Genomic DNA, 144,179 nt, shown 5'->3' with positions numbered 1-144,179 from the left:
CTATCGCACTGTCAAAACGACGACATCGGAGGCCTGTGAGCTCACGGGTAAACACTATCTGGAGCTAAAGCATAATATGCAAGCATTAGTGCAGGTGACACTTGCGGATGCGAACATTCGACAGTTTCGAGACGGCGCAGAGCTTCTGGCGCTACGTTCATTTACAGGGCAAAACAGATTAGCCTTTCCTATAGTTAACGGGTGGTACAACCGGTCGACCTGTCACTGACGTGACTCGGTGACTTAACACCTAGAGATGCTCTGCGGATCGTCGGATCATATGACCGAAGGTACCTCAACCGTATTATAGTACCACCTATCTTTCTGTGCGACTCGTCCAGACCAGCATGGGAGTTCAACCGCCTCATAATTGACGGTGCATTTTCTCGTATCCGCCCTAAGTCAGCATCGGGACCCCACCAAGTTCCGGCTCGACTGCTGAAGAGCCTTGATACAGACTCAAGGAAGCAACTGGCTGGCTTGTTAACAGATATCGTTGCTGGAGTGGAGACACCCGAGGATGGCATGTCTAGTGTCTGTGATACCCAAACGTGCCGGAAACATGGACAATTAACCTACATGTACACGACTACAGCGCCATTACAGGGCCAGTGTGTTCTACCAGGCCTTCTCGCAAAAGGATTGGATGGGGGCTGGGCAGAAAGTGAGTGCCTTTTCACGGAAGTGCAAAATGGTTTTCGCCGTGACCGGTGCGCAGAAGACATGCTTGTCGTTCCGCAGTGTGCAGACATTGCGCGAAAGGAGAGCAGCTGCCTAAGCTGCTATGCGCTATACTTTGACAGCATATATGGCAGCTTACCACATTCTTCCCTACTAGAACGCTTAGCGGTCTTGGGCTCGCCAGCGGCTTTGTTTTAAGTCCTACGAGCCATTGTATTTGGAAAACACGGTTGGTGCTCGGTTCGACCCAGCGGAAACCGAATGCGTCGAAGTCAGCAGAGGTCTTCATTAGGAAGTCCCGCTGTCTCTGCTCCTGTATTTGTTGTATGTGTCAGGCGCAGAGAGCACTCTCACAGTCAGCTGGGGGCTTCGGCCTCAAGTGTACAACACAGCAGCAATCTATGCAGATGACCATATATTGGAGGCGGAGGACCCACACGATTTGCAAGAACTCTTCTAAATACAATGCCGGCGAAATATCGAAGCTGGGCCTTCGCTTCAATGTACGCGTGTGCACTGTTATCTAGGCCACGGGCGCTATGGAGGACGGAGTGATCTCGCGACTGGGCGGAGAACTACTGCGCCGTCTGCGCGTGGATTCATGGCTCAAATAGGGGTTCATTTGTGCTCAGACAGTGAAATGTAGAATGCACGCGGAGAGCATAGGCCAAGCACCCATTCACTCACAGTGCATACTGAGACCTCGATGCCTGTGGGGCTGCAAACGCTATCTACTGGTCAAAGACTTAAGGAAGATCGTCCGCGTCCCTGCGTTGACCTTTGCGAATGCAGTCGCCTGCCTATTGGCGATATGTCGCGATCAGCTGGAGCGTCGACAACGGGAAGCAGGCAGAACTGCCGGAGGTTGGCGATGAAGCTGTTGCCAACGAAGCCGTGCAAGGTGATCTGGGATGGTGTAGGAAAGGATATCGGAAGGTTTTGTCTTTTGTTACATCAAGGTATTGCAGACTGGATTAAGTTGGAAGCTCGTTTTTATTTCGATGGTCACTGGACAGTATCCTAAGGAAACATGGCATCTCAACGTCCACGGGTGTTTCGGACTGGTCAAGTTGCCACTTGCAGCTCTTTCCCCACTTTCCCTCCGCATAACTGCAGTTTGTTTTGTCGAAAATAAAGCATACATACATACATACACACAATGAATAAAGCAATGATAGATAGTCTCTGGCTTCTTACATGACTCTCGCTACAACAAATTGTGAGGTTTAACGTTCCCAAACTCAACAGTGGGCTAAGAGGGACGCCAAGGTAGAGGGCTCTGGATTATGTAGGACGCCCAGACAACGAACGCCCCTACAGCATAATGACCTGTATAACAAAGGACTGGCTACATCGCGGCCGAATTCTCACTTTTCATACGTGTGGACGCCTCTACAACGAAGATCACTGCAACGCATTTGCCTGCAAAACGAAGGAGCTTAGGTGTCTCCAAAGGCAGACTTGTTGCTTTATAACGAACGCCACGTCTCGGTGCCGCCACTACCTTCCCCAGACATCACCGAGACGTGCACTGAGCTCGCGCTAACGACAGCGCTGGTGGCGCACTCGACGAGCGTGCCGATGTCACAAGTAGTCCTGCTGCGCATCTAAAGGAGCCGCTCGACTCGTACGCTGCTTCTAGAGCACATCAGTGGGTGCGACGGCTGGCGAATGGATGGCAGTTGACGACGATGGGATAATGTAATCGCAATTGACGACAGACGACATCTACAGAGCCATCTAGGGCGCAAAGGCTGTGAACGTCAACAAAGGCAGTAGTGATGAGGATATTGTAAATCAACCAAGAATTGTAAACGTACCAAGGGAAGTGATAGCGGCATTCAACAATCTGCAGCTTTGCGTAGCACCTGCGTTTCGCTGCGGAGCTTGACGCAGGAAGACGAAGTGATTCTCGCAGAGACCACTGTTCCTTCGCGCTGCAGTATTTTCGGCTTTTTTCCCGTGTTTTACTGGGAGACGCCGCTCCCATCGCCACGGCAATGGAAGTGGAGTCGGCAGAATGCGACGCGACGTGACTGCTTCAGCAGGTACCGGCCCGAGGAAGAGAAATCGCCCTCCTAGTCAAGCTGACAGCGAGGACACTGTGCAGTACTCCTGCTCAAGCGATGACGCCTCAGATGACGAAGGCTTCGAAAGAGTGGTACATCGCAAGGCCAAGAGAAGAAACATCCGCGGACGGTCTTCGTCAAGCAAGTCTACCGTCATGCCACAGCGAAGGCCATCGGCGCACACAATTCTTTTTGTGCCGGACACATCTGCCGACAACCTCAACCGCCTTAATAGACAAGCGATTTCTGTTTCTCTGGAGGCTCTTGTCCCAGGAGAAATCAAGGATATCAGAATTAATACTCGAAAGAACGTCCTGGCTATTAATGTCCACAACCAAAGCGCAATCAAAGCTTTGATGGCAGTAAAGCTCCTGGGCAACATCAATGTCCACTGCCTCATTCCGCAGGACAACGAAACCACGGCTGGTGTCGTTTATGATATTGACACATCGATTAGCGACAGCGACCTGCCAATTTTAATCAAACCTGCCACCGATAGTGTTGTCTTACTACAAGCTCGGCGCCTTGGCAGGTCGACCTGTGTAAGGCTCGTGTCTAAAAGTGACTGCCTACCATCACATGTAAAGGTCGGCCACTTTCGGCATGTGGTACGACCTTTCGTACCCAAACCACTTCAGGGCAGAATGTGTCAAAGAATTGGACATGTGAGTGCTCTCTGCCGAAATACAGCGACATGCCATCGATGTTCCGAACAACACGACAGTGACACTTGCCATGCAACAGAGCTCAAGTGCCCAAATTGTCAAGGTTCGCATGCCGCATCCTCAAAAGACTGTCCACACCTAAAGAAAGAGCAGAAAATCTTGCGAAAAATGGCCAGAGACGGATCATCACACAGAGATGCTTCTGCAGCGATAAGGCGACATCGCTGCCGGCAACGAAAGTCTACGAAATCCTCTTCCGGTTCAAGGGAAAAGTCTCGTCCGGAAACGCCGCCTCCTGTTCCAGCTGTCTCCAGTAAGAGCACGAATGTCAACGATAAAAGCGGCCCTGATATTCCTGTTCCATCAAGTGAGGCGTGGCCAGCAGTGCCGAAGACATGCCACGCGCCAGAGCCACAGCACATGACTCGCCACATAACGTAAAATGTCACTTCAGTTGACCAAATGCGAGAGAAGGATTCACAAGTGATTGCTAAGCTCAAATCCCTCACGAATGTCATGTGACTGCTACTGACAAACACGGACACTCCGGCTGTTCGTAGCGCACTGCAAGTGCTGGGCGCGCTGACTCCAGTACTTGAAAGCATCGCATAGCACCATGGCCCGCCCTTCGCTGCCCTTCCACAAGGAAGTCAAGAAAGCATCTCTATTGCAGTGGAATGTCCGTCGTCTCAAATCGAGAATTTCAGATTTGAGACACTATGTCTTCGAAAACCGATTTCCCATCCTCGTAATTTGCGAACCGAACGTACAGAATATTATACGCATTGCTGGCTATGAAGCATTCATGTCTTCTACCTGTGGTGGTGTGAGCAAGGTAATTGTATATATTAGATGTGATCTGACATACGTGTAGCACCCAGTCCCGCCTCACGACGAATACCAGTACGTTTGTTTAATTGTGAAAACGAATAAGCTTACGTTCACACTCGTCGCTGTTTACATTGCTCCTTCAAGCGGCTTCGACTCTAAACGACTCCACGACGTGCTATCAGCGACACCCGGCCCTGCGATTCTCACCGGAGATTTTAATGCGCACCATCCGCTTTGGGGGAGTTTGCAGATGGACTCCAGGGGAAGGAGACTACCATCCTTTGCCACACAGCACGATCTTTACTGCCTCAACGATGGTAGTCCAACATATTTACGCGGGCTTACATACAGCAGCTGCCTAGACTTGACCCTGGTTTTTCGGCGTCTTGAAAGAAACGTGCAATGGTTTCCCGACATCTAATCACATGGAAGCGACCACACTCCGACGTACCTGAAGATCAAGGGACTATCTAAATGTCCCTCCACGACCCTCCGAAGAATTGACTGGTTGGCGTTTTGGTCGCACATGGAGGCAAAGGAACCATTCAAGTCTGGAACACGAAATTCAAAAAGCCATGCAAGATGCTACGCGTAAGTTTTCAGCCTTTCCCGAAATAAGAAGAATTTGAAGCCGAACTGCAGCTACTACGAGCAATTCGCCGGCGGGCTGAAAGAAGATACAGCAGAACCAAATCCATCCATGATCTCAGAGAGGCAAGGCGGATGCAAAAGAAGATTCAACGCCCCATTGATGCACTACAATCTCAAAGATGGAAACGTTTCTGTGAGTCGTTGGATCCACGTCAGCGATTATCTCAGATATGGAGAACTGTGCGTGGACTTTGCGTGTCACCGCAACAGCGTGTTCCTTTCAAATCCCTCGCTTTGCACCAAGGTCGCAGCGAAATAGACATTGCGGAAGAATGTTGCTCAAAACTTGCCAGCTCGCATCTCCAGCGCGAACTTACACCAAGTGCCACTCCTGTGCCACGGGATTCCCGCATGGATGTAATGTTTTCGGTGGAGGAGCTTGAAGCGGCACTGGCGACTTGCAGGCGCTCTTCGTCACCTGGGCCGGACGGCGTTACCTATGCGGCGCTCGCCAATCTTGGGCAGAAAGCACGACTCACGCTGCTAAACCATTTGGTTCCATGTTTCCATGGTTTGGTTCCACGTGAATGAAAATGCAGCCGCTTGGTTCCACTTCTCAAACCTGGTAAATCTCCGTTAGATTTGTCATCGTACCGCCCCATCGCTCTGGCCAGTTGCATAGGGAAAACAATGGAAAGAATGATTTTGACTTGCCTGGAATGGTACCTGCAAAATTACAACGTGTACCCAGATGCTATGGCTGGCTTCCGGCGTGGGCGCTCCGTAGATAATGTCATCGATTTGGTCACTTTTTTCAACATCAAAAACGTCTGAAACGACTCACTGCGGCATTATTCCTTGATATAAGAGGCGCCTATGATAATATGGCGCATTATGTCATTATAGAGGCTCTGATTGAAGCTGGAATCGGTGGCCGCACTTTTCAGTGGCTGTGCAGTTATTCGACAAACAGGCGTTTCTTCGTGATGACCGAGGATGGCGCCACGACTCAACACGAAACGTTCCGTGGGGTACCGCAAGGTGGAGTGTTGAGCCCGACGCTATTCAACCTAGTGCTCGTTGGCCTAGTCAGATGCTTGCCCAACACAGTTCAAGTATCAATATATGCCGACGACATCTGCATTTGGGCGTCTGCTGTAACACGACTGCAGGTACGAGCACGGCTACAAAAGGCAGCTAGGCTAACATCACTGTATTTGCGAAATCAGAACTTTGAGCTGTCTTCAGAGAAATGATGCCTTGTTACATTCACTCTTAAGGAAATGAAGCGTTGCACTGTAAAGGTCAATGGGCAAGCAGTAGCAAATGCACGGAAACACCGCTTTTTAGGGGTAATTATTCACCGCGACCTATCATGAGCCCGCATGTTTCATACCTGAAGAAGAGATTATTGACAATAATACATCTCAAATTTTTCGGCAGAAAGTCGCGGGGCACTTCGGTGCGGTCAATGCTGCAGATTTATAACGCCTTGTTCCTCGGTTTCGCAAGCCTCCCTTTGCTTGGTAACACCTGCAAAACAAACCTGCGTGTACTCCAGGGACTACAAGCTCAAGCCCTAAGGACGTGTCTCGGTCTTCCGAGGTGTGCGTCTACAGCGGCAACGATTGTCATCGCTCGAGAGAGAGAGAGAGAGAGAGAGAGAGAGAGAGAGCAAGGGTAGGAAAGGCAGGGAGGTCAACCAGAACAGCATCCGGTTTGCTACCCTATACTGGGAGTGGGGGAAAGGGGAATAGAAAGAGGAAGAAAGGGACCTCGAGATCACCCAATATCAACGTACCTTGTAATCGACGCTCTCAGAGCGCATATCCGCCCCGTTGTCCGACTACCTTCTCACCATCTTACCGCTCTACCCGCAGAAAGGCCACACGCAACTATCAGTCATATAATTGTTGCCAATCGTGCTTCATTGCCATCGAACTACATGCCTGCAGCAAGACCATCCTCACCTTTATGGTGTCTGCACAGACCTGAAATACGCTGCACCATCCCAGGAATCACGAAGAAGGTTAACATACCGTCGTTGGCCCTGAAGCAGGCCACATTAGCACTTTTACATGAGGTCCACAGAGGCCGCGTACACGTTTACATCAATGGCTCAGTGACATCTGCCAGTTCAGCTGCTGCTGTGGTGATACCAACAAGATCCGTCAAAATACAGCTAAGAACGTCATATGTATCATCAACGACAGCTGCTGAACTGGTAGCCTTGCGTGCAGCTCTTCATTTCATTCAGGAGGAACCACCGCATGCATGGTGTCTTCTGTGATTCCAAGGCAGCCCTACAGAGTGTACTCTCAGCACTGCGCCATGGATCACATGAACAGCTCGTCGCAGAGATCACAGAAGTACACCATCGCATAGTTGACGAAGGACACGATATCATATATCAGTGGTTGCCTAGTCACTGTGGCATACATGGCAATGATAGAGCAGACACAGCTGACCGATCCCCCCACGACGGCGTCAACTGCGTTACCATTCCTCATTCGAGAGCCGACGCAGCGAAAAAAACTTGCCGTACTTGCACACGACCAGACATTAGCTCAGTAGAATTCATCCAATTTCACAAGTGCGCACTTTCATACCCTCGACCCTAATTTACAACTCCGTAATGCCTCCCGAGCTTCCACGACGCGACTGCACCCTTCTAGTTCGTCTATGGCTTGGAGTAGCACCTTCAAATGCGTACTCCTTTCTTATCAGAATGTCCAACAGCTCACTTTGTGGCTTCTGCGGTTGCAATGAAACAATCGCGCACCTTCTTTGTCAGTGCTCTCGTTTCAACCAGCAAAGAGCAGTCCTCTCAGCCACCCCACACAAACTGGACAAGCGCCCAATGACAAAAAACAAGATCCTTGGGAACTGGCCTACGCGAACATCAGCGCAATCGGCTATGAAGGCACTGCTGCGGTATTTAAAAGACACTGGACTTTCTTACTGATTGTGACTTCACTGTGTGACGGAGCTCCCGGATTGTACGGTGACACTGCATAACACTAGGAACGCCTTTGCGGGCTGCGTGACAGTGCCCACAGAAACAGTTGTGTGTACGTGCGTGTGTGTGTAGTTCTTTCTTCTTTTTTTATCCTTCTCTCTTTCACCTATCGCATCCCCTTGCCCCTCCCCCAGTACAGGGTAGCCAACCGGAGATAATCTCTGGTTAACATCCCTGTCTTTCCTTTGCCTCTCTTTCTCTCTCTCTCTCTCTTCTTGATGTCAGAACTGGAAGCACCTGCTGCGTTTTTCTGCCTGCTCAAATCTAGCTGACACAGAAGTAATTGCCACTCCCACATCCGAAATCGAGCTGATGAAGCGCACGCGGAATTTAGCCTCCAAGTCAACGACAGGTTCATTGTTTTCGTTAAATGCAAACAGCTTCGATCTTTTGGTAAGACTAACAGAAGATGCGCTAAGAGAAAAAGGTTCGACTTCCAGCGTTCATGAAAGCTACCTTGCTTCTCCCGGCGCCTCCCGGAAGCCTTCATTAGATTGGTACCCACTAATTCGAAAACAGCGCTTTCTTTTCAGAGCATCAGTAGCATCCAGCAGGTGCTAATTCGCGCTCTGACGTAACCTGCTAATCATGTCTTCGTGAGGTATACCCACCTCTTTATCGGGACCTCTTCCTGGAACATTTCTTTGTGGTCCACCGGGAAAACCGTGCACGCCGTGGGTGCAGTTTATAACTATCGTGTTATGTTGTCCAAGCATAGCCTTACGGCTAAAATTTTAAATAAATAAATTCTAGGGTTGTACGTGCCGAAACCCCAATCTCATTATGAGACACGCCGTTGTGGGAGAATCCGGGATAGTTTTGACCACCTGGGGTTCTTTAACATGCACCCAATGCACCGTACACGGGCGTTTTTGCATTTTGCCGCCATCGAAACGCAGTAGGGATTTGATCCTCGTGCTTAGCAGCGCAATGTCACAGCAGTGTGTGGCCTGAACGCTAAAAGCTCTGTTCTTAAGCAAACCCATTTATTCACGAGACATTCCTACGTCCGCCTGTGTGTGTGTCGAATCTTGGCATTGTAGGTATGCACGTCTGAAAAAGGGCTGGAATTCCGCACGCAGGTCCGAAGGCGCTGGATGAGCGTTGCTGAAGAGACTGGTTCTTGGTCGGAGCTATCCTTGGAAAAAGTTTCATGAGGAAAGCACACAAATCGCCTCGCCGCCAGTTTTCCTTCCTTCTTTCTTTCGCTAAGCGTGAACGGCTGGGCTAGTTCTCGGCTCGTCCATGTTTATTTGTGCACCCGGCGTTCTTCTTGTCCCACTCTGCTCGTCCGTGTTTATTTCTGCGCTGCAACGTTCTTTCATAATGCTATTCTTTCTTTCTTTCGTTCTTACTTTCCTGTCTTTGTTGTTTTTTGAGAGAGCACTATTGCAGTTTTTCTTAGGCCTGAATAGGGGAAACGAAATTAAAAGCTAACGAGAGAGTACGACGATAAAACTTATTTTTGTGAGCTTCACTATACTGCTGCAACTCGTTGCGCCTAGACGCACGCCCACAACTTCGCGAGCCTTCCAGGCGCTGCCATTTTTTAAGTACTCTCGCGGACAGTCCACGGTCTTTACGTTCTCGCGGGGCTAAGTCCACGGGCCACGAATGCTTCTATCCGCGACAGCGCCCGGCGCTCGCCAAAACAGCGCCGGAGCGGCGATGGCACGCGGCTGTGATGAGAGCGACGGGATAAGCAGCTTATATACGTAGTATATACGTGCCTTCCCACGAAGAAGCCGAAGAAGAAATCATTTATTGAGAGCAACCCTAGTTCGGGTCGTCCAACATGTAGTAGGTTACATAGGACCTCCTGCCACTGAAGGGTCAGGTGGTGGGCCGTGTATATGGTGAATGTGCACCACGAGGAGGGGCCAGAGCGTCGAGTGTAGGCCCTGGGGAGGAGCCTTCTGCTGTGCCCGGTGGCCGTTCAGAGGGGCGAATGCCACCCCTGCGACATGCAGTTCTCACGCTACGATTCTTCACACCTGTCAGAAGCCGACATTGGCCTGTCCACGCCGGAGTGAAGGTCCGTGCAAGGCTACGCTTCTTGTCATCTGTCAGCCGCACAAACTGGCACGACCACGCCGGGGATATGAGTCAGCGTGCGTTCCCCCTACTCTCCCTGTTTGTGCCCAGTGATGTGCGTGCGTTTCCGACCGGGCTCACCGAAAAGCGCAAAAGCTCACCCATACCATCGGCGCACCGAAAAGGGCAACCAGCTCACCGAAAGGATCAGCTCACCGACGCCGGGATTGGTCTCCTGACGCCATCTGTTTCCTGACGCCGGATTGGTGGAAACCATGAACAATGACGACGCAGGGCATAAAAAGCAGATCCAGATGGCTGTGAGGGGAGGAGGACGCTTGGAAACAGTGTGACTCGGACATGCTAAGACGCTACAATAGCGTGCTCCGTTAGTTGGAGCCGTTTTGTAATCTCAACCATCTACCTTTTTTTAACATGTTCCTTTTTCTTCATTCCCTTAAACGTTGCTCGGAAACTTTTATCCCGGCACCCGGCACGGCACCACCGATGGAAACTTCGTCGGCCGCACGGAACCCCGACTTCGCAACAGGGGTGCAAGCGGTGGAATTTACCTCGCGGAACTTGGGACGTGCTGACCATCGCAACACTTCCCAAGGTTACGGCACGTCTGTCGTTGGTAAATGTCCGAAGGGCAGGCTGCCTGCCCACGGGAAGAGAGACACACGAGGTCCGCGGAAGAACTAAAACAAAACCCACAATCTACTGTTTTCTATACCTTCATATTTATGTGCGCTTCCCGAAATCCCGGCCATCGAAAACGACGTCCACGTGCCGAAGAAATGAGGCTTTTATTAAAAAAAAAAAAACTGAATTGTGCGCCACGATCGAATCTCTACGCCTTTCATGCTGCAGGGAAGTCAGGGCCTGTACGTCGGCTACGGCCAATCATCATCATCAGCAGCAGCCTGTTTTTATGTCCACTGCCAGCACGATGGCCTCTCTCAACTATCTCCAACTTGGGCCTGGAAATTTCCTAATTTCCTAATTTTCTCACCACACCTAATTTTCTGCCCTCCTCGACTGCGCTTCCCTTCCCTTGGCACCCATTCTGTAATTCGAATGGGGCACCGGTTATCTACCCTACGCATTACACGGCCTGCCCGGTTCCTTTTTTTTTCTCTTAATGTCAACTAGAATATTGACTATCCCTGTTTTCTCTCTGATCCACACCGCTCTCTTTTTGTCTCTTAACGTTACGCCTAACAGTTTTCATTCAATCGCTCTTTGCGCGGTCCCCTTAACTTGTTCTCGACCTTCACTGTTAATCTCCAAGTTTCTGCCCCATATGTTAGCAACGGTAGAATGGAATGATTGTACACTTTTCTTTCCAACGACACTGAGAAGCTCCCAGTCAGGATTTGGTACTGCCTGCTGTATACGCACTCCAACCCATTTTCATTATTCTGTATATTTCCTTGTCATGGGTCAGGATCGCTTGTGCGTGACTGTCCTAGATAAATGTACTCCTGTATGCAGACTCTAGAGACTGACTGGCGATCATGAATGCTTGTTTCCTCGCCAAGCTATTGAATATTAGCTTTATTTTCAGCATATTAATCTTCAACCCCACGCCTTCGGTTTAGGTCCTCGATTATTTTTTGCAATTCATCTCCAGTGTTGCTGAACAGGGCAAGGTCATCTGCAAACCGAAGGTTTCTGAGGTACTGCCCGTTGATCCTCACTCCTAAGGCTTCCCAATATTCTTCTACGGCCAATAATAATGCTGAAAAACTAGGGGTGTTCAAACAGCTAAATTTCTTAACCGAATCGAACACAAATATTTGAGAAAAACAACCGTCTAATATAGAATCGAATAGCAAATGTTTTTTTTTTATTTCTAAACAATTTGAAATATAACTTTTGCGTGCACTCTGTTCGGTTTAAAAAAAATGGTTTACTTACGTCGTTTTATGCGTGCACGCAATTCCGATCACATTTCGACGTCCGGTCAGCTGAGGAGCGTGTAAATAACGATCAACTGCTTTCAGTTATCTGGTGTACCTTCGCAAACAAGGGAACATCACCTCACTAGATGCACGTAGAATAATGTTGTGTTCGTTGAAGGAGATTGGTGCACTACAGAGGCCGCACATTGTTCTAACTGGATGCAAATAAAGTGTGACAGGAAAAAAGTAATCTTCTTTGACTAAATCGACACAACAATCATCTTGGGCTGCATATAAATGCAAGGCGTTCCTGTTGAATCGCTGCAAACTGTTCAGCAGTGTGGTGTGTTGTGGTGTGCGTTGCCCTTTGTTTCCCCTTCCTTTATCTCCTCACTCTCCCCTTTTTCCCCTCGCTTAATCAAGCGGGTGGGCGTGGTGTCCCTGTTAGGAGACGATTTCCAGCCCGCTTCTCTTTCTCTCTTTGTAGTATTTACGATACACTGTACAGTGAACAAAAAGAGGTGATATTTCGCATTTGGATCCTTTTGTGCTCAACTGTTCAGAATGTTCGAGTTGCGTTATTCCAGACCGTTAGACTCGGGCAGTAGTCTCTCGAACACGCACTGCGACCTTATACTTTATTCGCACCGCATCGCCTCGTGTGCGTGACGCAGCACCAACTTCCTGAGCAGTTTGGCTCGTAGGACCCAAACACAAGATATCATATATCTTTTGGCCGCTGCTGTACGCTTACATGATTAATAAATAAGTTATCTGCCTCATGCGTTCATTCAGAAAATGGTGCCTCTGCGCAGCAGCCGCAGCTTTCCTGCTGCAGAATCGTTCGTAAGACACTTGTCTTGCGCTGGTATTCCTCCCCCGAGGCGCTTGTTATCCCCAATTTTCGAACAAAACGAATATTCGACCATTTTCTTTTTCGAATATTGAAGTCTCGAATCGACTACGAATAGAGTAGCCGAAGCTGTTGTATTTATTTTCGAAATTTTGAGTATTTACCTTTGCTGAGCCCTCCGCCTGAAAGCGCATCCGACCTTTGCGTCACTGCGATCTGCGCTAACCGGAGACTCGCTCATTGTCCTCTCTGTCCATTCTACTTTCGTGCGAGAGGGGTGCTGCAATGCGACGCACGTGCCTTGAAGCAGCAGTAGCGCTGAGCAGAGTTGAGATGGTGCTGTACACCGTAGGAGGAGCCGAGTAACACGCTACGTGAACTACTGGCAGGAGTCTCTGGACCTATAGTTGAAGCCTTATACAAGTTCAAGGATCAACGAGGCCGTTTTTTTTTATCTGCAGTATTTTCACGCTTGTCATTCGGCGCTAAACGTAGCCTGTATACGAAACGTACTCGGAACAAAAGGAAAGAGACAAGCCCGCGCACGCGTTACCGCCAGCGATGCACAATGAAGATTTTCCAGTAATCTGAAACCAAGAACATCTCTTTTTTTTTTCATTTCTTTTTTTCCCATCGGGTATGCAAGGTCGGGGTACGTACGATGATACTCTTACATTGAGCGCGTCTCCACCGCATCGTCCTCGTAAGCGTAACGCAGCTAAATTGTTGTAGTAAGTTTTGATGCCGAGTCTTTGTTGAAACAAAGGAGTTTGGTGAACAAAATTAAATTTAATTCTGAGCTCACTCGTGCGAAACAGCGAGCTGATTATGAGGCACGACGCAGTAAAGGGGGGGGGGGGGGGGGGAGTGACTGTAGCTATAATTAGAACTATCTGAATCAGGGTGCAATCAATCAGTACACGAGCGCTTTTGCATTCCTTCAGCATCGGAATGAGACCGCTGCGGCAGGGAATCGATCGCGCCACCTTCTGCACAGTATAGCGCAGCGCCACCGAGCCACTGCGGCAGGTCGAGACCGTCAGGCACTGGGCTAGAAACAGCTGACCGACGTCGACAGCAGAAAGACGCGATCTGAGCCGCGCTTCGTCGTGGGCAGCGTATCAAGTTTCAGTCGCACTGTAGAGATCGAGAACCAAAAAAAGGAAGCGACCTTGTGCGCCAAGGATGGCGAGAACGGCTTCCGGCGCCACTAGATGTACGACACGCACGCGATACGGAGCACAAACGTCGCAGCGTGCGCTGTTGCGGCAGTGTGGAGAGGGGACGGCCCTGCGGAGCCGCGCCGCACCAAGCAGTGCCCGGGTGTAGCACAATAATATGCCTGCGCCAACCGCGCAAGAATGCCGTACGGCCTGTAGGCGACTCGTGCAGCCAGTTGATCTGTTTATCGCGCGCCTAGGTGCCTGAAAGCTTATCTTGCGCTGCGGCGGGCGGAAATGCACGAGCGGCCGCGTTCCCCCGTGACGCCCGGCTTATCAGCGCGCGGCGGCCATGCGAGGGCCCAGCGCCTGTACGCGCGTTACAGCAGGCGCGACGTAACCGAGGAAGGCCCCGTCCTTGAACCGGCCGGCCAGCTGCACGCGCCGTCGAAGCTGTTTGTGCGTTCTTCGGCACGCCGTTAGATGTTTTCCGGGGATAACAGTTGCGTGCAGTGCTGTGCCTGCCAGGTAATTCGTGGATGATCCCGCAATATGGGAGAACCGACACCGATGGAGTCCTGAAAATGGGGCACATAAGCATACAGAAGCCGGGTTTTAACAAACTTTATCAGCTCTAAAGTAGTAACGAAGGTGACAGCTATGCAGTTCAATAGGACTTGTGGCTGATCAAGCCGTCGTGGTTTACGACGCACTCTCTTCAACGGCGCGAAGCAGACCAAGGGACACCCACACGAGCTCGTGTGTGTCCCGTTAGCTGTGTTGGCTGCGTCACGTCTTTGAGACAAATGTGACAACAAATGTTTGAACAATGGAGAACGACAGCAACTGTTTGAACAATTGTTTCAGCAACGAAAACGGGAAATGCCATCACGTCCCCCCCAGATATAAAATTTCTCTTATCTTTTGGAACGCCCGTCTCGTCAAAAAGTGACAGCAAATATCTGCGGTAGTCCACGTCTGTGGTTATCATTAGATTTGGTTCGTCTCCTTTGTGTTGTATATACCGTGTGCCCCAGCTAACGTTAGCCAAGCTGTACAACGAAAAAAAAAAATTAGCGAAAGACTGGGTAAAATGTAAATATAAAACCTACTATGTTCGGTCGTCAGAGGTCTGACGACCGAACACCGTATGTCTTAAGATCATATGTTGCACCATGTCTTTTTAATCGTTTTTTTAATTTTCATCTTGGTTAAAGTTACCTGGACCCTATAGAGCTCCATAAAACAATTTCATAATCTCGACGGCTCTCACTCGACTTATGTAGGTATAGGGGCTATTTAGAGATTTAGACAACGTTGAGCAAAACGAATCTACACGCAATACAAGGTGCTCAGGTTCAAGCGCTCCGGATCTGTCTAGGTCTGCCTCAGAGTGCATCACCAGTGGCGACTATAGCAATCGCCAGAGACCACGTTGTCAAGACCCGCATTGAAATTGAAGCGCTGAGAACCCATATAAGGCATCTTACCAGGACCCCTCGACACCACCTAGCCTCTCTATCAGCGGACAGACCACGTACCCCTTTCAGCCAAAAGATAACCGCACATGGTGATTCATTGCCAGCTTGTTTCACTCCTGCTGCGAGAACATCGATTCCTCCATGGTGCCACGCTATGGCAAAAAATCAACCTGACAATACCTGGCATCACGAAAAAAGCTTATCTAACATCACCAGCCCTTATAAACAGCTCACGTTACTACTTTTGTACGAGGACTAGCGCGACTCTACGCATATCTACACTGATCGATCTGTCTTGCCAAACAGCTCCGCGGCGGCAATCGTGATACCAGCGAAAATTACACCCATCAAATTGAAGACTCACGCGACATCATCGACGGCAGCAGAGCTCGCAGCGCTCCTCACCGCCCTTCATTATATCGGTGATGAACCGCCACACAACTGGACTATCTTCTGCGATTCAAAGGTGGCACTGCAGACTCTACTGTCACCTTTATGACGCGGACCGCGCTAACAGCTAGTATTTCTGATTACAGAGACGATGCACCATATAAGTGATGCAGGCCATGAAGTAACTTTCCAATGGCTTCCAAGTCACTGCGGGATTATCGGCAGTGAACAGGCCGACCAAGCTGCCCTTTCAGCCCGTACTCAGGACCACCACGTACCAATACCACTTTCTAGAATTGACGCAGCACGGAAACTCCGCCTGCATTCTCGTCAGTGCACCACGTCGCAAGGGATGAACCACATTTCAGGAATTCCCGACTATACTACCTTGATCCCGCATTAGGCCTTCGAGTTCCATGAAAGCTTCGCCGCGGAGACGCCACGCTTTTTTATCGACTGTGGTTGGGCGTTGCTTTTACCAAAGCAAATGCGTTCGCATAGGGATGGCCGACACCGCAACCTGTGACCACTGCGGCCATTAAGAATCGATTGACCATATTTTGTGCGACTATCCGCAGTACAGTCCACAGAGGGAATCCCTTCGCCACGAACTCAACCAGCCGGACGACCGACCACTATCGGAAGAAGTAATTCTACACCATCGACAGGACCTAACGTCACAGAAGAAGGCCGTGTAATCGCTACTGCGCTTCTTGCGATCTACCGGCCTTTGTGAACGTCTCTAACTGGAGCGTCATTCGTGTGTGTCTGTCTGTTTGTGCATTTTAACCCTTTTCTCTCTGTCCTCTTTCTAACCCCTATCTTCCAACCCCAGTGTGGGGTAGCAAACCGGAGACTAATCTCTGATTATAACCTCCCTGCCTTTCCTATTCATCTCTCTCTCTACACACACATTCTTGAAAGGTTCGTAGCAAGGGTACGATGTGTGCAAGAAAATTAGCCTCGAGGACGTGCTTGTACGGGACCCCTGAATCCCACAGCAGATGACTTACATGAGCGGTCCCACTTCACCTGACCAATAACGAAGAAGCAATATCTCTCAGAACGGATTCTACAAATGAAACGTCCGTTCCACGCTACGAACGGCGCATGAAATTCACTGGCTTAACAGGACACATTAGCATATCAGATCACCGTTGAATGTGTGCCTGATCACGCTGTTATACCTATAGCTGGAAATGAGACTGCGCAGACCTCCTTTAGAAGCAACCGACAACTTGTGATTCTCCATGTTCCCGCATCACTGACGAACCCAGACTACGTATTTAAGCCTCCAGATATCGCCTTCAACTCCAGACTCGCGCATTTATTCCCCCCGTGCTCTTTGGTCATCCCTCTTTGTTTCAACAGGAAAAAAGGGGGTCACCGGAACGCCCTTGACGACCCAACCGACCTACGAGCGCTTGTCCCCTGTGACATCAGTGTGAGGAGCTGGTGAACCCATGCAGTAAATACATTTGCTACGCAGCTACCCAGCACTCAGCATTATTCGGAATTCCCACGCCGCTCAAGCCCCATGTAAGCACTCCGAATGAGTATAAAAATAAAAATTAAATTATGATGTTTTACGTGCCAAAACCCCGATCTGATTATGAGGCACGCCGTAGTGGGCGACTCGGGCAATCTGGACCACCTGGGGTTCTTAACCCCAAATGAAAATGGTCCTTCATTCGCACGCTCCTCTCCTACACCAAGGACGTCAATTTAGACTCCCTGTCGTGATAAGAGAAATGCAATCCATTTTCTTACCCCTTCGTAGACCTTGAGGCCATCCTCAAGGCATACGAAGGACTGTATAAATAAAAACTTCTTCACCGCCATGCACTTATAGTCGTACATTAACTTTAGTCGCTTTCTTGTTCGGAAGCAAACTGTTTCCCTTTGCAAACAGGAAATTGAGTTATGTACATGGGGGAAGAGAAGAAAAATGTTTTATAAGGGTCACATCGTCTGTCTAGAAGAATCTGTCCGCTGGCAGTTCACGTCGAAAAATCCACGACTGGACCGTCCCGTCAATGCATTCTCAAACGCTGCACTCGGACGCTAAAGAGGCGGGCACCACTTTTACGTGCGTAGTGCCCAGTGTTGCGTTTCGCCTGCGACACGTGGTTTTGCCGGCGCGACTGCGGCGGGGCGGCAGACATTTTGGCCCGATCGTCGTCGCCGCAACGCTCCCCGCCAGGTGTTTCCAGGCGCGACTGCGGCGATGCGACCGCAAAGGATCACCCTCTCATTACAGTCATTGTGCCCGACCGGCAGCGCTACGACAGTGTGCTACGACATTGTGCTACGACATTGTGCTACGACAGCGCTACGACATTGTACGTTCACGTGCTCGTCTATTGAGGGGTTCCTTCTTGCCCTCAACTGCGAGAGTATAAAGACAGCTGCCCCCGGACGCAAAAAGGAGGGCTCCGATTTCTTCTGTTGAGTAAAGTGCTCTCCCGTCTCTCTACTTCGGTCAACCTGACCGCCAACTCTTCGCGATGTTAAAATAAACAAGTTGTTTTGTTGTTACCAGTCGACTCATGCTTTGCCGGGACCTTCGGATGCTTCCAGTTGCACCCCAGGCCGCCAGGCCAACGCTACCCTTGGGGCTTGCGACCCAGGTACAACCACGGGCGTCAGCGCCGAGATCCCAACAGATCGTACCAGCGGTGCGATCCAAACACCAGACGACACTGCGCGCAATTTCTGAGGCTCGAGCATTTGTTGACGCGTGAGTTGCTCGGCGTGGCGGTTCTCTTCCGCCATGCTGCGACTGGCTTCGATTGCTTTTCTTACTGTCGCGCTGTGAGAGCTCCTTGTGCGGCTCTTTTCTGACGCCAGAAGGAAACGAAGGGGAGAGAGAGAGAGAGAGATAAAAGGAAGAACAAGAAATCGAGGTACCCGACACGGACGACAGGCCTCAAGAGAAGAGATACTGTATTGCTTTTTGCGGCACAACCGAGGCGGCGGGCGCAGCGAGCAATGCCGATATCTCTGTATGCGCAGCGCGCAACCAACCAGTTTGTGTCAGAAAGAACCGCCGGTGCCGTTTGCCTACGCAGTGTATCGAGGTGCGGGCATTTTAGCTTGTTGTTGTGTTCGCTCGATTCCCGAAGTCTCCTCGAGTTCTTTTTCAACCCAGTGGAACGAGAACCAAAACTAGGGCACCCGGTAGAGCACACGATACTTGCGCTGTGCGACCAGTCAACGTGGCGGGTTAGCTTATTAACAACAACAAAGAAAGAGAGAGAGAAAGAAACTAGAAAACAAAGCATGCACGCAAAAAAAAAGAAAAAAAAATAGAGGAAGAGGCAAACAACGCACGCGTCCTTCGAGCGCGCGGTGCACATTCCCTTCCGTGCCGATCCGCATAACGACGGCGTCTCTTCGCAACAGTCTGTAATTCTGACCGGGCAAAACGAGTCGGCGATGGGAAATAGGAAGATCGTGCGCCAGACATCAGCGCTGCGGGAGTTCACTTGGCGCCCGCCTCCCCCTTGTTTGGCTCGCCCTTCTCGTCATGCTGCGGAGCGTGCTCGCTCTTCGCGGTGCGGACAACAACATTTATTCGGATGATTGGTTAAAAAAAAAAAAAAAAAGACCGAGCGGAGCTGCGCATGCGCGCGATGCTGCGATACGCGGAAGGAAGTCATTACGCCGCTCAGAAACGAGCGCAGCGCATCCTCTCGTCCGAGCGTCCACCGTTTCCGACGGCCGTTCTCCAGAAAGCTCCTCGGGGAGGAAAGAATAAAATCGAATGAGCGGCAGAAAGAGAGCGAGAGAGCAGTGCGACTTCAGAGCGGGCGCGCGCACACAAGCGGTGCGCGGAACGGCGGTAATAGCTGCTGCTGCTACTGGGATCAGCGCGCGGCCATCGTACACAGAGTCCGGCCGAACCCATACGGAGTATGCTGGGCCCAATATTAATGGTCGCGCGCGCGCGCGCGGGCCACGGCGAACTGGGTCGCGCGTCGTCCTGGGTCGACTGGCGCAGGAAGTGTATCACACGAAGCCCGCCTCTGCGCTGCAAATTTGACTCGCCGCGGCGTGTAGGAAGGGGCTGCTGCTTAACGGCTTTACGCGCCGCCTTCTGTGTGCGCGAATATGAGCGATGCTGCGGTACTTAAATCGAAGTGGCCGCTTCGCGATCGTGCCCGACTCTCCTCGGAAGGAATGCGTCGATGCGCGCGCCCGTGTTCTTGAGGCGCGTGTTTTCGTTTGCTTTGTTATTCGCGACTGCCTGAAAGTCTGATATTGAGATACGTCACCCCGTTCGGCAGCGGGGCCAGATCAGATACCCCAGAGAAAATAAACGATTTGATACAGAATCAGAGGAACGGTAACATCCACAGTAAAAATAGCTTATAGCATTTGTGTCTTCCCCTGCTCGCGTGTAGGAGAGGCTGGCTCTATTTTAAATTCCTAACTTGCCGCGGAAAGCTGACAGCTTTCCAAATACAGGGTAGAAGCGCTCCTCCTGCCGGGTTCTCGGCTTTTCTAGAGGTGAACAAAGTTGCACACTATGACAGGGCATCCTCACGACCGACTTTACAAAGCTTTCGCGGAGTGAAATGTAAAAGCAAGGAAAAGAAATGCTGAGGCTGATTGCTCTAATCCGCAAATGAAGTGTTACAGGCGATAACTATTGACGTAGATATATTTAGCACGAGAACGAGCCGGAAATATAGCATGCTTCCTACTACTCAATTTCCCTGTGATATGGGCTAAGGCGCTTCGAGCGATGAACATTAGGCGGGAAATAAATATTAATTAACAAGGAAAAAACGAACAAGAACAACATGGTAGATAACATGATGTCACAAATAAGCGCAACTTTGTTCGACTCCATGGTTCCAAAAATTGAGTTCGAACCCGTGGGGGCGTTTTCACATGTACGCTTTGTTTGTATCACTGCCTCCGCGATTCCTACCTACCACCACAACTACGACGACGAAATCAACATCGCCGGTGCAGCATTGTTCTCATCACGATTTTGTTCTCTTTCTTTGCCGATGCGATCACCATCCTCATGCTCTCTCTCTCCCTTACTCTCTCTCTCTCACGCACGCACACACGCACGCACGCACACACACACACACACACACACACACACACACACACACACACACACACACACACACACACACACACACACACACACACACGCGCGCGCGCGCGCGCGCGCGCGCGCGCGCGCACGCACACACACGCACACATGCGCAGGTTCCTGATGAATATTGTGGGTAGAAAGCCGAACTTGATTTAGCGTTGAACTTAATTTGTGTGATCGCGTCGCCTAAAAAAAGAACGAAAGAAACATTACTTGTAGAAGTTTCGTTCGGAGCGCCCATAATGAAAGTAGATACGATTGCCCATTGAGGTGGCGTAGGGGAAGAGAGGGCGTCGTCGCGACTGCGCCGGCGTCATATCGCTATATGGCAACCACTTGCGGATTAGGGGAGAGCTTTATCGTTTGTTTTTAAAGATAGGCACATGAACGTAAGAGAGCGCGAACAACCGCGTTTTCAAGTGGCTGTGAATGTCTCACATTTCCTTTCTTGGGCATTCCTTTTGTCAATCCCCTTTCAAGGAGACTGTGCAAAAATTATTCGCGCTCATTTGTTTGTTTTCTCTAGCTTCTTTACATTCTTTTTTGTCTACAGCTTGCGTTAATTGTTGAAGTTCGCTCAGTAGGGCCCGCACTGTAGCTAATACACAGCTGCTGTCAATCTTATCACTATACGAGGCAAGCTGATTATGGGCTTGAGCGAGTTCATTGCTCTTCCCAGGCGACTCGATCATGTGTCTGTTTTCTGCGATTTTTCACAGTTCAATGCATCTGAAGTGTGTGATAGCGGATGATGAGGGGGGGGGGGGGAGGTAGCGGTGGGCTAGGCGTGGGGAGCAGTTTCTCCAAAAACAACCATTAACAAGCTTGCTCGGCTCCCCTACCTTCCCTGCAACGCGTCCGACTCTGCCGATTCGCACTGGTGATCCTGCTATATCAATGTCGCATACACGAACGCTGCCACTCGAGGGATAAACACTGAATATAAGAAATGCAGCATAGTGTAAGATGTATGATGGCAAAACTAGCACATGCTCCTGTGCCGACGAACACAGGGGTTTCTTGCAGTATGCGACCAATAATGCAACGTCCAGTTGTTGCCACTATGTTGGTTCGCATCCTTTAGATGCTCTCCCGGAGGCAAAGCGGAGCATCAGTTTTTCATATCCGGCGAAATAACAAATTTTAAGCATGTTGGCTATCTATCACACACTTTGCAAACAAGAAATGAATGAATGAGTCCAGGACAGAGCTGCATTCTGCTTGCACAGCACGCATGGGGTAGCAGGGCTATGAGTAACGACCGATAAAGCTAAACGTTCGCAGTTGGGATAACTTTCGAAGTCATCAGCCAGCGGCCAGTGTGAGTTTTCGTCGTCCATTCCGCTTATCGTACAACTGACGCCGGCTACAGTCAAACTGTACGTTGCCCCGAATGCACCGAATAAATGAAATCGAGTTTGACGGAAACCCGTGTGGTCGGGAGGAGACATTGTAAGTATAGCTGAAAGTTGGACGCCGACCGTAGAAATAGTAAGACGTTTCGGCTCCCGGACGGTAGCCCTGTTAACAATGAGGATGTACGAGCAGAGTGTTGTAGCTTCTTCTCGTTCATCCTCATTGTGAACAAGGCCCCCGGCCGTGCGGGAGCCTAAACGCCTTTGTTATATTTAATTGTTTAGGGTCCAGCGCCCAACTTTAAACTACTTACATCCCAAATAACTGCACTGACCCGCGACACCCTAACCTCCCACAACGCGGCCACGACGTCGAAATCATCCAGGGTTCACGTCTTCACTCTCACGCAAGCCATATCCAAGCACGTTGCAGAGCGGGGCGCACAGGTGCATCACCGTCTTCACCGGTATACACGCCAACAGCGTTGCTTAAGATCGACACCCGTACCGACAGACCCTTTCAGTTAGCAGAGTTATCGCGGCATTACTTGCAGGGTAGCTATGCGAAGCGAAGAATGGCCGTCAGAGAGCCTGTCTGCCACTTGCGTGCCGCCGTCTTGTGAAATTGCAGACGGGCAGACCGGATCAACGGGGCCAATTTGTACAGTGCGCGCGCACTCGCCCCGCCACACGTGCATCACGGTGGGAGCCTTGCTCGCACGCGGCGAGCCGGTTGAGCGACGCGTATAATTGCGCATTCGATACAACGCTTGCGCGGCCTCGCTGTGGGATGCACGATGGAGATGTGATCCTGCTCGTTCTCTCTCCCCGAGCCAGCCGTGAACACGACCGCTCGGGGCGCTTTGCGTGTGTTATGCGGGCTTCTTTCGCGTTCGGAAAAACACTTTTCAGTAGCACGTATTGAGCGGCAGAAAGCTGTATCGGGAGTTTTTCGTGTAGTTCTACAATTTTGTCATTGACAATTTTCATCTCATTATAATAATAGAGAAGTTCATTAATTAATTGAGACTAATTATGTAGTTAGGCGGAATGAAAAACAAAATAATCCGAGTATCTCCGAGCGACGGCAAACGACATTGCCTTGGTTCTGTCCAGCTAAGTGGCATTCGCATATTTTTAAATCTTTAAAACTTGGTGCATGATAGTTGGGACACCCTGTATAGCAATGTGAAAATTCCTGCATGAAAGATGACCCATTGCTTTGGACCACTGAGGCGTGTTGAAGCTTGGCAAGCAAACGCAACCGGAGAAACGCGTGGATGGCGTCCTTGACAAAGTGAAAAGCCATGTTACCAAATGAAACAACAAAGTGTGCTTGACAAGGCACCAGAAGTGGGGGCAGGCTTTAATGAAGGCGCTTGTGCTCGGTTTTCGCATCTCTGTGCACCACGGCACACAACGCAAAAGCTGCCCTCGCGTGACGTTTTTCCTTTTTTTCTCGAGCGCTGAAATTAGTAGCTGTGAACACTTAGAGCATCATTTGTCGAGCGATCGGTCCCAAGAATGGCAATGGGAGGGAAGGGGTCGTAGCCGGCTGAGGTGCCCTCCGTTTTTTATTAATTTATTCATAGTTCATCTTCTCATTACGAAGGTTATCGTGGCCGTGGCAACATGGTAACCTTCATTTCCTGTTGCGCGCCGGGACCCGGTGGCCTTGAACGCCGTCCCCAGCCGAAAGCATGTTGCCGGCTTGCGCAAGTAAAAATTAAAACCTGCACGGTTTGCGTGCAAATAACTTTAAATGGAACAGTATTTATGCCCTTTAGTACCACTTGAACCAATCTGCGTGCTTCTCGCGTTTACTGTTATTGGTGCTTCACATATTATTGGAGACACAGAAAAGAGAGGTTTCACATGAGAAGAGATCTGAATGTCCTCGCTGAGATTACATTTCTGTCTCTTTTTCGCATCACTAAATGGTACTTTCTTGCCAACCCGCTGACGCGCCTAACCGAAACTAAGCACATCACCGGGATAGCTAGCACAGCTGAGGCTCACGGAAATGCCAGCTTTCATTCCGATCACTTTATCGCACGTATTTCTGCGTTGGTCAGACTAATGCGACACCCACACTGGTACCGTTTGGGGCTTAACCCAAGCTGTGCTAACACGGTCCACGCAACTGCTGCGCGATTTCTGTTTGAATACTATTGCAGTACTTTTGTTTGCAAAGCAGTGAGGAAGGAATTATTTGGCTGTGGATGTCTTCGCACTACAACCTCTAATATTTACCGCAGAAAACCAAAAAGGGCAAAACTTGTTTCGTCCTCAACCTCGTTGCGTGCTGTCGCTGCGTAGTGACCTTGTAACGTTGTGCCGAAAGCGATGACGCGATGTAAAATGCTCGCGCGCTTAGAAGTTCAGTTCGCAACGATTACGCACGTCACGTGACGCCTGGCCAGAAGAGCGTCGTCCACGGCGCCAGCTGGTGCGAGCCGACCAGTCCCGAGTGGCGTGCCCGCGCGGCAGCAGCAGCTACAAAGGGCGGCGACATGGAGGGCGAAAGAAGCGCCAGGCAATTGAGGTTAGAACGACGACATGCCGGGCAATTATATGCAAGGGCCCCCCCCCTCCATAGCAGAGCGAGCGCCGGCCGACAAACAGAGCCCGCCGATGAGCTAGCCGTGCTTTCTTTCGGCCCCCTTTATATCCTTCTACCCTCCCCAATACACGAAGGACGCGTGCCCGGCAGACCAGTTTGACAGGCCGCATCTGGCTGCCGTCTGGCCACGGCGCACATGGAACACAAAATGCCACCCACCTTCCATTCAAGTGTGCGTGCGTCAGTATACTGCGACCTGCCTGCTCCTGCGGAATGCCGCGATGAGTGATGCTGCTGCACAGCGTGTGTACACATAGCAGAGACGCCAGCATCGTTCTCAGGGGGCAGGCTGGAGCGATCCCCTGCAGTAGCGCGATTATTAATCGGCCTCACAATAGCTGCGCGAGAGCTACTCACGACAGAGCCTTTTGATGCGCCTGCGTACGACTGTGTGATTCTCTGCTGTAACTTGTTGAGTATAGGATGAAGCGTTGAACCATTACATTTGCAATTCGCTCACGAATGCATACAGTGTAGCGCAACTATAGTGCATGGACGCGGAGGAAGAACAGGACACACACAGCGCGCTATCGGTTTTCCATGTGTACCTCTGGGTCTTCCTGTGCCCACGTACTATGCAAAAATGAGGTGAGGCGTGCAGACAGGACACAAGAGTATAGAAGTGGACTCTTCTCTACTCTTGTGTCCTGTCTGCACGCCTCACCTGCTTTTTGCATAATGAATCCTTACCAACTAGCTCAGCTTTCTGTCGTTCTAAGCCACGTACTATAGTTGTGGTGAAAATCGTAGCCCTGACGAACTTTCTTGCTGCATAGTGGCTTGCATGTAGTTTACCACTATCTTACCTAAAGAGAAAACTGACGCTGCACCACTGTTGTATGCGTGAGAATTCTGATATGCGGTGGCTTCGGGTCGGCATCGTTTTCAGAGAGCTGCAGGACACCTTGAAGGCGCGCCTGGCAAACTGCCGTTGCGTCAAAATGGTCAATTTTCTACTATAACACCACGTGAAAGCGCTGGTTTTCCTTTTATATTACGCAAATGGACATTTTATTGAATCACGAGGACTTGTGCTTGGATGTACACTTATATGAAACGTAAATTAGTTCTAACGGGCAGCTAAAGTTGGAGAACACACGACAAGGCATGCGCTCGCTGTATGACAGTTTGCCACCCGTTTTTACTTTTTCTCGCTTTATGATGCACTGTAGGTGTGTGAACTTTAATTAAAGGTGTATTACGGGTCAATGAAATATTTTACTTTAAGGAAGCTTTATCTGTGCAGAAATGAACATGTTTTTGTTTTAGGCCAAGGCACGTTCGAGACAAAGCTTCCATCGGGCACCCACATCCCGGCATTCCCAAGACGGCACAGAAACTCTATATGGCATGTCATTGTATTGAAAAACAGCGACGAGCTGGGCGAGTCAGTGTAGTTGCGCAGTGCACGACAGCGCAAAAATACGAGTATGCGTAATATCCAGCACCAGTGCTGATTCTGGACTAATGCTAATAAAAACAGAGTTTATGAAAACATTATTCTCATCTTTGTGGTTATAGACATTGTATACATTATATACATTGTTGTATACATTGTATACGTTATATCTTGGCCAAAAGGCAGTGAAGCGATCGCCGCAGAAGTTCGGGCGGAGCAATTGTCGGCCATTCCTATGCGAGGTTAGACTTCCCTATTTTCTCCCGGCATCAATGCACTAGAGATATCCGTCTAAAGGTTATGGAGAAGGACAATACGCCCATCATTTCAACGTAAACACTTTCCTAGGTATCAAAGTATATACTGTTGTGTGCTACTATACTGCACTAAATCCTGTGTGAATGCACTCTTCGATGATACCTACAAAACGTTTATTATTCTTTTAAAGGCAAACCGAGATGTCGTTTTTCTTACAATGGCGAACATCAACTTTCCCTTCACATTCACGGCGCCGAAAGCGGGTACTCTAAGAAAAGCCTCGGTGACGTCGAGATTAGGAGTAGGAGGTCATTACCGGGAGGAGGGGAAGGAACTTGTCGCCACTTCTACCTTAGTGAGCGGCACTGTTGCGTCTGCGGACGTGTTAACCGGACATTGAAGCATAGGGGAGTAACGACACTACTCCTCCTTCGTCTACCAAGCATTTCCGACATCGCTAAATAGGGCTGCTGCTCGCAGACGCCCACGTAGCAAGCACGGCCGGCCCTTGTGTTACCGTATACACGCTGTACACGTCTGCAAGGTATAGCAGTCAATGGACTCCTAGCTGACGCCGTCCAGCAGTCGTTCAACAACTTACCGGCCTACACACCTTATCGTTTGTCTCGGAGCCACTCGAGCAGCTCGGTACCGTACAGAGCCCACTCCTTTTTCGCGCTCCTTCACCACGTTACACCCCAGTTGCGGCGCCCCTGCGAAAAAGGAGGGTTTCTTCTGCCGAGGTGCGCAGTCCGTCGCAGTGTCGTCGCCAGACTCGAGTGCAGCGTGGATAGGTTATACCCCCCGCCATCCCGTTATCGAGTGTTTCGGGTCGACGTCGCGCTGACGCTCGGCAGCGAGATGGAGAACAAGAGAAGCGTCAACAAGCTGCCCACGGCGCCCTTTGATGTGCGCTTCCTCCGAGCCGGCGTGAGTGGCCGATCGGACGGCTTTCCCGACCTCGAGGCGGGCGCGCAATGGACGCGCGCTGCTATACTGCTCCAAGAGGCGGCAACTGGGAGGCAAGAACGCGTAGTGGTCGCCTCTCCGCCAAGAGAGCGGCGGAGCGAACGTAGCCAGCCGGCGTGAAAGAGAAAACAAAATCCCGCGTTTCGCCGCGAGACGCAATGGCCTATATGTGTCGTCACGCGTGTGCATTTTGTGTGTGTGCGACGGAAAAAGGAAAGGACGGAGTGCTCTGTCGCTTGCGCGGGGCCGAGTGCTGGGACCGCACCGTTGTACGCGCCGTGGTCAATCTCTGCATAATCGCAAGGTGCGCCGAAACTGCGCTGGCGCGGGGTGTGCTCGATTGGCAGCGCTCGCGCGCCCCAGCGCAACATGGAGTTATTGCTGCGTAGCCGTGAAACATGCCGTGACGCGAGATGTGTGACGAGCCTCGACAGTACGTCACGTTTCCTCTTCTCACGTTCTGACTCACCACGAAGGGACGGACTCCTTTGTCGAAAAAAACTACGATAGACAACAATAAACTGCTTGCTTGAGAAGCACGTATAATTGCGACGAACAGATGTGAGCAGCGTTTCGTGCTTTGATTCAGCTATAAAACCTACATTTGTTTTGTCCAAGTGTCTTTATAAGCGTTTTAAGACTTTTGCATCTTCAGCCATTGTTCTTTTATTCTCACAATTTATATATATATTTAGTACAGACGCCGCCGATAGGCCATCACGTTTTGATTAGCGAACCTCTTTCGTAACTCGCTGCCTCTGATTGCCGCTTCAGTCACATAAGTCGTTCTGGATGATGATGATGATGATGATGATGATGATGTGTATTTATTGAGGGATGGCTCGAAGGCCGATTATAAATTTTCTCGTGTCAGCGGTTACCAATGATATTGGTTTGAACTACGCTCTAAATTATGACCTTTGCCTGTGGGCCATGTAGTGGGCTCATTTTCTCGTAATTGTGTCAATCAGTAAACACGAATGAACGTGAAGAAAAGCTGTCGACAGGGAGCACAGTGCGACTTTGCAGCAGCCAGCTTGACACATGCGGTAAGTTGAGAAGCGTCCATTCTCTCTTTGTTTTTTATTGAAATTAAAATTAAGAAACAGAGAGATGTACTCGTCCTATCATAGTGACGGCTATTCCTTTTCTCATGGCAGAAAGAAAAAAAATATATGTAGTAGGAATGTGAAATAAAACGACGTCACAGGTTCAGAAATCCACAGCACACAGTTCTATACATTCACGAACATATAAATATAAAAGGCAGAGGCAAGTCGCACGACAATGAGTTTGTAAACAAAGTCACAAACAAAGTCGCACAAGCTGCCGCGATGTAGACTGCGATGAGCATGTGAACAGATGAGGAAATACAGAGTTAAAATAATACACGCACAGAATATGACAGTCAAGGGGGAGTTTCAGCCCAGAATACGAAAGTGTACAACATGTAACATACAAGCGCTAATAATTACAAATTATGAAAGCAAGTTGCTGTTCTAGTTCGTAACTTCCGAAAGGATTACGGGTACATTCTTTATCAGGAACAGATAACACCAGTGCCCGTGGCATAAACGCACTGATAGTTGAGCCTGTAAAATGGTGCCTCTCGCATACTCCCCTCTGTTTCACACATATGCTATCTTATCCTTAGCTCGGGCCCGTCCCGTGATCAACGATCATTATAAAGATTTATTCCGGACTCGAAGGTTAAGTGGAGGAATGTGCGAATAGTGATTTTTGAGGCCGAATCGAATACAAATCGAATAGTGTCAAAAGCGAACCGAACCGAATCGAATATCGAATACCTTTCGAATAGTTTTCGAATAATCAACAGCCGCTGTCACAATTAATATAAAACGATGCTCACGTCCTAGCATTCTTCAAGTCAGCACGTTTCTGTCATTGCGTAGCACGTTATGACGCGTTGTTTACAAAAAGCACAAATGGAGCGTTAGGAGCAAACAAGTAGTTTCTTCGCATGCGAATCACTCTTCAGAGAACGCGAATGATCGTCGTATATATAGCCTGTAAAGTTTGGCTACTGTAACGAATTTGGTTCGTGTCTTATTTACCAAGCCGAGGGGTTGCCTCGGTTCCCAAAATGAACAAAGCCAGCTGCAACATAAGAAACACAAAAACACACTTTATAAAGCAGAAATGAAAGCAGTGGCAAACAGCGTTATGCCGTTGAGTCTACAATATCCCAACATATTGCCAAGAAGGGAATCATTGCATGGAAGTGCAACCAGAGGGCCTGCAAGAAATCAAAACATAAACAAAAAATGCCAGGTCAAAACATAAACTTGTGGCTTAACGTAGCCCTGGCAAATGTACGGAGTTAACTGAAGAGTCCCAGTTCATCTCATCAAAACTGTGGAAAGAAAAAGTGCACCGGTTGTTTCTTCATCCTGATTAGAAATCCGGACGGCGTATATAGGCAGCACGGTGACGCTGGCAGACGCTCGAGAACGGCCGAGCTGCGCAGCTGTCGCAACGCCGCCCCGTCTCCGCAACACCGGTGGAGACGCCCCAGGTCGTCGGGAAACCACAACGCGTCTGGGTGGAGGCATCTACGAGCCGGGGTCCAGGAGCCCGTCAAGCCCGCGCCTCCGCACCCCAGCAGCCTTCCGCGAACGGTCACTGCTTACGTCGTGCCCGGTAGACATCGGGGAAGCTTCGATGCGGCTGGGTGAAGGCCCTGTACGCTGGGGTCCTTGTGGCCCCACAAGCGTAAACTTCCGCACCCCAGGCCGTCTTCCGCCGAATCCCATCTGCCGACGTGTCTCTTTCGTATGGTATGGTATGGGATGGGATGGTATGGTATATGGTATTCCTTATGCGATGGCGCACACCCACTGTGGGGGATTGCTCAAGGTTTGGATGAAATTAGGCAATCTTTATGAAATACTAAAATTGGTAAAGCTAACTGGAGGAAATGAACAAAAATAAAATGTTTAAGAATTCAAGACAATCTCTTTGTAGCAATTATAAATTCCTCCACGGTTGAGCAAATATCCCTGTGGCACTTTCCAAGAGAGGAGGCTCCTAGAAAAAGGATATTTACAATTGAAAAGCTTAAACCAAGCTGTGTAAATCTTGATTCTAGAATATTTTTTCTTAAAGAAGTAAAACGGCGGCAGAATATGAAAAAAATGATCTATTGTATCGTCTTCGATCTCACAGACTGGGCACAGAGGGGAGGGCACCAGACCAGCCCTGTGACGATAGAAGTTTAATTTTGGTATTCGACAACGTAATCGGGTAAAGATGACTTCAGTTTTTCTGGTGTGAAAGGAATTTTTGGGCCTAGAGAATAGGAGGTGTCGATATTCTGAAAAATTAGCTACAGCTGGGTTCAAAAAGTCTTGAATAATTGTATATCTCCTGAATCTAGTAGTCGTTCGGTAAGCCATTGGAGGAAGTAATGGTTCTCCTCCCGCGTCTTCTTTTTCTGTAGTCACCCGTGGACTTCTGTTATTGGATATTTATTTTTCTATTTTGTTTTTGTTTTTCTCGCCGCTCTCGGCACGCTCGCGCAAAAGCCGCATGGCGCGTCGTCTGCGTCGTCTTCATCGCGCACAAAGCTCGCGCAGCGCCGTGAACTCGAAAGTCCTTGATGATGTGTACGTGGCAGGCTTAGCGCACACCATGACAGCTACCTAAGTCACGTGGCCTGCTCCACTACGCTAGTTCTCATGTTTTATGTGTATACTATGCCCGCGGGGGTGAAAATTTATCGCATTGTCGCTCCAATTTTATGTTACCTTTTGTGCAGTTGTTGTTTTGGACTACGCAAGAAGTAATAAAGAATATTCGCATTTACGAGTAGGGACTATTTCAGTCGACGACCGAATCTGATAGGACGCTATTCAATTCGTCATTCGAAAGTTTCCTGTTCGCACACCACTAGTAATGAAATTGGATAGTCAGGGGATATGTCGAAGGGGCCAGATACTGAGAAAAGATCAATAAGCATCACACGAGTATCAGTCATATTTAAAGGGGGATTATAAAGGCGACCTTTCAAATTGCAGGTCAGATTCTGTTTTGACAATATATTTAAAGCTCACGAGACCCAAGCATTGCTGCCATGCGACCCACCAGAAATGTAGAATGACTGAATCCCACTTTTTTAAAGCGAAGCTTTATTTACCCACCCTTCATGGTTTGACACTTGCTGCTGCTGTCTGCTGCCGGCGCGGTCAGTGTCTCAGCAGATGCAGTTGCGCATATGCAGGGTGTCCGAACTATAAGGCACCAAGATTTAAAAATATGCGAATGCCACGCAACTGGACAGAACCAAGGTAATGTTGCTTGCCGTCGCTTGGAGATATTCAGATTATTTTTTGCATTCCGCCTAATCGCATAATTAGTCATAATTATTTAATAAGTTTCTCAAATATAATAATTAGATGAAAATTTTCAATACGAATATTGCAGAGCAACATGAACTCCCGATAGAGCTTTCTGTTGCTCAATAGGTGTTGCATAAAAGTGTTTTTCCGAGCGGGAAAGAAGCCCGCGAACAGACGCATGCGCGCAAAGTGCCTCGAGCGGCCAGTCTCGCGGTAATTTTGCGTGTATTACTAGCGGTATAAGTCAGTGCTACACAAGCAATGAGGCAGACGCAAGCGGATCGCAGAGCATGATCACGCGCTGGAACGCGGTTTAGAATGGCATAGTTTCGTTCTGAGCGCGCGCGACTGCACGACGTGGGAACAAGCAGACGAAACGGAAGAACACCTCTCTTGCTGCGGTGCGAAGTAAAACAAAAACACGTTGGCATTCGGTTAGTGTGTTTTATTATGTCTCTAAACTTTAATTCGCCTATCGAAGCAACAGATTACACTAGTAACAGATGTTGCCTCGAATAATTCTCGACGTGTCACGTGTCACAATGAGCGACGTCACAGCATATACACGTACCTGTACGTAGGCGCACTTGCTGATATACGTCGTCCTCCCGTCTTGGAGCGCGGCGCCCGCGAGGAGAAGGGAAAACGGCGTTTAGTTTGAAATTTCAGCTCTTTCCGCGGCGCGTAGCGATGCGATTCCTAGCACACACGCTCGTGAGCGCGCATTGTAGGCACTGCGTTTGTCAGCTCAAAATGACCACGCCTGATGAGAGGCCCTTTAAGGAATTGTTCTCTCGAGGAAGAAAAACGGCACAAGGGACCGCAAGTGCAAACTTAGCGTTATGGGAACGCTGTTGACTGAAGGCAGGTGTTTCACCGGGAATAACAACGAAGTGGGCAATATACGCTGTGACGTTACTGATAAGCCCACGACTCCGAGGGCCGTGAACATCCAAATCCGTTCGTGTAAACGTGCGCTGTAGTCATTCTTTCCTTCAGCACGCAACTCGTGGAAAATTTCCCAACGTTTCGCCTCGAAACATTGCTGCTGATTTGTTCAGTATTAGCAGAGTCCTTCCATGTTTTTTCTGGTCACGAAACTGCCGCCTCAGTTTCATATAGCGCCAGCGCCCGCCGCTAGAGGCGCAACCGTGCATGAGAGGGCATGCGAACGCCGCTACCGCTGTGGTTGTGTGTGGGGCAGCCTCGGTATTCTAGCTTTCTCAACTTCCTCAACGATCGCTTTAGTTTCACGTAACTATTTTTAACATTGAATATAATTAAATTACTGCCTGAGCGTGTCTTCTGCGATGATATGAGCGCACGGGACGAAAAAAAAAGCCGCTCATAACATGGAGCTTGCGGCGGTCTCAGACCAAAAAGAAGAAAGATCTGGAATTTTAAGAGCCAGAACCGCGATACGATTATGAGGCACGCCGTAGTGGGGGACTCGGGATTAGTTTTGACCACCTGGGATCCTTTAAAATGCACCTAAATTTAAATAAACGGGTGTTTTGCATTTCGCCCCCGTCGAAGTGCGTCCGCTGTACACGGCCGGGCGGTCCCGGTCCGGATTTCTTCGTCATCGCCGTTCGCCTCAACGCTTCGGTGGGCTCCGCTTTTTAATATTTGCCTTAAATTAAACACCGCGCATTCGCAACAAAACGCCAGTGGTCCCACTTATCACCAGAGGAGTAAGCGCCAATTCTCCGTTGCGCATAGCGCCAGATTGTTCGCCGAGCACAGCTGTTCAGTTTCTGTTAAACTGTGGCATAGAAGGACTCTGTGGGCAGTATCTTATAACGAGATCAAAAGAATGAAATTGCTATTGCAAAGGGCTGCTACCGTAGAATACTTAATGACAAAGAAAAGGGAACTGAGCTGCTCCATGCGCTTAAGATTTCTTGCAAAGCGATGTCATTTCTGAATAAGATTTAGGTAGAATTAATGCAAGACGAACTTCGCTACTATATGTCTTCCTAGACAATCACATGTAAGAAGACAGGACAGACAGACAGACCTGTCCTGTCTTCTTACATGTGATTGTCTATAGAAAGCGCAACCAATGTTTCCTATTACAATGAACCAACTTGCCCAACAACGCATCCTGCTAAATGCCTTCGGTGCGGCTTTTAACAACGGATTAAGGCGAACCTGAAGTGTTAGGACCTGCACAGTTGAAACTAGCTGTAATTAGGCACTTGCCTTAGCAAGCAGTCGTTTAGAAGTGTCAGTAAGCCCAGCACTTCACTGCTCGTGGTTTCGACGCAGAAACGACGAGACTAGGTATTTTGGTTCTTAATTCGCAACTATTTACAATATGTTAAAATGTTGCAATCACCGGTCCTGATATTCTTATCATGGTCGAAAAATGAAAAAAAAAAAACTTTATAATTCGATTAAGAAAATAAATAAAACGTGTTGGTGCAAAAACAAAATACAAGCACGATCATTTATTTGTCATGTAAAATAAGCGGAGCGAAATACAGATAGCACGGAGGCGTCCGGTCACAAATGGTCCACCATTCACAATGCAAGAAGTTTGTTAAAAGCATGACACTGATATAATACGCATAAAGAAATAAGATCAAACGTGAGAGGTATGCATTGGGAGGCAGGAAACAAACACCAGCAAATGAATGGCAATAAGTACAGAATGCATAGTCGATTGTTTCTATAAACAACAAAGTGTAAAGCATAAGCATTTCATAACACACGGCTAAAGAACTCTCAAACGAACACAAGTAGCCACATCACAAATACAGCAATTTTTTTTAAATGGCTTGTTAGAGATACCACCTTTCTACTTCTTCAGCTGTTACTTAAACATGCAGACAAAACTTGCTCAGCAAATCACAATACAAATGTAGCTAACAGTGTGCTAATAACCTTCTTACTCATAGCAGCTTATAGACTTAAAAGTACGTGCAATTGAAGAATTGTAGCCCATCATTAGCCAAGACTAAAGGACAATGGAAAATAAAACAATGCATATTATTCTGTTTTAACACTTGCATTTAAAGGAATTCTAATGCTATACCTTTCATAGATGGTCGGGGTAAGGGCGCTATTGCTGTGAACTACTCTATCCTGGTATAACACAAATTGAGGTTGCAACAAAGCATAAAGCAAATGTGTTCAGCGTCGGCTTCTCACGCTCCAGGGACACGTCGTCGCCGTTGATGTTGAAATTGTACGCAGTGACGATGTCCGAGGCGTCAAAGTGTTTCGCGCACACACGTGTATACTTCGATTCGAAATTAAAACCGCCACTTTCCTGCGGCCCGCTTCCATTTCTCGCGCTGCTCCTTGTTATTAGGTAAACAGAACAACGACACCTTTTCGGTCGTGCCCTTGTAGCCGGAACGGCACCCAGGCACGCAACACGTGTTCGGCATCGTTGTCCCACCCCACCACTTCAACCAAACAGCCCAACACTCGAAAAATAGCACAGCACATGCACAGAACGTACCCGAAAAGTCAGCTCGCCTCGCACTGCGCACGCATTTCGGTACGCGAACGATGCCGTCTGTGGCACAGTGGCGCCGCGTCGCGGCACCTTTGGGCAGCATATGAACCTCTCCCATAGCGTGACGGCGGAGTTTCGTGACCAGAAAAACATGGAAGGACTCTGGTATTAGTCAATCTAATCGCTCCTTTTTAAAATGGGAAACGCGGAAAGTACGAATGCTGCGCGAGCTCTTTGAATTGACGGGCTGGTGAGTTGAAGCGACGAATTTATTTGCAACTAAAAGACTGCACGCCTCTTCACCATCACTTCAGTCGAGGTTTCTTATACTAGATACATTCTGATCCATTGATTGATTATGTTTAATGTCGAAAAGCAACAGAGGGACCATGCCAGAATGCCAGTGGAGGGATTGCCATTGAAGGGATTCTGAATAACTTTGACCAAATGGGGATCCTTAACGTCAGTGAATGAGCAGTGCGCAGCTTTTTTTTTTTTGTCTTCTTTTGATGTGAAAGTATCACACGACCCATTGAGCGAAGAAGCCGGCGTCTGTAGCAGCGAAACGGCACCTAAATTCCCATTGGCTGCGACGCCATGTCACGTGCGCGCCTCGGCGAAGCAGAGCGAGGGAAAGGGCACTCCTGCTGCCGCGCCAAGTATTGCATCGAGGGGGAGGGAATCGCCGCGACACCACGTCACCTTCACTCTTGTTCTCGGAAGCCTGTGTTATCCGCGCTTTCCTTTAGCATATATCCAAGTATTTATTCGGTGTTTTGCGAACCATTTCAAGGTGAAATGCCGTCTGCTACGCGCCACGTTTTTGAACCTATGGCTGACATTGTGTGCGCACTCTTCTCGAATGCCTTAATTCAACCTCGGCTCCACGCCATTTCCTTTCACGCATTCAAGAGACGGACAAGAGCATTGGCGCCCTTTCTCGCTATTTTGTTTTCCATATCACTTGTTTTCCATATCACTCCTGCCTGAGTGGAAGTTTGCGAACCTTATGCCAATAGTAAAGTCCGGTAAAAAAAAAAGCGTCACTAACAACAGACCAATTTCTTTGACAAGCGTCCGCTATATAGAACCCTTGATCACGTAATCTGTAGCAGTATTATAAAACATTTGGAATCCAATAATTTCTTCAGTTCAACATGGATCCGGTTTATCGTGTGTCGCACAATTGTGTGAATTTCCTGATGGTGTTTTAAGTTTACGCGACAGGGGACTACAAGTTGATTCAGTATTTCTGGGTTTTGAGAGGGCATTCGATACTGTTCCGCATGCTCTTTTATTACATAAATTGTAATTTTTAGGCCTACCTGCTTCTGTTCTTGGTTGCTTCAGGGATTATCTATCTAATAGAAAGCAGTATGTTGTCGTAAATGGTTCTTCTTATTCGTGCGCAAACGCTGTCATAAATGGTTCTTCTTCGGGGATGCCACAAGGTTCAGTGTTATGACCGCTACCTTCTTTAGCTTATATAAATGATTTGTCAGAGCTGTTAACTGCAAATTCCAGGCTGTACGCGTATGATTTGTGTGATCTATAAATCCATACACGGCACGGATGATATCGATGTCTTAAAACGTGATTTTGACACTGGTTTTGTGGTGCAAGAAAACTGGAATATGCGTTTGAATCTAAGTAAGTTTTACCAGTAAACACAAGCCCTTCCGTTCTTGTTATAGCCTCTCTGGCAGCCCATTTGACCACGTTGAATAACTTAAATACCTTGGTGTCTATTTAGCTTCTGATTTATCTTGTAATAAACATATAGGGTGTAACTGGTAAAGCAACTGGTGCGGTAAATTTTATTAAACTTAATTTCAAATCTGCCCCAAAAAGCCTCAAGGAAGCCCTGTATGTCACCAATGTGCGACCAATTATTGAATATGCCTGTACAGTGCGGGTTCCTCATAGCCAAATGCTAATACATAAACTTCAACGCATATAAAAGCGTGCTGCACGCTTTATCACTTGTATCTATAACCTTAATTCCAGCATGACGCCTTTTAGGAATAAACTAGGTTGTATGCAAAGCTCTTCAGGAGCGCAGAAAACTTTTGCGATTAAATTTTTTATTTCATTTTGCACGATGAAACTCGATTTATTAAACTTTCTCCACGATGAACCCATACTACTTATCGCACAGAAATGATCATGCTAGAAAGTTTAGTGTTTAACGGAAGCCCGTCTGGTCGGGATGGACCATGGTGAAAGGCAGACAAAATTCGGGGTTTTTTTTTTTACCTGGGAACTAGGCTGCCGTGTGGTAGCCGAAACGTCTTCTTTTCTTTTAAATTTACATTGGTCGGCGTAGTGCCCCGGTTTTCGTCTACTTTTTCACCATAATAGAAAAGTTCGAGAAATGAGATATCGTACGTATGTATTTGCGCATTCTATTTTTCCTTTTACGATTCGCGAGTGGAATCGGTTGGATGCGAGTGTTGTGAACGTTGCCGCAAATATATTTTCCTCATCCTTGCAAGATGTATGACTTAGTTAAATGCTTAAGTGACAGTTTTGTCGGTCTGCTTCTCTGTTTTTATTCTGGTTATTCGTTCGACCCCTACAATGATGCCGAATTGGCTGATGTAGGCTCCTGAATAAATAAATAAATAAATAAATAAATAAATAAATAAGTCAAGAATTCGGGCCGTGAGGAAGAGAATTCAGCCTTTGGGGCTCTGTCAGCGATCTTTTCCTTTGCTCAGCTGCGCACTCGATGGGTCACCCGCTGGGCTGGGGCGCATGCAAAGAAGTCATTGTCTCTGCTTTCCCAGCGCATTCCCATTGATTTAATATTGCCCTACGTTGCATTACACGCCGTAGCCCTCTTCCAGCTCTACATTTTCCAAATAGCACCACCACTGCTTTCTCCGCGCTTCCTCGCGCCGAAAACGAGCGCGCGGTCATTAGCCGCAAGCAGTCGAGCGCTACCATATATATAAGCTGGGAAACATCGCCGCCAGCGTGCGCTATGCATTTTCACGCATGCCCACGCAGTGCGAAAGGGAAACAGCGCGGCCTTTGTCTTCCCTCCTTGCAGGAGCTCGAGAGGACGGTCGCAGCAGCAGCCGCGAAATGCGCGGGGATTCCCGCCCACTGGTGCTCTCCTCCCCCAGCGCAACTGTCCGAGACGGCAACCCGCGGCATACGTGCTGTCGACGCGGAAGTTTGGTTTCTTTCCTATGTTTTTTTGTTTTGTTTTTTCCCTCTCGCAGCGCATGTTTGGCGGTCGGCGCGCCGAAAGGAACACGGATGTGTGCTCAAGCTGGTAGTTTTCGGAGCGTAATCGCTCTTTCGTTCGAGAGGATGCGCGCGCTTGTGCTGTCTGCGTGCGAAGACGCGCCACAGGTACGTCTCTCCCGTACATGAAACCGCTTCCTGGCCTGCAGATATGTCGTCGCCGTCCTTGGAGTATTTCCCGAGCGTTTCTATATGCGGACGTTGTCAATGGGTGGGCATAGCGCGCCCGGGCTTTCCGTCACAATACGTGAGCTGTCGATCAAGACGAGGAACGCGCAGATATGTGCGCGTCACTTATCGGCTGGTCTGGACGCGCGACTCGGAGCTTTGCGTGCTACCATGCATCTTACGCGAATCGATTAGCGCTGCATTTCGTTGCGCAGACACTTGTCCGAGCTTTCGGCCCGGCTTCTTTTCCGCGATCAACACCCTTTGGTCAACAGCGGTCGGGAATCTGCTAACTGCAATAATGTGGAAATATTTTTCCATGTAGCTCTTCTAACGTAGAAGGGACCTTGTCGCACGTTATCCCCAACAGCCACTTCGAAGGAAATAACACGTAAGGAGAACGAAGCTTTTATCTCAACCGCCTTGATTTCTTAGTGACCATCCCTGGAACAGCCGGCTGTATCTGCCCAATCGTCGTGAGAGATTGAGGGAATTCGTTATCTTGACCTCCCAAACTGATCGTATGCCACCCTGACACTGACGCTTGGCGCTTTGGCAATTCCGTCATTTCCGGTCAGTTACGTCGGTTCTGTCTTGTGCCAATGAATGTGTGGTGAACTACAGTGGACTGAAATTAGAATGGCGCTGACACTGCCAAGATGTGCTTAAGAAGTTGCGTTGCATGGATCGGGACTTTCAAGCTATATACAAACGGGCACGGTCTTTCCAGGCATACCGGAACCTTCCTAGTCCGTTTTTTATCCTTGTTACCATGCTATTATTGTGACTGATTCAGCGTTTGTTTACAAGTTATTTCTAGAAAGAACGAAAGCAGTCACAGAGCATCCGGCATGTACACCTCGGTCCCCTGAGAAAAAAAAAAAAACGCGGTTAACCCAAGTTTGTTGAGCGATAGCACGGTTTTTCTCGCTTTGGGAAAGGACACAGACAACCCGCCGTGGTTGCTCAGTGGCTATGGTGTTGGGCTGCTGAGCACGAGGTCGCGGGATCGAATCCCGGCCACGGCGGCCGCATTTCGATGGGGGCGAAATGCGAAAACACCCGTGTGCTTAGATTTAGGTGCACGTTAAAGAACCCCAGGTGGTCAAAATTTCCGGAGTCCTCCACTACGGCGTGCCTCATAATCAGAAAGTGGTTTTGGCACGTAAAGCCGCAAATATTATTATTATTATTAAGGACACAGACGCTGCTCAGCGCCGTCAGCAACTACCGCATCTACAATTGCACCACACTGACACTGCTCGGCGTGGCAGGAGCAGCGAGCGAAGTGGCCTTCATGCTGCGTCTCGCTTCAACGCGAAGTAGGCGTCGAAAGCGCAGCGCATACGAAGCTATACCAGCACTCGGCGCACTTTGTCCTCATCGCAGATCGTTTTCAAGATATGGGCGCTCACGCAGCGTACGCAGCAGCCTTTGGTAGTGGCAGGCTAAGTGCCACTTTGACCTTGGCTGAGCTTGAAGGTCAGATTTATGGAACCAGGCGTTTTCTTGGTTTGTAGTTGGAGTAGTAGAGCTATCGCTATGAAACACTTGATGCCACATCCCGCATAATTTCTTGCTGCATTCATCATGCTCTTTAGGATGAAGTGTGAGACGCGTCACAGTTGACGGCACAGGAAAGGCGTCAGGCCGCGTCTTTTTTGAGATTCCAAGTGTGAAACGGTCGTGCAGTAGCTTAACAAAGCACCTGCAGGCACTGCAACTGGTAGTGTGTTTAGAGAGCGAGTGTGCTTCCCGTGTTACGAAGGTGCTTTTGAATTTTCTGAGAGACACTGATCTGAACGAGATACTTCGATTTTAGCTTTGCATGTGTCCGAGGTTGTAGTTGAGTGGGTGTGGTGTGTCCTGTGCGTCTCATTACATCTGTCATGGTATTCATCTAGAGTAGCTTGCGCACACTGGTGAATATTTCTGTTATAACTGATTAGGTAATTAGTCAAGTATGACAGCCTAAATTTTTAACTACAGTTGAAGTTACGTAAGCTCAAATCTCAAGTTATGCATCCCATTCGAAAACTCATATTCAACAGTTCTGAGCTCGCTACATTTTCTCCAGTGATTTTTTCCGCACATAAAGTTGTGGAGCAAAACGCGAAAAAGAATGCGAAGTGAAGGCGGGCCGGCGTGCTTAGCGCACCTGACAACAGTGCTCTAAAGAAACTGAACACCCCTCAATGGCTGACTTGGTGACCCCGAAAAAGTGACAGGGCGACGGTGTAGTCGTTGGCCGTTGCTACTAGCAAGCAGGCGCGGTCTGCACTTTCTTTTTGCTTCGTTCCAGTCGTATTTCTGATTGTCGCCCCGAGTCGGCGCACAATGTTCTAGCCAACCGCATGACACGGATGTTTACTCGTAAACAGCCAACAGCTACGCCGTCGCCGTGTCACTTTTTTCGCGGTCACCAAGTAAGCCGCCAACAAGGCATTTATACGTGAACCCGACAGAAGCGGGTCGAGTCGGCTTGTCGGACTGGAATTGGTCTGTCGAGTTCATGTAAACGCTAGCCGGTCGGGCTGAACGAGCGTCAGCCCGACTGCATGGGGTATGGTAGGTTGATCGAGACCGACCTGTTTGTAGCATGCATCTGTGACTTGCACGCTGTGACTTGCACGGAACCACTGCGACGTCGCGATTCATGCGCCGGCAGTGGGGACGGTATGAGGACAAGGCAAATGCAAGCACTCTGCATAGCGACCTCATCGTAATGATAAGACATGTGAAATAGAGCTGTTGCAGGCGGCTGCGTGAACAGGAAGCCCAGTTCGAACGCCTTGCCTTCTCGTCACGACGCTGCGTGCCGTCCTTGTCCAGACTCGTCAGAAACGAGTTCGCGTAAAAGATGTCACGTCAGGCTCGCTCAGCCCAATTGCTGACTCGACACGTTCACGTTGGGTTCATGTAAACATAGCCATTGAGTGGTGTTGATTCATCGAAAACCGTTTGAGAGCGCTGTCTGTCTTTGAGACGCGAATCAGACGGCCTTCACTTGGCCGTCTGATTCGCGTTTTGCGCCACAACCTTGAAACGCGGTAAAAATAACTGGGGATAATAGAGCGACTCGAAAACTGTTGAATATGAAGCGATGCGCAATTTCACATTCGAGATTACGCAGTTATGCAAATTATTGCAAATTAAGGCAAAAGATTTTGCCTATTTAACTAATCAATATAGCAGAAAATTTCGCCAATGGGAATTTTGTTAGCAGTGTTTGTTAACAGCGTTTTGTGAGCAGGCGATTGCTAAAAAAACAACGTTGGTCACATCGTCGTCTCTCGTACTCCCTTCTTTAAACACATTGGCTCACGTTAGCTGGGACACACGTTATGGTATTACGAGGGAGAATCAAAGAGACTTTGCCCCTATTTCTTATTAGCTAAAATAAGGCACATACAAGTAATCACAAATATAACGTACCATTCTACATACCTTACACTATTTTTCCACAATGTCTCCACACCGGTTCAGACATTTGTCCCATCGCAGCATTAAATTTGAGGAGCCCCTGTCGTCAGTCAGCGACGCACGCGGCCTCCTCGAATGCTCATTGTCATGCAAGCCTACACGGCCTTTCGCAAACTCAAAACACCACCGCCTCACACTTCTCAAAGGGAGACACCTTTCCCCATACGTGGGCTGCATTTCCGTGGGGATTTCGATGGGCGTTCGTCTCTTGCTCCATAGAAAACGAATCACACTTCGTTGCTCGTACGCCGTGGACGTGTGAAGCACAACCGCCATCTTTAACAACTGACAGCCGCGCCGTGCCGCGGAGCTACCGGCTGATAAGGCCGGTCCGGTTCAAGAAAGGTCCACCGCTGGGAATGGATATTTTGACTTCGCATTTACAGCCGTGATTTGGCTAAAAGTAAATATGGGCAAATACTTTCTCATTCGCCCTTGTATTTGTACGCTTATGTGTACAGTACGCATATGCCCATATACAAAGCATATAAAGGCCATATATATTATATCCGTGCTTTGAAGGGCGCTTTGAAGTGCGCCACCATGGTGTACAATAAAAAAAATTCCGCGTGTATTTATTATTTTTCGTTTAGAGCGCAGCTCATAGGAGCGAACGCGGAGCGGGAGATGAAAGGACGCGGGCCGCGTGCGGCGGAGCCCAATGAGAGCCGCCCCTTCTGCGACTTGCGCGCGGCCAACCGGAGTCGCGCGACCGCACGCGTGCGGTCGCGTGAAAGATTGCACGTATCAAACACTTGTGCAGAAATTTCGGTTTACAATGGTGTAAGGTATACACAGTGCACACAGTGTAAATGGTAATTTGTGCACAAGTGCTGGATACGTGCAATTTTTCGCGCGACCGCAAGCGTGCGGTGCGGCTTGCGGCGATGGGCGGCTGGAGCGTAAATCGGCCCTAATCGTATCTGGTCTCAGCCGGACCGCTCGTTTGGTACTATAGTCTGCTCGCGTCAGCTCTCGCTCGCGCTTGTTTCGATTGTCATGGTTTGTGATTGTTTTGTAATCTGAGTGTATGCGAGACGCGAATTGTGTAGTAGTTTCTGGAAGCAACGCGGCACCAGCGATTGCACTGGTACCTTCGACGAGTCATGCATAAAAGCCGACGCGCTTGACCCGCAGATCAGATTTTTGACGATTGCCGACTCTACTACGCGTTTCTCTCAAATTCTTTGCCTCAATATATCACGAAATGAAAACACGCGTATAGAGCTGCGTTCAAATTTCCCATTTGAGAGTATCATATTCGTCGCTGAATTTTTTTTTTATTATTTGCTAACGGACTCAAAACCAATGGTCACTTGATCGGGGGTAAACCTCTTGTCCATCGTAATAAAATGATTGCCAATCCTTATTCGTCAAATGAAAAGAAGATCGATTATCTGTGAGCTACCACGCTTGCTCACGCGACGAGGCCCCCACCTCAGGCGCGGCCTCGCATTAGTGCAAACTGCTCACAACCGAACCGCGGAAGACGTGATCAAATTACGCAAGATGGAGGCCGCCGCGAAATGACTCCTTTCACTTGACGCCGCACGCAGCGCCCGCCGCGGGGTGGCCACGGCGCGGCCGGCGAGTCACGCCTGACACCCCGAGAGGTGAAGACCTCCGGCCGCGCGAGTCCTCCGCCTCGCCAGAAAGCCCCGCCGGCCCTCGGAGCTTTCTTCTCTTTCGCCAAGCGTGTTCCATTTTTACATGCACTCTCGCTGCTTTTCACAGGTGTTCTGCCCTTCGCCCTTTCGCACGCGCATTTATTTATTTCCCCCCAACCTCGTAGCGTCAAGACCGTTCTTCGTGGTTCCTTCGCACTGCATCTTCAGCCGACCTTGTTTTATTTCGCGAGCAACTTAAAAAAAGAATTCGTCGCCTCCTTGCCGCTGTGTATAGCTGCCCCTTGTCATTCGATGGCCACACCATTACTGTCTCGATCCATCTTTTGATTTCAACATTCCACGGGGCCTTATTGTGTCCCTTCACCGCATCAGGATCAGCTTGGCTTTCGCCAGCTAATTTAAGTGCAGACTTCAGTTATAAGACTCGCGGATGTGTTCAGTGTGCATTATACCTGAGGACATGCAGCACATGTTATGTGACTGCAGTCGATATTCATCAGATGAGCAATCTCTGAAGGCTGCTTTGCATTTCGAACTATAACTCTATAGCTTGATACAACGAGACATTCCTGGCCCGGGGGAAAACAGTGCTTGCGCATTGCGTATGACGACGAAAGCGATTTTGATATTTTTGAGGACTGCGTGCCTTCATGAGACTTCATGAGCAGGTTGAGTGTGACCCGCCGCGGTTGCTTTGCGGCCATGGCGTTGCGCTGCTAAGCACGAGGTCGCGGCGGCCGCATTTCGATGGGGGGCGAAATGCAAAAACGCCCGTGTCCCGTGCATTGGGGGCCCGTTAAAGATCCCCTGGTGGTCAAAATTAATCCGGCGTCCCCCACTACGGCGGGCTTCATAATCAAATTGTAGTTTTGGCACGTAAAACCCTAGAATTCCATTCAATTCAGTTTGAGTATATATATATATATATATATATATATATATATATATATATATATATATATATGTGTGTGTGTGTGTGTGTGTGTGTGTGTGTATGTGTGTGTGTATGTGTGTGTGTGTGTGTGTGTCGTTGGTGTGTTTGCCTGATGACTGTTTATCGCATACTTTACGCCGAAGAGCTTGAGTATCGTGCCAGTCCGCTTTTATTAAAAATATAATCTCTCTCTCTCTCTCTCTCTCTCTCTCTCTCATGTCCCTTCTTAAGTCATTTGACTGCGCTGTCTCAGACTGTGACCTTTTCAAACTCTACATTCCCTCCTCACAATGCGCACCCGTCTGTACACAGACAGGAAAAAGACACAAGGCCAAAACGTGAGCTCGCGCAGTTGTGCCCTTCCTTACCACGGTAGCGCCCTGGGCGGTCGCCTGGCCGAGTCTCATCTTCGTAATTACTACGCCACTGTTGGTTACCTTGACTGTCTCACTGCAGAGTAAGCTCTTGCTCTGCATGTCAAGTCCAACGAACGCTGGACGGTTCACAGACGTATGGGTTTTATTGACCAGAAAGGAGGGGAGGTTGGCTGGTAGTGCCTGCCTCAGTATAGCCCGCTACTATGCACTTGGTTTAGCGAGATGCAGACAAACGTGGAGAGGAAAGGGGAGTAACGATGAAAGGCGATGATGCAGCAGCGCAGTGCACTGCTATACGCGCGATATGTAACGTATATTCAGTAAGAATCGAACATCACGTAGCTCGAGCGAACAAATGCACACTGACGTGCAGCAAAGGGATCACGTTCCGGCGTGAAAGAGTTGTTCTTCCAAGTCCCCCTAAATTAGAAGCATGAATTATATGTCTAAAATGACTCTTGGTTATCTCTCAGGTTTCGAGCGACAGGGCGTTCGAGAAGCAAGCCGGAGCTCACCTGACTGAGCAGCAATATCCTTTTTTGTCCAGAATAGGTGCGACGAGAAAAGCGTCTTCCCCTTTTATAAAATATTTCTAGTCATGGCTATAACGAATTCTCGGTTTTCTGTACTTTCTGTTTCATATGTGCTTATCTGATATTTAGATTTGATATTTGACATCTTAGTTGAAATCAAGAAAAAGAAATTGGCATGGGCAGGGCATGTAATGAGGAGGGAAGATAATCAATTATCATTAAGGGTTACAGACTGTATTCCAAGAGAAGGGAAGCGTAGCAGGGGGCGGCAGAAAGTTAGGTGGGTGGATGAAATTAAGAAGTTCACAGGGACAACATGGCCACAATTAGCACATGACCGGGGTAGTTGGAGAAGTATGGGAGAGGCCTTTGCCCTGCAGTGGGCGAAGGCAGGCTGATCATGATGATACCGATTATTATTATTATTATTATTATTATTATTATTATTATTATTATTATTATTATTATTATTATTATTATTATTATTATTATTATTATTATGTTATTTAGCTGCTGCACACAGAGAAGTCTCCCTTGGGTCTCAAGATGAGAAAACATGGCCATAAGCGCCCTTTGAGGAGTCAGTATTGATCGAAATGTGAGCCTCGCTGTATACGTATGTCTGTACAGAGCCTTTCATATATAACGCAGTGCTTCGCTGCGTAAAGATTTTTTTTTTTATGCGAAAGCATCAAATGGCCCATTGAGCGAAAAAGCCGGGGTCTGTAGCAGCGAGAGGGCACCGAAGTCCCCATTGGCTGCGCGTCACGTCACGTGCGCGCCTCGGCGGAGCAGAGCGGGCGAAAGGGTGCATCTGCTGCAGCGCCAGCTGTTGCGTAAGGGGAGAGGGCATTGAAGCGACGCCATGTCAGCCTCGCTCTCGCAAGTCTGTGTTATCCGTGCAAGCTTTCGCCTGCATTCTAACTGCGCTTCGCTAATCGCTATGAAGAAATTAATGTATAAAACATGGAATAAACTCGATAAGAACAACGTTGGCGGTAGGGATTTTTGAACCTGCGCTCAGAAGTCTGGTGTCTGTCCCACTCGGCTAAACCAGCGCCTCCCAGATAGCAGGCCTGTGCACTCTGCTTTATGACATCATGTTACTTGGACCGAAATTTCCATTGCCGAGCCCGGCGTGACGAAAGCGGGTGGCGTCAAAATCACCGCGGCTTACTCGGGAGTGTCCCCATTATATTCTGTGGCAGTCGGGGAAGGTAGCATGACGTCACGGATCAAAGTACACTGGCCTTTTGCTATCCAGAAGGCGTCGGCGAAGCGTCTCAGCGCGTTCGCTTGCGCGCGAGGAGTTCATAACTCGAAGGACCGCTCAATGGCGTTCAATTGGACATTAATGCTTTCGCATTCACAACTCATCAGGATGCTTAGGTGTCCTCAGATTTTTTTCTTTGTTTTATTGAAACAGACGTGTAATGCGCGTACTATAGCTGTCCGCAGCAATCTTCACTGACGCGAGGCGATAGAAATGCGCTTATGGAGTATCATAACAGCTAGCGCAGAAATAGATAGCATTTCAGCAAAGACGTCCTTGATGAAGACCGTCTTTGCTGGTGTTATATATGGAGTCCTCGCATGCGAAAGAGAGTAAGGCGAGTGATGTTGCTTGCTAACGTATTTGTGCGGATTAGGACGAGGTGCAGCGCAGCAAAGGGCACTTATTTGTCTAAGGGAGGGCCTCGGGACGTAAGCATGGGCTGTGGTCAGGGGATATGTAAAAGAAAAAGAAAAGAGCACGAAAGAGAAAAGAATAAAAAAAGACGACGACTATGTGCTCTTTTTCCTGGTGTCCTGTTACTCGTATCACTATTTGCGAGTTTCCAGTTCGTTCTGTTGCACACCCTTATGACCTAAATTGATGCACTGCGGCCCACTGTTTCCATCCACTGAAGCGTCGATAGGCTCGTCAAGCCGCTTTTGCAGCTATTTTCTTCAGTCCTCTCGAGAATTAAAAAAAATTATATAGATTCATTGCTATGCAAAATTTCCGTATGGTAATTTTGAATGTTCTGCCGTATGGCGTGATCCTCGCTGTATTACGTATTATAAAGAATGGCATCAATTGTCTGAAACACTATAGGAGAAAATGTCCTCAAGAGGCGTGCCATGTCTCCATAAGGTGTTGCAAATTATGGCGTCATAGCAGCAGTGGATGATTGATTATGTGAATTAATTAACTAAATGCTCCATAGTGCGTTCAGCGCGCGACGTTGTAACGGAGCAAAAAAAAAAAAAATATTATCCAACTGGACCAGAAGTGATTCTCTTGCACGGAGCGGCAAAGGCAACGGGAGGTGAATTCCCGATCGGGGGGTCCACACTGCTCGCGGTTCGAGTCCCTCCTCGCCGTTCGCGAGGGATGCCGCTGGGTGGGTCCACCACTTTCGGACGGCCGCCGGCGGGCGGGCCGAACCCGTTTTCTGGCTCAGTGTGTCAGTAGGCGAGAGAGCGGCGGCCTGACCCTCGGCGTCTGCTCGCCCGCCAGTGGCTGCTTGGCCATGAGCAGCGGCAGGCGCATCCGGCCCGAGCGGTCCGCGGGCGCCCAGCGGCGCAACGTGCAGAAGCTCACCTGGCGAGACTCGCACTGGCTCCAGGGCTTCTCCTCCGACGACCATCAGCGCGGGGCTCCTCCGTCGGCCAGCCTGAGCGACATGGGCGTCGGCGCGGCGCTGCGCCGCGTGCTCCTGCTGTGCGAGCGGCAGCAGCACCGCGAGGCTGCCGCGCTGCTCTCGCACCTCGCGCCGGCCGTGTTCCGCGCGCTGGTGGCCGAGCTGCCGGTCGAGGCGCTGCTCGAGCAGCTGCCCGCCTCGCTGCCGCCCCTCGAGGCCCTGTACGCGCGCGCCGCCTTCCTCGAGGAGCCCGCGGCCACGCTGCAGGCGCTCAAGCCCGACGCCCTGGTGCTCCACATGGCGCGCCTGTTCGCGCAGCAGCACGACGCCGACCGCGACGGGGCAGCGCAGTGGCTCGGACCGCCCCAGATGATCGCCTCGTGCAAGAAGCTGCTCAAGGTGCGTTCTCGGCCCGTGCTGTCGCCGAGGGGCTCAGCGCCAACCCGCGGTCTCCCTGGCGCTGGGTCCCCGGCGTCGCGCCTCCTACGGTCAATGCAGTGGTAGGGTGGGCGTGTCCAGTGTCCTAGCGGCAAGAATACTTACACCTCATGTTCGGCTGCTCAGGACGCGGAATGCGACTTCGAAGAGACAATCGTGAGCCCTGTCAGCGTACTAATTTTAATTGACAATCATCAGCCTTCGATGAGGCCTTCGATGAAAATGTTATTTAGAAGTGTCCTGCCGTCGTTGGCAGCGTTCCGCTTTGTCCCGCAGAACTGCGTTCTCACATTGTGCATTAAAGCTTGATGAACTTATCGGAGAACTTGTCTGATGCCGTTCACGCGAATGTTAGCTGCTGCGGGCTAAATGTTTCAAATTTTGCTTAGAGTCTGATGGATGCTGCTTCGGCACGATACTTCGCGACTCAGATGGCTTATTGGTGATCCTATAGTTCTCGTTTTGCGGATCATTGATTGTGCGCGCAGTGCGCCACATTATTGGATCAAGCGTGGATCAAGCGCATGTATCGACACTGCGGATATCACCGCACGAAGGCCGACGTTTTTACAATTGTCAGTGAACAGCTATTGAACGCACGCCACGCGCGGACCCAAATGTTTTCGATTTTCGGTATTATTTTTTACTTTATTTTTTCATTTACCCTGCGGCCACCAAGACTCAGTAAACCCAAAAGTGTCCACTAAATGCAGTGCGCTTCTGACGGCTTGACTGTGATTCCATGCATTTGGGAGTAATTTATGTAGTTTTTTGCGGTTAACTCAGACGCATGCGACATTTTATAGCAATTCCATTTGCGCACAAAATTGGTCAAACGTGCGCGAGCGAACGCGCAGTTTCGTTACCTCCAAGTAGAGTTTAGCGATTTTGGAAAAGTCCCGTTTCATTCCGATTTGCATACAAAGGCAGCAGGTAATGACGGTATGTCTGCATAGTTTAGAATTCGACATTATATGTGTGTATTATTGCACCTTTGCCTCACCAGCGAAAACGTCCATAAGCTATTTATACGTAGCCAGCGTAAAATACGTTTGGGAGTTTGCGAGGACCGCACCATTCCTGACATAAGTAAATAATTTTGCGAGCTAGGCTCTGCATGAGTATACGGTAACCGAAACGAACGAGATGACACAGGTACATAATCATCGTGTGACGTGTTTCTGTCTGTATGTTGTTCGTTTGGACATTGTGCTGTGTTTAATCGTCCTTACGACATCTTGGCTCTTGCTGCGAGAGCCGTTTCCTTTCGCGCTCTACAACGTGACATGCTGTTTCTCGTCGGTGAACAAAAGCCGACATTAATATGCAGCGGAAAGGTTGCTTCATTTGTTACATTTCCTGCTTTTCCAGCATTTCACAAACGTTGTTCGTCCGCTCAGGGCTCAAAGTGTGCTTTCTGCACATTATAAGTTTTTTTTTCCGAGTCAGTTACGGATCCCTCGAATGAGCACCGCATTCAATATACATACTATGACCTAGTTTCAAGGACTAATACACATTAATAAAGCTTGTCCTCTTTTATTCGCTTTCTTGCTCTGATAGTCAAGTACAGCGCTCAGCGATTGAAACGGGATACTCGGAGCGAGTGGCTGCCGACAATTTTTACGCCATTGGAGGGCGCTGAGGACACCGAGTTGATGAATTTTTGCATCATATGAAAGCGATAGCACGTGACTGCATTTATCCCATCAGTAATTACCCAGTGCTCACCAGTGGTGCAAAAAGCGCCGGCCGTCATGCGGTCTGAGTAACGCGTTTCAACCGCTGAGCACTGTGCTATCTTGAGCGCGAACACGGGAGCCCGTGGCATTCGGTATTATCAGCGCAATCTAACGGTGGCGCCGAAAGGTTTTGCCCATGCTCAGTGGGCGTAAAGGAATTATTACTTCGCGCACATGACCTCATGCCATCGCCCTCGTGGTGGTACGTCAATTCGTTCTACCACTGTACACTAGCGGTGAGCATTCGTTTGAGAAGAATTGGGAAATCTGAGAGCAGACGTAAACTTGTTCGTGCCAACTGTCTGCAAATTACTCCCGTGTAGAATCGTATAAATGGTTACGGCCAAAGAATGTTTCACCGAGTATCCCATGCAAGCAGTGGTTAATCCCAGCCAGCAGCTACTGAGTTTGTAATGGTGCCTAAACTATTTACAAATATGAGCTAAATGAAGGAAATTGTCTTACCTTCCTTCACTCTCGCTTTATAACTCTCGCTTTATAAAATTCCCGCACAAATGAATTTGCGTGTAGAAATGACAGCGAAGAAATACTCCATGCTCTGATCACCCGCTTGAGGAACGCACCGTTTGATCTTGCAACTGCGTAGTGCGGCCTACTAATTAGCTGCGACCCGCACTGAAGGAAGGAAAAGCGCCTAGCAGACGACATGCGGGCGCTCCGATGATGTGATGCGCGTAAAGAAAGGATACTCTCGTTACACATGCACACAACAATTTTGCAGTGCCACCAGGCTACACTCGTAGTACTGAAAGCCACGCGCTCCCGTGTTCACGCTCAAAAAGATTAAGATAGCACATATTCCGGATGCGAGCTATTACACCTGACGGGACGGTATAACAGTTATAGCAACAATGTTCCAGGAATTGTAAACAAGGCACTTCTGTTGCATTAACCTTGTGCAAGAAATAACGTAAAATCTACCCGTTCTGCTGCGTTTGTAACAGTCAGTGAAGCAGCCAATGTGCGTTCAAGAAATGCCGACCTCTGTACATCGTCTCGTCGACCTTTCGTGCGATTGGTCCTATAGGGCAGCTTACTTTTGTGTAGTCATACACCAACCGACCCAGTTACGTACGATCTCGACCTCCACATTTCTTTCCTTCTTTCTTTTTCGGTCTTCCTTATCAAGCATACGCACGTCAAATATTTTTCAGCATGTGCACTACCGTGTGTTGACGACATATCTTCTGTCGTCAACTATAACTTCCGTACACACGGGCGAGGTATGCGATTCAATGCCCCAAGTGTGCATTCAGTCGCACGTGTCACCCGTTTATACGAAAAGCGCACGACAGAAGAGCGTAATTGGACTATTCGCATACTGGCCGTACTTGCGCATCAACGTCGTGGTCTATTTACTGACCTGCCGTGGGAGCCGCTAAAGTTTGACTGCCCTCTGAAAATGCCCTCCTTCGCACAACTATTTCTCTTTGTTTTTCATTTCTTCCGGAGTGACAGCGCCGTAACGGGTCTTTACGTGACCCGCAGCGGGGGGTTGAAAATGAACAGAACACAATATGTTAAAGCGCGTAAAAGACAACAACAGCGCTCTACGCCTATCACGGCGGCCGCGCGGCTCCACGCATCACTGGAGCCGCTTTCGCCGAACGAGCGACGTCGCATGCGACGTGCAGCGCACGCACTCGTGTTTCTCGTTACGCAGCTCGTTGCGCGTGCATGCCCACTCGTGTGCTGGCCGTTGTTATTCCTGCCCTCCTGGCGCTACGCGGACCCGGCAGCCAAAGAATCCGCGACGTGACACCGCCGTTACGCATGCTTTCGGGGCTGCACGAGTAGCCCGCCATGGACAGCTGGAGAGCTCGCCCTTCGTTCGACGAAACCGGGCACGCTCGTCGTACGAGCATCTCGCGTGACGCGCGTAATGTTCACGACGCCGGCTGGACGACAGTCGCTGCGCGTGTTTGCACGCAGGCCGCTTGCCCTCGGCGTTGGGTAACGTGGCAGAATGACCCTTTTGCGGGCGATTATAGCCTATATGCGCGGACCTAGAGGTGGCTCGAGAAAGAGCGCTTCGCGTGTGTAAGAAGCCTGACGAGCGCTCGTTAAATGTGGCTTCTCCACATCAGCAAACGCTGTGGGGAGAAGCCCCCTTCCGTGGCTTTGTTCATTCTTCGGGCGATAGTATGTACGTGTAACCGAGTGTGACCGAGAACGTTCCCATGGGAACGGTAGGCGTTGATGGTAAATAGGTAAATCAATGAAGGTACGTATATCACCCGGAATCGACCCTCATTACTCCCCCCTTTGACCTGCATGCGCTGAAGGGAACTAACTCTTCCGGACCCGGTGTGCGGTGGCTATCAACGTTCAGCATGCTGAATGTTGACAGCCATTGTAACATCCATGTACATAGCAGGGAAGGAGTGGGTGGCGAAGAGGGCGCATTGAAGGCATCGCCGGTGGCGGAGCGTGCGCAGTGCGGAGGCGATGTCGTAAGTCACCGGCAGCATGGAGGCGACGGTAGTAGGAAAGCGTATACCTTAATAAATCAGAAATGACGCTTGCCAAATACAAACCAAAGGCAGTTGAAGGAGAGCAAAAGGTTGCGTCGCGAAAAAATAAGAGAAAGAAAGAAAGAACGGAAGAACGAAAGAAAGAAACGTTAACTAAGCTCGCGCCAGGTTGGGTGTGACAAGGTGTGTCTGAATCTCTTTTGACAGCTCCATGAGGAGTGTTTTATTTTTTGAGGCTATCTCGTGACGTACTTGTGGAATAAATGCTACAGGCAAAAGTTTGGCAATGTATATAATATTTGCAGCTGTATGCAAGACAGGTACACAATGCAAGAGATAAGCAAGAGCAGGCTGGAGCATTGACGGTGACTGGCGGTGGAACATAACTGTCAGCATAAATTTTCCTTTATTGAAAGATCGCACCTGCCCCCAATCTGGAAGGGGCAGGCCCTAAATTTCTATCTCAAAATTTGGGAAGACTGACCTGTCCACCCTATCGCACGCCAGTGTGAAGGAGCCGCATATTTATAGTGAGCAAGAAGATCGTTTGCGCGATTCGTCACACGCGATGCGCGTGAAACACGAACCCGGTGGTATGCATACAATTCCGGGAACGCGCTCAAGTATCTGTAGAAAGCAAACACACGCGTGCTCGCATCCTCCTGTGCGGCGTCAACTCATGCCGCGTTTTATTTTCCTCCGCACGGCTGCTCTTTCTGTTGCGCCCATCAATCTGCAGAGCCCCGGAGATGTTTTCCCGAGCGCGTTCAGCAGCGAGGAAAGGCGACCTACCGCGCGACACTGTGTGTCGATCGTTATAACTGCTAACCTGGCACGACTCCTGATTAAATCGGCTCAGCGTTTTCGCTTTGCTTGGCCTTGTTGTTAAATAGTCGCCTACACTTAAGGCCATTGAGTGCCTGAAGTCCGATGTAACGCACGGCAGTTATGTCAGACGCTGAAGCAACCGTGATAGGGTGGCGTACGAGGATAAGGCGGGGGGGGGGGGGGGGGGGGTGAAGAGGGAGAATGTCTGCGACGACTGCGCGCGTGACTAGCGCCCCGTCGAGCTGCACTGGGGCCTCGAGATGCAGCTCGTGCGGGGAGTCGGACCTGCGCTCCGACCAACGCGGCGGCCACGCGCGCAACCTTACGCGAAAGTTGCACGCCTGCTAACGCTGCGTGAGAGGCGAAGCTGTAGCTCTCGACGTCAGAGTCGTTTTCGAGTCGGCGACGCGAATGTCAGTGTCGCGAACTTGCTCTGTTTTCTTTTTCTTTCTTATTTTTTCTTCTTTTTTATGACACCGTTTCAACGTCCTTTGAAGAGTAAGTTTGCGCACAGGGAAGAATGAAATTCCACGCTGTTTGCTTCCACGCTGTAAAAAACCGATTTACCCACTTAAGGATGTTTCACTGTGTCTGCAACTAATACCCTTACGCCCAAGGAAAAGTAATTTTCACAAACCAACACACTTATACACTGGGTGCTTTGAGTTGTCCTAACATACTTTTCTCTAAAGGGTGCAAAACTTGCCATCCCGTTGCTTAGATGGCATGCATTGGCATGCATGCACGCCGCGCTATTCATTGCTGCATCTTGCTGTCCAGCGAATAATATCCAGACATATGTCCAGACGCCACCTAGATAGATTTAGAACGACTAAAACGTTGTAGTTGCTGCATGGATAAATCGATATCATTAAACTCATTGAAAAAAAATTCGGCGGACTTTTTTTATTCCTCAAATTAACATTACGATAGGGCGTTGATGACCAAACAACGTTCAAGCGCATCCTATACGCGCACAAGAGCAACCCCAACACAGAGGAGACATATGTGAAGGGCTCAAACCTCGCTACGGACACCCACGTATGCCTGGTAACCGCCTTATATAGCCATGGTGTTCGGACCTGCGGTGTAGTGGCAGTGGGTGAATCGCCGTACCACGCAATTAAACAGTAAGCCTCGGCAGAATGTTTGTTTCGATGTGGTCAGCTGATAGGCGCTTATAAACCACTCAGACCCGTTAATATGACACCGCACAATACACTTAATGGCATTTGATTAGTTACTTCCAAATATCGGCGGCATATCGGTGGCGGAATGTGGAAATAAAGGGTATTTCGACAGCCCACGACTCCCACAGCACCGAAAGGATGTTTTAGGCAAACGAAATGTAAACGAAATGGTTGTTGTCATTCAAAGCACTCTTAAGGGGGTTTTTGTTACGAGAACGATCTTTTCGTTACAGCCACTTTATTTGTAAATTTCTCTTTGGTGAAGCGCTGTTTTGGTGCTCAAAGCCGCTTTCAGGATGCAAAATGGTCTACAGTGCAGAAACAAAGTAGGTGAACGCAGAAGCGGCGCCTGCTGAGATTGTCCAGGAGCACACGATGCAATTCTATGTCGCAGGCTCAAAGTGTGCTTTCAGCTCTCTGCTCTCTCCCTCCCTTTTAACCCAGCACCCCAAAGCCAGCGAAATTATTATTCTGGGTTGACATATATTGTAGTGGTGGAAGAAATTATCTGAAAATGCAGCTGCGAGACCTGTGTGTATATCAAGTGTGTTTTTTTTTCTTTTCTTTTTTTACGCCTGTAGCCAATCCACGGAAGTAGTTTACGGGACACCTAATCGAGGGGTGTGGGGAGGGCGGGGGGCTCATACACTGACTTACATCAAATTCTGCGACAGTAGCTTTCGGCGCAAATAACTAGGAGTTGCATAAATCTGAAAATTTTCTCGCAACCGGGTTATAAAATCCTCCGCGTATTTAGTACCCTGGGAAATTTCCCCTTCAGCATTTTCTGTCCTAGAAAGGGGACTTCTACACCTTCCTGCTCCAATAAGGGAAGCCCGGAAATTAGGCAGATCATTCAAACTAAAAAATAATTAACGTTATGGCACGGAAACCGCTTTTTTTTTTCTCCTTCTTCTATGCCTCACTCTACTTGTTCATCAAGAAAAGAGGTCGCCGCAGCCTTTGAACTGAGCCCGCGAGCTTGATGAGTTCGGCGGCAGGACGTGCGCTGGACACACACGCCACCCGCGAAAGCGTGCGCTCACCGGTCATTACTGGTCGAGAATGCACGGCCTCGTTTGTTTGCGCGCCAGTGGGCCGCCGGTGCTCCGGACGACGAGCTCGCGTATCACCGCGAGCGCGTTCTCCTCGGACGCATGATGCCGCACCGTGACTTCCGCTCGGGAAGCGCAGGCAGCCACCACACGGCCACCTGTGGTGCTGCCGGGTCGAGGCGCGGTTGTCTTCCGCGATCCGCTGCGCCCCTTCGGCGTCCGTTGGCACCGCGTCGCCACGCGCGACTGTTTGCCATGCAGCGCGCGTCGCAGCTCGTGCCGAAGGTCGGGGCCGCGCAGTCATTCGCCGCCCCGCTGACCTGCGAATCCGAGATGTGTCGCTCGAAACGACGCGCTTTGTATGCAGTTCGCGACCCGGCGTGTGTGTATGCGGCTTTCGTCTATCGCTGTTTTCTGGAGCCGTGGCTTCTTTTTTTTTTCTTCTTCTTTTTTCCAGTTCGGTTAACACGTTCGAAAAACGAATAGCGCGAGACGGACGACGGACAAGGATTCAGACAAAACTAGCGTTTTTTTTTTTGTGGTTTAGTTGGGCTCAATTCAAATCGATGAAGGCAATGAATTTCTATTTGAAGAAGAAAATTCAGATTTTTTGCAAAAGAGTTACTGTTGGGGAAGAAAAAAAAAAACGCGACGGGAAGGTGCTGCCATCGATTTTGGCGCTGACGAGATGAAAGGCTCTGTAGATATTGGGAAAACTCATTTTAAACATTTCGAATAAGAAGTCCCATGTCGAAAATGTGTGTCGTTGACAAGAAAGGCAACTTCGCCGCGTTATATACAGTTCCGCGTGGACAGCGCTGGTTGATTCGGCGAGCAAGTCACTTAACTCTGCATATATCAGGAGCTGCAGTGTTGGGGAGTTCCAGGAACACATTATTTAGTGCCCTGCATGCTGCCCACAAGGACGCTGGAGTGCGACTTCTATAACCGCGGAGAATGGTGGGACGAGTGCCTCGTTGACCGGTATTTTTGCGGTGTTGTCGCCCCGAGAGCAGCTTGCGCCTTGCTGGTTGTTTACCATCAACCAGTGGATAACTATTTGTACGACGTGCGATAATCGGACACTTTCGCATATACGAAACGGTGGCTCCGGCATTAGTCCCTACATGCATCTTTCTCTATCCGACATCCAGTTTTCTCAGTGTGCACAAAGACGGAACAGGCAAGATGGAGAGGTTATGTTTCCCTCGTAGTCCCCTTAGTGGTCTATACGCGTACTATGCATATATAGGGCCGCTTATACATAGTATACACCCTGGCCACTCCGTGGCGTCGCCCTTGTAATTAGAGCAACGACGGCTACGCGCGGTGACTGATCGCTGGCCGGTCTCTCACCGCGGCCCACCGTGCTCGACCGATGATTAATCGGCGCGCTTCGAATTGGCCGCATTCGAGGCGCGGAGGCTCCGCGAGCGTCCGCGCCTCGGGGCGCATTCGGTATACGAGCGCGGGCGTACTATGCATGCGCGCGAGCTATGGGTGTCAGTTGCGCGCGTACACCCGCTGTATACGCGCGGCGCCGCGCAGCCAGGCGTTCAGTGCAGGAAAGACGAGTGGCGTGGGCGCGCCTGTGCGCCCGATATCGATATCGAGGTGTTGCCGGGCGCGCGCGGCAGATAGTACGAGGAACGGGAAAACAAAAGCGCTGCGCCTGCAGCAGCGCCTGTTGTCTCGCGCGCTTCCTCGATTCCGGCGCGCGGGCCTCGGCGGATTTCCTCGTTCCCCTTTTGTTCCGAGCGCGCGCCACTGCGCGCGTCCAAATTTAGTCGCGCGCATTCCGTCGCGCGCATATCGATCGCCGAGCCGCAGGTACGTACACGTACGCGCGGGGGGACGTGATGCCGCGTCACTTAGAGGGCGGCGCCGCTGCCGCCGCTGTGGGTGTCCGGCCGAAGTCGTCGTCTAATTAAGCGTCGATTTGAATGCCGAGAAGGGAGCGCGCGTACACCGCGCGGGCGTGCTCGAGCAATCACGCAACGCCTTCTCTAGGCGCCGCCGAACCGGTGAGACAAACAACTGTAGCGCTTGGAAGCTCGGTCAACGGCGCGGCTGCCGATAGTTGACGCTCTAGTTAACTTGCGAGACCCAAGGGCGGGGGGAGCGCTATTTAAAGGCCGCGACTCGACCGGCACTGCGAGGATGCTCGGCGACTTCGGTGCCGCAGCGCGCGCACGGCCATTAGTTTGAGGCATGTGTACAGCCGCAGTATATGCGCACCGCGTGCGTAAATAACTGTGGCCACGCGCCGAATCGCCACCCATGCCGGTGAGAATTTCCTTGTCCGCCGACGGCGCGTATGGACGCCTGCCCCATATAGCTCGCCTCCATCAAAGACGGGCGTGGTATACGGGTATATACCTACGCGAGCATGTGAAAATAAAGCGTTTTTTTTCAGGCCCTGATGTGAAAACAGCATAGGGAAGAGACCCATACCAAAAATTTCACACACAATTTTCAACAAACCGTAGAACAACTACTGTTCTAAATATTTAACTTTTATTTTATTCGCATACCCTAAAGGCCCTTTTACAGGCATTATATATAGGTGGTTACATAACATTACATAACATATCACGGTGAATAAATAATGAAAATATAGAAGCAAAACGAGCGCCATTTGCCGAGAACGGTACTTGATAAAACATACTGAAAAATACACTGCACACACTAAGTACATACTGGAAAAAACTAGAACTACAATGGTAGTGGCAACAATAGAGAATAATACAGCTCTAAGCAGTCGGCACAATACAATTCTATCAGTCGGCCTGCACTAAGCACACGTGAGATAACGATAAGATAACAATAAGCATAAGTGAGATAACAGGGTAACAAGTGTTCGCGTTTCCAGTGAACATAAATTTCGGCGCGATTTGATATCAGTAAATGCTGGAGTAGCGAGAGTTCTTCCTTGTGATAAACCTCGTGGCCTTATTCTGCAATGATTCGAGTTTCCCGGCAAGGTTTGCTTGATGCAGCTTCCAGATGATGGCGGCATATTGTAGTTGCGATCTGACTAAAGTTGTGTATGCGAATAGTTTGCTTGGACAAGGTTTTGCAGCTGCTTGTGTGACGCATTTGCTGTTGTGTCTAATGTTGATACAGTTCAGAGATTCAGCTTAATAGGTAGAATATCATAGATACCAGTTGAGGCGTGATAAAGGTGTGTGGAGGAAGGGAGACACGAGTAAGGGAGGCGCACGTTTGGTATCCGTATAGGCGTTTGCGGGATTTATTTATTTATTTATTTACTTATTTTTCAATTTCGGCACGTCATGTAAGCGGAGTAGTACACAAACAGAAAAAAGAAAATGCGTGAAGCTAAAGTTCTGACCTTCGTTGCAAACAAACATAAGTCTTGCTTAAAGTTGCACTTTGCACAGGAGGGAAGTAAACATAATTGCATCCATCACGGTTACTTGTACAGTATTTGATTAATAGCTGCGTTAAAGCATTGCTTCCCTTATATTTCGCCACGTGCGTTAGATCTGCATATAACACACACATGCACACACATGCACACACGCGTAACGCGTGTGTATATATATATATATATATATATATATATATATATATATATATATATATATATATATATATATATATATATATATATATATATATATATATATATATTGAGTTAAGTAGACGCGCGTATGAAGCAGTTTATTGACGTTGCGGCCGGGGTCTAGCCTTCATCAGAAATCGGTTTCTGATGAAGGCCGGACCCCGGCCGCAACGTCAATAAACCGCTTCATACGCGCGTCTTCTTCACTATGAATATTTACCCTGACCCAGAATTGCTTCTTTCTGATATATATATATATATATATATATATATATATATATATATATATATATATATATATATATATATATATATATATATATATATATATATATATATATATATATGTATATATATATATATATATATATATATATATATATATATATATATATATATACACATACACACTCTCTTTTTTGACTGTGCGCTTCTGGCTGTCACATTGACTATCAAATTAAATTACTGTTGTGCAAAACAAACGCATGCACTCGCATGTGCATGCGTTTGTTTGCGCACCAATGCATGCGCACCAATCCAACCTCACGCGCGCAAGAAAAGATAAATAAATAAATAAATAAATAAATAAATAAATAAATAAATAAATCGGCACAAAACGCGCTTTTATAGCATACAGCCTCTGACGCAGGATTTAGGGCCTTTATGAAGCAAACATAGATTCTTTTTTTTTTCCTGCGAGAAAGCTAACTTAGCTATAGGTTAAAGTCCTGCCGGAAAACGTTTCGATATCACCGCAGTTTGTTTAGAAGAAAAGAAAAAGAAACAAAGGAGCCTTATTTTTCGCAACCAAGTCAGAACTATATGCAATGCTGAAATCGTAAAATATTTCATATGACAATGCTTGACAAAAAAATGAACACACACACGAGGAGACCACAGTGAAGACAAAGGCCATCGTCACATTATTGTGCCTCAGTGTTTTCGCGAACTCTGTATGTAAAAAGTACTCCAACCATTTCGACACACGTATATAGACACCTGGCCCCTGTCCGTTACAACTCGCCAGTCCCATGTAACAGTGATTAAGAGAGAGAGAGAGATAGAAAGAAAGAAAGGAGTCTTGCACGTGGAGATAAAACAGACCTTGACGCGGCACACGAGAGGCATGGAGATAAACGATAACGACATTGATAGCGCACTCCGAAGGGACCTGAAATCATTCACGCGCATACGTTACGCATACGGCTCATGTGAATAGTGAATGAGCTGAAGGATAAAGCACGGCGTCACCTTTTGACCCGGTCGCCAAAAAGGTTCACGTGGCTTGCAGGACAAGTGTTATCGCCAACATTTTTCATGCCAACCACTTCCTGTCACAGCACAAGCGATTATCTTGATCTGTGTACTTCGGGGCGATTAAAAACAATAGCAGCAAAAAAAAAAAAAAAAAAAAAGACACGCTGGCAATAGAGCCTAATATCGTGGGCGCCCCTTTACAGCGAAACTGTTTACGCGGACCGTGTGCCGTTGACCGTTGTCGGACTCCGCTGAAGCTATCATCATCAGCAATGGCTACAGCGTCGTCGTGTTCTTCCAAAGCTGGCTTCGTTGCCGCTCGTCATTCCAGCGTAAAAGCTCTCTTCTGGTCGTCGTAATGGGGAGGCCGCGTTTACGGGGGTGTGATACGTAGCTTAAGGGGGCATGAGCCATACATTTTCTTACGTGACGGACAGATTTAATTTTGACTCACGACATTTAGTTTTGAAGCATCGCAAGTGGCATTTCCGGGCGGGTGCTCCTAACCACGCCGCCGAGCAGACTCGAGACATCGAACGCAAGCGACAACGGCCGACTGCGGGCGTACTGCCACTGACGTTGTTCTCTCCGTCGCAGCCGAACGCCCTCGGTGTATAAATAAGACAGCTTCGCTTTTCGACCATCTTGACGGACTGAAAGGGGCGGTGATTTCTAAACGAAAATATCACCGACGTCTGGTTCGTTTTACTTTATGAATCACAGTTCGGCGATAGGAAGTAACGCGTGCTGTCGCCACCATAGCGACGTAGTCGGAGATGTCATAGTAACAATTTCGCCGACATACATACATACATACATACATACATACATACATACATACATACATACATACATACATACATACATACATACATACATACATACATACATACATAGATACATACATACATACATACATACATACATACATACATACATACATACATACATACATACATACATTGTTTAACTGTTCCTCACTGATTCAAATCCGTGCGAGCGAAGGCGCAACTTCCGTTGCAGGTTTTGACCGCTCCTTCAATAAATGCAGCCAAATTGTTCTGCAATGAATGTGATCGTTGTCCATTTGGATTCCTACTAATTATGCTGTCACGTGGTAACACCTCTGTCATACAGTTATACTCAAATCTTGCGACAATATCGACTCTCGTCGAAAGCACGGGTTTGAATTGTAGAAAAATTAGACGTTATGCCACGCCTCCAATTGTCAGCCAGGACTATCAGCAAAATGAAGCTGAAACACGCGTGTCCTTACCATAACGATATCAAAGTTCTTGTCAGGGTCGTAAGTTACGCATCGGTGGGCGCACGCACGAATGGAGAATAATTGTACATATCTACGCTTACATACGAAGTATGGTAAATGAAATAAACGGGTTCACTCGGCATACGTGTAGAAGAGTGACGAGGATGTTTGGTCAACCATAAGTAAGCAGGGGCACTTGGTGTTGACATTATTGTAAGCTCTCTCAACTCCTATGCTGTGTGTTTTCTGAGGTCATCTCGCTCCCTTGTTTCTCTACTACACCTTTTCGTTCGCGTATCGTATGAATGAATGTGTGTTGTTTAGTGGCGCAAGGACCAGGTATGGCCATCGCGTATCGTGCTGGTGCTTAAGAGAGAAATAGTGTGTAGTGCATAGTGATGGCAAAAGCACAAAGACGGCACTTGCACCCACTTATACGTACATAGACGTGTAAAGCCGGAGTGAGGTTTTCTTGTCTATTTTTTTTTATCAAGTGTCCGTTGTCCATTGCTCTATGATACGCGCAAATAAACAATCGTAATCGGTGTCGTATGTGTCAGGCGTGCACGCTAATGAGCGATAACTTAACCTTTGTATACACATAGTCGTCAGCCCTTTATTCTCCCTGAATCAGACTCATCGTCGGACCATGCATACAGCGTGTTTCAGCGAACACTTCCAATTTTTTTTTTAATTGCCTGTGGCAGACAGCACAATTCTAGTCCATGAGCTGGTCTACTCAAAGAGGCGGACATTAATTGCAAAAAAAAAATTGAAATGCATAATCGATTAATTGACAAACATTCCCCAAATTAAAGTTTAACCAATAAATTTGTGGCGCTGAATTCTTGCAATTACACCGCCGTCTTTTGGGGAATATATGTTCTGGAGCGCGGTTACAATTTGCGAATTCTAGCGGGTGAGACTGCAAGGCATATTCATTTAAAAAGAATTGTGTGGATGACACCATTTAGGAGATATTGGCCGTCAAACTTGCGGTAAAAATGCACTGCCGTTCCACGTCCTTAACAAAACGTCTTTTTATGCATTGAACCCGAAAAGTAATTGGAACGCCTATGCAATTTTCCGCAAAGTTCTGGAATTAATATTTCGGAACTGGTGTCATCCTGGATAATTCGAGGCTAGAATTTGTAAATTGCAATATGGGGCACAAGGTAATTAGTTAAGAACATAATTAGTGAATTGTTGGTAATTTTATAGTGGAATATGCATTTCAATTTTTTTTTTGTGCAAGTAATGACCGCCTCTTCGAGTAAACCAGCTCACGGACTAGACTTGTACCGTCACAGGCAATTTTTAAAATTTTTCGAAAGTGTTCGCCGAAACACCCGGATATACTATAAGTGGCTCGCAGCCGGCGGCCACTTCGGCACGTTCGAATTAACTGTCACGCTCCTTCGTGTCAAGTCCGCATCCACTACCGGATACAGCGGCCTGCACCGCACGGGTGGTGATTCACTTGAGCGAACAGTAATTATTGTGCGCGCTCCAGCCAGCTCTCCGTTCATCTAGCCACTGACAAAAGAATGTGGCCGATAACACCGAGCGGGAAGCCTGCGCCGCTTGTTCAGAAGCGCATGCGACTGAACCCGCCTGGCCGAGACAAAGGCGTTGACAAAAGCGTCTTGAGTGGCTCCGAAAAAAAAAATGGCCTCATTCCTTCCGCCTCGAGCCCAGAGTCGACGAGCGCGGCAGCCGTGTAGCGCAGCCAGCGCCTTCTCACATTTCGGTGCCTGCCAGACTGAGTTTTCCGCGGGGGAAGCGCGTCAGTTCCGCGCGGCGTGCATTGTTCGCTGCGTAGGATGACGCGTGTGACCTCTCGCAGTTGTCACCGGACTCGGCATACGCGCACTATTGCGCGTTTTAAACGCTGCGGTACGTGACACGCCCAATCTACGAGTCTCGTGTCTCGTTGGTCATTGCGAGATTTTTTGACGCGCCCTCGGCGAGAGCCCGCGAATGCACGCAAAGTGCCTCGAGTGTCCAGTCACGCGGCAATCTTGCGTGCATTCGCGCGGGCTTCTCTCAGGCACGGAAAAACGCTTTTATGTAGCACCTATACTGAGCAACAGTAAGCAGTATACCGGGAGTTTTTCGTGTCGCTCTGCAATTTTCTCATTGACACCTTTCGCCTAACTATAAAATTCGAGAAGTTCACTAATTAATTAAGACTAATTATCTAATTAGGCGGAATGAAGAAATAATTCGAGTATCTCCAAGCGACGGCAAACAACACAACCTTGGTTCGGTTCAGCTACGTGGTATTGGCTTATCTTTAAACTCTCAAGTTAGCTGGGCCATCCTGTATAATGACACAACTACACAGCCTGATATACATAACGATGCAATTCACCGTAACTTCTTTTTAAAATTTCAGCCCACATTGGGGGGGGGGGGGGTTAGAAAAGTTCCGTGTATAACGTTTTGGTATGCATTTATGCAAAAGTTCTAACACTAGATGACGACCAATTTCGAGGTCAGTCGAGACGCATTCAGGTTCTAATAAACAGATAAGAAGCTACCTGATAAGGCGTCAAACTAAGCCGCTTTGTTCAGCACAAAGAAACCGAAGACACGTGCTGTGGTTTCGTCGATCGCGCTGAGTGGTTGATAACTGCGATAACAGCACGCGATGATGTGCGCGTACCAGTGGCTAACGGCTGAACGAAAAATGGATCGGGAGGATTGAAATTGAATCCCGAGGTTTTGCGTGCCAAAACGAAGATATGATTATGAGGCACGCCGCATAGTGGGGTACACATGATTAATTTTGACCACCTGCCACGGGGTTCGTTAACGTGCACCCATTGCACCATACCAGGGCGGGGTTTTTTTTGTTTTTTGCTGCATTTCGGCCACATCTAAATGCTGCCGTAGCGGCCGGGATTTGACCCCGCGACCTCGGGCTTAGCAGCGCAACGGCAAAGCCACTACGGCACCACGGCGGGTATAGGTCGGAAGAATATTAGTTACAAAATATGGCTCCTGGCTGTGCTATGTCTCTATGTGGGACGTGATTAAATGACTACATCACCGTTTCTTTTTCGTGAGGAACCGTTGCATGTGGGACGCACGGAAGGCGCCCAAATGTCGCGACGTTAAGAGATCTCTCGAAGACCGCAATGATTCTGTACACCGGCGACTGCTTACCTCCTGCAGCCCGTCTCGTGTGAAGCAGCAACCGCATGTAACGCATTTCCCACGTATTGTTGTCGCCTTTGAGTCAACGCGTCCACCTATACACTGCATGCTATCGTTGGGCATGTGATTTTCGCTTCATTCGACGACGGAGAACACATTTCGTCCGGTCTTAGAGCGCAGTCGTCGCGCACGGGTCGAACGGATGCGACAACACCTTGGCGACGGCATGCCGAAAATACGTTCAATTCAGTTGCTGCTTAACACTGAACACGTTGTAAATGTTAGGTCTTAAGAGATAACACTTATAATGCGTTAGGTTGCGGCGTTTGTACTGTGTTGTAAACGCGTTGTAAACGTGTGCTGTAAACTGTGTTATAAACAGCTGGACTTACAGCGTTCACGCGCATGACTCTGTAATGAGTGTGGGTTAGAGACGTACTGCAACGATTGCGGGTGGCTCCTTACACTCAATATTATACACAGCGGGAGAGCCCTTCAAATAACCTTTGTTTCGGTCACGAGAAGATACCTTTCGTCGAAGCGACACAGTGCCGCCTCAGAAGAGCTGAAAGCTGGGCAAGCTGATTTGTTGACACGGTTAAAAAGGAACACCATAAAAGAAGTTGGAAGAAGGAAAGGCCCACAACAAAAGTGATGACTAGTAATTACTTTGTTGACATCGACACGAACATAAAAGTGTTAAGAACAGAACAGTCTGAACCTAAAATACCATGATCTATTCAAGTGAGCCCAAGAAATCGAAACCGAGAATACATGTAACTATGGATAACATATCGACTACGAGCATAACATTTTCTTTTTGTCGCAGATAACGGACAGCGCACTTACGCCGGCATCAGCAAACTTGCTGCAGAAGGCCTCCAATCGAGCAAGTTGTTCAGTCTCTGAGGTCGTACTTAAAGTACAGTGCTCGCCATTCAAATCTGGGGCCGAATTCACAAAGCTTTTCTTTCGTACGTGGTTGCCATTGGGCCGACCGGCTTCCCTAATACTATATCCAACACGTCACAAATGGCTCGCATGAGCACTTACGAACAGTCCTAGCGCAACAGCTTTTTATTGTCAACACGCGCCGCAGGGAGCAGCCGCGCTTCTCAAGAAAGCATGGAAAAGTTGGACGAAGGCCCGCTTTCCACGGAACTCCTTTGTTCCGCTAACCTCTTGTCGCGTTTATTCACGTTTCGTCCAGAGTTTGCGCTGCTCTTTTCAACCTTGCTTCTTTGTCCCAAACGCCGCCGCTGACGGAGCAGCCACAATGCGCAGCACTGCACCGAACTGCGCGAACTCCGGGGATGCGCACACGCTCTGGTAGGCCCGGTCGAAAACACACGCTCACGCCAGATGCTTATCCCGCGAACGGCTCTTCTTGAAGCGGCCCCGTTTTTTGTTTCAACCTGTCCCGAGGAAACAGCCCGTGCGCCCGCGGGTGTGCCGGTGGTTGTGCAGCTCATTAGACGCTCGCGCTGGGCCTCTCCTAATCGAGCGTGCTTCGGTGGCCCTTTGTTTCGAGTGCGGGCTTCATTACAGCAGTTTATGGCGAGCTTGCGGTCGTGTTCGGCGGGAGCTCGCTGCATGCGGAAGACGCGCGTTACGCACGCATGCGCAGGCGTGAAGTCACGGGTCGCTTGCCAGTAATTGATTCGGAGGTTCGAGGAGGTTGATTTACATTGCAACTTCCGTGATTTCGCAAAGGATCGATTGTTCGGCACGGCTGAACTCCGTGAAAACATCCTGAAGCAACTCCGGTCACTGCAGTAATATATGACCCAGACCTGGTATCGTCTTTACGCGTTTCGTGCGTCTATACGCGGCAGGCACTGTGAACAGATTTGAGCGTGCCCATTCAGTGGCGTTGGCAGCGGCGGCCTAACGATGATAAATACATAGTTAATTGACAATCTTAGTTATTTAAACTGCCAACTGATCCAACTGGGAGTTTTCTTTTGTTCACGTTTATTGCGAATCTTGCCCTGCAAAAAAGTTTTCTTGCGACTTGAATCCCCTATTTCTAACAGTTAGAGACAGTCGTTGCTGAAATACCCGGTAGGTTGTTACTTTTCTTTTCTTTTTTAGAGCGCAGCTCTTTGGCGTCCGTTCCTGGGTTTCGCGTCGTCGTCGGCGTCGTCGTCGGCCTCGTAACCAGCTCCGCCCCCCTTTCATCCCCCCAGCGCTAGCAGCGACCGACTGATACCGCTGGATGCCGCTGACGCCGCTAGAGAGTCAAGATAACGTGACTGCATAGAACACCGTCGCCGCCATGCAGAAAGAGGAGGAAAGGGTCCCCCCCCCCCCCCCCCCTGTTCTTGTGTGGCGGATAGCTGGGGTTGACTCACTATCGCCGTCAGCGGCATCAGTCAGTCGCTGCTATCTCTTCCCTCCTCCCTTTATCGTGTTGTCCGCTTGCTGCGCGCGCTTCTGCCCCCATCGTTTGCCGCTGGGTGTACACGCCGCCCCCCTCCGCTTCCGCCAGGGTCTTCTCGGCGGCGGCGATGAGCCTCCGCTTCGGCGGCGCGAACGGCAGGGTCTTCTCGGCGGCGGCGCTTAGCCTCTGCTTCCCCCACGGCTGTGACAACCTCGCGAGGCACTTGTATAGATCTCGTCTTTGAGAATCAAGCATTGGTGTACCAAGTCGAACATATATCAGTCTATTTCTCCGACCACAAAGCTTCCTTCATGACTGTCAAGAACTGTTAGTGGAGTCTTTGTTAAAGGAATACGTGTGAAAAATAAAAAAAAAATTATGTGATAGCGCATACATGTGTTGCTCGATTTGTTTGCCTCAATCTATCCAAAAGGTGAAACAGCTTATTTGCTGCGCTCAAATTTCGCATTAGGAAGTAACGTAATCGTCGGTAATCTTTTTTTTAGGTGACACATTCGCAGGAGAGAGTTTTGCTCCTGTGATTGCTATAATACACAGGTTGTCTCACGTAACTTTGGCCAAACTTTAAAACTATGCATATGCCACGTAGCTGGACAGAACGAAGGTAATGTTGTTTGCCATCGCTTGAAGATATTCAAATTTTTTTTCATTCCGCCCAATTACGTAATTAGTCTTAATTAATTAATCAACTTTTCAAATATTATAATTAGATTAAAAGTGTCAACGAAAATATTGTAGAGCGACGCGAAAAAATCCCAATACAAAGAGATTGAGAGAGAGAGAGAGCAAGGACAAGAAAGGCAGGGAGGTCAACCAGACTAGCACGACGTTTGCTACCCTACACTGAGGGTGGGGGAAAGGGGAATAGAAAGAGAAAAAAAACGGAGAGAGTGAGCACTGAGTGCGGTCATACTAGCGCACGAATCGCTTTTCGTGCCAGTGCCGGGTGTGGCCCCGGTCCGAGTAACTTTGACTCGGAGAACGGTCGCGAGTCCAGTCGATTTAAAGTTGTCCTCGGAGAGAGGCGTTGCACGTCGCAGCGAGGGCAGGTACACAATTGGTGCTCGATGGTTTCCTCGCTCCTACAGGAGTCGCACATGGGGCTCTCGGCCATTCCCATACGATAGGAGTAGGCGTTCGTGAACGCCATCCCCAGCCACAAGCAGTACAGCAAGGTTGTTTCACCGCGGGAAAGGCTAGATGGCAGCTGTAGCCGTAGCATGGGGTCCAGCTTGTGCAATCGGCAATTGAAGGCATTTGAACTCCAGAAATCTTGTGACTTATTGCGTGCAAGCAGGCGAAGTTCCTTGGTAGCGTACAACCTCGCCAAAGGTACCAGACGCGTCTGGGTGTCTTCGTGGGCAGACTGGGCAGCGCTGTCAGCAAAGTCGTTGCCGACGATGCCACAGTGAGCAGGGATCCACAGCTTTCCGTTGCTCAATACGTGCTACGTAAAAGTGTTTTTCCGAGCGTGAAAAAAGCCCGCAAATGCACGCAAACTTGCCGCGCGACTGGCCGCTCGAGGCACTTTGCCTGTATTCGTGGTCCTCTTTCACGCTCGGAAAAACACTTTTATGTAGCACGTATTGTTGGACGTTTTGTTCTACAACTGTGCCCATGGGAATAAATGAGACCAAATTAAGTACTGATGTGGTATTCGACCCGCCGTGGTGGAGTAGTAGCTTTGGTGTGGCACTGCTAAGCACGAGGTCGCGGGATCGAATCCCGACCGCGGCGGCCGCATTTCGATGGGGGCGAAATGCAAGAACACCGGTGGTGTACTGTGCACTGGGTGCACATTAAAGATCCCCTGGCGGTCAAAGTTAAGACGAAGTCCCCCCCCCCCCCCCCACCACGGCGTGCCTCATAATCATATCGTGGTTTTGGCTCGTGAAACCCCAGAATCCTTTTTCTTGTATTCATTATTCGTTTTGAGAACGGCACGCAACACCGAGTATGGAGCGGAGCGACAGGAATCGGGCGCTGCCGTGTTCTCGTAAGGTATCGCACGAAATGAGTTATTTTCTCTGCACTACGAAGTAATCGCCTTGTATCAGAAATAAAAGCAAATGTTTTTTTTTATTCATGGAGCGTTATTGTGTTCTATAGTGCTGCGCCATGACAAACATCAGCCTCATTGGCTTTTACTTTGACATAATTTGGCATGCTGTTTTTTTTAGTTCTCATTTGTACATGAAAGTTCTTTTGTTTTGGTTCAGCAAACATAATTTTTTAGATAAACACGCACTAGAATTTTATGGTATATAATTTCTTGCTTTCAGATTACCACTCACTATCGCTATATATCTAATTCACAATTTTCTTTTAGGCTAGAAAGTGTGGTATATCTGCATATCCCGCTCCGCATCACTGCGGTTGTATCCAATGCACTAAATAAAGCTTTAGGGTATCAGTCTAAAACAAGGAGACAGTGTCGACATGGCGATGTGAATTTGCAGGACTGATGAGTGAGTGCATTTGATATTCGAACACAAATAGAATAAGAGCACCAGCGAATTAAAAAAAAAAGCAATAGGTAGACGAGACCCCGCATTACCATCAGTGCTCTTCCCTGGTTCATGCGCCGCAGTGGCCACAGCGAGAAGACCGAGCGCAATCGTCTGGTAGATTTTCTTGCAATGTCCAATTTTTAATAAAATCACACTCTCGGAAAAATTCTCCATACTTTGTTCTGTTGTTTTCATTTTAAACGAAAAACACAAAGCCCTATGGCTATAAAGAATGAAATAACGAACATTTTTTTGAAGGTGTTATCACACTTTGGTAAGTAAAAAAAAAAAAAAAAAAGAACGGGGAGCACCCAATGAAGCATGCGCACTTACCAAGTGATATGCGTGCGCGAAACAGGAAAATATTTCATCGTGTCAGTCTGCATATTGTAGGTTTCTATCTTTTTTTAATTAGGCACTTCGTTTGGCATTCAACCTGGGAAAGCCTAACGTCACTAAGCAGGAACGTTCAATCAAGATTGTGTCGACTCACAAAATGAGCTATCTTAACGTGTTCTATATTTCTGCTAATAATTGCATCTTTCGCAACCTTAAATATTCAGTACGGGTAGTCGCATATATAGCAAACACAAAAGTCTCGATGCGCTTCCCGGGGCTGTGTAAAGACGCCAAGCAGGTCGATAACAAACAGCGACATGGGGTTCATAGTTATGTTTGACTGACGCTGCTCGTATATGCGTATAGAGGCGAAGAATACAACCTTTTTTTTTCACCCACCAGCGAAGAAATCAACTTAAAATTAGTGCGAGATCCCTATATGCACTCCTCCATCGTCACTCCTCTATCGCATCCATATACGTTATATATTTACTACTTTGCGGCGAAGACGCAACCGAGGCAACTTTCGAGAACGGTGGAAGACAACTTCATTTTTTTTGTGGGTTAAAAGAAAATTAATTTGATAAAGCTTTATCCGTTTGCAAATAATACAATGAGTCATTAGAAGCGCTATTTAGTTTATTTTTACTAGGACCCGCTCAGCGTTCAATTGCTAAACAGAGGCCCAAAATGTTTTTTAGCATATTTTGCGTTGCCTGTGCGCACTGATGCCCAATATATGTGCGTAAACATTCTTCGCGTAAAGCACAGCTCTTGGTCACTTAGATGGTATAAAATTTGTGTTTTTGTATGAAGCCACTTTTGTGGGCAAAAGTTCCAAATGGGGACCAATTTCCTCTTCTTAATGGATCATAAAAAAATGGGGGAATATCTAATGATCAATGAATGCAATTTTAGGTGTAAGGCATATCTTCTGTCATTCTGAGAAAATTAAGTGCCCATTTTTTTTATTAATGAAATGCAGCTTTTGCAACGCCTTCCATGGTTCATACTTTCGTGCCTTTTCAGGTGGTGCCTGAGCTGATGACAATTTTTCTTTTCTTTTTTTGGGGGAAGGGGGGGGGGTAGAACTCGGACGTTTCATGGAATGACTTTTCGTGTTGTATGCAAACTGCTAAATTTTTCTAAATTTTTTTAGAAAAAGGTGGCAGATGGTCGAGCGCCAAGGTTGGCACAGTTGACGTGGAATGACCCTGATAGAGAGTCATTATTTTTCTGTGCTGTAGATGTTTGGCTGGCTATAACACACCTGGCATGTTCCTCTAAATAAGGTTGGTGATGCATGAAATGACCCCCTCATACACGGACCGTATACGTACACAAAGAGACACACACAATATGCACAAATAACGAGCACAAGCATTAAGCATCTAGAGTGTCTTTTGTTCAAGCCAGTGTCCCGGAGGTAGACTAAAAGCGCTTCGTTGCGCGCACTGCGGTATCAGCGCTTCTACAATGTCCAAGAATATGGTGCGGCTCCAAAGACTTGCCGCGTAAACTTAAAGCAGATTTTAGTACCGCTCTTGTGGCCGCAAAGCGCGTGCAGACTAACAAAGCATGGTGTAAGTACAGTACGCAGTGGCGATCGCATTCCTTGCAACTTGGGCAAAAAATGTAATTGGTATAGGAGACGCTTAAAACGAACGCGGCGTGGACATGTGCGGTCACGCCTTGAGAGGCCACTCGGCACGCGAAAGTCACACTTTGGGTCGACATTTCGAATGGGTCCGTACTGGTGTTTGGCATCGCACCAGAGTTCGCGTTGGGAACGCCACGCAACTGCACTGCCGAGGGTTGATACGTCTTTTCTGAGGGAATTGGCAGAGGCACCTTGTTGCGGTGAGTCGCGATCCGCCCCTCCAGCAGCCCGGTCGACCTCAACGTTGCCTGCTATGCTGCAGTGGGCATTCAACCACTGAATCATGAATGATGTTGTGGATCAGCGCATGCAAGCATCGGTGTGCGTAAGCGGTTGATGTTTCGAACAAGCTGCTTGTGGCGACCTCGGGGAGAACAGTGCCGCACGGGAATTAGGGACGATCACCCATCGATGTGCCTGCTGGTCCAGAGCGTGTGACAAAGCAGCATGCACACTGTGCAGCGAGCTCCGTGGCAATGGTCGACGGCCTGTATGTCTGAGCCTCCCCGAAATTGTTGTCTTGGCGGATGTAATCCAGACGCCTATTGTAGAAGATTCGGATGCTACTGATACATCGCTATATATGTGACGTCGGCCTTCATAGTATCTTGAGATGAGTTCGAGTGCAAAGTATTTTAAAGCTGGCAAAGGGGTGTTAACCTTTCTTTTTATACCTGTCAGTGTCACAGAGATCTTCCAGAAAGAGCTCTTCCGCGGTTGTAAAAGAGGCGCACGAAGGGCTGTTATGTGAAGAGGCAGCAGGTATACAGTGCGCGAATACTAGTAGTTGCGAGTGGTGGTCTGGTGCCAGTATCGGATATGGTCGCGAAGTGGCAGTTGCGTTTGAAGAATTAGGAGCCTGCCTTTGCTTGAGGTGCTCCGGAGAAGACTCAGGCACATTCGTAATACTTTGACTTGTGAGTACTCTAAGGTTTTGTTGCTCGTTTGCGAGAGTCTCTGTAGGACCGGAAGTCTACCGAAGAAGACCTTCGCAAAGCGCAGCCGCATAAGTGCAGTAGAGGCTCAACAAAGCATACATTCATTTCTCCGCACAGCATGCGAGAAAGTGCTGGCAAAAGAGTCGAGCTTCTCCCTCAAATGTTTGACGTCCAGCGTCCACGTTGCCTGCTGAAATCGATAAATTGATGCAGCGTCATGCCAATGGGCTGCTTTCGGTGCGGCAGTTGTTCAATCAAATCGATAGCCTTACAGATTCCCTTTCAGCAAAGGTCCGTGGCCTGTGCACGAAGTCGGGCGCATGCCATCTTGTCTCTCCCGCTAAATCGCCATTTTGTTTGCATGCGAGCCCAAACACGTACTACTAAGCGTTCAATATTTCAAACCAGCTCTCTTGGAAGGCTCGCGGAACAGCCATTCGTTTCTATATGTAATAAGCAGCAGCTTAAGGTCCCGTAAATATGCGTTTCGAAGGCGTGTGTCCTCCCTATGCCCCTACCCTCACTCTCTTGGTGAACATTATCTGCTGCACAGACTCATGTGGAAAGCCTCCTCCAGCCAACGAATCCGTCTTCCTTTCAGCATTAAAGCCCCGGCGGTACTGGCAGCCAAGTCAGAGCTCTTGGTCATTAAACATCGCAGAAAAGGTAGTAAACTAAGAGGTTACATTCCGGAAAATGAGCCAAGGGTGGGCTTATACATTCATGAAGGATCCGCAATCAGGCTAGTTGAAAAAATCAAGGTTCTTGGGTATCACATAGAAGGAAACAATGCTAACTATAGAACAACACAACATATCTCGAATAAAACAGATGAAGTCATTAAGTTAGTAAGGAGAATTACCAATAGACACAGAGGCTTAGGAGAAGACAGCGCTTTGAGGCTAATACACGCTTTTGCTCTCTGTCACTTCGTTTAAGTGGCTGGATTATTCAAATGGAAGCAGGCAGAGCTTAACAAACTTGATGTGATGCTCAGGATGCTCGTTAAAGTAGCCCTAGGGATACCCAGTAACGCTGCAACCGACAAACTCATGAGTCTAGGGTTGCACAATACAATGGAAGAAATTGCGGAGGCCCAACAGCTAGCGCAACGCGAAATATTGAAAAAAAAAAAACACGAGCTGGCAGGAACATATTACAGGCAATAGGTATAGAACTGAATAGATTAAGGAGACCAATAGAGGCTGAAGTAGAATTAAGGACTGAAGTTAGGAACAAGATCAGAACCAACCCTCTCCCCAGAAACATTCATCCAGAATATAACATCAAAAGGAGAAGGCAAGAGCTAAAGCGCTCTTGCAGGAAATAGAGCAGCAGAACCAACTGGCAGCTATATATAGTTGATGCTGCCTGGGTGAAAGTTAAAGAAGCATATACACGGCCATTGTATCAAATTATGAAGGGAAGGTGCAAGACGCTATCATTACTTTTACCAAGGACCCCATAATGGCGGAACAAGCGGCAATTGCTCTAGCCATCAGGAGTAATAAGTGGGCCCGCATTTACAGTGATTCGAAATCCGCTATAAAGTATTTTGATAAAGGCTACGTAGCTGGAGTTGCAGCTAAACATTTTGAAAACATTGGGATTATGAGAACTGAAATCGGATCTATTTCTGCGCATATGGGGAAAGTGGACGAGACTCGGGTAAACCTCAATAAGGTTGCCCATGACTTGGCACGAAGACTTGCTAAGCGTGACAGTCACAACCGAGCGTTTCACCATCAAGCCAGGGAATCTAGAGATCATTTAATAACTTACAATGACATAACCAAACATTACTATTTAGGACGCAGGCAATTCCCATTGCCACATTAAAAACTGAACAGGTCTCAGGCAGTCTCACTTCGCTTATTGCAAACAGGTACATATCCCACGCCGTACCACATTAATAAAATATACGCAGAGAGGGAAATTAAGATGGAATGCAACGATTGTAATGGCATCATTGTAATCAGACATATGCTGGCGGGGTGTCCCGCGACTCTCCCCAACCTCGTTGAAGAGTGGACACACTGGGAGAAAAGGATTCGAAGTCCATTGTTTGAAGACCAACTAATGGCCGTCTAGAGGGCCCATGATGTCGCTGAAGGGCTTGGCCTGACAGTGCCAACGTGGGAGCGGCCGGCCTTGGCTTAAAAAGTCGAGCCTCCGGACCTCATTAAAATAAAAGTTTTCACACACACACACACCGAATGAGACCCACGTCGCACATTTTTTTGCGTACTGTGCATAACAGGACGGAGGCTTGCCCAGTCTTGAACGCCCATGCAGGAGTGTAAGGCTTACATGCGATTAAGCCCCGTAGCTACACAGGGATCAAGTGGCGGAGGCCAACGCGACTGAAAGTGGCAGTGTATTGCGTCCTCTGGGAACTCCTGGCTCATAGTGTTCGTGGCTTCGGAGGCCCTTCTTTTGCGAGAACTGTTTTGTTATCAAGCACCTAGGCAGAACTTATCGAGATTACCTGCAAGTTTACAGGCACAGGTTGGTCAGCGTAGTTGAAAGTAGCCGCGCTGCTGCATTTTGAATCCCTTCCTTTGCGACTGCGCGTGGTCCGGTCACTTAATTAGACCGCCTCTTAATTAGACTGTCATACACCAAGAGTTAAAAATATGCAAATGCCACGTAGTTGGACAGAACCAAAGCAATGCTGCTTGCCACCGCTCGGAGACACTCAGATTACTGTTTGAATTCCGCCTAAATACATAATTAGTTCTCATTAATTAATCAACGTCTCAAATATTATAATGAGATTCAAAGTGTCAATATGAAAATTGTAGAGCAACCTGAAAAACTCCCGGTACAGCTCTCTGTTGCTTAATACGTGTTACATAAAGATGTTTTTTCCGACCTTGAAAGAAGCCCGCGAATACATGCAAAATTGCCGCGCGACTATCCGCTTGAGGCGCTTTGCCTGTGTTCCCGGGCTTCTTTCACGCTCGAAAAAAAAAACACTTTTATGTAGCACGTATTAAGCAACAGAGAGCTGTATCGAGAGTTTTTCATGTTGCTCTACAATTTTCTCGTTGACACCTTTAACCTAATTACAATGTTTGAGAAGTTGATTAATTAATTAATACTAATTATATTATTATGCGAAATTCAAGCAGTTATCTGAGTGTCTCCAAGCAAACAAGACTCCCTTGGTTCTGTCCAGCTACGTGGTATTTGCATATTTTTTAAATGTTGGCGCATGATAGTTGGGACACCCTGTATAGTTTAATCGATGATTACAGAGAGTACTGCACTTTTTTTTATTGATATGATGTAAGGAGATGTTTACGCACAATTTAACGCACCGGCTACTCATTATCTCTTGAATGGTTCCATCATACAACATACAGGATTCAAGATTACATATGAAATAATCTTTTCACGGAAGCACCAGGACTTATCACGCAACGTTTTCACAGAAAGACTATGACGTAATAAACACATGATACATACAATACGCAAGGTAAATGTCTCCACAGTCGTGTAGATAAAAGTCTCAAAAATACAAACGATACTGTCGCCTAATGACATAGTCTCTAGTCAGCGGATGGTACATTCACCGTGTAAACGCACTATCACGTATAGTCACAACAAAACAGTCAACATAACATAATTCACAAATACATGCATATATAGAGCGACAATAAAATGAAAGGAACAATAAAAGCGTTAATAACGTCCAACAATGCAGCCGCCTTCAAGAAAAGTCTTTAGTGCTCTTAAAGTGCTCTTCTGCAAAGACGTTGTTGGCCGAGGACCCAAAAGTTTCTTTAAACTGAAAGGTCTGCGGTCTAATTTAATTAGGGTTGATTTAAGTCGGCATCTTGGTGTGTCGTGACGTGGGCAATCTAGAAGCAGGTGATATATATCTTCGTCTACAAATCCACAATCACATTCGTGGGGGGGGGGGGGGGTTCCGCAGGGCCAATTCTGTGTAAGAAACGCTTTGTGTAGGCAGTGCCTAGCCTTAATCGATGAATAAGGGTTTCTATAGTTCTGTCTAATGATAATGAAAATTTGAATTCAATGAACGGATCAATATGGTATAAGTCCGAGCTCTTGGAATTCTGGTCAAACCAAGTGTTTCTACACATTTTGAAAGACGTTATCCTTATAATGCAACGTAACTCATTTTTAGATATTAGGAGTGGAACCACATCATCTTTGAGGTGTGCTTGTCGTGCTGCTTCATCGGCTGCTGTGTTGCCAGGAATGTTACAATGCCCTGGTATCCACTGAAATGCTATTGCATGTTTCGCTGCGCTTGCCTTTGTGAGGTTTTTAAGTGTCTCGTATATTATACTATCACTGAATGTTTTCCCTTTTGTGCTGCAGAGTGATGTTAGAACCACCTGTGAATCGCTGAAAATTACCCATTTTTGTGCATCTCTTATTCACAATATAAATTTTATCGCACATAGTATTGCGAACAGTTCAGCCGTCGTGGACGAAGTCGCACGAGGTAACTTAAATGATTCTTGTTTGTTGAGATGCGGTATAATGAATGGTGAAGTTGAAGAGGTTGATGTACTGGAGCCATCTGTATAGACGTGTGTGTATCCTGAATACCGCATATATATCTGGTAAAGCGCTAGCTGTTGAGCAGCTTGAATGAACATGTCTCTTTTTCTGAATATCCCGTCTACTTACAATTCGAATTTTGGAAGTGCAAGCAGCCATGGAGGATATTCGACGTCTGAATTCCAAAAGTCATTTCTTGGCAATATGAGAAGATTTCCTCGAATTTCTATATGAACATAACTTTTATCTCGTTTCATTATGTCTAGAGCCAATGGGTGACTTTTATGCTGTGTTTGAAGACGAAAATAATGTCGGCATGTTTCTGTAGTTCGCATAACTGGAAATTGTGATTGGCGAGCTTCAGCTCTTACAAGAGAGCTAGAAGTCGCTCGTGGAACTCCTAGAAATATGCGTAGTCCTCTAGCTAAAAGTCTTTGAAGTCGCTCTTCTGACGTGTGGGAAAGTCCGTGTAAGATGGGCGCGTAATACGCAATTTTTTGTCGTAATAATGTATTGTAAACAGTCAGCATGGACGATACTGATCCGCCCCATGATGTGCCTGCGAGTCTGCGAAGTACAGTCACTATGGCATTGACCTCGTTTTCGAGTTTTTTTATGTGGGGTGTCCAGGATAACTGCCTATCAAGTATTATGCCAAGAAATTGATGCTGTGTGACAATCATTAGAGGGTGTCCTTCCAGATTAAGGGTGAAATTTTTAACTGCCTTTGAGTGAATGGCAATACAGCTGTTTTTGCGCGTGATAGAACCATCCCTCTCTATGTCAAAAATTGGTTAATGATATTTATGCCGTCTTGCAATGCCATCTGAAGTAGTTGAGCATTAGACCCAGATGTCCAAATACACACATCATCTGCATACAATGAAAATAACTGTGATGGCAGTCTTCTTGCTAAATCAGCCAGTTTAAAGAAAGCGGCTGAGTACGCTTCCCTGTGGTACTCCCTGTTTAACAACATGTTCAGCACTCTTTCCTTCGCCCGTCTGAACAAATATTTTGCGACCTGATAAAAATTCAGAAATCCATCGCAAAGACCTGCCAGACAGTACAAGTTCCAACATACTTAGCAGAACGTGAACGTAACAGTGTCAAATGCCCTCGTGATGTCTAGGAATACTGCTATCGTCATGTTTCCACGTGCACGCTCGTGTTCCACACAGGTTACTATATCTAATATTGCATCCATTGTGCATCTATGTTTCCTAAAACCTACTAAGTAGTTGGACGACACATCCGTTTTATTGCACCACCATTGAAGTCGCGCGTCAATCATTTTCTCCATTACTTTGCATAAACAACTTGTCAAGCTAACTGGGCGGAAGGATCGAAGGCACAAGGGCGTCTTACCCGGTTTTAAAATTGGTATGATCCGAGCGACTTTCCAAGAGTCGGGCACAGCTTCTTCTATCCATAAATTATTATAGATGTCTAAGAGAGCATTTGTACCCGTCGGTCCGATGTTTCTTAGCATATTGTACGTAATGCCGTCCGACCCAGCAGCAGACTTTTGGCGACATGATGCAATTGCACATTGAAGCTCGCTTAATGTGAACGCATGATCTAATTGAGGATGTTGGGCCCAGTAGCAAGCAGTAATTTTCTGCTTAGCTAACACTATTGAAATATCAAATTCTGTACATTGCGATGAAAAAGCCGGTCTGGGAATAAGCTCGCAAAATTCATCTGCGACTCTTATCTCACACGTGTCCCGAGCTACAGCGAGAGCACGAAATGGGAAGCTCTGTGTTTAAAGAACGAATTACTAGAAAAATTCGTGGGACAGACGTGTGAGGAGACTGTGCCGCAGAAATCGCGCCAGCGCCGTTTGCCTAAATTTTCCATGCGTCTGCGCATTACTTTGTGTATTTTCTGAGCGTTTCTGTATGCTTCTAAACTTCCGCTTCGTCGGTACGCTCTTTCGGATCGGCGTCTGATGGCTCTTAGGTGTTCATACTCTCCGTCAACTGCAGCATAATCTTTTGGAATGGAGACCTTCTTTGTGCATATGTTCATGTTATCCTGCAAAAGTTCTGTAAATATTTCCACTGTTGCATGTTGATTAATTTGATCCGTTAGGCGGTACCGGAAAGCTTGCCAGTTGGTTAGGCTGCTGTAACGCCTGATATCATAGTGCATGCTAGGGTGATTTACAAGGATGGGAAAATGATCACTTCCGCGCGTTTCCATATCTGTTGTCCATCCCACACCATTCACTAGATCATGTGAACACAGGGTAACATCTATGCAGCTTGAAAAATTATAACCACGAAGAAATGTTGGCGACCCATCGTTTAAAACAGTCAAGTTGCATTTATCTATGGCGCACTCAATAACGTTACCACGTGCATCACAATGATCACTGCCCCAGATGATGTTGTGTGCATTGAAGTCGCCACATACAAAAACATTAGAATGAGCTATTTTGAAGATATCCACTAGCGCTTCTACTGAAATACGGTTTGAAGGTTGTAGATATAGATTAATCACTGTTATGAAGAGCTTGCCAAAGGATACTTTACATGCGATGAATTCCGGAAAGTCTGAGTCACTGGACTGAATTTGATAAGATGGTAGGTCTTTTCTGACGCACAGGAGCACTCTGCTAACAGCACCTTGACGAGAAGTCTTATATATCACATAATTCGAGAGGCGAAAGTCGTCATTGATTCCTGCCTCTTGAATGCAAAGTATTGGAAAGTTGTATTGCACAAGCAGTTTACGAAAGTCAGCACACTTGCTTCGAAGACTGTTGGCATTCCACTGAAATATAGCGACATTTTTGTAGCGGTTATTCATGTACTGCCTGCCGCAGTTTCGGCCCGGATTTTTGACACAATAGTGCTTCCAGAGGCAACAAGGCTTTCACTTCTGGTAGATTGTTTGCTTCCGGCGGAGCAGATAGGATTGCCTTAAGAGCTGCGAAAAGCACTGGCAAAATCAGTTGTGTCACCGATGCGGTGGTATGTTCGCTATTAGCTGGCGTTACTCCTGTGGTAGGTGCATAAGGTCGCTGAGAAGAATGTGTGCGAATTTTGGAGCTTTCTTCTGTATTACTTTCTGCCTGTTGTCGTCTGGGTTCCCGTAGCACTAATACGTAAGACTGGGCGCTTGACTGTGATCTTCTTGATTGGTCTCTTGATTGCACTGTCGTTTGTTCTCTCGAGGAGGAATATCTTGTTGATTCTCTTGGCTGTGGGGGTTCCGGTGCCCGCGGTTGTGGGGGATCTTGCACCGGATGAACAATCTCAAGGTCTGGGGCGGGTTCGTTGCGTCGCGGTTGTCTTCGATGGATAAGTTCATGTCGACGCATTTGTGCCGCTTCCTTGTTCTGAGGGCAACCTGAGAAGGAGGCAGCATGGTTCCCCGCACAGTTCGCACATTTAGGTTGAAGAAGTGACTTGCACTCCTTGTGGTCATGATATTCTGAGCAGATTTTGCATCGACGTGTGCTGCGGCAGGTTTTTGACATGTGCCAAAATATCTGGCAATTATAGCAGAGAAGTGCTGGTCCTATAGGTATTCCTCGACAGGATGACTGGTGAAGCCCAGGTAAGTTCCTCCTGGAATAGGGCGATCGTCTCTGAAAGTCAGAATTACCGTGTGAAGTGGATGTGACTTTACTGCTCCATCTTCTTGGCGGGAATACTTTATCTGTCTTTGTGCCGATATAACTCCTGCGTCTTTCAAGAAGTCTAGGAGTTGTTCGTCTGTATACTGCAGAGGCACACGTCTTACTTTCCCAACGTTTCGCATGTATGACTCTGGGATGAAGGGCGTGACTTACAGGCTGCCTACACTTGAGAGCATCAAAAGGCGTTTTGCGGATGCTAAGGAAGCCACGCTGACACTGAAATTTCCATCTCTGTTCGTCCTGAAAGGCTGTACTTTTTCTTTGGCAGCGGAAACTATTTCAGCAGAAACTCGGTTTGGATTTACTTGCCAAAAAGTAGTACCTTCACTTGTTGGGCGAAAGACAACTGGAATGCCTTCTGCTCGCTTTTTCTTGTACGTGACCAAAGTAAATGGTGCATCTCCACCCATCTCTTCTTCATCGCTTAGCTCATAATTCGGTGTTGTATCGTCATATTTGCTGTCTTCTAGGCAAGGTTTCCTGATCTCGGCTTCGCCATCAGCCATTATTCCTGAATTCGCCGAAGTTGATTCCGAGTTGTTCAGAACCAAACGTGCCGGCTTTATGAAGCTTTGTGACGCTTGCAAGGCCCCAGGATTTTCATTACGGCCTGTAGCATCATTCATATGGCTTGCTACACTTGGCCGCGGGCATAAAGCTCGTGACGATGTTCTCGGCTTCTGACCACCGTAGCGAAATGTTAATAGCTAGGTCCTCAAAAATGAAACGTCGTGCCTGTAAGGCGCCTGGCTCGCTGAATGTTCGCCCGACGTCTTGTTAGTCAATCGTAGTCAATGGTAACCGTAAACGTCCAAAAAACCAGAAAAATTAGAGCACCACACAAAGACAGCGACCGAACAGATGCACTTCTTCTTCTCCACTCAGAGTACTGCACTAAGGTCTGAAATCGAGCTTGTTGGTAAGGCAACATCTTTGAACGAAACAGCGCAAGAAACGAGACACGGAGAGCGGCAAACCGACACACTCACCAATTCCTCAAGTTAAAGGATTTCGCAACACGTACTTTCCGTTCGGTACGAGGAGGCCGACAAGCAGCTCGCGATGACGCGCCAACATGTGCTGTGCCGCGTAATATCCACTTGTCTTGCTCAGTTTGCTACGTGGACCTCTCGTAGGCCTGCACATACATCTGCGCCGCTGCAACTAAATCGTCTCGCAATCATTAGAGGCCATTTTTTTGCTACCTTCGCTTCTTGGGCTAATAATAGCATGGGTGCGCGGCTCGGAAGTGCTACCGCAAATACACGTAGGCGGTTATTCAGGCCAAGTCCTCGCGTTACGCAAAATTATTCGCCTTCTGCGCCCCAGCATGCCAACCGGTGCCAACCCCAATTGGCCTCCTATCGACAGTCTCGTCGTCTGGCGAGCGCGCGCTGCAACAGCCGCCGAACTGGATCACGTGGCCCAGCCCTAAATACCGGCTGCTTTCTTTTATTCGGTCCCGGCGACGAATCTGAATTGCGGTCTGTAGCAGACGAGCGCTGTGTTCTTATTGCCTGCGCTGGCCCAGGCGAGTTTCGGGCACTGGTTCTTGTTGCACGACCTGAGCCTCGATGAGGCCGAATGGAACAAGAGCGCGTAAGCACGCGCACAGACAGACACACGCACAAAGAAACAAAGAAACAAGCAAACACGCGCTTGCGCACACAGTCTAAGCAAGCATGCACCTCGTGGATTAGCAAGGAACGCTGGTCGCGACGGAGATCCCCGCCGGGTCGTTAGCGGGTCGCTTCTCAGTCCGGCGCGGCTCGTCCTCCTTTTTCTGGGACCGCCTTGGTCGCCGCCGCCGGTCACACTGGCTCATTACGTGCCTGACCCCGCCCGCCCAGGCTTCGGAGCAGCGCTTCGCGTCCGTGTGCGTGCGTTAGCGCGTGCGCCCGCGTTGACGGTGGCTCAAGTGTCTCTCGCCGCTCCGCGTTTGGCGACTGGTTTACGCAGTGAAAAAGGTCGCCTAGTTTCGGGCGCTAAAGGTGGTCGCCGAGCGGCGCCTGCGGAGATCACATCGCAATGTGTCTACAGAGGTGTACGTTTGGGCCAGCAGATATATATATATATATATATATATATATATATATATATATATATATATATATATATAAACCGGCAAAATAAAAGCGCAGTCCTTTCCTCTGATATCAGTAGTTCGTCGTAACTAGGGGCTATTGGCACGGCCCATGAATTTGCTTGGCGTCCCACGAAGAAGCCCTCGGAGGGCATTAGTTTGCCCTTTCATTACGCGAGGCTCATGCCGACGTCAGCGCACAACCACGACCCAGTTTTGTAACGACTGTTATTGGAAGTTGGCATCGGTGCCGCGACGAGAGCCTATTGCTGGAAACGGTGTCAAAAGCACTTATGTCAGAGATAACTTCAGCTCCCTGTCGCAAATGTCCTCCAACTTGACGATGACGCCATAGACAGCGGTTTCCTCGTGCAGAAAGTGCTCGCCGACATTGACCGAGCTTTCGTGCACGACTGAGCTTTTGCGGTTCAAAATGCAAGGGAACAAAATTTGCTTGAACTACAGACTTACGTGGCAGCAATCGAATCGCATTTCCACAAGCGAAGGCCGCCTTTCTACGCAGGCGGAGAGCCAAGGCACTTCGTGTGCCGATATTCGTGCAAATTAAGGAACTCCAGATGGTCAAAATTATTCCATAATCCTCCGCTATGGTTCCCCTCTCTGCTCGGGCGCACTTTCGGCACACTGTAGAGCATCAGTCAATCATATATGCCGGTTGAGCACGTCTGAAAAAGCTGGTCAGTAGAAACTTCACGCATCACTTTTCAGCGGCAGCCGGTGGCTGAAGTATGAGATTTGTATACGAGAATTACATTCGCACCGACGAGGATTGTGTTAGACGTCACTGCGTAGACTTCTCACACAAAAAAACCGTCGCGGTGCACGCTCAGCGGCTATGGTGTTGCGCTGCTATGCACGAGGTCGCGGGTTCAAATCCCGAGCGCGGCGGCCGCATTTCGATGGGGGCGAAACGCAAGAACCGCCGTCTCACTTGCATTATGGGCACGCTAAAGATCCCCCTGGTGGTCAAAAATAATCCGGAGTCCCATACTACGGCGTACCTCATAATTAAATCGTGGTTTTGGCACGTAAAACCCCACATTTCACACTTCTGACACTGCATCCGCCTAATTTGTTACTTGTATAGCTTGTGATCGGTGTAGTGTACAAGCATAAAAATTGCATCACATTGAATCTGTGATCTTTCTGATGCCAAAACATGAACATTGCACGAGGTTATATATTGCACAGGATGGCAGTATACGCAATTACACGTACCGCCGTTAGTTGTATAGCATTTAATTAACCGCTTTACTAAAGACTCGCTTCACATAGATTCCACATATGTTTAGAGGAACTTCTTGGTGGGCTAGTTGGTGCATTGCTTTGAAGAACCAAGTAGCGCATTCAGAAAAGACAACCACAGGAAAAAGCGACGGAGACGGTAAGAGCGCAACCTATCAACTGGTTTTATTTGTGTGAAGGTGCCTTATATATGCAGAATCACAGCCAATGAAAGGATGAGGAGAATGGGAGGGTGAGAGTAAAAAAACCCATGTCAACTCGTACCCAACAACAGCTGCGCAGAAAAATCTTTTGATTACGGTACAATTTGACAGAAGTGTCGCTAACATATCTATCGCCGTTTTGCTTTATGTGGTAGGCCTCCAGGAGCTCACGCGCTGTTTTATTTTTACTTTTCCCTATAATTTTTGTTTTCTTAAGCAGAGGCTCGCATCCACTGCATGCAAGGCAATGAGCGGGCAAGTTAGCTGCTTTTTTATTCCGAATTGAACGGGCATGTTCCCCTGCGCGTTCATTCTCGCAACGGCCCGTTTGACCCACCTAGACGCCTCCACACTTGAGCGGGTTTTTGAATGCACAACTTGGTTCTTCAAAGAATCCCACATATATGTTTTTGTTTCCTAATCCGAACATCGCGTGGAGTAATATTGCTGGTACGGAAGAGTGGTAACATTTGTGGTCTTCCTTGCCAAATAACTAGGTAGTTAAAGGGTTAAACTGAAATAAAGCTTTGCCAGGTGGGCACGTTGAGGTAACTTTACTGCCACGGAAGCACAGTCATAGTAACCACGATGGAGCGCTGAACATGAGCCCTGAAATTCTAATTTCAGCCGTTTTCTTAAGATCCAGTTCCAGTACAATCTGTCTACTGATCTTACCGTTCCGAACTTTTGCTACGTAATCAGGCTGCCGTCACGTTTCCGTCTATACAACTATCATGACGATCAAATTAGTGTGCCGTAGGAGGGAAGCAGTGTTTTTGTACTAAACAAAGTTGAGCTATACCTAATGCTGCTTCTCTCTCTCTCTCTCTCTCTCTCTCTCTCTCTCTCTATATATATATATATATATATATATATATATATATATATATATATATATATAGTCTGTTTCCCAGCCATCTGGAAGGATCAGTCTCCCACCTATCTGGCCCGCTATCGGTCAGCGCGCGTTTAGGCTAACCTGCCGTGTCGGCAGCATGGAACAACGGAGCCGTCCGAGGCGAACATCGCGATATCTGCGAGCGGCTGAAAACGGCTGCACGCGCGCGCTAACGGAAAAACCGGGCGTCGCCGTACGAGGCTCGCTACAAGTTTCTCTTTCTCCGCGTCCGCTCGCTTCTTTTCTCCCCTTTGTTCGTAACGCGCGTCCTGTCCTGTCCGCGAAGAACAGAGCACTGCAGCCGATAAAAGTAGACACGTCCCCACAGCCAGCACAAGGGCCACGAGAGATAGCTAATGCGCGCCGGAGGGCGGCCGTTCCCTTCAGCAACAGCAAAAGTAGCGGGAAGGGGGTCGCCTTCGTTGTTCGTGTACATACTCTTCGCAGCCGTCTCAAACCGGTATCCATGAAAATAAAGAGAGAGAGAGAGAGAGAGAGAGAGAGAGAGAGAGAGAGAGAGAGAGAGAGAGAGAGAGAAATCAAGTGGACTTCGCTCACTAAAACTGATCGCAGAAACACGGACGCGCATGCGAGCGCGGACTCGTACATATATAAACTATCCACGAATTGGGTTAGGCGCCGGTTAAGGCGGCGGCCGCTTGATGCGCTAGTGGTGCTGCCCACGCGCTGTGAGCTCGGAGAACTGGGATTCCGAAATGACCCTTTTTTTTTTTTATTCGAGACCCATGGGCAACGAGCGTAGATTGCGCGACTGTGAGGCTGCGGACGAAGTCTACGGGGCGCGCGCAGAAAGCGTGTAAGTGAAATGTCGAGTGTTTCCTTTGTTCGAGGCTATCACAGACGAAGGAGAGCGCATTCCTTGAAAGCCGCGCGTCCCCCCTCCTCAATGCCCACGTAGCGGCGAGCAGCGGCCGCAGCGCGGTAGAGTCTGCTGGCGATGACCTGCGCGGCGAGCGCGAATCTCCAAGACCCATTGTCCCTTTCGAGAAACGTCCGCGAAGGCCGACGTAGTGAGCACCGTGCGTCGTTTCACCCTTAGCTTATCGCGTTCTGCCGCATTTAAACTTTCGTTTTGTGTCGGGCTGGCCAGAGAGTGAACTTGAAAGCGGCAGAAATGAGGGCTGGTCATGCCATATATGGCCCCGACGCTGCCGCGCAGTTCTTGTTGCTGACTCTCGACGGCAGTGCGTTGAACTCGGGCCTGTCTATCGACGATCCCTGTTTTAGTTCTTTTCTATTTTTCTTCTTTTCGGGAGGGGGAAGGGGGAGGGGATGCTGGCGCCAGTGAAATCGCGAGCAATCTCATTACAACCTAAACTATTCAGAACGAGAAGGCATTGACGATGGTTAACTGAGGTCCAACTGGATAGGTTGGAAGCAGCGTGCTACTCAGTTTGACTTATCGGGAAAAAAACGAATTAGTTACTAAACAAAAAAAAGCAATCTTCATACACGTGTATTTTCTTCGTCTCTAAGAAACCTCCTGTAAATGAAATACGATTGTTTGTGCTTGTTTGCTCACGTAAAACCAATCGTCTGTCCTCTCTCGAGCATGACGTCAGCATGAGGGACTCGTCCTTGCTTGTGGCAAAGGCGCCAGCTACGGGCGTGTGTTCTTAGTTCAGTGCATCCCCCGACGATCTCGTAGAGGCAACGATGCATGCTTCTTGGGATAATCTGACTGCCTCTAGGTGGCCACAGCGTGCGTGACAATGCATATACAGCGCGCTCTCACTATGCATCAGTGATTTCATAGCAGGCTATGCCTGAGTTAAGTGAGGCTCGATTTCAGCGTTATTTTTCTTTTCTGCCGTGTTTCCTCCTTTGCGTTTCTTTTGGTTGTTTTGTGTTTTTTTCCTACATTTCTCAGTCGCCGGAGTTTATTTTTGATTACTAAGGTGGTGGGTCTTTCGGCGAACTCACAGTACTGGAGTCTTATTACCAGGGTCTCATGATGTAAACAACAACGACAACAACAACAACAACGACAACAACAACGACGACGACGACGACGACGACGACGAAACGACGACGACGACGACGACGACGACGACGATACTTATAGGTGGTTGAAAAAAGATTAAAGTACCCCGGTCACTATGAGTTCTCTAGTATAACCCGTACGTTGCCTTCGGACGTCAAACACAATGAGTTTATCCTTGTCCGCCTTTCGCCTCATTAAACTCTCTACTCTCTATTCTGTCAGAGAGCCGGCCGTAATATTGCTGTAGAGTATATTTCCAAGGCCTTTAGATTGCTTCCTGTTTTGTGCCTATTAGATACGTGCACTGTGCCGGTTAAAGAAAATTACAAGAAGTGAGCTTTCTGATCGTCTTGGGTGCCTGACGGGGAAGAGGGCACACGCACGAACAATACCGGTGCCAAAAATGCTGGTCTCAGAAATGATAGAGCACTAATTTTTCCTGGTCCCGTTATAGGAATCAGAAAAACAACAACGTAAAATTCACATGTAATCAGTCCTTATAATAAATATATTCAGGGATAGTACGCACGCATACAAAATCCGCAAGATGTCTGGCGCGTAATTATTTTCCTGGATTCATCATTTCCCGTACGTTTTGACATGTCGGTTAGGATAACAAGAGCACGCTCTTTTCTTATGCCTACACAGCAAACATTAGAAGTGCAATCTCCAGAAGGAGTAAAGAGGAAGTTGGGGGGGGGGGGGGGGGAGACGCTAGTGCTTACTGTTGCGCATGCTTACGCAAAGCAGCATCAGAAATGAAGGTGCTTTCAAGAGCCGCGCTTAGTAGTCGTCGAGGTCGGCTGTGAGGTTCTTGATATGTGCATTTGCGCATCATTTAGCCGATGTGCGTGTGTGCGTTCTTGGGGGACGGGGGGGGGGGGAGGTTCCTTGACCGAAACGAAAGTACCATGAGCGTTTCTGCATTTAACCCCAATCGGCCGGGAACTAAGCCCGTGACCTCGTGCTCGACAGCCGCTGTGCCACCGCGGCAGGTATCGTAGAAATGATATTGGTAGCATGACCCTACTATATATATATATATATATATATATATATATATAGACCGGTTGTCTAACCGGTCCACCGGTTGTCTAACCTACGCATTACGTAACCTATCCAGCTCTATTTTTTCCTCTTAATGTCAATTAGAACATCGGCTATACCCGTTTGCTCGCTGATCCAAACCGCTCGCTCTCTGTCTCTTTACGTTATGCCTAACATTTTCGTTCCGTCGCTCTTTGCGCGGTCCTTAACTTGTTCTCCAGCTTTTTTGTCAGTCGCCAAGTTTCTGCCAGATGTGTTGGCACCGGTAAAATGCTTTGATTGTACACCTTCCTTTTCAATGATAAATTCTTATGGTGCATTTGGACAGGACCGTGCGCGCAAGAGGGAGACGAAGAGGAAGTGGCAGACTGTCTCCTGGAGCTGTGACCTTTGTACCAGCCTGCATGATTACCACAAACTTTTCCCCATGTAAATAGTTGCACATACATTTGGGCATCGAGCTTCCTCTTCGTAACAATATATATATATATATATATATATATATATATATATATATATATATATATATATATATATATATATATATATATATATATATATATGACGTAGCAGTTCTGCGGAAACCCGCAAGGTGGAGAGACGTAATTATTAAAGAGCAGATGAGACATTCACCCGTTCGTAGGAATTGCTACAAAGGAAACCCATACGGGTTCCCCGAAAGCAAAAGCCTCGTAGTTGAAGACAAATTCGTCCTGGTCCGGGACTCAAACCCGGGACCACCGCCTTTCCGGGGCAGCCGCTCTACCATCTGAGCCAACCAGGCGGCTAGCAGATGGCAGGGCGAAGTCGAATTTGTCAACAACTCTTGCCTTTGCTTCAAGTTGTAGGATGGCTCAGATTTATTTATTTTTTTATTGAATGTGTGCGCAGGAGAGGTTGGTATCACGAGCGACGCTACAACTCCTTCTCACTTAGGCAAACAGTACTTACAAAAACATGTTCCCGATATGCAGAGTGCTGGACCCGTTGATCAGAACTAAAAGCCGTAGGTCAGTGCTCCCAAAGAACACACACGCTGAATGCTTTACCCGTGTTACTAAGGTTCCTGCGGTATATGGATCTTCACGATAGAATTTAAGAACGCCGCCCCCTACCGCGCTATAGTGTACGCGGTTTGTTTGTGCTCGTCTCTCTTTCTCTCTCTCTCTAGCTCTAGCTCCCCCTTCCACAATATTTCTCTTTTTATCCCTTACTCCTTCCCTCCGTGCAAGGTAGCCAACCGCAGCTACCTCCGGTGAACCTCCCTGCCTTTCTGTGCGTCCTTTTCTCTCTCTTGCTCGACTAAAACAAACAACGAGAAAGAGGGGACAGAGACAGCACGTAACAATGATAGGCCGCTAAAACAGTCTAAAAAATATACAATATCAACATAAAAGGTAAATTTAGATCCAAAAGCGCTAACGCACAGTTCGAATAAAGTTGAAATTTGCGCATGGTACGTCACAATACTAAATTTGCGCAGCAAGTACTGTCATGTAAGAACATAGAACAGTCACTAGTAATTCACTTCTATTGTATAGCCGACCCTTAAGAGGACTGCTTTCCCATCTTTCTGCAGGGAAGTTAAAGAAAAAGAAAAGAAGCATGGCTGCTTGAAACCAGCTGTTTTAAAAATAGAAGTCGCTAACGTAGTACCGTTACTGCTGATTAGAATTTTCTAGGCTTATTGTAAAAATATATGTTGATTTCTGCGTTGAAATTTATGTGATTACCTGCAGGTATTGCAGTCGAAATCAAAATTTAATTTCATTGACAAGTAAAGGCCTATCTTAAACTCTGGCATAATTCTGAGCAGTACTTGAACTGTGAAAAAGTCGCTCGCAATTGTTATAACGACGCTCGTGTCGTGTGGCCTTCCATGTTCGTAGTACCAACTAGTGTTACGAGCCAATTACTTCCAGGTGCTTCGACAATATTGCTATCTTGCGCGAACACCTTTATGTCGCTACGTATCAGTTCTACGACATTTAATTAGCGGCTCTTAATACCAGCATGCGAGCCCTTTCTTCGGGTGGTCTCACCATCAACGCTGACGTCCTTTCGCTGATATTCGCGGCGGCAGCGGTCTATATATATAGCTATGGCGTGGCGCTTCTGATCACGAAGTCGTGGGTCCGATCCCGGCCCCAACTATAGTCGACGTATAAATGATTGGTTTAGAGAACACATTTCAATGTGAACCGCGCAATTCAAGGTCATCTTGGTCATCTTCAAGGTCATCAAACCCGACGGGCGGGCGGTCCAGGCCACAGGGTTCCAGGAATAAGGGACCCTCCCACCTCGAGGGACAAGTCACTGTTTCAAATAAAGGTTTATCCATCCACCAAACCCGCCTTCAACAAATACAAGAGTATTTCAAATTTGCGCTTAGCACATAAATTATTGAGGCTGTCTAAATAGCACGTGTGGGCAAGAAAAACCATAAACTCTCCTTCGGTGTAGCCTTACGATAAACAGAGCTGTTGTTTTTTTTTTTTTAGAAAACAATTCCAATTTTCGATTGCGATGTGTTAATGGGAGCACTATCTTACGCTTGACTTTGCCAGTCCTGTAGGAACAAAAAACCTGCCTAAAGGCAAAGTAAACGTTCGCTGCACTGTGTGTGCCTGGCTCTGCCTTCGTCGTATTACGAGCGCTGTTTGCTTGTAACGCCGCACTGCCTCCCCGAACCGCGCAGGTGATCCTGCAAGCGGACCCGCGCGCGCGGCAGCAGCTCCGCGGGCGCAAGCAGTCCCTGGACCGGGCGCTCGAGGGTCTCGGTCAGCACGGCCTCGTGACCGCGGCTGGAGGCAGCGCTGACGCCGCGGGCGAGGCGCCTCTGCTCCACTTGGGCGAGGCGCTGCGCGGCCAGCTGGAGTCGCTGCTGTCGCGCTGCAAGGCGGGCGCCCTGCGGCTGTCGGCGGGGCACGAGGCGGCCCGCGTGTCGCTCAGCCGGGGCCCAGCGCCCAGCACGGCGTCGCACCAGCGCCAGCTCAGCCTGCGCCGGGTGCAGGTCCAGGAGCGGCTCATCCGCAACAAGACGCTCCTGGACGCCCTCGAACCTGCCGAGCAGGCCGCCAGGGGACTCGAGGCGCTGCTGACCGTGCTCCGGAGGAGAATACAGCTCGACAAGGACGCCCTCTGCCAGGTACGGAAAGGAGGGCGTCTGCGCGATACGCGTGCGCGCGCACTGATCTGTGCCCGCACAGTTCGCAAAACAGTTCGCACGCAACATTTGTCCGTGAGCACAAACGGCGGCCAGTCGTGATAGCGAGCATATTATTATCAAAGGCGGTTAGACCAAAAGCACCGGGAATTCAGCCTGTTTCGTCCTCTGTAATTTCACGACGCACGTTGCCCAGTTAGTTAGTTAGTTATAATAATAATAATATTTGGGGTTTTACGTGCCAAAACCACTCTCTGATTATGAGGCACGCCGTAGTGGAGGACTCCGGAAATTTCGACCACCTGGGGTTCTTTAACGTGCACCTAAATCTAAGCACACGGGTGTTTTCGCATTACGCCCCCATCGAAATGCGGCCGCCGTGGCCGGGATTCGATCCCGCGACCTCGTGCTCAGCAGCCCAACACCATAGCTACTGAGCAACCACGGCGGGTAGTTAGTTAGTTAGTTAGTTAGTTAGTTAGTTAGTTAGTTAGTTAGTTAGTTAGTTAGTTAGTTAGTTAGTTAGTTAGTTATGTGGATTTTGATGACGCAAAAGCGACTGAGTTTTGTGATGCACCCAGCGCAGTACTAAATTAGAGAATAAGAGCTCTTATGAAGGTATGAGCTCAGAGTACGGACCATGCTATAAATCTTGCACGACGCAGGACTCAACTCGAGGGTTTAATAATGCTGCTGTATTGGCCACCCGCATTCTTGCATTATACTGTTATTGTCACCACCATCCTCGATTCGTTCGAAAAGTAGCAGGGTATAGCGCACAAGCTCAGATCGACCTCTATACCACTTTCTCTAAAATCCTCTTGTGATCGGAGTTTACGTTGCTGTGGTTCTGAGTTGATTTTTAGTTTTAGAGTAATGTTATGTTATTTATTTATGTGATTTCATGTGATCTCTATGTTAAAACGAGTAACCGGCGCCAACTAAAGGCACCAATATCTTCTAGACATCATATAATAATGACTTCTTTTTAAAATCCCCTTTCTGTCATTGTTGCCTATCACCAAAAGCGTGTTTTTTCGAGGCACAAGTAATCGGCCGTTAATGATAGATGCAGTGACCGTCGACAGGCGTAGACAGCGCGGAAAAAATCATGCTATAGCTGTGTAGATAGAGTGCAACAGAAAGGACTCCCAGCCGTCTGAGAACTGGCGCACGAGAATGAAAGAGGACACAAGCAGCAAAACCCGGTTTAGTCCCGATAGCACATTTTATGCAGGTGGGTCCGCACTGTCGTTCTTGAAGCATTCTCACAGCTCGCTTCATCGTTCGTCCTTGGCATCTGAAGCAACGCACCTGTTTTATATGGGCAAACCTCCGCGGTTCTCATTAAACAGCGTCTGTTGGTTAGCACAGCATTATAACAGCTAAAGATCGACAAACGACTATTCATCTTGACAACGACGTTGCTCCTGCGTCACCACAGCTATATGCAGTAGTGTTCTATACAAGCATGAAAAAAAAAAACCTAATCAATGCAATGTCTAATTTTATAAACAAAACTGGACAGAGCATGAAAATGTGCAATCGTAATCAACATCGAAACTTTGGTGTAGAAGGATATGGTTGATTTTTGACTGCCGAAAGACAGTTCCATTCGTAGATATCGTGCTTTAATATTTATAATTATTGGCCACATCGAATCATGAAAGATTCCGTTTAAAATTGTGCTCAAATCACTGATTACGGGAGTATACCTTGCGCATGTACGAAACTTCATCAGTTGTTACATTCGGTGTATCGAACGACACACAGTGTCATGCGTGCCCCCTAATTGTGACAACTTCTCGCAACTGTTAACATGTAGGCTGGCCTTTGACTGGACTGCTGTGCCTACATTGTTACATGCGGCACCGCTTCACGTGAGTGTATGCAGTGCAGAATGCAAGGCGCACATTGCGTGAAAAAGAAATGAAAGGAAAAAGAGGATAGAAACGCTGTCATCAGATGATGGTGTTTTAAATCCACAAGTGGCAGGTTATGGTTCTCAACGCTACCAAGTAATCTAGTAGCGTTGGTAGGACTGGTATTACATTTTCGGTTACGCAAGTATTTCGATATCTGGCGCAGATTTGGTCCCTATAGCCTCACTGCAGGAGTGCCGCACGAGTCCTAGCAGCGACTCCGGTGACGCAGCGCGGGAATGTTAGGCCGAGGCCGCTAGTTCGAAGCACAGTACTCGCGATGAGAACCACCCGGAGGTGCCGGATGCGGGAACGAACAGCCGGAGTATTTCGAGCGAGAGGCAGCCACCGCGAGCGTCTCGATGTCAGGGGGCGGGCTGGGTGCTGATCGCTCGCTGCCGCCGCTTCCTCTTTGTCGCAGTTCACGCAGCTGCGCAAGGAGATCGCCGAGGAGCTGGACGAGGCGGCCGTGCTGGCGCCCGTGCTGCTTCGCTACTCTGCCGGCTGCCAGCGGGTGCTGGAGCTGATGCGCGACGTGGCCGACGACGAAGACGACTCGGACCTCTCGGCCGGGTACCACTCGGACTCGGACCAGTCCGGCGTGCCCATGCGAGCGGCAGGGGGACAGGGCTGCAAGGCCCTTTCTTCCAACTTCAGGTCGGTTGCTGCCGCCGTGTAAGCGTGATCCTTGCATTGCGAAACGGTGTGGGTTTCTGCGCAACTATCCATATATATATATATATATATTGTTGAAACCCTACTTCCCATGGCTATGAGATTCTCTTCGACGGTGTTTTGGCGCATCTTCTAGGCTTGCATGCACAAAAGCGTTTTTACGTTATTACTTCTTCGTAAAAGCATATGCCAGGCAACCCTAGTGCTGGACGTATCATTAGAGGAGGCGGCGTTGGCCAATTACATCGAGTAAAGCTTTGTGAATTCGGTCCTCTATATTTTGTGTTCACTCCACTTGTCCATCTCAACTTCCTCGTTTCATCTGCTTTGAACATATTATTCAGTGCTCAACTTGGTGGGGAGAAGTCAAACCTTACGCGCAAAAAAAGAAAAGATCGCATCAAAAAATGCAGGCAACTTGGCTAGTGGCTCTGTCATGTCGCTTAGAGATCGAGGCCTGGATTTCTATGCGAACACTTTGTACGAACGTCCGCCGACACGATTCGGCGGCTGCGCGTTCTTGTGACGCGAGATATGTCGCGGGCTCGGTTCCTGGCCTCAACAGTCACGTTTCGATAGAGGCGTAATTTCAATGCGCCCATTTACAGATCGTTGCACGCTAGAAAACCAGGCAGTATTCAGATGTTCAAATGATCAAATGAATCAAATGAATGTACATTCATTCATTCAAGTGGCTCGTAAGAACAGCCTTTGGCATTTTCTTACGAAAAGGCCGGTGCCTGTCTGGCATGTAATGAAGCCGCCGGCAGATGAGAAATTTTATGAACGAAACATTTTGTGAGCCCTTAAGTTTACTGCTGTTTTATTCTCGTACCATTAATAGCCATAAGTAGTAGCGAACGACGTTGCCAACGAAAAAATAAAATCCTTATATGTGAGGAAATGGCTCTAGCTCCAACTTGAATGGACATCTCAATTCATGGCTTGTTCGCAGAACTTCCTGTGATTTATTTGGCTAGCGCAGCTGTCACAAACTGTACACGAGAACACGTCAGTTTCTCGTGTACAGTTTGTGACAGCTGCGCTAGCCAAATAAATCACAGGAAGTTGCAAGTTGCAGAAGTTGCAAGTTGCAGAAGAGCGCTTTAAAAGCACTAAAGACTTTTTTTGAAGACAGCGGCATCGTTGGACGTTATTAGTGCTTTCATTGTTCTGTTCATTTGAATGTCACTCTATCTATCCATCTGTTTGGGAATTATGTTGACTGCTTTGTTGTGACTGTATGTGCTAATATATTTACACGATGTATATACCACCCGCTGACTTGACAATGTGTTATTAGGCGACGGTATCGTTTGTACTTTTGAGACTTTCGACTACATAAGTGTGGAGACATTTGCCATGTATATTGTATTGTATGTACCCGCTGACCCGCTGATTAGAAAATGTGCTATTAGGTGACAGTATCGTATGTACTTTTGAGACTTTCGACTACATAAGTGTGGAGACATGTAGAACCCTCAATGATGTATGACGGAACCACCCAAGAGACTTTCGACTACATAAGTGTGGAGACATGTAGAACCCTCAATGATGTATGACGGAACCACCCAAGAGATAAGGAGTAGCCGGCGCCTTAAATTGCGCGCCAACATCTCCTTATATCATATCAATAAAAAAAAAACACGTCAGTTTAATTACATTAGAAGAAAAGTACATCAATCGCCAGTCTTCTGGTGTTCGCTGTTCTTCTTGTTGCTAAATATGGTACTGTCAATTAAATATATGCTTATAACCAGCAAAAGATCAATGACTGCAGTTCCCAAACCATATGCGAGGCCAAATTTACCTTCTATATTACTCCAGAGAAAACACGTGGAATACGGGAGATAGAAATTCAAGACGACGAGCAATACGAAAACAAGGTGAAAGCAGGACCCAGTGTTGCGGTAAGTGGACTTGTGTTTTTTCGAGGCCTCGAAAAAAGACAAGTCCACTTATCGCAACATTGGGTCCTGCTTTCATCTTGTCCACGTTTCGCTCATCTTCTATATTACTGTCTGTTTAATAATTTCCCCGTAGTCTATCCGGTGTTCATTATAGTCTAACCGGATAATGCCATCCGTATAGCTTTGGCTGCATGGAAAGGACATGCTAGTTAGTTAGACAAGGCACAGCCAGTGGAGAGGGTGGGTGAGTTGTACATGTATATATGTGAACGCCGCTGAGGAGCGTGTCGGTTCGTTCAACTCGCAGTTCGACCTCGAGCGCGATCGGGGCCGACGTCCGGTCGTCGCTGTCGTCGTCCGACAGCGGCGCGGCCGAGGAACTGGCCGTGGCCCGCCAGACCATCGCGACGCTGCAGCAGCGCCAGCGCGAGCTCCAGGACCGGCTGGCCGTCCAGGCGCAGAGGATGGTGGCACGCGGGGGACGCTTCGAAAACGCGGCGCAGGGCGAGCAGAGGCCCTCGGCGCTGGTGCGACGCTACGGCAGCCTGTACGCGCAGGCTCGCGTCGACACGCTCGACGCTCTCGACGCCATCCCGCAGCTGCGGGACGCCGACGAGCTGAAGAGCAAGCTACTCTTCTCCGTCGTCGTGGTCAGTATACGCGCACGCAACCACGGCAGGGCGCGGTGCCTAGCGAGGAATGTCTGCATGCGGCTTCCGTCCGGTTTGCTATGCCGTCAATACAGGGGACGGCGCGAACACCGGCTGCATCTGGTGAAATGCTGTTGCCCGCCCCTGACCATGTGCTGCGGTGTCAAAAGATGCGGGGTTGATGCTTGCGTGCTTGATACGCGGACGCTTCCGTCGAAATGAAACTCCGAGAGAGTGTTCGGTCAAGAGAAAGATCATTCGAGCGAAGTGCGGATAAGCTGGCTGCGATAAACAGATGAGAGCATTAGGTAATTATCCCCCTTTCTTGTCCAGAGGAATCACGAGTTAGAAGGAACGAATGCCCGACGCGGAAAAAGATATCAAAAACCCAAAACTACCCTGCAGTGTGAAAAAAAGTACCGGTAATTCTAAATGCATAATTTGCGTAGACTTAATGCTGCAGATTATCGCATGGTTCTCTGTGAAACTTAGAAATAAGTCCACACGTCGCCATATACTGAGATTAGGCGTCTGAGCTGCTTCTTTCGAGCCTACCGCCTCCCCAAGCCTGTTGCAACACCATCACCACATCGGGGCCTGCCACCTAAGGCGTATAAAATGTCTTAGGCACAGAATTAAACCATTGTTTTTATAATTCGCATCCATTCGTCACACAAACCTGATTTAAGCTTGGAGCGCCAAAGGACTTGCCCGCAGCATGCTGAATTTGTGACAACTGCCTCTCACATATTATAAAAAACTGATTTGGGAATTTTGTTCTCATTTTTCAATTTTTTCCCGTTCATCTATATAAATCTATTACTTCACAAACAGCACAGTACTCGGACCGGGAAGGAATATCAAAAGGCATTACAATAAAGTGCGCAAACCTTTAGCATCAAACAGTGTAAAAAAAAAAGGAGGAAGAGGAGACATCATCTGTTTTATAGACGCATAGCAGGGTATATGCCACATTCTAAATTAATGGAGAGGTAGCAACTCGTTTACACGGGAGTAGCTGCTTATCTCTTACTTGAATCCATTTGTGCTTCCCGATGGAGCACGATTATGCACTGCTTGTACCCAATAAAGGTTAGTGTCCTCCATTGGGTGTTAGGATAACTCTTAAATATTGAGTCAAATACGGGCCAACTCCCGCATAAAGGAGTTGCCAGCAATTTCTTTAATGCGCAGACGTACAGAGTTGAGTGGAAGCTTCGAGGCATGCTCGGGCGCTTGAGAGTGACTACGCTCTCGCGCAGAGGAACACATGGAAATCATAGAGCATGTGGATTCATGCTTTCGATTGGCTTACGTCTTTCCCAGAGTAGACCCATGCGCTAGGATAAGTAGACACGTGAAGGAAAACCGAATGCTCATGTAAGGCTAACCAAACCAGCATTCTGTGGCAACATCTTATTCAGTTTTACTGCCCTTAAGAAACAGAATAAAGAAGCAAAATCACACGGAAAGCAACGGACGCAGAGAAAGACGTCCAACAAGATATAACTCCAAGTCGCGACCTTCGTTGCGCGGTATTCATATCGGCTTCAGCAGCCGCTGTGGCACATAAAGCAGTAGCTATACTTGTATAGTTCATAAGCAGTGGCGTAGCTAGGTCGTCTGGCACCCGGGGTCCATAGGTCTTCTGTCACCCCCCTCCCCGGGTGTAGCTGGCGGAAAGAGGGGCGTCTTCAGACGCATATGACACCCCCCCCCCCCTCCTCTCTGGCCGCTTGCACCCGGGGCCCACGGCCCCCCGGCCCCCCCTGTTGCTACGCCACTGTTCATAAGTGCCGTGAATCAAGATGCAACCGTGCCTGTGGCTATAAAGTGAACTTAGTAGTCATTTGACTTGAAAAGTATACATGACAGCCCTCCCGTGCACGAGGGTCCTGCGTATTGCCACGGCTATGGTGGCGATTGAACACGAAATGCAGTAATGCCTCGAAGTGTGTGCCGAAAAATAAAAGAAGGCAACGAACCAGAGTTCGTTAAACGGTTTCTATGTGTTACAGCATGATGCTTCGCCGTTAGGCGTTCTAAGGGTTGGTTCATCAAAATACTCTTCGTTGGTACTATACTGTAGTGTGGCTGTGGTTGAAGACCTTGCAGGTTGTGAGCGAGTAAAGCGGGTGACACGTAGACAAGTATAACAGTAACAAGAACACACAACTACTTTCTTAGTTACAAGAGCACAGAAACAGACAGAATTACACCAGTGCCTTTCCCATGCACCTTTCTATACCGAATGAGATCTGTATTTTTCGCGGTCTGCCAAGCGTCTCTCTATTCTTTCCATTCTATGTGAGGTGTCCTTCTACCGGTCGATGACGATTCGGCATGCTTTCTACGGAGCCACGCGGTCGAGACAAACAAATTCATTCCGAAGGCTTCTTTCCTTCCTTGATTCTTTTCTTCTTTGTAGCCCTCTTTCTTTCCGCTTGCTCGAAGGGCCACAGGAAGAATGTCGCGACAGAAAGAAATGACCCAAAACTCTTCTCCCTCAGGAACGTATGTCCGGTTTCGATTAGAGGGAGAAGGGTCGCCAGATTTAATTGGTGTCCTCCACTTCGCCCTATGAGACACCTACTACTTGCTACTCGTCTTTGAAATCTTCCTTCATACTGCCTCTTGGCAGCTGCACTTTCGCATATTTCGCTTCCTGTTATCACCACAGTCAATTGTCATTGCCTTCTTCCGATACAGCAGTTATCCCCTGTCATAACGTGAAGAAATCATCTCAGTATTTGCGTTTAAGCCTTTGCTGAGATGTCCGCGACTTCGGCAATTCTCAGATGCTGTTGTCCTGAGCTCTACGGGGGGGATCAGTTTTAAGTTATCCGGAATTTTCAAAGGTCGCCTGTGGCAAATAGCATAACTGTTGTCCTTGAGCTAGATTAATCGAAGAAGCGGACATTACTAGCACGAGAAAACGAAATCCATATTCAACTATTTAACAAATGCTCACTAATTATCTTCCTAATGAAGTTCTTTACGCCAAATATTGTAGTTTACGAATTGTAGCCGGTGGTTTGCAAGGCATATCCACTTGAAAGGAATCTCCTTGGAATGAATCTCCAGGATGACACGAGTTTCGAGATATTATTTCCCCGAGCGGGGGACGAAATATGTTGGCGTTCCAGTTACTTTTGTGGTTCAACGCATTAAAGAGTGTTTTGTTAAAAAAGTAAGTGGGACAACAGCGCATTTTTATGAAGAGGTTGATGGCACATATCTCCAAACAGGTGTCATTATGGAAAATCATTTGAAGTAGATACGCCTTGCAAGCTCACCGGCTACAATTCATACATTGGAAGTTCGGCCGTAACGTAACTAACTAAGAATATAATTAGGGATTTCTTTTAATTAGTTGAATATATGTTTCGACTTCTCGTGCAAGTAATGTCCTCCTCTCTCAATAATCCAGCTCAAGGACTAGAACTGCGTTATATGAGACAGGTGGTTTTTAATAATTCCGAGAAAGAATAAACCGATTAACCGGCATGAATTTGTTCGTCCTCCCAAAGGTCCACTTCTGCACCGTCATACCAGCAACTTGTTTCATGTCTTCCCAGAAATCGCCTAGGCCCTATATGGTATTGCATATGATAGCACTGTCTTATAGGCATCGACTACGAAGGCGCGTTTCGCGTTTCGAATGACAGCAATTCGTTTAAAGGACCGCACAAAACCACAGGACATTTTATTCGTTATTCGAGAGTGTGTTGAGTACTGGCTCCCGCTACATGCCCTCCATATTGTCATACGGCGGAGGCATAGGTGAAGTTATAAGGTTTTCCGGAACCAAGGACTTCAATTCTGTCGCTAGCTCGTTATGTCCCGTCTCAAAGATCTCCTACCCATCGCTGACATCTCGATGATAGTAATGAATTCAGACAGTGTTCTCACGATAAAGAATGAATTATCTTAAACGTGAATGTTATAATAATCTGAGAAAAGAACGCAAAAGTACGCACTACTATATTTCGAACTATTGACTGCATGGCAGTGAATAAACGCCCATTTTAAAAAGTGAGTAAAATATGCTCGTTCACTTTTACATGGACGCCTTACTTAAATAAAATTATATTTTGGCGCATTACATGCCAAAGCCACGATCGGATTATGAGGCACGCCGTAGTGGGGGTCTCCGGATAAATTAACCGCCTGTAGTTCTTTAACATGCACCTAAATTCAAGTAGGCGAGCGTTTTAGCACTTGGATTGCCCCCGTCAAAATGCAGCCGCTGCGGCCCGAATCGAACCCGCGTCCTCAACCTCAGAAGCGCAACGCCATAGCCACTAAGCTACCACGGAGGGTTCATCGAACGGTATCCACCGGCATATTTGTTACACGGAGGTACGCGCAGCGTTATGGCTCCGCAAAGCGGATTTCCTTTGAAACACTTGCATCGCGCTGACGCTGCGCTGAGGTATACCGCGATCACGTTTACTCGCATTCGCAGAATACTTGCTTTAAAAGCACTCGGAGCGCAGCGGGGTTTTCAGGTATTTTCATGAGTGATGCAAGGTTGCTTTCGCATGTGGCATGCTCGACATCTTCCCACAACGTCTTTATATGCAAAATATAGTTATATACGTCTATGGCGCTTTGTTTAGTCTCATACCCTCTTACGCCTACCTTGAGGGATGATACGCGGGAGTCATGGGCATGTCGCCGCCCCCCCACCGCCTTCCCCATAGGCAGGCAAAATAGACAGAACTTGCTCAAACTGACTCACGCAATAACCTTTACCTCAAGGCCCAATCAGGCTCATACTTGCCAAAGTCGTGCAGGCTCCGCCTCGCTCACTCTAACTTAAGCTCACCAAGAACAGACCCAGCATGACTACTCGAACTCAATCTAACCAGAAATCAAACCTCACTGAGCTTACTGGGACTCAGACTCCCCGAAATTATACTCAGGCAAGCTCATTCTGTGGTCGTATGTATTGTTAGATACGGGACCTTTTCCTGAGCCTCCTTCGAGTTCACCAGACCACATCGAATCGCGCCACAGCTAATTAAGGAGCGCAGAAGCACATCTACCCCGTTCCCGAGGCGCGGCACGTGCAAACGAGTTGGCGTCCCCCACCTCGTGCGCCGCAGCTGGAGCTATTCTCTGCTTGACTCTTCCCGAAAGTGTAGCGGAAGCCTGGCACTGTTCCAGGTAACGTGGGTCCAGAGGCAGGACGGCTGTAATGCACCGTGAAGCCCTGGCAGCAATCCCCCCCATCCGCCTTTGTGAAGGCAGTTGCAGACCGGGAAGGCAATACCGCAGAGAGAAGTAAGCCGTCGGACAGTTGGGGCTCAAGGAGCGACCCTCTGCGCCGGGTGTGACACAATCGCACGGGCGGCTACCATTGGCCGAAAATGACGACACCTGAGCGGGCTCGCCGATTGGCCGAACGTGATGTGACTTCGAGACACCGAAGGGCTTAAAAGCCAGAGACCGGGAGCAGCAAAAGAGCATTCCTTCATTCATCTCTTTCGAGCTTCTTGCCACGGGCCGCAGCGTCCGAGTTGCTGCCGGCCCGTAATGACTTTATGACTGTTAATTTCTTTGTACTCTCACTGTAAATAATGTAAATAAACCTCCAGTTTTCATCCCGACATCCTCCTCAACCTCAGCCAACTCCAGCACCCAACGGCAAGGTCCAAATATCTGGGGGACAGCAATTGGGATTGTCCTCCAGATCCAACAGTCTGTGCTCGCTGTCTCTTTCTCTCTCAACTTTCTAATCTCTTTAACCTCTTCCTCCCCTGTTCCCCAGTGCAGGGCAGCAAACCGGATTTTTCCTTCTAGTTGTCCTCCTTGCCTTTCACCTGTCTTCTCTGTCTATTTCCCTCTCCCTCGAGCCCACTTAGATTAAAAAAATTATTCAGTAATTCCGTCTTACAGAGTTCTTGGCTCAACCCCGCTCAATTCCGGCTCAGAGAGCCAGAATCAGTCAGGGTCATGTGGACTGAGCCTAACATGAAGTCTCATGGACTCAAAGATAATCTAATATGCGATTAAGACTTACTTGAACTCACTCCAACTCAGAAAACCTTAGATTCTCGGGGACTTACTCAAATTGACGCCCACTTGACTCACATCGACTGGCTCCGATACAGACTCGTGCTGCGCGGACTCACATCGACTCGGAGGAAGAGAGACACAAACTTTAGCGATGCGCTGGAGATGTTAGCCCGGCTGTTCGCCTGACATGCTGCCCCAGGCGCTGCGTGATGATATACGCAGTGATAAACATTTGACAGCACATTCACTCACTCTAAAACTCAAACCCACTCAGACTAGCTGAGCCGGGCTCACTCAGACTCGGACTCGTGGGTGACTGTCCACTCTGAGTGAGTTTGAGGGAGGTGAGTGAGTTCACCGACGCATGGCTGCCGCGCGTTCCGTGTGCTCAGCTAGTAGGCACGCAACGAGCCGTTGCATGCATGCGTGCGTACACTGCTTGCGCAAAACGGCCCTTCCTCCACGTTACTTAGGCGCTCGATGATCGCGCGTCGGCGTGCCGTGCGTATAGCAACGACCAGCTCCGTGCGCCGCCGGTAGTTAAGGGCCCTTTATACATATGTGCGGGCGTACGTACGAAGGCCCCCAATGCTAGTTTACTGCTAGCAGCCGCTCAAAGCTGTGCATTTCGGGATCACAGACGGGAGATGCATGCAGCGTGGCTGTCCCGCCCAGACAGCACCTGTAATAAACTTCCGCCTTTGCACCAAGAGCGGCTGACGTCTGCAATTTCCCGCTCGTTCATCTGAAAGAAAATTACTTCTGTGGTGGCAGTGTCCAGAAAGGAAAGGCCCCCTGTGAGAGTGGACGAGTATTTGACGCGAATGTTGTTTGAGATGGTCCTGTCGGCATACGCGCGTACTGGGCCGCGTCTTCGTAGCGATGGCTTTCACTCGATTCTATGCCACTCTTATCGTCCATCGTTCGCGGCCGGCTGATCCCGTTGATAACGTGGGCGGCACGTCGCTCTGAACACTGACGAAGCGGGAAAAGCGAGAAAAGGAATAACATCGAAAAAGGCATCCCATCAATATCGCGGCGCTGCTTGCTGCAGAATTGAATTCCGGGGTTTTATGTGCCTCATCATTTTCTTTCTCGCAACTTGTCATAACTATTGACTCTTTCGTGGTTCGCTTTCGTGTTCTCTGCATACAAGACGTCGGGCGCAAGGGCTTCCTCCGATACAAAGTGGCACCAGCAGCAACGCACGTTTCTCGAATTGATGCTTTCTTTTCGTGCGGAACGCTGGCGTCCTCTGTCGAGCGCAACGGGGATCTGTTTTGCATTCGACATGCTGTGGCGGCGCAGCGCGAAGAGCGAAATTTGTTGCGGCAGTTAGCTATTTATTTTGTAAACATACATGTATTTATAAACAAATGTTATAAACACACTGCAGTACGCCTACAATCCTTTATCAATTTTGGCCATGGCGAGAGGCGTGTAATCATGCCTTTAAAGGACACATGTCGCCTACAATCATGACGAATAGCCAATATTGTGCTGTCACGTAAGAAAGCAAAATCTGGTCAAGTCTTTGAGCACGATTGCAAAGTGTTGAACTCTAAGCGAGACTCCTGCCGTGAGCGTTTGTTGTGCGGTCCACGGTAACGTAGCGCAGTGCACATCGGTGCATTGTCACCATTGTGTGATTCTGGTATTGCTTCATGGTGTTGAAAGACGCGAGAACATTTTTTTGCATTGTACGTCAGCAGCCGAGGTTTTGTGAAGTTCCTACGGTACATTCACCTAAAGAGACACCAAAAAGGTATATTAAGTTTAGATGTAGTCGTAAAAGCACTTCTTGAATACACCTTGAGGGTCAGTCTTACCCTGAATATAGGCTTGGTAAACCATAAACGACGAAAGAATGAAAGACGGGAAACGATACTTTCTTGAAGCCCTCCATATACAGAGTGTCCCAACTATCATGCGCCAAGATTTAAAAATATGCAAACGCCACGTAACCAAGGCAATGTATTTCGCCGTCACTTGGAGATACACAGATTATTTCTTGCATTCCGCCTAATTACATAATTGGTATCAATTAATCAACTAAATATTATAATTAGATGAAAAGTGTACATGAGAAAATTGTACAGAAACATGAAAACGGCCGATACAGCTTTCTGTTGCTGTACGTGCTACATACAATTGTTTTTCCGAGCATGAAAGCAACTCGCGAATACGCTCAACATTGCCACGCGACTTGCCGCTCGAGGCACTTTGCGTGTATTCGCTGGCTTCTTTCACGCCCGAAAAAATACTTAAGTAGCACGTATACGTGCTACGTAAATGCACGTATGTAACACGTGCGTGCTACATACGTACTACATAAGTGTTTTTCCGAGCGTGAAAGAAGCCAGCGAACACACGCAAAGTGCCTCGAGCGGCAAGTCGCGCGGCAATGTTGAGCGTATTCGCGAGTTTCTTTCACGCTCGGAAAGACAATTGTATGTAGCACGTACAGCAACAGAAAGCTGTAGCGGTAATAGCACTTATGTAGCACAAAAGGAAGGTATAAAACGACGACACGGCGCTGTGTCGTCGTTTTATACCTTCCTTTTGTCCGTGTCTTGCGTTGCGCAGTAAGGAACCTTACTATGAATTCTAACCAACTGGCCGAACTTGCCGTCTTGATATCATATTTCTTGCAGAGAAAGAGAAATAAAAAAAAAACATTTATTCGTTCATATTGCCGGGCTCATTTCAAATCTGAGGAAGGCACGAGGAAGGGCAGCAGTTGTTGCATTGCCTTCCGCTCATATGTTTCGACTGGTGACTAGACAGCCCGCACTCGTATAATACAGATGTATTTATGCGATGTTTGCAGCTGGGCTTCCGGTCGGTGCAAAACAGCTTGAGCGAGATGAAGGCCCAAGTGCGGCGCGCTCTGCAGATCCCTGCGCAGCTGAGCAGCGACCCACGAGTGCTCGAGCTCGATGCCAGCGTGGACGACTACCTGCGCGCCAACCCGGACGCGTGCGACGTGTCCCGGAATGTCGAGGTACGCCCGACAAGCTGAGCGCGCAGTGCGTTGCTCGGTGCCTCGCCGACCTGAATTAGGGAGGCCTGATGTCGTTCCACGCTTGCAACGTCCGCAAACAGAGAGCGCCGCGAGCACGATTGGTGTCAAATGTCTCGTGTCGGCGTCGATGTTCGTTGCCGACCGTGAGACCGCGTGCGCACAAGCACGAAAGCCCCCTATATAAAGCTGTCCTACATTGCCGTCACCGGCTTGTTAACCGCTTGCCTATGTCGTCACCCTCTACAATCGAAATCATGTGGTTGAAAAGCTCAGATCTGTGTGCCGTCATTAGTCTAAGGAGACACGTCCACGATTTGTACTGGGGGCCGAATTCACAGAGCTTTGTGTTCTTATAAGAGCTCTTTGTCATTGGACAACCACTTTCGCAAATAATGCCTTCAGTATATTGATTGACTGGCATCTGTTTTTACTAACAATCATAGCGTAATTGTGTGTGTGCTTACGTTCGTGCATGTGTGTTGTGTCTGTGTGTGCGCTTGTGCACGTGTGTGTGTGCGTGCGCGCGCGCACTTGTGTATGTGTGCATGCGGGTGTATGTGTGTATGCGCGTGTGTGTGTCTGTGCGTGCGTGCGTGCGTGTGCGTGTGCGTGTGTGTGTGTGTGTGTGTGTGTGTGTGTGTGTGTGTGTGTGTGTGTGTGTGTGCGTGTGTGTGTGTGTGTGTGTGTGTGTGTGTGTGTGAATACTGGCTCAGAATGACACTGACAGGAATTTAGACAGCATGCTGGCGACAAAATTTGGGACCGATTCCACACAACTTACTCTAGAGTGGCTGTAAGACCAGGAGCCGGCAAATCCTCATGGGAAAGGTATTGCAGATACGACAACCGGTAATTTACAACAGTTCTTACCAATGAAAACATTGGGAATTCGGCCTGATACGAAAACATTCGCCCCTAAGGATGGTTCGTGACTTTTCAAGGGGCTGACCAGTAGCAAGTGTCACGAGGTGATAGCCAATCAACCACTTAGTACGAACACCTCTTACTCATGAGTAACTCAGTGAATCACGTGCTGTAAAGCAGACCTGAGACTTTGTGGAGTGCATGATGTATATGTCGCATAGGTGTACTCTCAGTGAAATCTCAAAACAGGAGACACTACGAAACAACGGTAGAACTAGAACTGGACCCTCAGCGGTAGCTTATTGGTTAGGGCGTAGCACTGCTGAGCTCGAGGTGATGAGTTCGATCCTGGCTGCGGCAGCCATATATTAATGGAGCGAAATGGAAAAGCCCTGGTGCACTTAGATTTAGTCGCACGTTAAAGAACTCCAGGTGATCAAAATTAATCCGGAGTCCCCCACTACGGCCTGCCTCATAAATGTGGTTTTGTCACGTAAAACACCCGGGGCAGAATCTACGAAACTCTGCCTTCGTAAGTGAACTTCGCCATTGGCCGACCACCTTCGCTAATAAGATGTACAGCATTAGGATTGGCTGGGCTTTCCTCTTACGAACAATTTTAGCGTAAGAGTTTTCTTGTGTGTGAATGCGGGCCCATGTTTTTTAGAACTATAGACACGTCGCTCCTCCTCACGCTGCCGTTCATTTCACGATGCTGCTGACCATTGCTTCGTACATGACATCTGGCTCCAGTCTCGTGTTTACAAAACTTCGAGGCCGAATTCACAAGTGTTTTCATTCCTAAGTGCTGTTTGCCAGTGGTGGACCACCTTCGCTAATACTCAGGGGCCGAATTCACTAAACTTTTCTTTCGCAGTTGTTGTTTTTCATTGGCTGATCGCCTTTGCTAATAATATGTCCTTCATCACTATTGGCTGGCACGAAGGCTTTTAACGCAAGAAGGTTTTGAGAATGCAGGCCCAGGGCCCGTTTTACGAAAACCTCTTACGCTAGAGTTGTTCGTAAGAGAAAATTTCAGCGAATCTTGATGCTGGACATAATATTAGAGAAGGCGACTAGCCTATGGTAAAGAGTCCTTACCAAAGAAAAACTTTGTGATTTCGGGCCCAGAATCAGAATCATGGGCCGAATTCACAAAGCTTTTCGTTCGTAGGTGCTCTTTGTAATTGGCCAGCCGCCTTATCTAATAACATGTCCGGCATCAGGCTTGCATAGAATTTGCTCTTACGAACAATTCTAACGTAAGAGCTTTTTGTGAATACAGGCACATGTTTTTTTTTTAGCTACTGAACTGTAACATATCAACGAAAACACAGAAGATACAGAAATGAAGCTATACCCGTGAACAAAAGTATACGAACCACAGGGTCGCTGCGAAAACAGAATTCCATCGTAATTAACACGCATAAACGGAAATCGACAAGTGCACTAGAAAATTCGTAATGCCAAGTTTAGACTGCAGTCTTTAATTTCGAGTTGCATTCACAGACAGAGGAGAAGTGGAGTTTTATCGCGCAATTCCTGGTCTGTATGCTTTTGTTCACGGGTGTTCGTCCAATATGACGATTTGGTGGCAACTGTTCTTAGGAATAGTTCTGGCGCAAGAACTTCTTTGGGAATACGGAGCCCTGATTTAAACACTGTGGCAACGCTAGCGATGCGTTATGCTTCCCGGCGCTGTTACCGCACTGCGTGGCGCAGCATCCCGCTCAGGCACCTAGAAAGGAGCTTGACGATGCGGCTTTCACGCCTTGCAGCGCTGTGGCGAAGAATGGTGTGCTAACTCAGTTGGCTGTTGTACATGGTTTCATAGGCCACTAAAATGCAAATGTAAGTCAATATTTGGTACACAATAACAGAAAACTTAGGAAAAATGGGCATCAGAATGCTCAATTCATCTAACACAAAAAAATAAGATAAAATGAAGACACCGAACATATTACAAGGGCAGACAAAAATTATTGTGACTGTTGTGAAGGCGACGCAATGCTTCCTATCAAAATAAAGATAGATAGATAGATAGATAGATAGATAGATAGATAGATAGATAGATAGATAGATAGATAGATAGATAGATAGATAGATAGATAGATAGATAGATAGAGGAAATGTAGAGAGAGGAAAGGCAGGGCGGTCAACCAAACGAGCGTCCGGTTTGCTACCCTACACTGGGGGCAAGGGAAAGGGGAGTAGAAAGAGGGAGAGAGGGAGCACTGAGTGACTTGAAAGGATGTACAGGGGCTCTATAAGCGGTCTCTCAAACCGGTGCGCTTCAAGTAGTGCACTAGTGCTTGAATCGCTTTTTGTGCATGATGGATGTGGCTGGGTCCAATATCTTTGTCTCAGAGAACGGTTTCCAGTCCAGTTGGTTTAATGTTATCCAGAGAGAAAGGCGTTAGACGTCGTAGCGAGGGCAGATACACAATCGCTGCTCGATGGTTTCCCCGCACCTACAAAAATCGCACGTCCGGATATTGGTCATTCCCAAATTTCCATACGATAGTAGAAAGCGTTCCTATAAGCGCCACTACCAGCCACAAGCGGCACAGCAACTAAAAGTGATAAAAGGGGGCGTTCTGGCGGTCCTCCTTCATTCGTTAACAGCGTCTAGGACCATCAGCGCGCGTCTCTATATCGAGAGACTGCAGACAGATCAAAGCTTTCACGCGGTGTAGCCTAAATGCCCTTTGTCCTAGTGCGCCCTGTTATCAACCGTGGTGTGTGCGTTCTCTCTCTCTCTCTTTGGTTTCCCGCTGCAGGAAGTGTGCGCGCAGATCTGGGCCACGCTGTACGACTACCCCTGCCTGAAGGGCTGCGCAGGACTGACGCGATACGTGTGCGACTGCGTGCGGCTCGCCTGGGCGCTCAGCGTCCACGGCTTTGCGCTTGAGTTCGAGACGCGCGCCTTCTGGCGGGAGCTGCACGTGCGCTTCCACACGTCCGACCACCGGTCGGAGCGCATTCGCACCTACCTCTGGCCGGCGCTGCTTCAAGCGCCGCGGGGTCCCTGCGTCCACAAGGCTGTCGTTATCACCTGAGCGGGTCGTTTCGCCCGCACGTTCGCCGTGCCGCAAGAGGAAGACGTCGCCGCGCCGAGCTCTGCGTCACCGTCACAAGTGCAACAGGCTGACGGCGCGAGACTGCACGGGCCTTCGCGGGCACCCTCTATATATGTTCTCACTGCGTCACCAGTGAACCGGAGAAGACTCAACACGGGCGCCGTCAAAGCTTTGCCTGTATTACAGAAGCAACTTCTGTGCAGAATGTGTTGTCGAGAGTGCGTGTGTAAGAGTGCTACGGGAAGTGCAATAATTTCCCCGCTTGGTTGTACGGTCCATCAAATAGTGAGCGAAAAGATTTTCGCATCGGTTGCCGCTAACGTATCTGGGGAAAAAAAATCTTCCCATGTCGACGACGTTTTAGCAAAGCTGTTCTAACAATTTCTTCAAATCTTTCTGGCCTGCTAGTTGTTCAATACACTCCCTTCAGTAAATGTTGTTCGGCGGTAGCAGCAGAGATCGCCTGCTGCGGGAACGTCGCGCACATAGTGCAAACCTCAAACAGGCAGCCCAACTCCTCCCAGGCAGCTTTCGCGTCGGTGCTCGCTGTAACTAGCCCACACACATTGGTTGCCTTTCAATGTGACCACTAGAACGCGCACTTCTCTCGGTGTGATTCATTGGTTCGTACAGGGCTTCGGTTTCAGCGTAATTGTAGTTAACTTTTGCAACCGTAAATTATCCTGTTAGTCAATGGCCAGACATGCTTGGAGCTCTGTCAGTCGTCGTTTTGTTCGCGCTGTTACCATTATGAACGCATACCAACTCGCCCAACTTTCCACTTTAATGATTACTAACCCTTGCGCACTCACACCTCGGCGCCATGAACGCGTTGTAATTGTGGAGAGAGAGTGATAGAGAGAGAAAGCAAGGAGAGGAAAGGCAGGGAGGTCAACCAGACGAGTTGTGAAGAGATTCATGTACGGACCATGGGATGAATTCACGAAGCTTTTCGGTCGTAAGTATCTTTTGCCATTGGCCGGCCACCTTCGCTGATATGTCCAGCGTCCGGATTTGGCTGATATTTTCTCTTACGAACAACTCTATCGTAAGAGCTTTTCGTGAATACGGACCCACATGATTTCAATGGCATTAGTGTAATGAAGTGGTCATGGATCAATAATAACGGTGTTCAGCACTGCTTCTCCACGAGTATTCACCTGTGAGGAGAATGCACGCGGAGAACAAGAGTTCTTACAAAGAAAAACAAATCCTGTATGCGTACCAGCATTAGGATATACGTAAACTTGTGAGGGACGGTTATGAACTATGCAATGTCCGTCTATTCTGGCGTAAGAGGACAGACGACCGTTACCCCCTTAACCCTTCCCGCTTTCAATAAAGTTTATCACCACCACCACCTCAGTAGGCCATGTAGCTCGGCTTCTTCGCTATTTTTGACCTTTCATTTTCCCTTACCCTTCCCCAGTGCAGGGTAGCAAACCAGAATATTTTCGGTTTAACCTCCCTGCCTTTCCCACCCAGTTTATCTGTCTCTCTCTCGCTCTCTCTACTTCGGTTGACGTGTTTTGAGCCCTGGAGTCAAGTGCGAAGTCGAGGAAGACGAAAACTTTATTAAATAACTTTTCCACTTCGACTCGTCTGTGTTTGCAGGATCGAAGCAATCTTAACACGTAAAACCTAACGAAACTTCTCGTCGGCGGTCTGGCTGCATATATACATGCATTGTAATGTAGTCGTGTTTTAAATTATCCAAACTTCGATCACGCCAATTGTAAGAGCTATGAGGATTATTCTTGGTCTCTAAGAAGTCATTGAAGGAAACTGCTGCGCTGTTAAGCGTGGAAGCAAACCGAGTCTCGCTGTCTGCGATGGTGTTCTCATCGTTTGACGAAAGCGGGGAAGTTCGACGATATCAAGAGGCCGTCGTACGATGCTTGAAACAAATCACAGCATAACCTAGCTTTAGGACGACGTTATTAATGCTTTGGTTCTAACTTGTTCTGCTGTCCTAACACGCTCTGCATTTCGAAAAAAACATAAACCATGAAGTGCACGTATTGTATAAGCGACGTGCCAACCAGTGAACGTTCACTAGAATTCATTAAATTCGTTGAATGAGATTATTAGCTTTTTTTTTTACCTGAGAGACGTGACTGTACATATATTACTCAGAAATTGTTCTTCTTTTTGTCAGCAGGCTCACTGTTCCTCTAGACGTCGTGGAAATTCCATCCACGTTTAGTTTATGGCTAACGTACAAGTTGTGCAAGAAGTCTATCCTTCCCAGATACGGATGTGCTATTAGCCGGCGCACGAGCCTGCAAAGTATTCGCGACATGCTTATTCTATGTTAAAGTGCTTTGAAGTGACCTCTCCCGGGCTAAAGCGGGAGTATTTACGCTACTATGCCGTGTAAAGAAAATTTAGCCCCTACGACATTAACGCCCTTGTTGGAACGTTGCTGCAATCGAGCAGGTACATCCAGGTATTTCCAAGAGTGATTTAGTGAACCTGGCAGTGTTGACACCTGGGATGCGATCGGAGATCGTTTTTCGAAACGCACGTTCAGCTTGCGTTCTGTTTTGCCTCACGCGAATGGTCTATAGGCCGCGCCGAGTCATCAACCGTGCCCTGGCGGCTGACTATAGACAACTGACTATAGACAACTGACAGCTGACTATAGGCTGACAACTCGGCGCTGCCTATAGACCATTCGCGTGAGGCGAAACTGAACGTAAGCTCAACGTGTGTTTCGAACAACGATCTCCGATCGCGCCCCTGTTCACCACACACTTGCACACTCTAATTATAAAAGAAATGAAACCTGCGTCTTGGAGCCCCCCACCCCTCTGCACATGCCTTTCTGTGAATCCTATTTATCCTTGCCATACTGAATGAATCTAAGTGCCAAACTGTTCAATAAAACACTCTGTACACCTCTGCAACGGCTCCCTCCTTCTCAACAAGCCCGACGCACTAGGCTAGCACGTCTCTCAAAATGGCGCGCAGCCGCTATCTCTCTTATCAGGGACCTAGGACGCACACACTGGCTGCCCACACTTTCCCCGAGATTCCGCGAAAAAAATGTATGCTGACACTAAAACAATTTTTCTGTTCCTTAAAGATAAAACAGAAAAAAAAATACATGCTGCGTCCCAAGCTAGCTGTTCCCGTTGCCTACCAAATTTTATCGGGCAGTATCGGCGTACTATCGTCACACTCTCACTGGCGCCCTCTCGACTGTGAGCCGCTATCGCTCGATAATGACAGACGCGCCTCTACAGGCAGCTTCCGGCGGGCATCAACAGAAAAATAAGGTAAGTCGCAATATGTCTCTTGACTCAATTTAGCACTGATTCGTGCCGGGGGGGTCTTGCAGTCGGAGATGATTTGCTTCACCAGCTATATATATGGTTCTGTGTGCAATCGGCGCATTGCCTATGTGCGGGGCCTGCTGGCGAAGCCCGCTCAGAGGGCCGAGGCCGGTAGAACAAGTGCGTTCCGTTGCACGAAAATACGTTTCACAACCGCTAATCGTAGGTCGTGGAACAACACCACTGCATATCGTCATTAACAAAGGGTAACAACACATCTTAACGCCCGCAAGAGTACATTTGGGTATGCGCGTCGGGAACATAGACGGCGAGCGACGCGCGGAACAAAACCACGGCGCCTCTGGCCACACCGCGACGCGGCCTTGCCCTCCAGCCATGGCATTCGTTATCAGAACAACGTGCTCTCGCGCCTTGATAATTCGTCGGTGCGGGGATCGCCATCGTCGATGCCAGAGGAACCTCGACGGTGTAGGGCGCGGTGGCAGGGCTGAATTTGTGAACGCTGTGCACTCGCACTCTACACGGCGACTGCAGTACTTATCGTCATGTAGAGTAACGTGTCCACATTTGCGAACTTGCGGGTAGAGCGGGCTGGCAACTCATGCACTTCTCGGTTGCCCGCCGCCGGCAATCGAGGACAGCATGCTTTGCTAACTGGCTCCAGCATCGGTATGTTATATATATATATATATATATATATATATATATATATATATTCCTCATACTTTTCTTCCCAAATGTGTTTGTTTTCGCATGGCACACTTGCAGAAGAACCATAGGCTGAATACAATATAATAGCATTTTATTTCTATCGAAAAGATGAAAGGTGCTGTGGGTAAAGGCTGCCCCTCAAAGAATCTATTTATTTATCTATTTTGATCCTCCCAATCACCCGAAGCCTTTACAGAGAGGAGGGGTAAGACCAAATAAAAGTGTTAGATGTCGTCTTGAAATTCTTGCAGTTAGAGATGGCAGTAATGGCGGCAGGTGGGGGGGGGGGGGTGTTCTAGTCTACCTTGGTTCTTGGTATAAATTAGTCTGAGCAAATTTTTGTTTGACAAAGGGGTACACCAACTTTTTTAGGAATAATCAATGCGAGATGATACGTATGATGGCCGATTCAGCAACTCTTCCCTAAGTATCTGGTTAAAGTAAACTATTTTGTGGAAGAAGCACGGTCGAGAACACTTTCAGCGCATAGGGAGGTTTGGTAGGTCAAGCGTTAGTGTCAATGAGGAAAGAAAAAAATTGGAATGGCGACTATAGTAAGAAAGAATAAACCGGATTCTGCGATTCCGGTCCGACTCTAAAAGTTTTGTTAGTGTTACCTGGCCAGGATCCCAAATTGAGCAGGCATACTCAAGTTTGGGTCTGACCAAAGTCTTGTAAAGTTGGAGCTTTACGGTAGTAGTGGCACGTGATAAATTCCGACGCAAGGAAATCCAGCATGCGATTAGCCTTGTTGATAATTGACATGCAAAGTCCACATATATCCTGTGTTATAATGACACCGAGATAATTTTAAGAAGTCAGGGCTGTTAGGGGTGTGTTATTGAGCGTGTAAGGCAGTCCGTAAATGCGCGTGCTTTTACACTTGTTAATATTACTCTTTTCATTAGGCAATGGGAACACCAGTGGGAAATATAATCAAGGTCACTATGTAATGCAGTAGAGTCACAGCTAGGGGTTAGCATTTAACCGGTATATTACACAGTCATCAGTAACCAAATTCATAGACAAAGAAACTTGAGTAGGAAGATCGTTGATCTATATCAGAAAGAGTGGCAGTCCTCAAAACCGACCCCTGAAGCCCTTCCGAGCTTACTGAAGCGAAGGAAGAGTCATGATCGTTAGCCGTTAGAACGAAAGCGTTTAATCCAACCTAAAACATTAGCACCAAAGTTCAACTTATCAAGTTTGAGGAGTTGTAGCTGATGTAAGGCTGAATCAAATGCCTTAGCAAAATCTGGAATAATACAAACGACAAGGAAACCTTTATCGAGAGCACGAAAAAAGTCGTTTGTAAATAACAAAAGCTGCGTTTCACAACAAAAATATTTTCTAAAACCCTATTGACAAGCAGAAAAAAATGAGTTAGATCCAATAAAACATAACACGTGTGAATATACGACGTGTTTCATGAGCTTGCAAGTTATACTGGTCAATGATATCGGGCTGTAGTTCAGCGGTCAATGAGAAACACCTGATTTTGGAAAGGAACCATTATCCCCACCTTCCAATCACTTGGTATGGTACAACCGTGCAATGACTGTGAAAAAATTCTAGCAAAGGATCAATGATGAATACATCGATGTACATTTCATAAAGATGAAAAATCTAAAGGTCACCAGCACAGCTGGAAAGCTTTAGGTTTTCATTTAAACAAGAATTGCTAGTTGAATCAAACAAAACGGGGTGCAGAGAAAGAAAAAAAAGCTTCAGTCAGGGAAATGAGGGTATATATACATCAGGAGTATCATGCGAGAAAAAAACGATAAACGCGTTATTTATTACATCACAGCAAACCTTGTTATTTAGAGGAACGCCACTCGTATCGCAAACCTCAATCATTATTTTATTTTTGCTATTGACTAAGCACCAATATTTTCGAGGATTGTAACGCAGAAGTGTTGGTACTGTATTACGATAAAACTCATCCTTGGCGCGTTTTATAGGATGTGTGTACTCGTTATCAGCGTTGGTGTAAGCAATCCAGCACATAGCAGTAGCTGACATTTTTTTGTGCGCCGAAATAACCTTTTATTTTTATTTAGTAACCGTTTAAGTTGTTCGTTAAACCAAGGTGCCCGAGGTTTAGTTGTGATACGCTTTGTGGAAGATGACGGTCCATTATGTGTGGTATTTTAACATTAAGCAAGGCCCAGTTTTCCTGTACAATTGGAGTGCATACAAACTCGACATATATTCACTAATAAAGGGTGATAATTCAGAAAGAATAGCAGTTACGTCAGTATTTTTATAATCACGAATAATTTTAGACCAGTTAACAGAAGGGGGGCAAGCACGTAAGCCGAAAAGTAGAATGCAGTGATCACTAACGCCAGGAAAATGTTGAGCGCTGCAGGAAAGAGGTGAGTGGTTAAAACGGTTAAAATGTGGTTCAAAACGGTGGCGTGAAGACTGACTTGAACTTCACGTTGGCTGAGTTACAAGTTGCGCGAGGTTAAAATGAAAACATGGGTTAATGAACGAGAGCCACCCAGAGCCACCCTTTCCGAAAACTGTATGGTGGGTTTCCCAGCGAATACCCGACAAGTATTAACAGGCCGCTAAGAATAAAGGGCACGAAGGACACCGTTGTGTCCCGCCGCTTACAATGTCAGAAAGCTCATTGCAAAATGTGTTAGCGGAACTAGGTGACCGATAGCAGGCTCTTAAAGATGAAGTCCTTGTGCTCGACAGTTATTCGAGCGCGTATAAATTCCAGATGATTATAAAAAGTTATCTCGCATCTCGCAGCGAGATATGGTGCGGCTATGAGCACTTCGTCGCCTGCGCGCTGCCCGCTATCTCGACGAAAGAATTTGTAGCTACTTTCGCATTCAAAAATCTCATGGTCAGCGATCTGATTCGAGTGCCACGATTCCGTGAAGACGACTACGTCCGCAGAATATGTGTCTATTAGAGGGAACAAAGATTCGCGTTTTTTTTTTTTACCTACGCTGCGCACGTTAGAAGACAGAGACCTGCTTACGATTTTGGCAGCGCATCTTGACAGAAGCCCACAGCTTCCTCTGCACAATGCAATCAGCGAGAGCAGTATGCGCGAGGCTCTGCAGTAAACATGAAAATACCAGTCAGCTTAATCGAAATAGAAACTTAACAAAACGCGTAGAATTAACAAAAATACTCACGTACGAGTACATCGAAGAATGTAAGCGTAACATTAGAGCTCGTTATCGCTAAAATGAAAAATATTTACGGCAAGGAAAAAAAAATTAAAATGTTTTGTTGTGTAGTTCTTAAAACATCCAGCTCCAGCTGTGTTGTGTTAATTCAAAAGACTGACCACTGGGAAGCGCACTCGGCAATTTTTTCGTTGGACAAGTTGTTGTTGGCACCATATAACCAGCTCCCAAATTTATGTCAGAATTGACGAATATGTTCGCTCGCAAGTGTTGTTTGTCGGTGGCCGGTCACATTCGCTAATAACATGTCCGAGATTACGATTGGCTAGAACTGTTCTTACGATCAGTTCTAACGCAAGATTTTTTTTTTTTTTGTGAATATGCGGGCTCATGTCCTTTGTTTGTGCCTAAAAGACTGCCATCTCGAGTAGTCTGTTTTATGTTATGTTTGTTTTCCCTGCTTTATCTACATTATCATCACGTCGGCGCAAAATAGAAACAGTTGACAGTTTATCAGGCAACGCGAGTAAACGTCTTTCTTTCGCTGATCAGTGACATCGATGGAAAAACCAACGCTTCTATTTTAATTATCGAAGTAAAACGGGGGAGCTGAATCAAGTGAAGTCATGCTTTTTTGTGACGGCATGTACATGGCAAGTTGTCTTTGACATGTTCGTGTCCGGTACGGTGTCATCAAACCGGGGTAAAATTAGGCTTAGAAAATGCGCTGTATGACAACACCGCACCATCAACAGCTCTATATAGCGCATACGAAGAGTGGGCAGCTGTCTTTTGCTTCTGGTTGCGCTTCCCTGTCGACTGCTTAAGCTTTGTGCTTCTCGAACTTCCAGGTTTGTGCCATTTTATTGCATTGTTTTCAGCTTTTTCTGATAGTATACTGTCCATTTCTCTCTATTTTCAGCTTTCAAAAGCATTTTTATGCAGATTCACAGAAATGGACATACATATTACCCCCTTACTTTGAGAACTGCCTGTTACGTGTCGGCACGTCGACAATCTCGAATGATGTGATTTTATTTCAATCCGAGACGGGAGCGACTCTGGACCCGAAGGTAACTTTCACATTGAAGCGACTCAAAACCAACAATGAGTGGCGAAAGCGTTTTACAGTGGTATTTCGTACGCAGGTTTTTGCTGAAATCTACTCGTAGTGAAATTTCTTGGCAGGCATGTCGCTGAGTGGACCGCAAGTCGACATGGACCACAGCTCATCTGGAAACAATGTTCGTATGCGAAGTGCTGTATTTCAGAGCGAATGATCGAATTTAACTTTTCAAAGTATATCCGGGACAAAATTCACCAAGCAGTTCGTACGCTAGAGTACTTCGCCAGAAGTCACTCAAGCCGATCGTGTTAGTGACAATATTAGTGAACGTGATAGGGCATGAACAAATAATTCTTTCGGATCAATAGCTTTGTTTATTGGGCGCCCGTTCTTTCTGCAGCCAACATTAATTATCGAGTAACTCAGTTGCCGCAATAATTAAAACTCGATTCAACGTACGGCAGGAGAAGAGGCACGGTCAAAATAGCAGGCGACCAATCGCACTGCCTACTTGGCCATTGATCGTTGAAGTGAACGCTGCAGTTTAGCTCACGTCACACGTGACTTAAGCCTTTATGTACTAATGTTGCAGCGTAACGTAGTAACCGATCCTGTTCAGCAATCCGCAAAGATCCGCTGTTACTGAGATGGATGTGGTGCACAGAAAGCGTAATTATTCTATATATATATATATATATATATATATATATATATATATATATATATATATATATATATATATATATAAGTGGTGTTCAAAGTTAGACTTTCCGGGTTTTTAATAAAATGCGAAGAGGAGTACACGGAAGCCATTTTTCTACCCAGGTTACTAGGTTATGCGGCCAGGCGGTAGCAAACTGTGAGGATACTTATTGTCCTCGCAATATCAGTATATAATTAAATTCGATAATTAACTTTTTTATTTACTGCAGTTAGCACGTATGTTTATATTGAAAACTCAGAGGCGGTGCCATTTGGTGACTATTCCATTTTGTACAATTTTAATAACCCGCATGTGTCCCGAGATACGCACGTCTGAAATTTCAGCCCAAGCCGTCCAATTACGCATGCGAGGCTCCTCCCTAGTGTGACGCAGCTGTTGCGTATGGCGCTCCGTCTGAAAAGAATGCGGGGTGATAAGCGACGGTGATTACTTTTCGTTCTCGGCCAGCGTTTCCGTTCTTGGCCAGCGAAACGGAAGTATGACTGTGCGGGCGACGTCGGACGAGCCCTGTTTCTTTGAGCAATTGCTAGTAGCGTGGGTGAAAAGACGCCGTGCCGCTTAAGAGTGCGTCCATAGAGAAATTTCTTTCTGTATGGTGCGTCCTTGGCGTCCTCACTTGCGGAAATAAGCGCGCCCAAGGCGGCGCGCTTATTTCGGCAGCGCTTGTGGTGTCGTCTTCTCGTCTTGTGTCCCGTCTACGTTTTGCGCTGTTAACACCAGGATGAAAAAGCAACATGCAAGCCCAAGCTGCTATTCTAGGGAATTCTTGCCGCGAAAGCGCCTTTCGCGGCGCGCGTTTTTAGGCGCGCGCGGCTTTGCGCGCGCTTATTTCCGCAAGTGAGGCCGTACCTTGAGACTTCTTATGCACTCGGGTGCAGTGATACTGCTCTGCTTATTTTATAATAACGGAAGCTTTGTTTGCGGAATGATTGAAATTAATGCCATTTCACAAGATAAAGCGTCAGCTGCCATACGGCACATTATTAACCACTAAAGTTTCCAGGGCGTTTTGCGCGTGCGTAGAGAGAATTTACGACCCTGCATTGTCAGCGCTTAGGGAACGCGGATTAATGGCCCGTATTCTCTATGTCATCTTTTTAAAATCAGAACGCATCTACCAGTCCTCATGACAGAGCATGAAATTGTGTCAACGTAGTCGAATGCATATTTATTTAGTTACACACAGCTCCGATTCCGGCATTACTTCGGAAGAAGTGGGAATAAAAGAACAAAAAAAAACCCAACCAAGTACAGTGTAAATCCATGGCACACATACAAGCAAAACATACAAAGATTTTAAAAAATTGCTTCAAATATGCCATAGCTTATACTGTATTAGGTTCGAGTGATATGAAATGTTACTCAACTTAGAATTAAGGCAATCGCCGAGAAACCAACGGTTTAAAAATGTTCGAAATGATTGCCTTCCGCCGCAACACGCCGCATGAACAGCTCTCGCGTCGAGTCGTCAACTCTGCGCAGAATTTCCGGGTCGATGCTTCTACAGGCATGAACTATTATCACCTTCATGTCGCTGACATCGGTGGGCTCAACTGCGTAAATGCCATCTTTCACGTAGCCCCACAAGATGAAGTCGCAGTGGAGAGAGATCAGGGGATCTCGGCGGCCAAAACATCTCTCCTTCGCTTCCAATCCACTGCCGTGGAAAGTTACAGTTTAACCAGTTCTTTGCAGTGGAGGACAAATGTGGTGGGGCCCCGTCATGCTGGAACCAAACTTGCTGCAGTTCGTTGAGAGGGAGACTCGACGCAAATTTATCGACGACACCAGCAAGAATTTCGTGCACATAATTCTTTCCATCGTGGTTCCCTTCGAAAAAGTGAGGGCCAATGATTCTGTCTTAAAGTATGCCATACCATACATTTAGATCCCAGCGAATTTGGTGGTTGTGTTGCCGCAGCCAATGTGGATTTACTTGCGACCCATAGTGAGCATTGTGAATGTTCAATCTGCCTTTCCTGCAAAATCAGGCCTCATCAGTCCAAACCACTCTTTGTACGAAATCCTTGTCTTGGTCTGTTTTTATTAGGGCCAATATACAAAAGTCTGCCCGTTTTTCAAAGTGTGCCTCACTTAGGTCCTGATAAAACACATGGTATGGATGAAATTCGTGCTTTTTTAGAACGTTGTGCATTGTTCCCACGCTTTTCCCGCATTGTTTAGAGATCTCTCTGATGCTTGCATTTGGCATTGCATGCAGGCAGGCAAGGACATCAATTTCAAGGTCCTCATCAATGATGCTCTTCTTGGGCTGTGTTTTTTGGTGAACTGAGCCTGTTGTGCGAAAACGTCTGAAAATGCTAACAAATGTTGCTGTGGTTGGAACTAGCCGATCCGGATGGCGAGACGCGTACAGACTTATTGCTAATGAGGCATTGCCGTTCATCTGCGCCATTGCTAGCACTACATCAATTTTTTTCTGTCGTAGAATAATACCTCGAACCAGACGAAGCAGCCATTTTTTTACGCAGAAGGTCCCAACGCAGGGCTTGCTTCGTCCAACGGCCCAGATTAGTAGAGGCAATCAGTGGCAAAGGCAAAGGCACACAATGGAAGCTTAAGGGTTCACATGATGCCTGATCTGTTCGACTTTCGCAAAACCGCGAAGAATAAAAAAAAATTGTCAGGTATACACCAATGAATTGCGCTACTCGTGCCAGTTCCCAGTCGTCCTTCTATTTCACAGCAGCTTTTCAGGCGTAGCCCCCCCCCCCCCCCCCAATGCAGGGCCCTCCAAACATACACTTCGGACAGGTACAGCGTCCCTGGAACACCAATGGCAACTAAGGTACTGCCCGGCAGCTGTCACCTTTCTTTCATGCTTAGCGCTCTCATGACTTTGAGCCACCGAAATTAAAAAAAAAAAAAAAAAACCTAAGCCAGTGTCGTAATCCTGCACTTGATTGCTTCGACAGTACGTGTACGGTGGCACCGCGCTCTGTTGCCAACTCTGCAAGTCATTGCCTCAAAAAAGAACTCGGCCAAGCCGCCACGCAAAGTCATCCTTAGGTTTCGCTGGCCACGAACGAAACGGCGAAGAACGAAAAGTAATCACCACCGTCTGCCACCCCGCATTCTTGTCAGACGTAGCGTCATACGCAACAGCTGCGTCACGCTAGGGAGGGGCCTTATAGCGGGTGCCACCGATCGCATGCCTAATTAGAAGGCTTGGGCTGAAATTTCAGACGTGCATATCTCGGGACACATGCGGGTTATTAAAATTGTACAAAATGGAATAGTCACCAAATGGCACCGCCTCTGAGTTTTCAATATCAACATACATGCTAACTGCAGTAAATAAAAAGTTAATTATCGAATTTAATTAAATGCTGACATTACGACGACATTATACTCACAGTTCGCGACCGCCTGGCCGCATAACCTAGGTAGAAAAATGGATTCTGTGTACTCCGTATTTTTTTTTTGAAAACCCTGGAAGTCTAACTTTGAACACCCTGTGTGTGTGTGTGTGTGTGTGTGTGTGTGTGTGTGTGTGTGTGTGTGAGAGAGAGAGAGAGAGAGAGAGAGAGAGAGAGAGAGAGAGAGAGAGAGAGGAGGGAGGGAGAGGTAGTGAGGTAAACCAGATGGAAGTTTACGGTTTGCTATCCTGCAATCGGGTGCGTGGAAAGAAGGTTATCAAGAGGAAAGGAGGAGAGAGAGAGAGAGAAAGAAATAAGGAAGGAAAATCAAGTAGTACTTCAGTTTTTCGTAAAGTCCGGTGGACCTCAAAAACCCAATAATGATTTCACAATCTTCTCGTGGCACGATGAGTCCCATCGGTATTGTAGGTTTTATTCCGAAAAATGCTGGTCGTCAAACTTGTTAAGGACAGCGGTGAGTTATCGTCCTCTGCACACAATATTGCGGGCACTGACGCAGGATGTGTCGCATCGTTTTCTCGTCGCCACACTGGTCACAGGCTGCAATGTCGGCTATCTCTTGCAGAAGGCGCAGGTATTGGTGAACGCCACGCCCAACCATATAACTGGAAGCCCTTCGTGTCGAAGGGTGTTTCATTGATGACCAACAACCACACAAACTCGTCTTTTGTGCATGCGTGCGTGCGTGCGTGCGTGCGTGTGTGTGCGTGTGTGCGTGTGCGCGTGCGTGCGCGTGCGTGCGTGCGTGCGTGCGTGCGTGTGTGTGTGTGTGTGTGTGTGTGTGTGTGTGTGTGTGTGTGTGTGTGTGTGTGTGTGTGTGTGTGTGTGTGTGTGTGTGTGTGTGTAATCGAAGGTGACGTCGCAGCATTTACTGTCGGCCTTGCGTCGCGGTCCGTATACGCAATTTGTATTTAAAATTGCTAAACGATACAGCACCTGGATGAGAAGGAACACGAGGTCATTTCTCAGTGGCGACCAAGTCATGTTGGCATTACTGGCAATAAACGTGCCGATGAAGTTGCTCTATTAGCCCACGGAAAAGACCAGTATTTATTCATCTTTTATTTTTTAATGCGAGGGTTAATGCCTGAGGGCATACAGGGGTATGGGATGCGTACCAGTATTTATCAGTTCGGCTTTCAAGGAGAGACGCTGCAAGAAAATGTCGCATACTATAGATTGGAATGGGCCGCACTTAAGACATTCACAGTTTCATTCCCGAAGCCCTACCTTAAAGTTACCATTAGGTTATGCGCTGCTAGTCTAACGCTGCTTACAAGTGACAAGGAAGAGTGATTCGTGTTGAAGCTCTGGGTGTGTAGCCTTTTCTCTCCCTCTCTCTCTTCTATCTCGCCTAGTTTCGCTGCCACCATTGTTAACGACTGACATGGTTGGATAAGCAGCGGTGCTATTAGACAACAAGAATTGACAGAAATCGCAATGTTTAAATATTCAAAAATTGAAATCCAGAAATATTTGCAAGAATGACAGATGTCGGAGCTATATATGTAAATTGCGCTCCCTAAAACACCTAAAACGAAGATAGATGTCACAAACCATACGCGGTCGTAGAGCAACTTGTCAATAGAACATTAAAAAAAAAAGAAAACACGTACCCATCCGATTGGCTTAACATTTGCACGTAAACTGCAAGTCAGCACACTGATCCCGTTCACATTAGAAGCCAGGCTGCAAGGCGCAATTTATAGAATAGTAGTATCTGCATTTCTTGAGAACTTATACAGCTTTCTTTTCCTTTTCTTTTCATCTCTTTTTTTCTCTTTGATATGAAAATAAATAGAGGAGTCTTTGTCGCCATAGGTTGGCGACACTTTAGCTCGTTTCAACTTGGTTAAAGTAAAAATAAAAGAGCTAAAGAAAAAAAATACAATTTTTTGCACTCGTTAGTTCTTCAACAAAACAAAAGGAAAAGTAGCGACGCAATGCTGGAAGCAGGCAAAATTGACAGACTATGCAGCGCTATAAAATGTACCCCCAAAGTTGAGAGTAAGGCTTTTCGCAGAAATCGCGTAAAATGGATAATAACTTAATTCACACGGGCTTTGTATTTCACACTTTATTTTCTGACATTAGACGGTCTATCAGATGCAGTTTACATAAGTGTGTCTTTTTCGATGTATGTGTGCCGTAACTTATGTAGTTGTAAACATTGCACTTCATATTTAGTAATTTACCAATGTTGGGAAGTTCTTGTCAAAAAATTACAGGCCCTATATCAAAATATTGCTCCATACATTAATGCAACAAATTTCATTCATAAATGTTCGGTGATTGTCTTGTAAGCTGGAGCATTTATGCGTGCCACATCCATTTGTACTGGGAAATCGGAATTGGCCCCAAGCTAAATGTTCCTATACTTTTAATAGGAAAACTATTATTTATTACTATTAATATTGCTTGTTATAAATATTATCTACTATATTCAATAATAAAGACTTTCCGCTGAAAAGAAACGTGAACATTTGATCGACCTCTTAATGAACAGCTTCGTTTCGCACAAATTTCAACATGTGCACTGGATCAGCATAATTTTGCTTTCTACCTGACAGGCGTTCTCGGGCATTCTCAGATGATCATCTACAACGTACATCTAATTGTCACAAGCTGACTCAACCATGAGGCAACCAGTGCCGCCAGAAGTGCGCGGCGCGTCACGGCCTCTGTGACGTCACCCTGGCAATAGAGTTCACAAAGAACCTAACACTCATGCCTCAACGCCGCCTACTGAACTTTGACGCCGTCTTGTTATCTTTACCGTCGCCTTTGCAGCAGCTGCCTCCTGAAAAGCTATTCGGTTGCGATACTTCCGTCAGACTACACAAATCGTTTCACTCACCGAGAGCCACTCCTTCTAGAGCTGGCATAAAACACGCGTGTCACAAAACGTGCACATTTGATAAGAGGGAACCCGGATGACACTGCGGAGGCTCCTCGGAATGAATATTCCACCGGGAGGCTTTTTTCTTCGCCAAGAGACAAAGAGCAACGGCGCAACGAATTTGCAAGCGAGAACGCGCAAGTTGGAGTCACCGCTCGCCAGGGCCGTTGCACGTGGACCAATCGGAGAACCCACATCGTTCCGATTATACTCGAGCATCACGTGTGCTCACACTAAGCTAGCGATTTATTTGGAGTGGAAACTGCCGATCACGATGCGCACATTGGCCTTAGTAACACCACTTGCACTTCATCCCAAATAAACGCGTCTGTATACGCCAGTTCGTGCACCCATTGCAGGGTACACGAGTGTTTTTGCCTTCCTCCCCCGTCGAAATGGGCTGCCACTGTCGGGATCAAACCAGCGACATCGAGTGTAGCTGTGCAAGGCCATATAGTCACTGAGCTATACCGCGGGCGGGCGCTTTAAAGATGCATATTATCCTACGTTATTGTAGATGTTTTTTGTGTGTGGTGATTCATTACAGAGAGCACAAGTGCGCTCACTGGCATTATTTTAACGCGACAGCGTTAAGGAGCTCGTGTCGCAGAAAAGCCGGTGTCGGCGGCGTCGGCCGTGAGCGAAAAAGCCCGGAAGGAAATTCATAAATAAAAACAACTTGCAAGGTGGGCTGGGTGGGAATCAAACCAGGGGCTCCGGAGTGTGAGACGCAGACGCTACCACTCAGCCATGAGTTCGATGGTTCAAAGTGGGATAAAAGCGCATCTAGTGAATGCGGTGTTGCCTTAGAAACGTGCCGTAGAAAGTTGTACTGCGGTGTACATCGGTAATTATGAGCATGTAAATTACAGAAGTCGCAGTTTCGCGAGTAGCGAAGTACGTTTCCGCTACATTTCTTCTGCGCTTGGCACACACGCAGAGCCATCTTGCGGCAAACACGGAAGACCCTCTTCTCGCAATGTACGGCGCAGCCCCGACAGATGCCGAGCAAATGAGTGGGCGGTGCGAACGGGTGCGATAACGCTATCGCGTTCCACTCTTGAAGGCGAAGCTTAAGCGTCCTCCAATTGTTGTCGGTCAGCATTCAGTGTCACCTAAGCGGGTTTAATCGGAGAGACAGCGCCGAAGGATGCGAAACCAGACAGATGGTTGTGGCGGGTTGTATACCAAGTGGCGGGTTTAATTAGCCTGGCGATCAAGGCCGGCAATTGCTTCGCCCGAGCACCTCTCAAAATCTCACTGCGATGTTTTGCCACATGTCCATCAAACCCCTCCCTCTTAAGAATGCGATAACGAGACGTGGAGTTTCTTTGTTGGCTACAACTGATCCTTCGGGGAACACAAGATGTTGCAGGCACGCATACGGAAGGTCCTTTTTCTTGTAGATTTTCCAGGAGAGCGTCCTTTTTGTCTTGGAATTTCGGGCACGACTGCAGAAAGTGTTCGATGTCTCCTGTCTCGTCGCATGCCGTACAGCTCTGAGAATTGATACGCCTCGTTTTAAATAACCATGCTGGTGCACTAGCGTACTATGTCCTTATTCGATATTGTTACGTCTCAACACCATAAATGCGTTAATTGGACGTTTGCCACAAGGCCAACACCCGCCCATCCATCAGCGCCTATCCAGGCGTCAACGCAACGTGGACACCGATTCTTAACGGCCACCACCCCATCATTACCTGACAGCCTGAGCTAAGGATGAAAGGAGAGGGGCATCCAATGCTACCAAACAACGACGGCGACCTTGCATTCGCAGGTTGCCTTTCTGCCGCGTATTCCAAACCATCGGGCTTCGGAGGCGGGGTTACTGCGGAGTGTCCGATTGCTTGGAGTATGCGGCAGGAAGGCAAGCTGCGAATGCAAGGCTTCGGAGGCGGGGTTACTGGGGAGTGTCATGGCGGCCGCATTTCAATGGGGGTGGAGGAGGAGAGAGAAAAGTAGAAGGCAAGGAGGTTAACCAGAATAATCAATGGGGGCGAAATGCGAAAACACCCGTGTACTTGGATTTAGGCGTTAAAGATCCCCCGGTGGTCCAAATTTCCGGAGTCCCCCCCCCCCCTCCCCTACGGCGTGCCTCATAATCAGTAATTGGTTTTGTGGCGTAAAACCACATAATTTAATTTTAGTTTAACTGCGGAGTGTTGCAAGCATGGGCGTGGTATCGCAACGGGTTCGACGATTGTGATTTGCTGCTGGACAGTCTTCAGATTCCCTAGTCAACTCTCCTAGGGAAGACAACAGTATTAAAAGCGGAGACTTTTCGAGCAATGGGCAGATGGTCCTGATGTGAACACGGACGTTTAACTTGCTTCTGCATGGAGTGGGCTTCGGTAACTGGAGCCGTGTAACTTAGCCAATAAACCATTCTTCTTCATTCCTACAACCTGGCGTAGCAGTCGATGGACTTGGTAGATTCCTTGCCGAACGCCACCCTGTGCCGCAACAATATAGAAGGGAGGCTTCCACTTGACAAAATCTCTTGGTTATGCAGGGTATATGTGGTGGAGCCCCAAGTGACCCAAAGTGATTTCGAATGTCCGATAATTTAACTTGATTACTCTACGGGGCCTTGACTTTGGGAGGATAATATAGCGCCGCGTACGCAACATCATCAGCTTTTGCGTTGCCAGAAATACCAATGTGGGAGGCAATCAACTGAAACTTTACTGTGAAGCCTTTGTTGCCGAGTTCATTCACGAGGGCTGGTGATTTGCATGGAAACTTGGTGGACGGTAGAGTTGTTGCAACGCGGCCTTTGAGTCCGTAAGGAGAACCTCATTCTGTGGAGGCAATGTCTTTAGTTTGCTTAGAGCAGCAGCTATTGCTACGCTTTCCACAACTGTCGACGAGGCTATACAGTCCAGATTGCCAGACCACGTATATCTGAGAGATGGAATATACTCCGACAAGAGTAAGCAGACAAAGCTTCAACTTAAGACGCGAACCATGTATCATGCTGTATCATGTTGGCAAAAAGAAATATCGCCATGTTTTACGCACGATGCTTGAAGAGATGTTAACAAAGTGGTCCCTGTCAATCGATATCCCTTACTGTAGTAAGACGAGTAGGTACAGCAAAAAAAAGAACGGATAACAATGTCATCGGTTCATGCGGGGGCGTATATCTCTATTCGCTAGGCACTGCTAACCCCTGTGTCGCAAATTGAAGATCTCCCTTTTCTATTTCACCGTTTGCTGCTGTAGCCTGCTGTTCAGGTGGTACACCGGCCACATTGTTCGCCAGGAAGGAGAACATGCCGACTTTCCGTACTGGGCTGCTCATACGAGGTAAGAGCTTCGCAATAAAGGCAGTTTGTTTGTTTTGTCAGCCGGCAGTTTTGTTGTTGTCGTGTTTGCAGTCGTATTCTTTGTGATTGTGCTTGCTGCCATTAGAGCTTAGTACATTTATAGAGGAAGTACACCCTTCGAATCGAAGTTACTTGTTTTAGCACGATAGCAATAAGAAGACACATGTTGTGCGATGAGCCCGTAGGTATATACCAGGTGCTTTTTTTTTTGTTTAGCTGCGCCAATTTCATAAAACTTGTCTGTGCCAGATAGCACAGTTCCAAACCTTGAGCTAAATTACCCAATGAGGCGGTCATTGCTTCTACGAGAAATCAGAATGCATAACTGAATAATTAGCAGAATTATAATAATTAAGCGTCTTAATTAATTTATTTATGGCGCATATTTCAATCTACTAATTATAGCTGGTGAGTTAGCGATGCAAATTCATTTGCAACGAATTCTCATGACGACCAATCTTGAGATATTAATTTTCAAAGTGTACGACGAAGTGAATTGGCGTTCCAATTACTTTTGTGCTTCAACGCATAAAACTGCGTTTTCTTAAAAAGGAAACTAGAACAACAATGCATTTCTACCGCAAGATCTATGGCGCATATCTCGAAACCGGTGCCATCCTCAGAATTCGTTCCAAGTCGATATGTCTTGCAAACTCACTATCTACAATTCGTAGATTGAAATGTGTGCCGTAAAGTTATTAGTTAAAGACATCATTAATGTAATTATGTTAATTATTCACTAAGCATATTGACATCTCGTAGAAGTAATGGCCGCTTCATCGAGTAGTTTAGCTAACGGTTTAAAATTGCGTTATCTACCACCTGCCACAGGCAATTCTTAAAAATGTGGTGTAGCTAAAAAAATACATTATATATATATATATATATATATATATATATATATATATATATATATGCTAGCGTGCTGAACTTTGAAGAAAACCCCTATATATATATATATATATATATATATATATATGCTACCAACCACACGACTAATATGAATATCTGAAAATTATGAGGTAGAAAGTCAGAAACACAGAAATATGCAAGCTTATTAGTTATTTTAGCACACGAGCTAAGTGCCGTTGTATGGCAACAATTACAAGAAACATTCGCAATTAATCGAGCCTAAGATAAGAAATTATTGGTTGCCCCTCTAAAGTTTGCAACATTTTACTATTTCTTTACTATTTTTCCGTTCCCCAGTCGATTTTGCTCTGAAACGCAGTTCCGCCTGATAACTTTTGCCAAGAAAGTACATATTCTTTCTAATAACTTGACACGTGTTTTCCGAATTAGTCTCATGGGAAGGGCACCGGGAATTGACATCGATTCCGCGTGATTTCTTTACGGTTTATATTTCCGTGAAGACGTGCGGAATTATTACTACGCATACGCAGTCGTTCCATTGAGGATGAGTGTTTCATAACCCGTCGCAAGATGAGCTGTGGTTTGAACCGTGAAAGCCACTCGCTTTTCACCGCCCAGGGCACGCAGGACGACCTCGAGCGCCACGAAACGCTGGAGAGCCACATGAACTTCATCCTCACCTACACAGAAGTACGCTCGCTACGCTCATGTACCGCGCAAGCTGTTTATTGCAACATGAACCTCGTGCTTTTACCGCTTTCCAGAAAGCTAATGGCTCCATGGAGACTCTCCGGCAAGCGCTCACCGAGAGCACACAGCAGAACCTCGAGTTGCAGAGTAGCCTGAACGCCATTAAGGAACAGATGACGGATATGCTCAGAGAACAGCACAATCTTCAAGAACAAGTCCGTGTGCTCGCGTCACGGGTGCACGATGGTCAGCAAGAGTGCCAAAGGGTGGCGGTAAGTGGCCAGAATAACTCTCCCACAGAGTCCTTATACACTTTATTTTTTTACATTATGCTAGAGGCTAGGTGACTGGTAAATCGAGAAGGTCGCAATATGCGGCGTTGCAATAGCATATAAGTAAAATACTTCAGTGAATTTTTCCTCATGACATACTTCATTACTTCTCCCAATTTCACCCCAGTTGTTTTCGCATCCGGCCTCCTAAACAGCGACGCCAAATATTACAGGGGTGCGCGAATATTCAAAATTTCGAATACGAATCGAAGTATCTGCTAATCGATTCATACCGAACTCATGTCGAGTTCATTGTTGGAAATTGTCGAACGTTCTTTTCTTTCTAACTGGAAGCATAACAACACTTATTGGAGTCTCTATTGGAGACTCAGGAACTGGTGCCTCAATCTGCGCAGTTCATGAGTGTTACGCACGGGGCCGATAATATCTGCGCAATAATTTCCAGTCATTCAATAATAATACCAAAGAAAGAAAGCCCGTGTACCGTGCATTGGGTGCACGTTAAAGAACCCCAGGTGGTCCAAATTAATTTGGAGTCCCTTACTACGGTGCGCCTCATAATCAGATCGGAATTTCGCCACGTAAAACCCCAGAATTTTTTTAAAAATAAGAATGCTCTGCCTTCAGGGAGCATTCGAATTTCTTGACTCAAGTTAGGCAAATCAAAGTTCTCTTTGGCCAATCTCATCCCGCTGGAATCTTTTTAAACTGACGTGTTATGCTGCATTATTGTGCTTCAACAAACACAGAATTATGCTATACGTGCACACGTTGACGTTCTATATTGTCTTGTTCCATTGCTGCCATTGCCATGGTGCACCATATGAATGAAGTTTTATTATTTACAAATTCATTAGTTGGAGCGCACGCCCCGTTGTGAACGGTATTACATGTAGGTATCAAAAATGTATATAGGGTGTCCCAGCTAACGTTAGCCAAGCTGTCATAAGGAAAAAAAGGAACAAAAAATAAAAGCATGGTGCAAAATACGGTTATAAGGCCTACGGTGTGCGGTTGTCAGACCGGTGGCGAACGAACATCATAGGTTTTATAGTAATTGTGTCGTGCACCACGTTTGTTGCTTGATTTTTTTAAGAGCTTGGCTAACATTAGCTGGGACACAAAGGTATGGGGACTATTATTATTATTATTATTATTATTATTATTATTATTATTATTATTATTATTATTATTATTATTATTATTATTATTATTATTTACCCAACGTACTCCGCGCGAACTTTATATTTCAAAAGAAAGACTGGCGGGCTAGCGGTATCTTCTATGCAGCGTAGGCGCAAACGGAACACTCAAGGCGACAGCAAGACTTGGAGAGAGAGAATCATTCAATGATGGCTCCAGGCCTGTTTGGGGAAATCAGTAAAAGGAAGGGTGCTAAGTGTGGCTCACAATGGCGCTTCGCACTCGAATCTCCGTAGTGAGTTGAGTCGGGGACATGGCGCTTATATCTTCGGGGCATTTATATTTCACTTTGCTTTGAAATGATCAGCTATTCAATATTCGCAGGTCGCTTTTCTCAAATATCCTTATTCAATCCGATTCGAAAATTTCGCTATTCGTACATCCCTACTAAATAAGCATAAATAGGAGAATTATTCTTCAAAAACTTCGTTAATTTGCCGGAAGAATCGTGATTAGTACGGGAGGAAATGAAGGGGAAAGATTACTGCTCCTTGCATCTTTGAACTGTTCTTGTGTATAAAAAGTTTGCAGTCGCCTCTATAGGTTGACTCTTTCGGTCCTTAAGAATGCAATGCACTCCTTGCTTATCAATAAACTGTAAACAAACCCCGGGCAGACGCCGTAAAGATACATGACGCCACGGGGTACTAGTGCGACAACTTCACTGCAGCGCCGCCAGGCCTCCCTTCCCACCCGTGGCGTTGGTTAAGTGGATAAACGGCGTTCTACTGCTGCGGACGTCGCCGGTTCCATTTGCAGCCATGTAGGCCGCATTTCGATGGGTGCGGAGTGCAAAAAGGCTCGTCTACTTAGACTTGTGTGCACGTTAGCGAAGCACAGGAGGCCCCGCATTACGGCGTCTCTCATAGCCAGTGTGTTGCTTTGCGACACCAACCCCCATATATTTGAATTGGTTTTCATGTGGCCCCATCCTTCCCTGACATGCACTGACACTTTTTTGGTTAACTTCAGCTAATTTCGATTTGTTAGATTGGTTGTTCTTGGAAAGGGTAGCCAACTCTGTTATGCAACCCGCGAATCAGCCTCAAAATCTGACAAAATATTAACGGTCGTGAACAGGGGCTGACTTGAAAGAGATTTCGAACAGTACGATTCACTGGCGTCTGATGCCACGAACCGTTCTAGGGTAAAAAAAAAAAAAACTTTGTAAAAGTTTAATACGGGCCCGGTGTCTTAGCTGTAGTACCGGCATCGTAATATACGTACGCTGCGCTCTACTTTAGAAACTCATTCCTGCTGCATAAGCCACACAAGCAATAATACCAAAGCCGGGGTGTGTAAGCACAGTCAGGGTACAGCTTTTTTGTAGATTTAATAGCTTCCACACGACATATAGGGCTGAGGTATTGTTGTTGATGGCGCGTGCCCTCTGGCAGGAAAGCGTAGACGTCAGGCTGGAGGAGATGCTGTCGCGGTCCTGGCCGCAAGGCAAGTTCGTGTGGTACATCAAGCCCTTCAGCGTTCTGCGGAGGCAGCAGGAAAACGGCGAGATTGCACGCGTTGTCAGCGCGCCCTTCTACACGGCCGTCCCTGGCTACAAGTTGCGCCTGATGGCCGACCTCAACGGCTACGGGGAGGGACGCGGAAGCCACCTGTCTCTATTCCTGCAGGCACGTAGCGCCTTTTCGCTGCTCTGATTTGGTGCTGCTTCGTTTTTTTTTTTGTTTTTTTTTGTTTGGAACTGGTCCCTGAAGGGCAAACATACGTTCTGATGTGATCAGACTAAACATAGAAATGACTTGGTGGTCATCGTGTTCATGTCTATAGAGAATATCAATGAAAAAAAAAAACAGGTGCCGTTGGCGCTCATCGGCACTTATTTCTCCGTCGGCAACGTCGAAAGTTGCTTCCTGATTGGACACGAGTTGTGTGCACGTGCGCTTGCAACTAAGGTGAACCTTTTGTTTCGTGGCACTGTAAGGCTTTCACTTTGTTAGCGATCTTGTTTTGAAAAGTACGGAACGATGAAAGAAAAAGTAGCAAGCTATTTCTCATCATAGACGACCATAAATGCGTGTCGTTGTATGTGACAATTTAAGCATTCACATCCTGAAGTAAACGTTTGAGGTTCAACCTTCTTCAGCTTGCTCGAAGTTTTGTTTCATTCTGTGGGGTCATCCCTCTTAGCGCTAACTGGGGAAAAAAATACTTAACAGTTGCTTGAAGTGTCCTACGTGTAGTTGGCTTTTGCAACGAAATGAATGTCTTCGATAGTGAACGATAGCATTATATGAAAATTAAATAAATGACCCCCTTTTGAAGTAGCATAGCTCAAGTGCCGGAATTACGCTACCTCGAACGGCCGCCTAAAACTCTTTATAGCCTAAACAAAGCGCTTTTGTTTTTTGTGGCGTGCAGTTTTCAACTAGCTGCATTCGCCTCTTACAGGTAATGCAAGGAAAATTTGACTGCGTGCTCGACTGGCCATGCAAGTACGAGGTAAGTATGCTAGCTCTCGGTTTTGAGCAGGGCTCAAACATCCTTGACTCGCCCAGGCCCGCCGCGCGCGTGCGCGAGCTCAACGCGACTTTCCTCCCCCTCCCCTCCCTCTCTCTACCTCATCTTTCTATTCCCTCTTTCCTGTCCCCCCAGAGTAGGGTAGCCAACCAGACAACTTTTTTGGTTAACATCCCTGCCTCCTCTCCTTATTTCCTCCTCCTCCTCCTCCTCCTCCTCCTCCTTTGAGCAGGACTAGAATAACTTTATTTGAGGGAACTCTTGCCGCAACCAATAAATGTCTGGCACTACATAACTTGGTATTATAGTTGTTGCGAGCCTTGAGCTCTATACAGCTTGGTCATTCTTAAGTTTTATGGAATTTCTAAAGATAGCCTGTCGCAGATAACCTAATTCTAGTCCTTAAGCTGGATTATTCAGAGAGGCGGACATTACTTGCTCGATAAATCGAAACACGTATTCAAGTAATTAGCAAACGTTCACAAATTATTTTCTTAATCAATCACTTTACGGCACATATTGCAATTTACTAATTGTAGTCGGTGAACTTGCAAGACGAATGCGCTTGAAATGAATTTCCAGGATGACACCAGTTTCGAGATATTATTTCCCAAATTGTGTAACGAAATACACGGGCGTTCCAGTTACTTTTGTGTTTCAGTGCATAAAAGAGCGTTTTGTTAAATAAGTAAGCGGAACAACAGCGCTTTCTTAGGGCAAGTTTGATGGCGCATGTCTCCAAACTGGCGTAATTCCGGAAGAAGAAGAAACTTTATTAATGAATGGTCCGGCAGTTTTTGTTGTGGTGGCCTCAGGTGGCGGCTCAAAGTCCTTGGACTCGGGCGGCATCTTCGGCTTGCCGGACGGCCCAGAGCTGGTCTTCCAGCTCCGAAATTTTGAGAGCCGCCTACCAGCGGCGGCGACGCCGATGGAGAAGGTCCCCGGCGGCTCCCGCAGCCGGGGCGGCGTCGGGAAGAAGCGAGCTCGACGCTTCCCATACTGCGGCAACGGCCGCGATTACGGACGCGTCGCGAACGGAGGTGGTTTCATTACCGCGGTTGCCGGCACATTCCCAGGGCATGTGTCGCAGCGTTGCTTATAGTTTATCATGGGTCTTTCGAGTCTGTAGTGTTGGGTGAGGTCTCTAAACGTGGTCAGGCGATCGCCCCACGCCCACTGTGATTCTTGTTGCTGCATTTCTGTTGTAGAGTCCCGATCCGGCAGATCCGATGCCCCGCTCTCGGGGGCGGAGGCGGCGGCCACATAATCTGCGGCGGCTCGGCGTGTGAGACCTCGAGCCGTGGCGTGGGGCGCGCCTCGTTGCCCGCGAGTGGGACATCGGTGTGTGCCGGGGTCCAGAGGAGGAAGAACGTAGAATTTTGGGGTTGCGAGGGCGATGACGTGTCGCCGTCGTCACAAATTTGGAGCATGCGGGCCGCTTCCCGCGAGACGCGACCGCGCGCGAAGCCGCGGATTGCCGCCTGCGAGTCGCTGACCACGAGCGCCGCATTCTGGAAATTCATTCCAAGTGGGTACGCCTTGCGAACTCACCGGCTACAATTCGTAAATAGCAATGTGTGCCATAATGTAATTAATTCAAACGATAATTAGTGTTAATTAGTTGAACATGTGCATCGATTTCTCGCGAAAGTAATGTCCGCCTCTCTGAATAATCCAGCTTAGGGACTAGAATTAGGTTATCGGCAAGACGCTGTTCTTTTAATTCCATAAAGCTTTATGCCACACAAAGATAGAGGTTATTTTGGCAGCAAATCTGAAACGAGAAGCTGAAAGCTCATGGAAAATCTGAGACCGTAATGTCACTAATCTTATTGGGGTCTTATATTCAGCACTAGAAATGGAATAAGATGCCTGCGCATGGTACGGGTATGGCGCTGGAGAGAGGAGTGACGAGACATATGAGGCGGTGCGTGGAATCTATGAAGGAGTAATGGTGCCAGCGCTAGCGTTCACAAATGCCATTCTGTGCTTAAAATCTGATATCTTGTCGGAGTTGGAAGTTAACCACAGATCGGTAAGTCGGTTGGCTTTGGGAGCCCACGGTACAGCCACAGACTAAGAAGAGGGTGACATGGGTTGGGCCTCTTTTTAAGTCAGAGAAGCGCAGAGCAAAATTATTTTTGAAGAAATACTCGTGAACATGGATCGAAATAAATAGGGAGCTAAAGTGCAGAAGTATCTCTTTCTGAAAAGCGTGGACACAGAATGGATGAAGAAGTCGAGAAAGTTGGCAATCCAGTACAGGGTAATCAAAAGTGTAAAAAGAAAACCAGGAGTCATCAGAAAGAAATTGAGAGAAACAGAGACAGCGTATTGGGTGCAAAGAATGGAAACAAAAAAGACCATGGAGGTTTACAAGAACGGAAAGAAAGAAATTAGAAGGGAAAATCTGTACGATAACACGAAGGGCACTGCCTTGCTGTCTGCGGCTTAAGCTGGTTGCCTAGGGACGAAAACATACCGCAGCGACTATTCGCGACAAGATGAGGCATGCGTATGCTGCAGAAAAATCTGGAGACTACTCAATACATCCTAATGGAATGCGAAGGGATCCACCCACGAAGGTATTCACGCCTTCCAGAAGCGCTTGAATTGAAAGTGGACGGAAACTCGTCAGCAGTCGATATAAGCAAGAAACGTTTAGAGTAAATTGGTGGAAAAAAAGCACGGAAGAGATTGATCCGACCGGATCCGTTAAAGGCCTGTAGGTAGCGGTACAAGGTAGCTAAAGAAGTTTTGAGGAAGAAAAAAAAAGATCAAAGAAATGTACAGATAAATGCTAGAATGAAAACATTTATAGCATACCTGATAAAATCAAGCAGGCTGGTGACTATTTGTCAACACCCCGTTTACAGAAGCCGCGATGACAGAAAGCGTTTTAGCTTGATGTGTTGCTCGATGCGTAGGGTAGCCTTATGGCGATGTTCGTCATTAATATACAGGCCTCCGGCTTTCGGGTGCATGGACTGCATATAACAGACACCCATAGGCTAGTTGTGCAGAGTGTGGTGATGCATCGATGTCGCGTGCATTTTTTAGTCATGTCCGTGCGTTAAAAGTTGAAGGAAGATAGGGATGTATACGTCAGATAATTTCTCTTGGTTCTGTATTTTTGCAACATGAGATCACACTTTTTCTACATCGACATTTTGCTATACATGTAGTAAACGGATGTGTTGGCAAATTCTTCCGCTCACACAAAGTAGAGCTGCCTGCAGAGGGACTCGCGCAACGACCGCTCTGCACTGTACCTCGTCAAATATCTGTACGTCGTGACTAACGCAGAAAAAGGAACCCTGAGAAAAAGTTCTTTTTCTGCTCGCAAATGCACTTTTTATGGCGTGCACCTACAAGCACAGGTTACGATTGGCAGGCACCATGAATGAGCTTGGCATCTCACAGCCATTCGGGAACGAGGGCTACGGGATGTCATTTCATCTTCGGCTCGCTTTAGGCCCTGCCACGAGGGCCTTACTGGTGTGCTTCGAGCTCTCGAGGGGTCACGTTCAGAAAAGATTTAGTTCGTATGAGCTATTTTTCATTGGCAGGCCGCTGTTGGTAATGTCTAACATCCCGATTGGCTACCATCTCATCTTACGAACAGTTCGAGCGCAGTAACTTTTTCACGAATGCGGACTCAGAACACTTGTAATCTCAGAGCCTGCGCAACTTGGCCGTGAGCGAGACCAAAATAGAGAGATTTTGTTCCAGAGATTCACAGGAAATGTACAGAGATTCTGTGAGATACGAAGCACCACACGTCGTCGTCGCAAGCGTCACTCCACCCCTAAATTATATAATCTACGCACGGGTATTCGAGTGGTAGCGATTGACAGACACTGCAGGGGGGTATTCTGTAAGGGTCCACCTTGTGGACTGTCCATCTCAGCGGCGGCAGAAATGGTTCAGTCCACTAGGAGAGAGAGAGAGAGAGAGAGAGAGGCAGAAAGGTTAACCAGGCGCACTTCCGGTTTCCTACCCTGCACTGGGGGAGGGGTTATGGGTACAAAGAGAGAGAGAGAACACAGTATTGCGCACATTTGAAGGTTCACACCAAGTCTACACACGGTTGCCAAGACCTGTCGACTTGAGGTATTTCAAGAGCGCTTTCGTGGCCTTGTGTGTAAACCACACGTGAACTCTTACAGAATACCTCCGAGGTCTGTTCAGAAACCGGTCGATGAACAATATGATTAACAGGTGCTCCCGTGCATCTCTGTCGCAGCACGTGCTGCGCGTGGTGGACCAGACGGGGCGTGGCATGCACCTGGACCGGCAGCACTCGTTCCGCAGCATCCCGTCCAAGAGCAAGCACCTGATGGGGCGGCCCGTCAACGAGTGCAACGTGCCCATTGGCTTCCACACCATGGCGCCCCTATCCGAGCTGCACAACGAGCGCTCCGGCTTTCTCCGCAACGACACGCTCGTCATCGTTTACCGCTTCAGGATATGAGTGCTCCGCCGTATGGTGCCACTACGCTGACGAACATCACCGCGCCTCGTTGAAAACGGCGCTTTGCGAGCGGCGCTTTCGCCCCCTGCCGGATGTTCCTGTGATGACGCAGACTAAAGGCCGCTTTCGGCTTATCCATTGACTGGTAATTCTCGCCGTGAACTGTACGCAGCTAGCGCGCGAAGCATTTTAACTCCAACGGATGGGCTCGGCTCCTTCGCAGCGATTACGGGCTTAGCGGCAGGAAGTGGGGACAATGCGAGCCCCACAAGGGACATAGCATAGCGACATCCAGCACTTCATCGCTTACCGTGCTTCTGTTGAAAGGCAAAATAACCTTCTTCATTGCTACAATGGTGCTGTGCACTAAGTGTTGAGTTTTGTGCTGTTGTTGAAAAAAGAGTGGGTTTTTGTTCTGTCGGCATAAATTGAAACGCAAACAGATTGTAACGAATGGAAGCGTGTTCTTGCGTTTAGGCGTTCGCCAGTTCGTGTTTATAGGCGACGTTCATGCTGTGATACCGAGTTTAGAAGCTATACGGTCGGTGTAGAGGCACGTTATAAGTTATGCCCCTATTGTACCGCAGGGCAGCTGCTAGCCCGTTTGAAGTGTGAGTTTTTATGTTTGCGCTTCAAAAATAATAATCGTCGCGGTGGTGGTATACCGTTGATTTTAATGATACGCTGCATTTGAAGGGAATAATGCTATAAAAGCATTTCTCGTTCGTGTTTCAATGCATGGTGGTGCTGGAGAATAATAGGTAAAAGTAGAAAAAAAGGACAAATTATAATGTTGCAAGCAATAAACTTCCGTAAATGTAGTAGTGCTCGTCAGGCGTTGTGTGGTCGACATTCAGACGGCCTGTGAGTGTGGACAACTCCGAACACCGTCTCTCATAGGGACATTCTGCCTCCTATAGTTTTGCTACGAAGGGAGTAGATGCAGTTAGAAAAGCTCAACGTGATCCTCGGGTGTATATCTTGTGCTGTGGCTCAGGGCGTAATCGGCATGCTCAAATTAGAGCACTAGGCGCCGAATTCGCAAAGCTTTTCGTTCGTAAGTGCTTTTTGCCATTGGCCAGCCGCCTTCGCTTATTATGTGTCCAGCATCGGCGTTGGCTGAATTTTTCTCTTACGAACAATTCTAGCATAAAAGCTCTTTCTGAATACAGGCCCCCGTTCTTAAGAGCTCTTTGCCATTGGATGGAAGCCTTCGCTAGTAGCATGTTCGGCATCAGGATTGGCTGGAATTTTTTTTTTCTTCTGAACTATTCTTGAGCTACAGGTTTATTGAATGCGGGCTGACGGCCCGGATTTGCTTAGCCATTCGTAATCCAATGACAAACAATTGTTATAGCAGCGTGACAAGAAAGCTTAGTGGGTCCGAGTTCTGTATCTTGCGCTCGGAGGTTGTGTACAGCATTGTGCAGTGCTGCCAATGGGTGTGTGATGTCATTTTCTGTGCGTTACTGAACAGCTCTGCTTCACTGGGAGAACCAAGTCACATGAAGACTGTCTCACCTTTCTATGGAAACAAACTTCCAGTATATCATACCACCGTTATACGGGTGCCTTCTAGCACGCTTGAGTGAGTCGCTATTGAACTCTAATGCATATCGAGTGTGCTAAACAATAATTTTTCAAGCATGGTTGAATTCGATACTGTTAAACTTAAGCTCGCTTCGTCAATCATGATCCAAATCACGATCGAAGGCTGCTGGTGCAACGCTCAAGCTCATTCAGCTGTAGCAGACGCAAAACAAAAGCCAAAAATTAGCAAAAAAATCCTCAAGAGCAATAAACACAAAGAAAAGAAAACGTTTCAAAATATTTTTGCTTAATACAGCGCTTGTATTTGCAAACCCATGTGTACATGTAGAGTAGTTAGTCAAGATCGATTTAGTAAAACCCTACGCATGCAACTCAATGCATAGAAAAATTCCGGTGAACTTCGATGTTAATGCGATTAGCATTGCAGCAGTGTAGCGACAAACTGCACTGCTGCAGACGCCTTTATTTACAATCTGCAGTCGGCGAAGTAGGCTAAGAATGGTAATCGCATTAATACACGCATGCGCCGCAGCGCCACCATAGACAAAGCCTGTACATCTTCGGACGCTACAAAGACACGCTCCGCCTCTTCACGCTACAAATCTCCACCCCCGCGGCCACTCGTGGTACAGCGTGTTAAAGTTTCGGGTACTTGAGAAACCCGTCGGAAGCAAGCTCGATTCCTTCCATCGCCGGAGATAAAGTTGTTTTCTTTTTTCATTGAAGGTCGGGCAAAACGGTTAGACAGAAATGGACACACCGACTGAAAAATGGACGAAGTATCCTGAGAAAGCATACACATACAGCAGAACGGAGTAATTGGCACGCGTAATAAACAGCGTCTTTACTGGCGTTTCGGCCGCGGCACTGTCTTCGTCAGAGTATGCACACTAGCCGGTAGATTTCAGGGCCCGTATTCACAAAAGGTTCTTAGCTAAATCGGTTCGTGATAGCGTGCGCCCAGCCACTTGTCAGTGAAATTAAATTATCAGTGACGGCGGCCGCCCAATGGCAAACAGCTCCTAAAACGAAATGCTACGTGAATTCGACCCCTGTTTTCACCACATCGACCGCATTGAATGACGCCTTGTACTAGGAAAATCAGTCGGCGCCACGGTCTAGATGAGCATTCAGCTGGTCTGTGTAGTATAGCCTTTCAATCACGCTCGAAAACGTTGGTCCATACCGACCGACTTTTAGGAGTATCAATATTGCCCATGCATACAGGGTTATTACAGAGCTTTGTGCACGTGAAATCGAAAACCTAGCACTCTTGAAGGCTCGGAAATGCTCACGTGCATGCGGTCCGGCCCCGCAATATCATCCTCGTGTGACGATTTTTTTTTCAATTCAGTCAGTATTTTGTATAGAATCGCGACGAGACATTACGTGTGCTGGTACTTTGAGGCAGGCAAACATAGAGAACGCTAATTTCCCCCGAAGCTAAATACCGAACAGAGCTCAATATATCAAAGGGAGATGTTCGTTAGCAGAGATCTATAACATCCCTATAGATCTCTAGAGGAATCTCTGGGAATGCTAAGGATCTCTAGAGAGATCCCTGTAGACATCCCTAGCAGATTCGCATTTTATTAAGCGCAGCTGCCATCGCATGTCGCAAATAGCCACCAATTTCGTTTGCCCCGCCTCGTTAAGTACTTTTCCGCACTCTTTCATCAGTAACAGAGCATACACGAGCTAAGTGAGCACAGCGACGTATAGCCGAGTGTGATCAGTCGGGGTGTGCCAATATTCGAAATTTTGAATACCAGTCTTTGCTATTCGATTTGCATTCGATTCGATGGTTGACTATTCGAAATAATCCCATATCCGGTTCCGCTCGAATATAAGAAATAACAACGCTTACTGGAGCACCGGAGTAACAGAGAGCGATGTAAGCGAAGGCTGTTCCAAATGATTAGGCTGCGAGAAGAGAGCCGCGGTAGTTCGCAATTGCACCACTGCCTGAGCGAACACGGTGCGGATAACTTCTGCTCAGTAAGTTCCAGTCATTCGATAAGGTCTCGCTTTTAGGCAGCCAACTAGTATACAAATGTTATCTCGTTTTAGGCAAAGCAATTTTGAGCGGACTTGCTAGCGATATTGCAGGCGCGTATCAAACGATGCAAAGAGCCTCGTCTTTCTCTAAGTGGACTTCGTGCAAACTTTAACTTTGTATAGAACTGAGAAAATAACCAATATCCTATGCGATGTTCGGGTGTTAGTTTGCTTGAACACAGATATTCGATTCGATTCGGTATTGTCATTATTCAAACCCCCCTAGTAATTCGTATAATTCTGGAAAATTGGCAAATCATCTCTAGATTAGGCAAATCAGACAACCTTTCTTCCTTATCTTTTTTCAATGTCAACTTTCATTACGAGTTCGGAAGCGTCAAAATAAATGCGCCACGTACTGGCGTTGTACCAGCAGTGTATGCTATAGGATGCATTCTCTGTTGTCGGTGCTGCTCAACTGGAAAAAATGCCTAAATGCTTTCAAAGAAAAAGGGAAAAACAAGCTTCTCTTAGTGACAGCCTCTTAATGTTCTGCGCACTTCACTCGCACTCGTGTTTCACGTTTTATATTAAATATTAGCAACCTAATTTCGCCAGCAACCAGCGTTTCTCCAAGAAAGGGCGTCCACAACCGACATGGTTTTTTTTTTTCGTTTTTTTTTTTTTCGTCGCACCATAGCAATGTTAGCCGACCTGTTCTGGGTTCGCCAGGACTTTCACTTAATTTCGTATTTATTTTTTTCCAATCTTTCAAAGACTAAACCTTCTTTTGTGTACGTTATGCGCTAAACAATTTCGTAAGCTCAAAACATACCATGGAATTTTCTATCTTTTTTTTAAATTATAGCAGCACAGTGCTTGACTTTGGCAATATCATTTTTCGCCTCTTGTACACCGAGATACGATAGCAACGTAGAGCTTATCACAAAGCAACGATTATCAATCTGCAGGGCGAAGCATACCATGTTCGTCAGAAACAACGCATGAACGCATAGAAAATTGTTTTGCATGAATGGAACAGTGAACAGAGGCAATGCTTTTCAGAATTGCAATTTCACGGTATCTTTTTACACAGACTCGTTGTACACTTAAAGTGGTCACTAAGCGGAAGTTCAGCATCTTATTTGTTCGCGCTGTCATTACTTTAGAAAATAAACAACTGTGATTGGACTTTGGTGATGTTGCCTGGTTACCTAGATCGGCTTTCTGGAAACAGGGCCAGTATATAATGGAAGGGTTCTTCTCGCTCGATTCTATTCCTTCCTCATCATTCACCGTTCACGGCTAACCGATCCCAATGATAACGTGGGCGGAGCACCGTTCGGAGTGAATTCCTTACAATATACGTAGCCCAGAACAGCAGCTTCATTATTCAATATTTCGTCATATCTGGTTACATGACTCGAAGTACGTGTAACTGTAAGTGCTTCGACGGACTGCATCCGGTTTATATTATGTTTTAGTGAATATTACTGTTGCAAAGAATATGTACACCCACTGTCGCTGGATCAACTCGCACTCTGATCCAACGGCTGTGGCACAAATATCACAGCACAGCACAAAACTGGATGTGTGTGGTCCGTACTAGCGACGAGAAATAAGTATTTCCCTTTGTTTTCGCTTATCGCTAACAGAAAGAAAATTACATGTGGGACGCATCTAGATGCAATGGTGATCGTTAGTTGTCTTTTTTTTTATTCTTCCGAACTATCACTTCAGTTGGAAAATGCCTTATTTGTGGCAACCGAATGACTCATTTACTGATGTTCACAGCGCCTGACGCCAGTCACACTGGAACCAATGAGCATGTGTGAACAAGAGAAGTGAAGACCGCACATTATGCCTTTTCCGCAAAAGCACATTACTTAAAAGCAGAGAACTTCGACGTC

At 47.6% G+C, this 144,179-nt stretch overlaps 2 protein-coding genes across 2 annotated transcripts; both read left to right on the top strand.

Annotated features, from left to right (window-relative positions):
- Positions 1 to 48,125: 48,125 nt before the first annotated feature.
- LOC142566161 (uncharacterized) lies at positions 48,126 to 113,023 on the top strand. Its single transcript, XM_075677004.1, has 6 exons — positions 48,126 to 48,635; positions 91,502 to 91,951; positions 94,313 to 94,548; positions 96,784 to 97,126; positions 105,981 to 106,154; positions 109,820 to 113,023. The coding sequence occupies exons 1-6, from the start codon at positions 48,126 to 48,128 to the stop codon at positions 110,096 to 110,098; spliced, it is 1,992 nt and encodes a 663-aa protein (XP_075533119.1). The 3' UTR covers positions 110,099 to 113,023.
- Positions 113,024 to 113,293: 270 nt separating this feature from the next.
- On the top strand, positions 113,294 to 139,136 carry LOC142566238 (TNF receptor-associated factor 2-like). The gene is made up of 9 exons (XM_075677078.1): positions 113,294 to 113,400; positions 118,210 to 118,360; positions 118,436 to 118,531; positions 128,606 to 128,689; positions 130,201 to 130,272; positions 130,347 to 130,544; positions 133,166 to 133,399; positions 134,178 to 134,228; positions 138,493 to 139,136. The coding sequence occupies exons 3-9, from the start codon at positions 118,478 to 118,480 to the stop codon at positions 138,718 to 138,720; spliced, it is 921 nt and encodes a 306-aa protein (XP_075533193.1). The 5' UTR covers positions 113,294 to 113,400; positions 118,210 to 118,360; positions 118,436 to 118,477; the 3' UTR covers positions 138,721 to 139,136.
- Positions 139,137 to 144,179: the final 5,043 nt, after the last annotated feature.

The sequence above is a fragment of the Dermacentor variabilis genome, unplaced genomic scaffold, assembly GCF_050947875.1.
Source record: "Dermacentor variabilis isolate Ectoservices unplaced genomic scaffold, ASM5094787v1 scaffold_12, whole genome shotgun sequence".
Taxonomy (NCBI): domain Eukaryota; kingdom Metazoa; phylum Arthropoda; class Arachnida; order Ixodida; family Ixodidae; genus Dermacentor; species Dermacentor variabilis.
Note: the sequence above shows the minus strand (reverse complement) of the source record. Positions and strands in the feature narration are given on the sequence as shown.

Coding starts and splice junctions, on each gene's coding strand:
- LOC142566238 (XM_075677078.1), top strand. CDS start 118,478: ATGTCGCTGAGTGGACCGCAAGTCGACATGGACCACAGCTCATCTGGA. Junction 118,532..128,605: donor ACAGCTCATCTGGAAACAAT/GTTCGTATGCGA, acceptor TTGCTGCTGTAG/CCTGCTGTTCAGGTGGTACA. Junction 133,400..134,177: donor ACCTGTCTCTATTCCTGCAG/GCACGTAGCGCC, acceptor CGCCTCTTACAG/GTAATGCAAGGAAAATTTGA.
- LOC142566161 (XM_075677004.1), top strand. CDS start 48,126: ATGAGCAGCGGCAGGCGCATCCGGCCCGAGCGGTCCGCGGGCGCCCAG. Junction 48,636..91,501: donor CGTGCAAGAAGCTGCTCAAG/GTGCGTTCTCGG, acceptor CGAACCGCGCAG/GTGATCCTGCAAGCGGACCC. Junction 97,127..105,980: donor TACTCTTCTCCGTCGTCGTG/GTCAGTATACGC, acceptor CGATGTTTGCAG/CTGGGCTTCCGGTCGGTGCA.